General features: G+C 32.3%; 10 protein-coding genes across 11 annotated transcripts in view; 7 read left to right on the forward strand and 3 right to left on the reverse strand.

The window, feature by feature from the left end:
- Positions 1 to 3566: 3566 nt before the first annotated feature.
- Positions 3567 to 44284, reverse strand: LOC132730571 (E3 ubiquitin-protein ligase TRIM71-like). Its single transcript, XM_060716532.1, has 3 exons — positions 43671 to 44284; positions 15434 to 15681; positions 3567 to 3829 (listed from the first exon to the last, which is right to left on the reverse strand). The coding sequence occupies exons 2-3, from the start codon at positions 15585 to 15587 to the stop codon at positions 3567 to 3569; spliced, it is 417 nt and encodes a 138-aa protein (XP_060572515.1). The 5' UTR covers positions 15588 to 15681; positions 43671 to 44284.
- A 5735-nt stretch (positions 44285 to 50019) lies between these two features.
- LOC132730569 (coatomer subunit delta-like) lies at positions 50020 to 63004 on the forward strand. The gene is made up of 10 exons (XM_060716529.1): positions 50020 to 50176; positions 52762 to 52801; positions 53313 to 53536; positions 54045 to 54224; positions 54923 to 55137; positions 57243 to 57408; positions 57683 to 57830; positions 58655 to 58763; positions 59110 to 59314; positions 60185 to 63004. Exons 1-10 carry the CDS (start codon positions 50174 to 50176, stop codon positions 60272 to 60274), a joined length of 1380 nt encoding a protein of 459 aa, XP_060572512.1. The 5' UTR covers positions 50020 to 50173; the 3' UTR covers positions 60275 to 63004.
- A 4708-nt stretch (positions 63005 to 67712) lies between these two features.
- Positions 67713 to 71575, reverse strand: LOC132730568 (uncharacterized). The gene is made up of 3 exons (XM_060716528.1): positions 69778 to 71575; positions 69122 to 69284; positions 67713 to 67854 (listed from the first exon to the last, which is right to left on the reverse strand). The coding sequence occupies exon 1, from the start codon at positions 71393 to 71395 to the stop codon at positions 70922 to 70924; it is 474 nt and encodes a 157-aa protein (XP_060572511.1). The 5' UTR covers positions 71396 to 71575; the 3' UTR covers positions 67713 to 67854; positions 69122 to 69284; positions 69778 to 70921.
- An 11274-nt stretch (positions 71576 to 82849) lies between these two features.
- LOC132730572 (lachesin-like) lies at positions 82850 to 90009 on the forward strand. Its single transcript, XM_060716533.1, has 7 exons — positions 82850 to 83048; positions 85337 to 85449; positions 86000 to 86255; positions 86751 to 86911; positions 87562 to 87763; positions 88277 to 88525; positions 89252 to 90009. The coding sequence occupies exons 1-7, from the start codon at positions 82991 to 82993 to the stop codon at positions 89368 to 89370; spliced, it is 1158 nt and encodes a 385-aa protein (XP_060572516.1). The 5' UTR covers positions 82850 to 82990; the 3' UTR covers positions 89371 to 90009.
- A 4128-nt stretch (positions 90010 to 94137) lies between these two features.
- Positions 94138 to 99201, forward strand: LOC132730581 (uncharacterized). Of its 2 annotated transcripts, none has more exons than XM_060716542.1 (2): positions 94138 to 94574; positions 95180 to 99201. In XM_060716542.1, exon 2 carries the CDS (start codon positions 97478 to 97480, stop codon positions 98399 to 98401), a length of 924 nt encoding a protein of 307 aa, XP_060572525.1. In that variant the 5' UTR covers positions 94138 to 94574; positions 95180 to 97477; the 3' UTR covers positions 98402 to 99201. The 2 variants fall into 2 exon arrangements, with proteins under 2 accessions (XP_060572525.1, XP_060572526.1); XM_060716543.1 differs by having other exon boundaries at positions 94371 to 94574; positions 95180 to 95370.
- A 1091-nt stretch (positions 99202 to 100292) lies between these two features.
- On the reverse strand, positions 100293 to 108694 carry LOC132730566 (lachesin-like). The gene is made up of 7 exons (XM_060716527.1): positions 108516 to 108694; positions 106129 to 106241; positions 105283 to 105544; positions 103823 to 103983; positions 102973 to 103174; positions 102230 to 102478; positions 100293 to 101589 (listed from the first exon to the last, which is right to left on the reverse strand). The coding sequence occupies exons 1-7, from the start codon at positions 108571 to 108573 to the stop codon at positions 101471 to 101473; spliced, it is 1164 nt and encodes a 387-aa protein (XP_060572510.1). The 5' UTR covers positions 108574 to 108694; the 3' UTR covers positions 100293 to 101470.
- Positions 108695 to 110453: 1759 nt separating this feature from the next.
- On the forward strand, positions 110454 to 118291 carry LOC132730570 (protein amalgam-like). The gene is made up of 8 exons (XM_060716530.1): positions 110454 to 110614; positions 111578 to 111720; positions 112048 to 112270; positions 112875 to 113035; positions 113606 to 113717; positions 114504 to 114654; positions 115511 to 115653; positions 116403 to 118291. The coding sequence occupies exons 1-8, from the start codon at positions 110569 to 110571 to the stop codon at positions 116513 to 116515; spliced, it is 1092 nt and encodes a 363-aa protein (XP_060572513.1). The 5' UTR covers positions 110454 to 110568; the 3' UTR covers positions 116516 to 118291.
- A 1421-nt stretch (positions 118292 to 119712) lies between these two features.
- LOC132730576 (uncharacterized) lies at positions 119713 to 125773 on the forward strand. Its single transcript, XM_060716537.1, has 8 exons — positions 119713 to 119833; positions 121013 to 121178; positions 121429 to 121506; positions 122273 to 122404; positions 123819 to 123923; positions 124249 to 124311; positions 124477 to 124555; positions 125752 to 125773. The coding sequence occupies exons 1-8, from the start codon at positions 119768 to 119770 to the stop codon at positions 125771 to 125773; spliced, it is 711 nt and encodes a 236-aa protein (XP_060572520.1). The 5' UTR covers positions 119713 to 119767.
- Positions 125774 to 134329: 8556 nt separating this feature from the next.
- On the forward strand, positions 134330 to 140026 carry LOC132730575 (uncharacterized). The gene is made up of 6 exons (XM_060716536.1): positions 134330 to 134607; positions 136379 to 136450; positions 137421 to 137552; positions 138415 to 138519; positions 139002 to 139064; positions 139888 to 140026. The coding sequence occupies exons 1-5, from the start codon at positions 134541 to 134543 to the stop codon at positions 139061 to 139063; spliced, it is 438 nt and encodes a 145-aa protein (XP_060572519.1). The 5' UTR covers positions 134330 to 134540; the 3' UTR covers position 139064; positions 139888 to 140026.
- A 3747-nt stretch (positions 140027 to 143773) lies between these two features.
- LOC132730574 (uncharacterized) overlaps positions 143774 to 144179 on the forward strand; it is a 5462-nt gene continuing 5056 nt past the window's right edge. The window contains exon 1 of the mRNA XM_060716535.1: positions 143774 to 143911. Within this exon, the coding sequence (XP_060572518.1) occupies positions 143846 to 143911 (66 nt within the window). The 5' untranslated portion in view covers positions 143774 to 143845. The remainder of the gene's footprint in view (positions 143912 to 144179) is intronic.

Here is a 144179-nt window from a genome sequence, read left to right on the forward strand (position 1 = left end):
GAGATGTTTGTACTAACAGAAAGGATGAAAAATCTTGGAATTAAACAAAATCGAGATTTTCCATCTCAAAACATATCTGTTTTAAAACAATACACGTGAAATTTTAATATATAATGCAAATTATGAAAGGCTTTTCTATTTTTATACCCAAATTTTACCACGTTATTAACAGAATACTAATGATTTCTGCATATTTCTTACTTTTATTGTTAGTTTGTTCCAAAGGCTAGGTTAAAGTTCTTAATTTGTAAACTTGACCACATTTTAATCATTAGAATTTTTTTTAAGATTTCATAAAATATAACACATATCTAGTGTCATGCTGCTTTAACATATACTTAAATTTATTCTTGCACTCAGTTATCCACGTATAACAGTAGTAACTATAACTTAACAGCTATATACATAGTTTCTTACATTATCAATATTATTTACAACTTTTCTGTTAGTATATGTTATGTAAGACATAATAGAACATTCTAAACATAACAATATCGGGCATGTTTATGCAATCGTGACTTTTCGGTCCTTTCCGTTAATCTTCGGAAAATTATCATGAATAATAGTCGAGGTGTTCCTATGACAGTATTATGACATAGCTAATTGAATCGTCTATCTTATATTGTGTTTTCGTATTTCTTTTTCTTTCTGCAATTCACCGTTCATCATAACTTACATAATCATAATGTTACAAAACTAATGAGAATGCATGTATGATATTTACGAAAGTAAATTTTCTGTATTGTTTATATGAATATTAATACCCTAAACATTTATCAATATCATGAATATTAATCAATATCATTTATATTCATTATTTGAATCTCGGATCCTTTACTTGTCTCTCTATAGGAAAATACAATGTACGATCGTTTAAGCTTGTCTATCGTAAGATACCACGTGATAAACTCATTTGTATATCTCGCGAGCTTATTAAAGCTTATTATATTTTCAAAATATTCCGATGTTATATAACATTGAGCATTTTAACAGGATTTCAATCTAGTTCGAAATATTATCGGAAATGAAACCGTAAAATATTCTTGATATATTTATACACAATAATACATACTTGTGTACATCAATCTATTGGACGAGACATTTTAAAACTTAATTTATTCCAACAATAGTTTTGTGATACATGTATTTGTTTAGTGGTTTTTATACCATTCCAAATTTACGTTTACATGCTACAAAAATAAAACTAGTATAAGCATGTATCCTTACATTTTGTTAAGTTTAGAAAAATTATTTTAACCATGAGTCTGATATTGGCACCATGCATATGCTTGCTATATGACGATCAACTACTACATCCGGTAGTTTTCACTTCGGGTCACGGCAGTAAGCCACATTAAATTTACAAGAGTACAGATCAGGCACCGTATTGTTCCTGGGCAGGCTGTCAATCAGTTTACCAGTACTAGTTGCTTTAAATTTTGTAAGGAACTGATAACTTATGTACATGCCAGAGTAGGGGTACCGTACAGTGCGAACGACCGTAGAAAAGATGTCATGGTCAATCACAACGGAAGTGACCTGCACCGTCTGGGAATAGAACCCGGGTCGCCCGATTCACAGTCCAACACTCTACCTATTGAGCTGACCGGAGGTACAACCGTGCTGTCCGATTATGATTTGCACTGTTAGCTGTTTAATCAGTATTTATTTTGAAGATGCCCAGAGTATTTCTACTGAACTGGTGTCATGTTATATATATAGGAAAGTATATGTTATTATATACCAAGTATTTGGCATTTTAGAAAGACGAATTTTCTTCTTTCAAAACATCGAGCACATTTCATACTAAGTAAATCTTACAAAATTACAAGCAGATTCGTATATATTTATTACACATTCATTCTTTTATCTAGAATACACGTAGATATGTTGCATGCGTGATATATATTCAGAATTCTTCGGTGATATGATTTGTAAAATATAGTTTTATTTCCTTATCCAAAAAATATTGAGTTATTTTATTATCCGAATATTGTTAAATTCCTTGTATAAAGTACATAATGTTATCTTCACTAGAAAACAACTTCCATTCCTTTATAAAATTTCAAAGCAGCATGCCTCCAGATTCATACTATTTTTATAAAAAAATGTATTTAAAAGTAAAATATTGTAAAATAACAAAGAAAGTTATTTGCCAATTGCAAAACGGCATTTACAACCCACGTAAATTACGAAGTAAAGGTCAAAATATGCAAAAATTGTCCTTACGGCGTTAATAACGCAGTAGAAATATCGTGGTAAGTATTGCAACATCAGTCATTAAACACACATAGCATGTTATTTTGAATCGACTTAAATCTTAATACATTTTGCAAGTTTGATTTTCTTGAAATATTTTGGCTCGTCTGGAGGCATGCAGCTTAAACTTGCTAGCTCTCTAAAATTAAACAGAACAGAACAATATAATAATAAAATAGAATAAATATTAACCTATATCCTACAGGCGACACTTGATTCTATTCATGCGACCAGTGCAGACATAGATCAGCCGACACATCCGGGTAGTCTGATCGGCATCAAGGTCAGCACTGTTCGCCATTCAGTACATATTTTGAAAATTTCCCCCAAAAATAAAGAATGGTTTTGTCCAGATTGAAAGATGGTCACGTTCATGCGTGGAAAAGGTTGAGAATAGTAATAGATATTCATTATCATATTCACCAATTAAATCACGTGTCCCTACAAATAAATATAAGATATGCACATGTTCATGGACAAAACATATATACATATATATATGTGATCTGATGATATGGTAAAACTATTCATACTTTGGCAGTATACAGGTATGTTTAAAGAAAGTCTAAAATTTCTAAGCGAAAATAATCATTCATATGAATGAATGTGACCACGTGATATTTTTGGTGCACTAAAACTATAAATGAAAAGCATGATTAATCTACGGACGTTTCGACTAAAAAATATGGGAAAAGTTACATTAGAGGATGATACATTTTGGCTTTAAAAGGACAAATATAAAGATATAATATATAATATATATATGCTACACAGATATTGCCATAAAGTAATAATGAATTGAGTGATTTAAAGTCCTCCGCGTTATATACTCCATTATAACAGCCTCGTTTCTATCGTTAGCCACTGATGGGGTGACTACCAGGCGCCCGGATTGCGAAAACGCAATGCATTTTGGGTAGTTGAGTCCGTCTTTTGATGTGAGCACCTACCCATAGTCGGCCATTTTTGGTAACTATGTAAACGGCGTTGTTGCATATAACAATAGTATTGTCTTGTGAGTCCGTACAAAGTCCCTGTAAAGCGCAGAAATTGTCTCCAATACGATAATCCTTATTACTGAAAACCCTTAGAAGTTTTCCTTCAAACAGGAAGATCTTAATTGAGCAGATTACCGGAATCCGATACAATAATCTGTTTTTCTCTGTTCACAGTCACAAAATACGGATGGTCGAACTCTTTGGCTCGCTTCCGTATGATCCGAACTCACTACATATCCCTCCGCTCGGATAGAGTACATAAATACAATGCTTACAAATATCGGAAATTATCATAAAATTGTCGTGGTTCTAATTAGCTAGACCGTATGGAAATTCCAGAAACGAATCACTTCCATATTTGTTTTGAAAATCACCATTTTGAGAGAACACTTTGACGCATGCGTTAACACTATCTGTGACAGCAATACAATCATCTGTAGTCATGGCAACACTGATTGGGTAACATAAATTACCAGGATCTGTCCCGCGCATTCCAAATTTATGTTTAAATGTACCCTCACTGCCGAAGATTTGAATTCTGTGGTTTTCGGTATCAGAAATAACCACGTCACCTGAAAATTAAACAAAGATATGATTAAATGATGAAATTAAACCAAGAAATCATGCATTGTGTAAGAATGCATTGTCGTTCGGACTTTTCATACTGCTTTGATTGATTTAGTTGGTATTAAAAATATACATGTATATGATATTAGACAGGGGCTAACGAAAGGTGAAAATGTTTACTCTACTTTCTGAGGGAAGAACTAGTCAGAAGTGTGTTGGTTTAAACATTGATAACTCTACACCTTTCAGGGTCCAACAGAGCTTACACATCTTAGTCCATGTAAAGTTAATATATGATCTTTACAAAATTAAAACATAAGTATAAAGAATGTATAAGATCTTAATGTGTGTGTCTTTACTCTAATTCTTTAAACTAATGATATCACATGACGTGTATGCATGTCGTACATTAAGAGTATCTGACAGTAATGATTTTGTGTAAGTCTTAGATTTATGCAGAAAGAAACTAAGAGACTGAAAGTCTTAACTTTGGCGGTACATTGTTTTGAACATTTCAAAAAACTCATATAAAAATATATTTGTTATTTGGGGCTCAAATTGGGATCTATCCATAAACAATTTTCAATCCTACGCATGATTAATCGTTACTATTCCCTTTAGAAAACATAGCAAGTAAAAGGAATGAGAAATCGTTTATATTTGTTTTAATCTTTTTCCTCGGTCTTTAAACATAAAATGTTTCCATAATTTTTGGGAAGCCTCACCCCCCCGCACAACACTCCGAGCAAACATTCAGTGCCCTTAACAGTTTAAATTTAAACTATACGAGCAACAATTCCGTCAAACTAGGTCAATTCGAACAGAACATATTTTTTATAATAATTATGTGGCAAAATTTAGAATGGATGAGAGTGGGTTTACTATAAAGCGGGCTGGGAAATTTTTTCCCTTTGGGTGCGCATGATTAAGATATTTTTGGTTTTTTATTATTTTCGAACTCTATTACGAAAAAGTTGGAAACTAAACGCCTCGCTTGTTGAATGTGATTTATGTCTTTACTATGTAGTATCGACATTTGTATATTATTGTAACTTAATCTCGAGGAAAACTTAAAATAATATCAAACCCGTCGTTAGGTATGACCCTTGTATAAAAGCAACTTGGTTATGACACGTGATGTACACTAAAGTAAGGCCATAAAAGCCTCTTTTACTTCCATATTACCATAATTGTTTCGAAAATTGATAATGTCTGCACACTTTTGATGAATAATATAGACCTCAAAGTAAATTACTCCTTCTTGCTTTGGAATATATTTCTCAGGCTTTCTTGCAACGATATAATTTGTAAGTAATAATAAACAGAAACGATTATTTCATGCTTAGATCTATGTATATGACTGTAATAGATTCTTTAAATAATTAATTCATGTTTTTCTTAGTAATTGTCGGTCTCTGTTATGTGTATATACAATCATAATTTTACATTTCAAATACTATTTCCGTTGGTTGAACAATTGATTAAACTAAAAAAAAAAACGTTTCATTTGCAATATATTTGCATTTCATATTGATAATTCTCTAAGTTTATAATACTATGAAAATACTGTTATTAAAGAACCAATATCGAAAAAAAGAGTTTTCGTCATCTTACTGTATTATATACTTATAAATAAAATATTGACAAATATTGATGAAATAGCGTGCATATTTTTATTTTCCGTATTTTCACTGTAAAATTATTTTTTTTCATTGCAGTGAAACATAAATTGTCCGTTTTTTCACTGGTGTCTTGCCAATGTACTTCTTTCTCTTTTTTCCAATAAAAAAGGGATCGATTTTCATCTCTGTTATGAAAATTATCATATTTCACTCGTGGCTACCGACACTCCTGAAATAATTATTTTTTAATACTACTCGATGAAAATAAATCCTGTATTTATAGAGAAAAAAACTTGAATATCCTCTATATATTTCTATATTGGGTATTGTATCAGTACACAATACACTAACTTTTGTTGTTGTTGTTGTTGTTGTTTCTTGCTTTGTTTTTTATATCAATAAATTTAGAAGTAAAAAATACAAGCTCTGTCAGAAAATGCGGTTATTGGTTTAAAACGCTATACATAAAGAAATGCTATTTTCATACGTTGTTGCGATACGTGGGGAAAATATACCTAATAGAATAAGTGTTCCGATTAAAACCTGAGTTTTCTTTGATGTGCAGACGATTGATATTTGTTTTCACAATTTAAATCAGCACATCTGTGATATTTTTCCAACGAACGTTATATAACTTAACTATAAACGAACGCCATTTTAAAAACAATCATATTATGCAATAATTTTTAAACTGGAGTTAATATAACGAAAATGATCACCGTTCATTAAAATACACATTAGGAGATCGTGACAGTACACACATTAGATAAATAATATATTGTGAAACGATATGTAAATTAGGATTTTAATATTCAAAGCTGAATATCTACTTTGATTGTTTCTTAAAAGCTCAGTGTGCCTCAGAAACAAAAAAATACTTCATTAGAAATGACAAACATTAGATTTATAATTTCTAAATAATGGTTTTAGGGAATGTTAGATACTTGTTACTTGAGGAAAGTAACGATAAATGTGTAATAATTTGTTATAAAACAGTTTAAAATAGCAAAATGTTAACAAAATAGTATTTTAACTTCCATACAAAATACTAATTTACTTAAACTGAACTTATTGCCGAAAAGCAACAGATGAAAACAAAAGGTTGGTAATTGCCCTATGAGTAACCGTTTGGATGCTATAAAAGTACACGTAAATTAAAATTTAAAGCTTTTGAGAAATAAAAAAAAGCAATAAATGGCAACATGGGCCCTTAAGTCATTGCAATATTGAACTTGTTACGCCGAATATATAGCTCTCAACCAATGGTGCAATTAGGTCACGATGGAGATTTGGACAACGCGGAATAATAACGAGATAATTTTAATTTTGTGAAAACGTAAGTATGGTAAAGCAAGTATATTTTTACCATCACAACCAGCCATAATTATTTTTGCATTTGCTTTGACGTCAATCTCGGCTAAAATGTCATATTCACTTGATCTGCAAGTCTACGTGCGGTTGTGAGTGTATGTAAATCTATTACGTAATTTATATCGTCTCAGGAATCTATTATTCGCTCTTTTATTTCAATGAAATTCTTGAATGTAGATTTTATTTGTAATTTGTTGAAAGAGATAGCTATTCAATTGCACAGCCGTTTTATGTTTTCGATTTTTTCTATGATCTTTAGATGGTGATTTATTTTCTACGCCAACAAGTTTGCCACTATTAAAGTTCAGACACGCCTGTAAATGGAACTTAATTAAAAACAAACGTGCAATTCTTGCCATAGAAAATTTGTTTTCAGCATTAAGTGGAAAGTACTAAGGTTAAGGTCACTTGCTTTGACGAAATTCAGATGTGGAGTAGCTCGTATAAAAACTTGAAGCTGGTATCTATGAAAATATTGATGTAGACAATAGGATTTTGTCCAATATGTAAAAGTACAGTTGAAAAAATGAAAATCATTTATTTTTGTCATGCAATGAATAGGAACAAATTATATTATCCTTGCTAGAAAAAGCATGTATAAGTAATTAAATGTCAGAGATTGCGAACTTATTTGATGAAGACAAACTTGTATCTATATTTTCCTAAAATAATATTGTTAAACTTGCAGCCAAAACCTGTTACAATATTCTTCATTTTCGCAATAATTTATTGTATAAATAGCAATTTCCAATTTTCTTTTTACTTTTTGTTTTAGTAAGGATTTTAAAACTCTCTTACTGTGTGTGTGTTTTGCACACCAGTCGTAAGATAATATCTCGTTTTAATAGTTTCTGACTTGAAAATGGTCAAACTTGGACTCACTTCAGTTCAAAAGCAAATACACTACTTTTAGACAGTTCAGTCATTCATATATGATATTGAAATTATTTCTATTATTTTGTATTTTTAGATGTAATACATGTTTCTATACATTATGTTTATATTATGTAATAATAAGTCTCTTATAATTCTATTGAAGAATGGTCATATTTATCTTTTATTAATTTCATTATGATTTATGTATGTGAAATTGTAATGTAGGTCCCTATATGAGACTAACTTTCACCTATTGAACAGTATTTAATGAATATAAATTTCGAATCATGAGAGGTATGCAAACTTTTCCTTCCTCTACTTTGGGTATTTTCACATTTTTAAGGACCAAAATAAAACGAAAGTGCTTGCTTTGTAAGTAACGTTACACTGATTACAGACCATGACATTCTTCACTTGTATACTATAAAACATTTATCAGACAATTTGTTATGCTGTGAAAAATATCATCAACAATTCACAGAAGCCGCGACACAGTGATACCTAATGTAAATTTGATCAGTAGAGATCAGTAAAGAAAGGCTTGTGCCGATAACAGTTACACGCTGGTGTTTCCAATTGAAATGACGTCATTCTCGGATAATGTGACATCTCTACCTAGCTTCTAATCTACGTGCGAATCTGACAGAAGAAATCGTGATTTCCTGCTACGTCTCGTTACTAAATATAGCGCAATTCCAGTTCTTGCAGCTCATGCTTCATGAAAACCCGGTCACCGTAAAATACTTTGAGGGAAAAGGAAGATAAAAGAAATTTTAGTGATTTCTTTTTTTCAATTACTCATGTGTTACTTTTGTTCATAAATATTTCTTAAAGTTAGATTTTTTTAAACTAAAACGTACAAAACCAGGCGTTTCTAATGTTTTGCAATGCTTTAACATGAAAGATTTTTGTTCTCATTTAAGATGTACGTGTATTTTGTATCATTTTTTAATCAAACAATGTATGATTGTATATTAATTGATGATGATAAAGATAAATTTCACAAGACGTGTATGCATGGCATCGAAAAAAACTGACAGTAATGATTTTTGAAGTTCTTAGAGTAATGCAAAAGAAACTAAGACTAAAAGGCTTAAACTTTGGCAGTACATTGTTTTACACATTTCAAATTCTATCATATTAATGTATCTCTTATCTTTTTGGACTCTATTTCCATCTATTCACAACACTATTTTGCAATCTCTATGCATTTATAAATGCATTACTATTCCTTGAGATATCATTAGCAAGTAACGGAATGAGAAATCGTTGATATTTTTTTTTGAAGTCTTATTCCTGCGGTATTACATTTACATAAAATGTTTCCGATAATTTGGTAAGCCTCGCGCCCCCGCACAACACTCGCAGAGCAAGACATTCAGTGTCTTAACAGATAATATTCAATCTATACGAGCAACAATTCCGTCAATACTAGGTCAATTCCGAACAGAACTATATCAAATTATAACTAATTATGTGGAAAAACCAAGAAGTGGATGAGAGAGGTTATACTATAAAGCGTGTCTGGAACTTCTGTTCCTTATATACAATCATAATTTTATTTTATTTTTTTAAATACTATTTCCGGCTGGTTGAACAATTGATTAAACTTAAAAAAACACTTCGTCTAAAATATATTTCGCATTTCATATCGTTAATTCCCTAAGATTATAATACTATGAAAAAATACTGTTGTTAAAGAACTTATATCGAAAAAAAGACGTTTCATCACCTTACTTTATTATATACTTATAAATAAAATATTGACAATTATTGATGAAATAACGTGCATATTTTCATTTTCCGTATTTACATTGTAAAAAATATTTTTCATTACAGTGAAACATATTGTCCGTTTTTTCACTGGTGTCTTGCCGATGTACTTCTTTCTATTTTAACCAATAAAAACGGGATTTATTTTCATCTCTGTTATGAAAATTATAATATTTCACTCGTGGCTACCGATACTCCTGAAAAATTTTTTTTATACTACTTGATGAAAATAAATCTTGTAATTATAGAAAAAAAGTTTAAATATCCTCTATATATTTCTATATTGGGTATTGTATCAGTATACAATACACTAACCTAGTATTCATTAATGTTAGATCACAAGCAAATGTAGGTCAAACCTATTTTCTCAGTTGGTTTCCATTTGTTTAAACAGTTTCGTCATCTATGTAGGCCTTATTCGTGTAATATATATGGATGACCATAGTGCTTTAAGTTCAGTAGCGTAACAAGAAAAAGTAATATTACATTACTATTTTAAAAGTAAATGCACACTGAAAACACTTAATGGGTGGGAGTGGGGTGGACTGCCAAACACAGAGAAACAATTGTAAATACGATACTAAATAGATACGAGTACATTTATTCCATAAAATCACAAACAATCAATGGTCTACGCATGTGCAATGACGTCAAACTCGGCTAAAATGTCGTAACAAGTCTACGTGCGACTGTGAGTGTGCGTGTGTTGTTTTTGATCCGTCAGTATGAACCCATTATCTGTGTTGTTAAAGTTGCTTAGAATCATGAACGTGCTGTATGGACATTTCATTGTAATTTGTTGATTTTTTGCTTTGCTCTTTCAATTGTTTTTAAGGTCTTTAAAGGCCATTAGTGCCAAACATTCATTGAAACATTTTGATATAGTCTATGTTAATAAGTTTTAAAGCATAATATGTCAGACTGTGTTGCTGTTTTATTTTGTTTGCGTCTTTTTGTTGTTGTTTTTATATCAATAAATTTAGAAGGAACAAATGTAAGCCCTGTCACAAAATGCGGTTATTTGTTTCAAACGCTATACATAAAGAAATGCTATTTTCATACGTTGTTGCGATACGTGGGAAAAATATACTTAGTAGAATAAGTGTTCCGATTAAAACCTGATTTATCTTTGATGTGCAGACGATTGATATTCGTATGACATTTAAAATCAGCACATCTGTGATTTTTTTCCAACGAACGCTATATAACTGAACTATAAACGAACGTCTTTTTTAAAAACAAGCACAGTATGCAATAATCTTCAAACTGGAGTAAATATTACGAAAATGACCACCCGTTCATTAAAATACGCATTAGGCAATCGTGACATTACACACATTAGATACAACATTACATTGTGAAACGATATGTAAATTAGGCTATTAATATTCAAAACTGAATATCTTTTTTGATTGTTTCTTAAACGCACAGGATTCCTCAGAAACACAAATTTGGTTCTTTTTGATAAACTTAAGGCAAACATGAATTTAAATTATAATAACTTAAATTTAAATAATGGTTTTAGGGAATGTTTGATACTTGTTACTTGAAGAAAGTAACGATAAATTGTAATAATTTGTTATAAAAACAGTTTAAACTAGCAAAATGTAAACAAAGTAGTATTTTAACTTCCATACAAAATACTCATTTACTTAAACTGAACTTATTGCCGAAACAATTGTTGGTAATTGCCCTATGAGTAACCTTTTGGATGCTATAAAAGTACACGAAAATTAAAAACCTTTTGAGAAATAAAAATAAAAGCAATAAATGGCATAATGGGCCCTCTTAAGTCATTGCAATATTAAACTTGCATTGTTACGCCGAATACAGCTCTCAGCCAATGGTGCAATAAAGTCACGATGGAGATTTGGACAACGCGGAATAATAATGGGATAATTTTAATTTTGTGAAAACGATAGTATGGTAAAGCAAGTATATTTTTACCATCATAACCAGCCATAATTATTTTTGCATTTGCTATGACGTCAATCTCAGCTAAAATGTCATATTCACTTTATCTGCAAGTCTACGTGCAGTTGTGAGTGTATGTAAATATATTACGTAATTTATATCGTCACAGGAATCTATTATGCGCTCTTTTATTTCAATGAAATTCTTAAATGTAGATTTTATTTGTAATTTGTTGAAAGAGATAACTATTTGAATTGCACAGCCGTTTTATGTTTCCGATTTTGTCTATGATCTTTAGATGGCGATTTATTTTCTATGCAAACAAGTTTGTCACTCTTAATTTTCAGACACGCCTGTAAATGGAACTTGATTGAACTTGATTGAAAACAAAACGTGCAGTTCTTGTCCTAGAAAGTTTGTTTTTCAGTATTAAATGGAAAGTACTAAGGTTTAAATTACTATAACATTGCTTTGACGGAATTCAGACGAGACGTGGTGTAGCTCGTATGAAATCTTGAAGCTGGTATGTATGAAAATATTGATGTAGACAATAGGATTTTGTCCAATATGTAAAAGTACAGTTGAAGATGAAAATCATTCATTATTGTCATGCAATGAGAAGGGCAAATTAGATTATCCTTGCTAGAAGAAGCATGTATATGTAATTAAATGTCAGAATTTGTGAACATATATGATGAAGACAAACTTATATCTATACTTTCTAAAAAATAATATTGTTAAACTTGCAGTCAAAACCTGTTACAATATTCTTCAATTTCACAATATTGTATTGTATAATCTAATTATTTTAGCAAGTAAACTAGATTGATGTCTATAACATACTACTTGCATAGTTATTTAACATCGGATACATTCGGTCTAAATATTATATCACAATTTGCACAGCAGTCTAATAAAATATTTAAATAAATGTAAGCATAGTATCACGTTTTGATAGTTAGTTTCTTACTTGAAAATGGTCAAACTTGGACTCACTTCAGTTCTTAATCAAATATACCAATTTTAGACAGGTCACATGCTGTACAAGCGATTTCAACATAAAATATTTAGTCATTCATATATGATAGTGCAGGTATTTCTATTATTTGGTGTTTTTACGATAATTCTTTTTTTTATTTTAGTTTATCAGATGTAATAAAATATAATGTTTGTTATATTTTGTTAATATCATGTAACAAAAACTCTCTTATAAATTGTGTTAAAGATGGTTATATTTATCATTTAATAATTTTACTATGATTTATGTATGTGTAATGTAAATAAACTAGTTGACTTTCACCAGTTGAATAGTCTTTAATATCAATATCGAATCTTGTCAGGCATGCTAACTTGCCCTCTTTATACTTTGGGTATTATCAGATTTTTAAAAATCAAAATAACACAAAAATGCTTGCATTATAAATAACGTAACACTGATTCCTCACTTGTGTACTATAATACATTTATCAGACAATATGTTATGCTGTGAAAAATATCATCAACAATTCACAGAAGCAGCGACACAGTGATACCTAATGTAAATTTGATCAGTAGAGATCAGTAAAGAAAGGCTTGTGTCGATAACAGTTACATGCTGGTGTTTCCAATTGAAATGACGTCATTCTCGGATAAAGTGGCATCTCTACCTAGCTTCTAATCTACGTGCGAATCTGACAGAAGGAATCGTGATTTCCTGCTACGTCTCATTACTAAATATAGCGTAATTCCAGTTTTTGCAGCTTAAATGCTTCCATGATCAAGTACATGTATAAACCATAAAATACATTGAGGAGAAAAACGAAGAAAAACAATCTGTATGACGACAATTTTCTTATTTAGTTATAGTAAAAATTCTAGTGATATTTTTATAAATTGTTCATGTGTGTCTTTTGTTCATTAATATCTCAAAGTTAGATTCTTTAAAATATAAAACGTACAGAACCAGATGTTTTTAATGTTTTGCAATGCTTTAACATGAACGATTTTTGTATTTGAATCTCTATTTAATTTAAGATGTACATGTATTTTGTATCATAATTATTTTTTATCAAACAATATAATTGTTGTATATAAATTTATGATGTTGTTGTTGTTGTTGTTGTTGCTGTTGTTGTTGTTGTTGTTGTTGTTGTTGATGATGATGATGATGTATTGAACTGATGATAATAAAATTTGCATGTATATATTTAACATTTCTACTACTACATTTTTGTAACAACATAGAGGATATTTGTTTGTTTGAAATTTTATTTCATCTCGAGTGAGCTACGCCACTCGTGAGAATACTGTTTTTAAAGTTCACGAGATGAAATAAAATTACATCTTACACAACAAACAGACAAATTTTCTTTTATTTTATGCTTAAAAACAAGTTAAAACGAAATTTCAATAATTTTAACGTTAATATTAAAATCTTTTTCCCCCATTGAGAGCCCCATTTAGAGGTAATTTCTCATTTAAAACAAGAAGTCTTGAGCTGAAAAATAAGTCCTCCAATCAAGGTTAAATGACGGTGATATTTATTCATTTTATTAAAGAAATATGAATGATCGCTTGTTTTAATAATAAAAACAAACAATTCTTGCAGGAGAAAATTCCAACCATCCATCCATATTTCTGTTACTTACTGCGAATTGATATTAGACCTGGCTTTCTAAAATGTAAACGGCAGCCATTTTTTAAAGTTGTGTATTTCATGGGAGGAAATTAATTGTGTAAGATTCAGAAGGATATAATTTGGATTTGTTAGTCATACACCTTTTTAAAAGAAAGAAATCTTATTTGAGGATTGTAACAGACAAAAAATAAGTGTTGACAGAAGTGAAAACATTCAGAAAAGGAGCTAAGAATATGGAAAACTTGGAAGCTGCTGAAGGAACGCTGGGTTGTTTTATTTATTTTACGAGTGATGGCTGTCAATGCTTTTCAATTTTTCATAAAGCATACGGCAGTTATTGCTCGTAGGATACTTTAATATGCCCAAATGTCATCAAGAGCAGTTTTGCAAGGGGAAGGAATGTATTTTTCAGACTGTAAAAACGAAACAAAAAAATTTAGAGACGAAATTGGTGATTGGAATTTGAAGGAATAGAAGTAAGTTTTCTCTCTGTGTTACTTTTGACATTTAAGTTATTTATCTATTTCAGCTTTGCTATTTCTTTTAACAGCCTGACATTGTCAGAATTGTCCGTAAAAATAAATTTGAGGTACCACATGGGGAAAATCTTAAAAAAGTAGTTTCGTCATTGAAAAAAGTGAAATTATATTTTGATAATTTTCACTGTGAAATTATCAAATATAATTTTCACGGATAAATCAGTAATCCACTGAAAAGCATAAAATAAATAGAGGATATTTGTTTAGTTCAGTGTAAGATCGGAATATATTTCACCGAGTGGGCAGCAAAAGGTATATTTCACGAGTGGCGCAGCCACGAGTGAAATATAAACTTTTGGTGTTCACAAGGTGAAATATATTTCGATCTTACACTAAACTAAGCAAATTTTCTTTTTATTACATGCAAAGAAACGACATTTAACCTAATACTGAATGAAAAGCGCGCCAAATAATAATACAACGTGACGTCATTTACGACGACACGTCATTAAGTTGGTACCCAGTACTGTGCACGCTGGTATTTCACTGAAACAACGTAAGGGGCTTAAATTCAAAACAGTGAAATTATCAAAGTGGTAATTTCACTGTTTCAAACAGTGAAATTACCAATTTTATATCACTGATATATTTCTATAAACCACAGAAAAGCATGTAATAAATCATGATATCCTTTTGTAAGACAAACTGATCAATTTGACAAGGTAAGTGAACTACATTAATGAATTAGTGTACAATAAATAAACATGATTTTTTAAAGAAACATCATCTCTTTCCAATAGTTTTATCCTAAGATCTACAGTTAATTATTCAATTGCACGTAAAATACTATATATACACTGACCCAAAATTCATCAAGTTGTTAGTCATAAAAACATCGCCATGACGAGTGTGTCGCAAATAAAAAATATGTACATAAGCGTAATGTAATTAGATTACCTGCTTTAGTAACGGCAACGCCCGTTGGCATATTGAATTGACCTTTCCCCTTGCCTTTACGACCGAACTTCCGGATGAGCTTTGACGCCTCAGCCTGCTCCTTTAAGCCGCTGACCTCGGACGTTGGGGACACCAGGCGACGCAGTAGGTACATTATTGACTGCCATTGACCCGTGTTGTCGGCTATTTCAAGGCTCGAACCGGGCACTCATTTTGTAGATAGGTGTCGTTCAACAAGAATAGAATTTCTGCAAAATAGAAAAAAGAGAATATTTTGATATAAAGAAAACTATGTGATGCAGTTGTTTTCGTTTCGTTTCTTTCGTTTGTTACTTCGTTCTTTCAGTCTTTGCTCGTTCGTTCGTTCGTTCGCTCGCTCGCACGTTCGTTCGATTGATTACTTATTTCAACATAAATTTAGAATTTTTAGATGTAGCATAATACTTCACAAATTGTGTTTCCAACTATACGTTCACTTGCCAAACGTAATCAAAATATATATCCTCGTAACACGTATATTGCTTTTATCACGTAAACAAATCCTCTCTTTTCAGCTAATAAAGCCATACAAACCCTAAACCCTATATATCACGTCTTAGCGCTATATTTTCTTAGTTTTTGGATTCATTCATAAAAAACACAGTGTGCCTAATCTTTATGCAAGCTATAAATAACTCCATAACAGTGCTCATTATTCTAAGTGATGTCTGGAATTGTTGAAACAAATCTGTCGTAATGGATACGTAATGGCTTTCGGCTAGAGTCGCTCCATTATCATTACTACCTATAGAATATATTATACTGTATACGATAAATTGCTCTTTCATTTATTTTTCTTTTTACGAAAAATGACGAAAATAGCCGAAGAATTGCGAAAGAAAGAAAACGAGATAACGACGGAATTGTACGAAAATACAGATTTCTGTCATTAACTTGCCCAGTATTACACATTAGAATTAATACTGCAACGAATGTATATTAAAAATGGAAACCATTAAAGGTTGAGTAACTATATTTATGGACATCAGTGGTGAAAGCGGTACCACACCTCTAGCACCTAGTATTTGTGTCTATTTCTGAGAAATTAACAATAAATGGCATAACAGGGCCGGAGAGCGATGAACAATGCCCGCAAATGCAACCAAGGACTTTCAGCTTAAGTTGTGTAATTTCATGTAGCATTAAACTTTTTAGCTGATTACGTGACGCCAAAATCAGTTGCAATTTAGATGAATTATTATATCAATCAAGTTACAAAGTACATTTGTACTTGAAATGAAATGTTTGCCTAAACAGGGAGAAATTTTAGACTGACATGCTTCATATTTTTTTCTATTAAAGCGACTTTTTTTTTTACTTTTTTTCTTGCTTTCTTTCTTCTTTTTTTTTTTTTTGAAAAACAATTCTGTATAGTTTCAAACTAAGCAGATGAGTAATTTCATCTTGGAAAAGTGCATCATATCACTGTTAAGCCGATAGTTATTTCTAGCGCGTCACTGACGTTGTTGCTAAAAATAGAATATTCGCTTTACTAATTTACATATGGAGAGCGGTACGATAGAGTAAAAGTACCGAGGGGTTTCCCTTCTATAATTTTCCACTTTAATTTTTTTTCATTTGACAATTATATGAAACGAGTTATCTATAAATAGCATGTTCAAACTTTATTCTGATTTTTATGGCATGAACTTGGTATTTTACAAACAGTATATCATGTTTTAGTGTGTCTAATGTTAACATATTATCACGTAAAGAGGGGAAATAATGAACTGTTTATTGTACATGAAGACCACAGTCTCTCTTTTAAATATAATTTGATTCAAAAATGCAATATCTTCTCCAAAAATAAACGATGACATGCATATGTTTTGCCAAGAAAATGTTTTTACTTTAAATTTGACTTTTTAAATGATGTCTAATTGAAACATTATTTTAATTGCTGATTACCCTTTTAGAATAAGCGTTTTTTAAAATAAATATGTATTTCAAGTATCGAATACATGTAAACGCTTTCAGGATCGTCTGAGTAGCCAGACGCTTGATTACTCTATAAAAGGTATATACAGTGCTCAGACCAGATGTTTCCCTTTTTTTCTTTTGATTGAGTGTTACTGCATCGTTCGTTCGCAGGCATTGATATTGATTGCCCGTTTCCATTTTTTTTTGTCTACAGTTCATGAATATTTTAAACATATACCTGCATCACCTCTGCAAATTGGAAATGATTTGCTTTCCTAGGCTTCTCAAATGTCAAATTATCTGAACTTTCAATTTCCCCTAAAACCTTTCCCTATTGTAGATCAAAGTCAATTGCATCACAGTTGAGTTCATTATTACATGTACGTGGTATTATTAAAGATGCAACTAAAGATTGTGTGGCCTTTTTAGATTAAACAACAAATCATAACCGTATAAAGGTATGATGTTGAATTCGACTGTTTAAAATAAAAGCTTGGACAAATAGGGGAAAAGATTGAAAACAAAGATAATTCACATATTGTTATCAAAACATAATAATGAAAATAACGAATAAACAAATATGAATGGGCAGTCATTCAACTTTATTTATTCCATAAGTTGTACATTAAATTTGTGGTATTGGCCATTTACAAGAAAGAATGACTTGCTTGGAAAACAAGTATAAATAAAAATAAATTTCAACAAATACAACCAACCCCCATTTGACACTTGTATTTTCAGTATTACTGTACACAGCATCATTTGATACTTTTCATGTAGTCAATTTTCATTAACATGTATACTTTTTAGCTATTCTAGGACTATTCAGATCTTATTTTGATTATTTTCGTTACTGTATTGCATAAAGTTTGACTCCAGTAAAGGTTCATACTGCATACATTCACAGATGCCCCACCTCTTTAAGGTTCCATCAACCAAACTCGTATGCTATTTTTGGATATCATGGGATCCTGTAATCACAGGCATTGAACGACCATACATATACAGGAGGGTAAACTTCAAATCTCATCCCGTATTTTATAATCATTGGTATATAACCTTTTAGTCACTATGGCAATATTTCAACGTGGTTTCACATATTTTCACACAGACTTCTTTTTTATTTACGATCAGACGCACAATTACTTTTGCATAATATATTTTATAATGATTACTTCTGGCGGTTCTTTTTCTATGTTTAAAGACGGACGGAACTATTTTCGTTCAGCACGCGATACACGGCGAATTTGAGTAGAGATTTAAGTAGAATTGCATCTCTGCACTGCATGCAATGTTATTGATTAAGTGTTCTTGGTTGGCCCTGGTTAATGAATATTTAAACCTAATATCTGTATTCATTCGCGTAATTGATAATGATTTGGTTAACTTAAGCATGGCAAATGGCAAATTATCTGGTTACAAACTTAATTACTGCCAAAATCAGAAAACTTAGTACTCAGTATCAGGATTATTGGATATGGTATCAAAGAAAGCTTCCCAGCGTTGAGAAGGGATAGAAAATTCCCCACTTGTATAATTTCTGTTAAATATCGTTATTTCAGACAATGCCTGTTGAAATTTCCAAATGTTTTTTTTGCTTAAACGCACTAATATGACTAATAATCAAAAATGGCAGACGACAAGTTTCTATTCCCAAAAGTTCTATATCACGCCATTCTGTATGACGCAGAATAGTTAGTGCAATGAGTTCACCGTCACGTGATGCAAATTTATCTAAATATAGAATTCAACATTCGAGTATTATTTATTATGGTTTCCCTTTATTTATGAACATAAAATTAAAAAAAATATTTTCAGCAAGATTTGATTGCTGTGGTAACTTTACTTTAAATGCAGAAAAAAAAACATATCGATGTTAACTCTTGACATAACACATCATTAATCTATCCGGGAAATACCGGTTACAGGATGGAAAATAGCTCGTACATTGACCGGAAGTCAATAAGAAAATAAACAGTCTACGGCCGAAAAAAAACACAGAGTAAAATCACTTAATTGGTTGTGTAAATGCAAAAACAACACACACATTCTCAGCTATGAAACAATATGTATTTTTGTTTTGTTTCAAAAACAAACACACAAATTAACGTTTGATATTGTTTGTAATTTAAAGTTCAAATAATCAAAGATAAGCACTTGGCAATATCTGGAAATACATTGCAAGTGTTTAAACTTGTCTCATATATGCCACCCAGTGATTCTGATAGATTAAAAGTGAACAAGCCTAACTTTTTGCTTTCCGAAAATAACTGTTTTCTTGACGTGTACTCTTAAAATTGATTTCTAAAAAAATAAAGACTTTCAATATATTTGTTTATCAGCAAAGCTGATATTCAAACTTGACAACAGATAAAAACCGTATTGTACTGTTTTCATTCCATTAAATAGGAAGAAATATATATAATGAAATATTCATTATTTGGTTTGAAACAAGCTGGATAAAAAAAGATTATATTCAATTATTTATAGCGACTGTGGGAGAAAGAAAAGCTGCTTTGTTCATTGAATTGTCACAAAGATAAACTGCTTTTATAATGCTTTAAATGATTATTAAAATATTACCTATAATTTCTGCCAATGAAATCGCAGGATGGTAGTTGTAACACTATAATGATTATGGCACTAAATCATGAAGAATATTTAGACATGCTACTATAGAATCCATATCAAATCCATATCAATATCATAATTATGTGTAACTGTAACCGGAAGCTACTCTTGCAAAAATGTAAGTTATGATTCAAGTAAGTTCTAACATATTAAGTAAAATGATAGGAGCGGCACGCTTACTACCACGTGTTCTTTCTATTACTTTAATTAAAGTATCAAAACGTTCACCAATAATTGTCAGTCAATCAGAACGTAAAACGTTCGTGAGACTATAGCCTGTAGCCTTGAATATTACAGAAGAAAAAAAAACCTCAGAATATTTTTCCCATTCACGACGGGCATCTCATCAAAACGTCACGGAAAAAATCCGACCGAGTAGACGGGTTTTATTGTATATTTTTTCATTAACATCGGTGTGTGAGTAAATAAGGGAATCTATTTCCAGCCTGATTAGAGCCTTACATGAATCACCGATTTGTAATTGTATCTCTTCACAGAGAACCCAATAATCGATATGAATTCCTTTAGTCTGACGAGTTTGTTACGCCGTGGTAAAGTATCATCACTGTAAAATACATTGTTGGATTTCTGCTTACGATAGATTAAGAATGATAAATTGTCGTCTGTGAACATTTCAAGGAGACAATCACAGCTAATACAAAGGAGAAATATATTCTTTTTTCCACATGAAAACGTGTAAAAAGTAAACAAACATGCCACGCAAGTCTGTAGTCCAAAGTTTGTCTTGCAATTTCTTGTATAAGTATTTCTTAAGGGTCCGATATTTGTTAACTTACGAAATGTTGCATCAGATATGAATGACTGACCAAAATAATTCAAGAAAAAATGCTATGACGTAAATTCTATGTCGGTTTCTAACAGCAGGGAAGGAGTGTAATGCCAGACTACTTTTTTAAATTGGCGTTTCTTAAATTCAAACCTCTACTTGACACTGTGTTACTGTGCAGCCATTTAGAGAAGTGCTTAAACACCATTTTTTTAAGAACTTGGGTATTTCAAAACTGTCATTGTGAAAGTCTGGTTTATATTGGTTAACGAAACATTGGCCAAACACAAAGTTTGAAAAGTTGTATAACAATACATATCTCACTGCTGGAGAGGAATTGTTATTAGTATCGTTTTACTTGTTTTTCAATCCAATCTGAATTGCTTGTTGTGAAATGTTTGTAAATGTTGTTTATGTACATCTTATTGAATAAAGTAAGTTTAAACTAATACATACTTCATATACAGTATACATGTACATATATTTATATCCACTGTTTAGGGCGCATATTCTTTGAATTAATCTTTTATCCTTTTGCCTACTATTTCATATAACTACGTACACTACAAAGGTATATATTATTAAATCTGCGTGTCATCATTTGATAGCTCATGCACAGAAATACATGTGAAGACATTTGTAAAAAAAAGCAAGGGTTCTGAGAACAAATAACACGTGAAAATATGCACAAGCTATTTGACTGATTACCTTTGAAATGATTAGTCAAATCAAATACAATTTGCATACTATTTCGGTTACCGTAATTAAATACTTTTCAAACAAAATTTCTAATTATAGTTCCAGTATGCCTAAAAATGATTTTTTTATTTCTCATAAGCTTTCTTTTTCTGATGCCAAGTTAGAATTTCCAAAAGTTAGAATTGCCAATTTCACAGACCATCGTTTGCTTTTTTTTCCTTTTCAAGTATATTGTATGGAAGTCAAAATACTAGTTTGTTTATATTTTGCTACTTTTATGAAATAAAATATATTTCAACGATATAAAACTCATAAATGACTTTATCTAAAGAGGAAAAAAATACTACTTCTGGGATATAATTAGCCTTTAGACAAATTCAATTATTTTTCAACCTTACAATTACAATATTTGTTTTGTATTGTTTATTTGTTGTTGTATTTTTTGTTGATTTTTGTTGTTGATTTCTTCTTGTTGTTTTCTGTTTTATTGTTATTTTGCCCTTTCATTCATTCTTGAATATTGAAGTGTATGATAATATCTGAAAATTATACGATGCTATATATAGACCAGACAGTCTTAATAAGTCTATCATCAAAGTCTAGGCTCTTCATCACGTGCTCTTTAATACCATTGACGTCATCAGGTTTCTCGATCACATACAAAAAAATCTACGGAAAAGAAACTCTACAAAACTTCCAGAAAATACTGTAGAAACGAAAACAATACTGATGACTTTATCTGGAACCAAATTTGCCGTTTAGAATAGCAATTTATATGCATTTTCGTATATGGACTATCATTATATGGGCATTTTCATAGAAAATTTCTGTAATTGAAGAAATGCTATCACTGTACGGGACCAATCGATATGGACTCTGTAATTTTATATATCTGTACTATATACACGGTTCCTTTTATAGTTTATGTTTTCAGAAAAACTTGTTTGAAAATCAAGTTTAAAAGAACTTCAGACCAAAATAAAAATTACGAATCTTGCAACTTGTCCGTTATGGAAAGGTATTTTGTTATGTCTAAATGTTTAAAACGTAATATTTGCTTAACAATATATTTTTATTTATTTTTTTATTTGTTTTATAAGATTTTTCTTTGCCAATGTATTGTATTGTATGTTAAATAGGTCGTGTCAGTTTTTATTGGCCATTGTTTAGACCCTTTTTATTGTTTTGCGTCAAGCAAATAATTTCTGCGTTTAGGTCTTGCCATCTGCACACCGTACAATCAAATGGGCAGACAGCTGTTCCAGCGTCCACAGCTGTACCAGTATATACATGTCGGCGCGGGGAATATAATTGACGTACGATAAGTATTCATCTATTTTTAACATATCCCAACTGTGTTCGAGTAAATCAATGTTATCGATTCATAGTCAACATCCAAAGAAGCATGCTAACAAATTTCTGGCCCTGTGCAAGCTTTACTTCACATGAATTTTGCCTAAAAATAACCACACTATCCGATGAGATGCGGTATTTTTAGTTTGAAGTCACAAAAACTTATATTTTCTCATGATAATTAATTCTTTTTTCATACGATTCGTAAACGTCATCATTTTGTCATTAATATTCCAAACCATACCTTCAAAAAAGCTTTTCTGTTAAAGTTATAAGGTATTTAAGCCTCTTTTTAACGATAACATCGACAGCAATTTATCGGCAAAGATGCATAACGCTGAAAGCTGTTCAGAGAAACAATTTTCAGAGCTTTAGTCCTACAGTCACTAGGAAAAAGTAAAACGTTTTTGTTAATTTAAAATATTACTTTATTCATGATACTTTCTAATTATATTATTTTTATTATTACTTTCTAACATTTGTTGTATCTTAGCTGAGAGGCCTATATCTCCATTAACCGCACTGTATTTCAATATTGATATTGTTCATATGAATGAATGAATGAGTGAGTGAGTGAGTGAATGAATGAATGAATTAATTAATTAATTAATAAATGAACGAACGAATGAACAAACGAACGAATGATGCAATATACGTATATGTAATTTTTAAAACAAATTGTCTGTAGAAATGAGTTGTAATATTCTAAAAATTACATATTATACATTCGTTTTTCTTCCTATGCATGTCCTGTTTTTATTGTTGTTTTCTATTTCAGAAGGCCACATTGGAAATAAGATATATATGATTGTTATTGTATGTTAATAATGTATAACCTTCTTTAAATAAAGATATTATTTTTATTATTATTATTATAATATAAAAAGGTAGCAAGATCTATTAATATGTTTCTGAAATGTTAAATTCAAAGAAAGTAAAGGCAAATTTAACGCATAATACGAATACTCTGTATCATAACTAAATCCATCAAGAGTTATTATAAATAATGGCATATAGTAGACATGTCCCATGCAGTAAATGGATGTGTAACCCGAGATGTCTGCCATGTAAAATGATTTATTTAAAAAATAAAAATTTGTATAATTTTTAAGAATGGTTATTATCTCTATTGCACTATACATTAAAACAGATTTCAAGGATAAATAACAACATGTTTTTCCATGCACTTTCATAATTTGGGTTACACAGCCATTCACTGCATAGAACTTGTCCATGATATTAATAATTTATAATAACACTTGATGGATGCCTTCATTTACAAGACTGAATATTAAGCGTTAAATTTGCCTTTGCCTTTTGACTTAAACATTTCATAAACCTATTACAGGAACTCCACTGAGGTTTATAAGCCTAAAATCATGAAATTTTATTTTTTTTACATAAAAAACATGAGCACTAAAACATAAATATTAATAAAATATAACCAAGAAATATAGGAGAAATACATTGAAAATCATATGTTTGTGCTATTCTCAGTCCGATTTGAGTGAAAGGCGTTTAAACTCTTTTCAACTTTGGGTCATTTTTTCACTTTTATAATATTCTGGAAAAACGGAGCAAGCTAATGATCGGAAATTTTGCATATAAGTTATTAGTATAGATCTACATCAAAAGAAGAAATAATCTCAAAAAATTATTTCCAGTCCCGTCGTGTCAAAAAACCTTAGCGGGGTCCCTTTAATAGGTTTTGCTACCGTTTTATATTGAAATACAGTGCGGTAAATGGAGATCAAGGTCTCTAACCTAAGATATAACAAATAATAGAAAGTAATAATAAAAAGAATATAATTAGAAAGTATCATGAATAAAGTAATATTCTCAATTAACAAAACTCTTTCCTAGTTACTGTAGGACAAAAGCACTGTTGTAAATACATGTAATTGTTTCTGTGAACAGCTTTCAGCGTTAATCGTTCTTGCCGATAAATTGCTGTCGATGTTATCATTAAAAAGAGGCGAACAGCTGATAACGTTACTAAAATTTTGATGACACACAAACTTAAATACCTTATAACTTTAACAGAAAAGCTTTTTTGAAGGTATGGTTTGGAATGTTTAATGACGAAATGTTGACGTTAACGAATCCTATGAAAAAAGGATTAATTATCATGAGAAAATATATGTTTTTGTGACTTCAAACTAAAAATACCGCATCTCATCGGATAGTGTGGTTATTTTTAGTCAAAATTCATGTGAAGTAAAGCTTGCACAGGGCCAGAAATTTGGTAGCATGCTCCTTTGGATGTTGACTATGAATCCATTACATTGATTTACTCGAATACAGTTGGGATATGTTAAAAAAAGATGTATACTTACCGTACGTCAATGGTATTCCCCGCGCCGACATGTATATACTGGTACAGCTGTGGAAGCTGGAACAGCTGTCTGCCCATTTGATTGTACGGTGTGATCTGGCCTGATGATTTGTTTTTCTTTTGGTGGCCAAGAAATTGATAAAAACATTAAGATAATTGTACGTGATTATATATATTATATATATTAAGTATTAATCAATGTCTGACAATTCCTTAATATCTATCATAAAACGAGCTTTGTTTGTATCTGTTTTGTTATTTTCTTATTCATTTATTTCTTTCGATTTTTGTTTATTGTTTTTTATGTTTGTCAGTTGGGTAAAAGTCTTGTTCTGGTAATGCTATATTGTATCATTATTAACTTTTTTACACAATTTACAGTATTTTAATGACTAAATTGAACAACATATAACACTTAATATGCATAATACCAAATCTTGTTGCAATACCAAAACAGTGAGGTTTACATATTACGTACAAGGTATCGTTTTCTTAACAATGAATTAGAATCATCAGTACATACAATGTATCTACAAAATCACCCTTGTTGATACTTTGTTTGTTTAAAAATACAGTTGTTTGGGATTTACGTCGCACCGACAAAGTATAGGTCAAATGGCGACTTTCCAGCTTTTACTGGTGGAGAAAGATCTCAGCTTCACTTCCGTGCATTATTTGAGTAGGCATCTGAGCAGAACCACCGACGTTACGCAAGCTAGCTGGATAGCTTCCTCACATGAAAGAATCGAAATTACCAGTCGGGACTCGAGCCCACAGCGATGAGGGGCAAGTGGTTTGAAGACGCCATAAAATACAATTGAATTGGTCATCTTTAATTCCTCATTTGTCAGCCGTACAGATTAGTACTGGGATTATAATTTGCAAGACAAAAAAAATTGTCTATCAAATGAGATAAAATATTTTCATTTGTATGTCAAAACTAGAAGTAAATATGGCGCTTTGAGATTTTAGGTATTTAAAGGGTTTTTTATTTGTTGTTGTTATTGTTTTTGATGTTGTTAAGTTGCGTGCGCGTATGTGATCCATATTTTTGGTCTTTATCATTTAGCATCCAGTTAAATTCCATAATTGCTTTTAAACCACAAGCAAGTCTCCTATGGGCTCCCATTTAGAGAGCAATGTGTTTAATGGGTCTATAAACTTGGCAATACTACATGGCCTGTACTTAATCTATTTGTTTTCATTCAATATTTACACATATTTTATGCCCTTTTTCAGGTACCAAGGGATTTCTTTCAGATAAAGTTTTATAGATTCGGAGAATTTTCCATGGTAAAAGGTCTTTACCAAGCATAATTTTTATCGTATCATTTTGATAGATAGTTTTCGCTAGACATGTCAGTTCTGATTAGTAACACGGCGTATCATTTTTAGTAATGTTTTGTAATTTTGATAATACTTTTTGATGCTATAATGCCATTGTTTTCTTGAGTTATCTTAGAGTCTTCAAACTTTAGTGTTTGTTTGCTTTTTCCCCTTCTTTGTTTTTATTTGGGTCTCCTATCAAAGCGTTTTCGTCCTTTATTGTAACTTTTTGGTGTTGGCGTTGGTAGTTTACCCTTCGGGTCACTGCAGTAACCCACACTGAATTTACAACTTACAGTCCAACTCTCTACCTATTGAGCTAACCGGAAGGTTTGTATGTTTTGCCTTAAGGTTAGCGCTTAAAAACAGTGTGTGTACTGCTCCTCTGTCCTTGTTCCCTTATTGGTAACATTTTACATATTTTTGTCATTTGACATTCCACTCCATTCTTAGTTATTTCTGTTCTCTCTTTTGTTTTTCCTCTTTCTTTATGGATTGGCATTACTCTTTCTTCACATGTTTTGGTTTCTTTGCCATTTTTTTTCTCTCTTTCTTTATTTCCTATCTTTTTTCTCAAGTCTCTCTTTTCTTTTCTTTCCTCTCTACTTTCATTCTTTAGCATTTCTTTTCTTTCTTTATTCTTTGTTTCTTTGACAATTTCTTTTTGTTTATGGTTTTTTCTTTGTCTTAATCTCGTTCTTTAAGCATTTACATTTTCTGTCAGTGACAGTTTCTTCATTTCTTTATAATTACATTGTGTATCTTTTAATATACTTCTCAGGTAATGTCAACTACAATGTATATTAACCTCTCCAATCCCATGCTCTTTCTTTTCTTATTTTCCATTCCATATACTATAAGGATTGCGAATCTCTTTTACTATTGTATACCAACGTCTGGTCAGGAATTGATGAATCAGACATTACATCGTTAATACATTTAGCTCAGCATCGCTTCCTTACTTAACTATTATCTGCGGAGTAAGGAGTGGCGGCCCATCATGACACGAGGCACTATAGCATCCAAGGCGTCAGAGAAGATGAGTTCTGCGGAGAATCAATATCCGCTCATTATTGTCCATATTACGTTACAAATCGCGATGGGGAAGTTTCCTTTTTGTTACTCTATGTCAGCAAACAATAACGCTCAACGGGGATAATTCAATACTGTTTTTGTTGAAAATGGACAGTAAAAGATACCAGAGTCTGAATGAACATCATATGATGATTGATGAGGCGTTCAATGATTCCAATCTTCCTGAATTCGGCGAGCAACTAATATATATCAGAGATTAGGTTTTTGTTTGGGATGATTTCCAATGATGTTCATAAGAACTATAGAGATCTGTGGGTATTATGAATCGACTTTGTATCGGAAATGTCACCGAGTTCTTACAAGATTAATGCCTTTCTTACAAACAAAAACCAAAAGAAAATTTGCGGTTGACTTTACATGAAAAATGAAAGCGTTCCAAAATTATTCAAGAATAAACATCACATAGTCGCATTTTTAGTCGGCCTTCGAGCTCATACCACTAGTCTACGAGTCATAATACCGAGTATAACAATGAAAATCAGTGACAAGTATCACCATCAAAACTCAAACATGACTATAATCTACAATAAAATTCACTCACAACAACTATCACCATAAAAACTTCAACGCAATATTAATTTACTCTGAAAAACTCTCGCGCAATGATCATCACTATAAAATAAATTACGCACAAAATTTATTTCTATGAAAAACTCACGCACATTAACACTAGCGCTCGCACAATAAATACCACGATTAAAATTAAAACTCACGCATCATAATTTACTATGACCATCAAAACGCACAATAACCATCACCATCAAAAACTCAGTCACACACATCATTATTTTTGCACTGAAAACTCACGCACAATAATTAACTCCAGCCAAAACTCATGCACACAAATTTCACCTCAAAATTAACGCACAATAATCATCATCAAAAACTCATGCATCACTATTTTGCCCTGAAAACTCACGCATAATAACCATCACCATCAAAACTCACGTACAATAATATCTTGTATTAGATATACCATCAAAACTACTAGCCTCATTTACCGCTACAATAGTGCACGCACAATGATATCACCATACATAATCCCGCACAGCAATACGAACACCATCATGAAAAACCCTAGCACTTTAAATGATACCACTTAACACATTTCGCTGGATATATCAGATTATGATAACAAACGATTTCAGCACAGCATATAGAGATTTGTGACACTGCCCTGGTAACCGACTGGCTTAAGTTGAAGAGGCGATCACAGGGACTTGCTAGACAAAATTAAATGTGAATCGATAGGCTTACCACAGTATGCTCGAAAACTTGTTAATCTAATGTCTAGGAACTGTACTGAATTTATTGCCCGACTTCAGGAACGCCATGAGCTGTGACTATATAATTATGACGTCACTGAATACTTGTATTACGTGTGTTAGAAGAGCTATGTCTAAATAGCTTTTAAAAAGAATCCAGCAGGTAGCTTTTGTATGATAAATGTCATTACTATTACGCCATGTTAACAACATTGTCATTTCCTATGGTTAAATATACACTTTTCTTGATAAAAGATTATGATGAAAAGGTCCAGTAAGGTTTTTATAATTGATTTTAAAGAGTATAAGATTAAAGAACGCTTCTAGCTTTTTAAGTTGGCAGCTAAGAATAGTGGTCCACTCCTTGATAGGCTATGGAAAAGGGAGTAGTTTTCTATAGATATACCCTTTAGTTTTTCTTTTCCATCAATGACCATCATGTAATGTATCTCTGTATTAAAACGGTACAAACTTGTCAATTAATGTTTTAATCCACGATAACTGTGAGCTTTTAAGCATAAAAAGAAATTTACTATAGTTATATTTTATTAAAACATGTGAGCATATTTATTCCAAACCATCTGTTGGTGTTAACTTGACAAACGCACGCTTTTTCATATTTTTCTGAATGGCAGGTATAATCAAAGTACATAAATACCAATGGAAGGTGATTTTGTATTTTGCAAGATTATCAATTGATAATAAATGTATATATTTTAATTCTCGGTAGAAAAGCATAAGAATGAAAAAGAGTAACGAATGATGTCATTCTACATTTTGGTCAACCCACTCACAGTGACTTTGTCACGCTATGCTACGGTACTGGCTATGGCACGTGCGTGTTAGAAATACGGCAGTGTTTTTTTGAAAGTGCAATAATGATGTTTATAATATTATTTTATAAAACGCAAACAGTTATGTTTTCAAGAAAATAATGTGTAAATATATTTTGTCTGAATTACTTAAAAAGCACTGAACTATACTGTTGTGCGCATGGATTTTGATTGCTGTTCTGAGAGGTTATTGCAAGAGCAAATTGCGGTTACCAAAATTTGTCACTTTCGTTATGATTGATCATGAAATCCTTTCTATGGTCATTCGCACAGTATATCTGCTCTGGCATGTACAAAAATTATAAGTTCCCTGCGAAAGTGAAGACAACTATTGCACGGCAGCATGCCCAGGAGCGATGCGGTGGCTCAACTTTGCTCTGGTAAATTCTATGTGGCTTACTACCTTGATCCAGAGTGAAAACTACCAAAACCATACCACCATTAGCAAAAGTTTACTAAAGAAAACAATGCACAATAAAATACTTGTTTTATCTGAAAGTGTGACCATTCAAAACATGTTGTCTGGCAACAACGACAATTTAGGTAAATTTCATCCAAGAACATTTGTGTTCTGAATCTCAGCAATTCTCAACAAAACAGAAACTTAAACAAAGGTAAATTGGAAAAACAATTATAGTAGTATTGACAATTCCACGCGAAAGACTAAATGAGTAAATAATGACACACCCGTATATATTTTGATCGATGAGATAATTGGATTGCACCGTACACTCTCAGTCAAGTAGACGCTCTTTAATGAGCGTGTTATTTGCTTAAGCGCTATGGATCTTTTTTATGTTCGTGGTTTTCAGTATTCTGAGGCAACTGTAATCTTTTTTCATCTGTTTTTCTATGCTTTTTATGCTTTGTAACACCGCACTTTGGGGTCAAACGCACTTTGGGGTCCAACCTTAAAGTGCGTTACGTACTTTGGGGTCCGACCCCATAGTGCGTTACGCACTTTGGGGTCCAATTTCGACCCCAAAGTGCGTTTAACAGGTACATATGCATTTTTTAACATCAGGCAAACGACCGCACTTTGGGGTCAGAGAAAATTTATGTACATTATGTTTTAAATAATAAAGTGTAGTCAAAGCCAATGGTAAACAAAAATCAAGGTATTAAATAGACACAAAACATGGCCCTGAATCAATAGGGATTTAAATGGTCCTGATAAGTAAATGAAGAACTTTCACAAAATAAATCACCAAATAAAGAATTTGTATCAATTAACTTAAAATATGTTTTTCTAAAATTTTCCATTTATTCTAAAAGAATGTACACCTTTCATTTACTCCATTGTTTTTAGCTAAATGCATCATTTTCCCGTTTGTTATTTACACATTTTACAGAAATATGATAGTCTTTGCATAGACAAAGGAATAAATTCTGGGTAATCTTAGTAAGACATTTCAGTAAAAAAAATGCCTGATAATATTTTAAAATAGCCATTTATTTAGCTAAATGTGAAACATAAGAAACTTGACTAGGTGAAGATGTGGCTTTAAGTAGTAGTCCGTACAGGTATTACTGAAAATATCAACTATTTAAGTAGTCGCACATTAAGAGCGAGCTTCAGAATAATGTAAAATTCTCACTAGGGGTATAGAGGGGAGTGTGGGGTATCGATCCCCCCGAGGGTTAAAGATAACATTTTAGAGGCCCATTATGCTTTTATTTTTTTTTCTTCAGCTTTTTTATTTTGATGTTCATATATATTATCAAAAAATACACATTGGCCAAATTACCTGAACCATCTTTTTCATCTGTTTGCTTTTTGACAATGATGAGTACAGTTATAGTGATACGTATTTTTATATGGAAGTCAAATACTAGTACTACATTGTTTTGACTACTTTTATGACAAATAATTTCACATTTATCGCTACTTTATTCAGGTAACAAGCATCTTACATTTCTCTGATACCATTATTTTAACATTATAAAATTCGTCCTTCTAAAGAAGTATGTAAGATTTCCCATTAAAAAAGCCTCTGGCGAACGGTTGTTACAGAGCTTATAAAAAGTTTGTTGATAAGCTTAATAATGTATTTGTAAAAATCACTATTTATAGTCCGCTCGAAAAACTTGATGTTTCACCAGAACATTGCAATAGAGTATATTTATAGTTCTTTGGAAAAAAAATATTAACTGCATTTTATTTCATTCCTTACATATTTTAAATGGAGCTCAACATGGCAACAAAAGTTATCAAGTAAATGACTGACAGAACGGGATATTTTTCGCAGCATCTTTTAACTTTAGGAATACACAATTTCTGTACTAGAATATTTTGAACGGTGGCAAAAAATGACATTTGCAACTCTTTTTTTTTGTTTTTTGATACTTTTTTTTGTTTTTGTCGTACATATTTTTTGGGGGTTTTTTTTTGTTTGTCGTACATATTTTTTTTAGTTTTGCATACATATTCGTTTTAGTTTTGCATACATATTCTTTTTTAGTTTTGCATACATATTTTATTTGAGTTTTTTGTACATATTTTATTTTTTATTTTTTTTTTTTACTTTTTTTTTTCGTACATAATTTTACATGACGCCATATGCAAAGTAGAGGTTTGGATAATTACGCCATTTGTAAACACCATTTTCAAACACTTCGCCATCTGTAAATTACAGTACCCCGTTTGCAAACGCGATTTGCAAATACTAACATTTTCATTTTTTGAGGTATCAAAAAGATAGCAACACTTTTTAGTATATATATACAGAGACATAGATATTATCTATGTCTGATATATACATGTACATGTATATACATGTATATATATTTTTTTCTTAATCAGTGGAATATAAGGACCTATTTAGATCTTTTATTGTGCATTATTATAATACACCAGTCATTTGTAACCACCTCCTTTGCCCCCGGGGGAGTGCGGGTTAAAAAAGAATCGTGTTTTAATGTCTGCACTGTTCCGGGGCATAAGGCAGGAATGTTATTATCTGAATATCCACCGCAGGGCGAAGATTTTACCATTGGTCGACTTGGTTTACAGTCAATGCCTCCCCCCCCCCGCTATTCTCAGGGGGTGGGGTTGAGTGGTGCATATTCATGGAATAATAACTGATCACAAATCAACAGCCCTTTCCAAAACGACATTAATATAATAGCATATAATAATAATAAAAAAAATAATTATATAAAATACATATGATTTAAAAAATGGGCCGTAAAAGGTCGGCCGAAACCAGACTTGCGCGGCCAAAAACGACTGGGCCGATTCCAAAAATGGGCCGAAATGTGACCAAACCATTGTGCTAGCTTTTTATACTCAACTATGGGCCTGTTATGAGATGTGAAGGCTGTTTTGATTGGCTAAAATATGTACGCAAAACAAAAATAAAATATGTACGAAAAATTTTAATAAAATATGAATGCAAAACTCAAAAAAAAAAAATAAAAAACTATGTATGCAAAACTTAAATAAAAATATGTATGCAAAACTTAAATAAAAATAAATGCAAATGTCACTTTTATGCCACCGTAATTTTGTTATATGAACGCAATTTTAGGATATTTAAAGTGGTAAAATTAATGAAACTTTTATCACTTAAGCATCATCAAAGTATTGACCGCCATCTTGAACACACCTTAAATATTTCAATGTCGAAGATCGAAAATAAGTCAGTTCTCAGTATTTAAGCAGAACTCAGATTACACCTTTAGACTTCTGGAACCCAAAGTGCGTTGATATGTAGCATATTAACGCACTTTGGGGTCAATTTCTCGATTTTGACCCCAAAGTGCGTTTGACCCCAAAGTGCGGTGCGAAGTTTAACCAACTTTGAGGTCGGACCCCAAAGTGCGTTTGACCCCAAAGTGCGGTGTTACAATGCTTTTAAACCTTTTGAATTGTTCCAGTGCATAAGTGAAAATCGTAGACATGGCAATACTGAGTAAAAAGAGCCAGATGCTTGCTACGAAAAGTTCACACAGCCAAAATCATTTAGTCGCAATTTGGAATGATCAACGCATTAAGTTTGTATTTTAATCATCTTTAATATTTCAGTTCAAAGGGGGTAATTGCGTTTAACTTTGTTACTTTTACTCAAATTAACTTCCGTGGTTGACGAAAAAGGAAAATTGTTCAAGTAAAAGTATGAACGATACTTCAAGAGATAAATTCATTTCGTTGTTTCACGTAAAGTACGATTCAAGAAAGAGATTTACTTAAAGTATATGACATCTCATCACATGGTGACATAAACTCTTGTTCCGCATTTAATACTTAATTAAATGGCAAACAATTTTCAAATCTTAAGAACATTAAATTTTTAGAATATATGAATAAGCGTTACCCTGCAAGCGGCAACAGCCGAGTGAAATCAAGGTCAGCCATCCGATCATGTTCTGCTGTGTTCCCTATTCGGTCAGTAGTATTTTTGAAAACTTTCTTAACAATGATAAAATGATGAATGGTTTAGTTAAGGTTTAAAAGGTTTTAAATATATTTAGCGTGGTAAAGCTTTAGAGATTTCGTTACTCTGCACTGTTTCCTTTCACAAAAAACGTCTACAAAAAACACCTACAATAACTTTAGATACTTATTGCTATAAAAAGACTAAAATCTTGCAAATTGAGATACAAAGAACCATTCTGAAAATGTTTGCAATAATTGCTTACGTCATAGAACCTGATTTCACTCTAGGGATCCATTCCATAAAATTCCACCCACCCAATTTATCTAAAAACAGAATTTAATGACATGCCATTGAGGTATCACAAATGAACGATAAAGAACTGTAATAATATTACACTGTATGACTGAAAGAATTCTTTTTTGCATGTCCTTTTATTAACAAAAAAATGTTATATATTTGTGGCTATTTGGGTAACGTTGGAAGTTCGTTTCTCTTTCTAGTTTATGATCTTATTTGTTATTTTTATCATTGTTCTATCAAAACGTTTTGTATGTCCTTTTATTTAAAACAAAATGTTATATATTTGTGGCTAGTTGGGTAACATTCGGTGTTTGATTCTCTTTCAAGTTTATGATCTTATTTGTTCTTGTTATCATTGATCTAAACGTTTTCTCTACGGGCATATTACTTATACTCTCTACCTATTAACTTGTTTGTTTGTTTGTTTGTCTCGTTTTACACCGATTTCAATACATCTTTGTCATGTCTTAGCGGTCGGACCACATAACCAGATTCCAGGAAAACTAACCAGCAGTTACAAATTTTTCCACAAGTGACCAACTACTAATCTTACATGCTTTCTGAATCGGCGGTCAGTGTCCGAGATAAATTGAAATTTCACCTCACATGAGGATCGAGCCAGGGACTTTAATGCTCTCAATGTCAATCGAAGCCTATGGACATAACCAAAGTCGTCAGATCATGTATTGTGCTAGGGCTAGCACTGTGGTGTCGTCAATTCATGTATTGCTGTGGCTAGTTTATGTATTATGCTACGTTTAGCACAATGATGTCGTCCGTTGCGGTAGTGTGCTATAGCTAACACAGTGGTGTCGTCATTTGAGGTTGCTACACAGTGGCGTCGTTGGTTGAGGTATTGTGCAATGGTTAGTCTCTTGGAAACAACACATACACACTAAGCCATGCGGCTCGTACATTTTCGAACTCATATCGACGAAAAAAAATACTACCGAAGTGCATTCTTGGAAATTGTATACGCAAATTAATCATTTTTACAATTCATACATGTCTTGCAGCTTAGGATTAACACAAACCCAAGCGTCGTTTCCTGAATAATAAAACAAGTTTCTATTCTAGTCCATTTTCCAATTTTTCTTTCATTAAAGCGCTTCACTATCAAGAAGGCAAATATGATCATAAATTTATACACTAATAAAATACATCAATAGTTCTAAGAATAGTTCTAATATTTCACATTGTCAAGTTAAAGTGCATCGTATTTTAGATTGATAATCAGGACATTTTGATATTCTATTTTTGTCACTAAAATTAAATTCAAGCACAGCTTCATATTCAATCAAAGTAGCGGGTGATTGTTTTTGCTCGTCTTAACAAATTTTATGTAGCAACCGTTTTAGCCATGTTTATTTTTGTTTGCAATAAAAATTGACAACGTCTACGATATTGCGTAAATCACCAACAATTATATGCATGAAAAATTTTGGAATCAATAAACCGTGATAACGCTTTGTTCTTGCTTTGAAAAACAACATGGCTCATTTACATCACAAGCTATATTTTAAGTAGAGAAAATATTTATTGATATAAATATACATATATTCATTTTATCGTGATTGCTAGTTTAACATTAAATACGTAAATTAAAGGTTAAACGTTCATTACCAAATTGGTCTATAAAATAAAAAAAATGAGATTTTATTCATCGTATAATTAATGTTCTATTGCACGTGATCACGTGTGTGAAACAGAGACTTAAATTACAGAACTATGAAGCTGCATGGTCTGAAATAAGGCACAGATAGAATACTACAGTCTCTTCTTCAGGACAAAGTTTTATTTAAGGCCCATTATACACCAAAAATGCCTTTTTTATTTCTCAAAACTTTTTAAGTTTTTTTTTTTATTTCTGGTGTCATGCTATAGTTTTCCGAAAGTAAATTATTAGCGAAGTACCTGAACTATCTTTTGCTACTGTCTCTTTTTGTCAATAAATACAGTTATTAGAGATTTAGTATTTTGTATGGAAGTCATATTACTACTTTGTTTATATTTTGTTATTTTTATGACATTCAGTGCTATTTTCTTTAGGTGTTTAGCATTTGTCATGTTCCAAAACCATTAATTAAATGCAATTTAACTAAATTTAAAGAAAGAAGAAAGAGATAATTATTTATGGGGCATAATGTGCCTTTTAAGGTATTCATACGTGCTTACCAATGCCAGCAAATAAAAAAAGAATTTTTAAATTTGATTTTAAGGTATACAAACATTTAACTGATTATCCTTGTATTCCAGTCATTAAATGTGCTGGTATATAATTCTAACATAAATTAGTACTGAAACAGTGTTTGACTAAAAAAACATCCCGTAGATGACTGTGTACACTGCTTTATCAACAAGCACAATAATATACAATGTAGAAACAAAAATGTAGTGGTTTGATTAGAGCTAATATCTACTTTTGTGACCCAAATATAAACAAATTTTATTGATCATTTCAACTTAGTACACTTTAGTTTGTCTGTTGAAGATACAGCAAATTAGGTCACTTATTTTTTGACTAAACTCCGTGTGATATATATAATTCGAGTACGCTTGTACCCAGCTTAAGATGTTCATGTACGTCATTAATCATATCATTTTTTGCCTTATCGGTGAATATTAGTTGAAGTACCATTTTATCTCCGATAAATTAGAACCAGTAACGACATTTTCACTACAAGCGACGAATTTTAACATTTATTTCCCTATCGTGCACTGATCATTTTACACTATCACTTAAGATTTAGTTGTCAACAAAGAACACTTCCTTCTGATGAACAAGGCTATATATAGATATAATGGTTGGGTGGGCGTATTTCATTTCTAAGAGCATTCAGTCGGGTTTTAATAAAATATTGATTAATTGTTGTAATATACTAGTACTAGATAAAATCATTTTCAAAAAAAAATTCAAAAAGAAAAAAAAACAACATTAAAATGTTATTTTAAAAATCGGCTGATTGACGTATCTCAGTTATAGTTAGAGTCCATTCGAGGGTAAAATACAAGAATCGTTCATATATTTCTACAAATAAACCTCTTTGTATGTTAAAAGTTAGATATCTTACCAATCATATTTCATCGAAACCCAAAGCTTTTTTTGAATTTTGGCTGCCATTTTGATTTTTAGGATGTGGTCATGGACAGACATCAAACTAGGATAATCCAAAGTGGTTTGCTTGAAGAATTAATAGAATGATTATGTGTAGTGTGTACTTTGGTTCTAACTATTACACTTTATTCTGCTATTCTGCTGGTGTAATTCAGCCAGCACATCCGACTGATCAAAATCTGCACTGTTTATAATTCTCTAAAACTGATAAATAGCTTGTCCAAATTGGAAGATGATTGACAATTTTTTTTTATGAAATTCGGCAGGTTAAGGGTTGTTGTTTTTTTCCCTAATAAACTCCAATTGTTTTCAAGGTATACGGTCATCAGAAAAATGGTTACTACGAAGTGCAACGAAGATTTTCGAAGCTCACGTCAGAAAATGACCTATTTCCGAATTTCCGATAGTGTAGTACATTTGAGATGATTGGATTGGAAGTTTGTCATCGTGTACGTAATTGATAGCGAACAGCTTTAATTTGATGAAAGTGACGTTACAGTCTAGTGCATCATTGTCCTGGTAACCGACTGGCTAAAGTGAATGACCCAAAAAACATTGCTAGACAATTTAGTTAACATCAACGAATCTTCATTCGTCTTACAGCGTTTCTTGGAGGCTGGTAAAACGGTGTTTTGAAATATTTCCACCCACAGACACTTGGGGTGTGGTGCTCAAAACGCATTTAAATTCCAAATGAAATGTATATATAATATTATTATAACGTTGAGATATGATTTTTTTCAAAACGGCATACATTATTTTTTATGATATATATGATAAGTACATGTGCTTGGCAAATATACATTTAATTTGGAATTTGAATGCGTTTTGAGCTCCGCAAGCCAAGTGTTTGTGTTTCCACCTCTATCTCTAGGAATTTCAAATGCTCAAACACTTATCTTCAAAAAAGCTTTCAGAATGAATCTCTAGTGCGACATTATGACTCAACACTAATCAAACAATTAACATGATAACATCGGAAATCCCATTGTGAAATGTTGAAAGACAAATATGAACACACCCTGTTACAATTTGATCGATGATATAATTTGTTTGCACCGGTTAGTCTCTATGAAACAGACGCTCTTTAAAAAAGGATTCTGATGTTTGCCCAACAATATACCATACTGAACACTGAATTATTGCAGTAGTATTGTTAATTATTTTAAAATAACTTTGATTATTTTGGTACAATTAAAAAATACTTAAGCATGAGTCAGGTTTGATTTATACGAATTTATTTTAGTTTGATTGTGAATGATTCATGAAGCTGAAATTGTGAATTCGTGAATTCCTTTTGGAAACGTGAATTCACGAAGTTGAAATTGTGAATACCCGAAGATGAAATCGGAAATTCATGAAGCTGAAACGTCCCCATGGGTCTTTCATAATTATTAAAACACTCTCGAATCGTTTTTTGGAACCAGTCAGTACTAGGCAATGAGTGTAAACACATGTTTTGTCCTGACCGGGTTTGAAGCCACACAGCGAACAGGATTACTTGTAAGTCCGACGCGTCAACCACACGGCCACACCGCCACAAATGCTCAAATATTTATCTTCAAAAAGGCTTTCCAAATTAATCGGAAGTGCAACATTTTGATTCAACAGTAAACAAACAATTAACATGAAAACATTACAAAATCCAAACACAAATATGAACACACACCGATGATTCAAATTTGTTTGCACTGGTTAGATACTTTAATGAGACAAAATGAGAATATAATTACAAAATCACAAGAATTTACCATAATTTCCATATAGTCTTCGATTTTTATGGAGTCTCGTTTGTGTTTTTTAATAAAGATGTACATGTAAAATTTCTTTTTATTTTAATTTTTTCTTTTGTACTTTAATCTCACAAATGCCAATAGGTAGTTATATCAATGTCTTTCAAATATAACATAGAATACGCTTGCTATATTCATAGCTGATAAGTATTTGTTAGTCACGACCGGTAAAAAAATATCATGAAGTATTCCAGGAAAATTACAATCAACAGAAACCAATTTGTGAGTATATTCTATACATGTAAGCATAGTCAATTCAAGTGTTGTGATTTCAAGTCTCTAACATTACTGATAGAAACTGTAACTTTAAAACAAAAGGATTCATGCACACAAAATCGGCGAGGAAGGGGGTTGGCGTTGAGATAGGGTAACTTTTAATATTGCTATAATAAACATATTATTACCATTTGTAACCTTGTTGTTACAGTTGCCCCTCTTAGAAATAGTGCATGCCGTTCATTATTGAGACTTTAAATGTTGGGTTGTTTTGTTGTTATTGTTTATTGTTGTCGTTGTTTTTTTTTTAGTTTATATAAATTGTATATAAATTTACGTTTTTTTCTTGTATTTGTATACATGTATTATAATATATAGTTAATAAACGAGCGAAATTCCGGATATGGACATTCTTTTCAGTACTAGCGCACTGATGAAATGAGCCGTGTCACGACAAAACCAACGTAATGCGTTTGCGACCAGCATGGATCCAGACCAGCCTGCACATCCGCGCAGTCTGATCAGGATCCATGCTGTTCGCTTAAAAACCATAGACTGATAGCGAACAGCATAGATCCTGATCAGACTGCGCGGATGCGCAGGCTGGTCTGGATCCATGCTGGTCGCAAATGCATTATGTTGGTTTTGTCGGGACGCGGCTCAAATAATGTAGCAGACAAGTAATCCGTTTTGAACTCATGGCGTATTTTCTGTTATTGGCAAATTAACAAGTTATACAACATAAGTTTATGCCATTATCCTTTAGCTGTCAAATTTTTATCTTTATTAATAGTGTACGTCATTTATAAGCTTTGTTGACGCCAATGGTTTTATAAGCAGTCACTTTTTTATATATATATATATATAACGGCCATCGAAATACATCGCTTATGTAATAATCTTTTTTTATATATACAAAATTGGTGTTAAAGTAATAAACTTAAATACAAACGCCTACTTTGCATATTTGTGTGTATGAAAATCAGTGTGTTCACTCTACATGTCTATATCAACATTATAAGATACCACAGTTTTTAACAAGATGAAAAAGTAGTTTTCAGTTAGTTATATCCTTGTCACAGACAAGCATGCATTATTTACATGTGTATCCAAATAGGCACCTATGTTTTTTGGCTTTAAAATGTCATTTAACTTATTGTTAGCTTAACTTAAGTTATATTTCTATGATTAAGCACTCTTAGTATTTGAGTATCGGCAATAAAACCTACCCATGTATAAGCAATACTCCTGATATCGCAAGAGAGTTTCAACTTGATTCCAAAGAAAGCGATCGTATGTTTTCCTGTCAAACATCGGATTGTGAATAATAGCCGAGATGCCCCGATTGCCAAGAAAGGTACATATGTGCTTCTAAACAGGCTTGCAATACATGGCACAGTGTTGGTTTTTGCCACTGTGTATAAAGTAACCGACAAAGCTGCGCATCCGGTCAATCTAACTAGGTTTTAGGCTCAATTTTAATATATTTATTTAATTGACTTACAATGGATATTTCCAAATTAACAATAGGAAATGTCTATTATTCAAATTTAGAATGGGTTCAGTCAACTTCGGTGTAACATTGCCACAACTGCCTATTTCCAGTATGAAAGACATAATAATAATTATTAACTTCAAGTAAGTGTTTTCATGTTTTAAAAGTGTGAATCGAAACTTTTTACTGTACTGGTATCGGTATTAAATACATTTGCTTTTAAAAAAGATATTGAAAAGGACAAAAATTAACTCTTGTTTATTGAAAAATGTAGTTTTGTTTGAAAGGAAACACCAGCCAAGCAACAGTTTAACATCATTACACATAAATGTGTATCTTGCCATGTACGCATTAGCTTTTTGCTTTAAAGCTACATACCTCCAGATGAGTCACAATATTCCAATAAAATCAAACTTGAGAAAAAAATTCTTCTAAGATGTAAGGAAAAGTAAAATGTTTCAAGATTCAAGTAAAATTGTGCATATTATGGGCGATTAATGACTGATTTTTCAGTATTTACAACTATATTTCTACTGCGTTACTAATGCAAGTAAAGGCTATTTATGCATATTTTGACCATTTTTTAGTAATTTACGTGATTTGTAAGTGCCATTGATAATGTGTAAATTGCTTTCTTTTGGTTACTTCACAATATTACACATTCAAATACATTTTCAAAAAAATCATGAAAATTAGCATAAATCTGGAGGCGTGCTGCTCGTTTGTAGCGTATTTTATCTTACACAGTAAAATTGAATCACCAGCAAGCATGCAAATACCCTATACTACCCAAATATACGAAGAAACAACCAAAATCCACTAGAAACAAGTTCAGACAACCGCAATATGGGCTTGCCGTAAGCTACTTATAAATATATTTCCGTATTCACCGGTATGCAAACACGTTGGTCTAGCAGTTACCACGCTCTAAAATACTTTCACCTGATACTCGAATGTTTCACATTCCGCTGACTGGTGAACAATAATTGATTATTCCACAAAACCATTGACACACAGCGTCTATTGAATTCTTTCTATACTGTTGACCCTGATGTTAGACAGAAGCAACTATATAATTCCAAATTAAGACACACATATTCGATTTTTACTTTATTCGCTGATGCTAAGGGCTCTCGTAGATTTTGACCAATAACACGCTCCTGTATGAGGGAGTCGTGAACCTATTTCAGGGTCTGGTACGTAGGGAAATTGTTACCAATAACATGCTCCTGTGATATGATAGGGAGTCGGGAGAATAAAGGTACTTTGTTCCTTTAGTGTAAAAAATGTCACAAGTATCATTAATGAAAAATGTTCTCTTTTCATTGGTTAAATTGTACCAATCAAAGAATTGTAGTTATAAAAGACATGTTCTAGGCGGGGTGATGGGACATAAGATATATCCACCTAATTGGCAATAAGGAACTGTATTCTTTAAATATTTAGTGACCGCGTATAAACTCCTGATCATGAATTATTATTTCAATCATTTTAAGAAGGACCCATTGGATCTTTTGGGCAAAATAAAGACGGTTAAATCATAAGTATTATTAATTGCCTTTTTTGTGATATTTACTAAGATTTGCAATGAATAAAAATTATGGTGCTATGATACGTACACACAATGTGATAAACGAAATCACAGTACTATTTTTGCAAGCCTATAGAATTCAATGTGCGACCTGTCTTATGATTACTATAGTACCTGCTTTTTCAGATTACAGTGCCATTCTAAGAACTAATATACATGTATCTTAAACATGAAGAAGACTCGAATATATATCCACTGTGCTATAGTGCACGAGAACATAGTGCCACCCACCCTCTACAATGATAACAATAACTGTCAATATGTTACCTGTATCACACCAGATCGACCGAAAAAGATACACAAGTCATATTGAAAGCAAATTGACTTTAAATGCTTCAAAAATCAAACTAAGTTTACTTCACTTTGTTTTAGTCCGTGTGGAAGATATTTTTTTCCAATTTTAAGCAGGACAAGGACAAGACCCTTACGCAAAGGTCGGTAATATGAAGAGAAGTCAAAAGTCTAACTTTATATACATGTAAAAACACAATAAGAGATATTTCATACCTAGCGTTTCAGGGTGATAGAATATTTTAATGACTAAGAATAAAACGCAAGAAAATCTGCATGTCTAACGTATAGAATACGTTGAGCAGATTTCTTTTTAAGGTCTACAAATTTGTTAGAACATGTATCCTTCTTACCATTTTAATATTAAATCAAAAGAACATAAAATCTTTGAATGGAATTAAGACATAGAAAATATTCTTTCATTCACGTATTGGGCTTTACGAACGTATAATATAAAAAGTAAAGCTTTTATTCAAGAATCGAATACTCCCCGCCGAAAATGTAAAAGGCATTTATTTCCGCAATAATATATATCAAAATCTGTACCATAAATTATGTATATATCGTATATAAATTTTAGAAAGTGTTAAAAATTAGAACAGCCTTTCTCTGAAATCTTGATATAAAATCCTGTTTTCTCTAATTACATGTATTGTGATATACATATATATTGTTTGCAAGAAAAGTGCAATTTTATGTTGTTTTCTAAAAAACGCGGTATATAAAGTACTGATTATATGTCATTAAATAAATAAAGTTATAATAGTAACTTACCATGATGCCAGTCCTTTTAATAGCTATCATTCTTCCTATAAAGCATCAATATTTATAGTTAAATAGTCCACTGTGATATTGTCACAGACATTTAATGGCGTATTGTTATAAAAAGTCCAATATTTGTTTAAAATCTCCAATATTTGTTTAACTAGGCAAACAGAACCAGGTCTGTTGAAAATAATTTCTGTAATTCCAATTCGTTCTTGGCAAAACTTGTTATGGATTCTTACAATTGACGGCTGTCACGAATTGGAGAAATAATTTTCTATAAATAGTTTTTAATGTTTTCTCCTTGACAGCTACGTGTTTATATAATTATTCAACAAAATAATGCCTACCACTGTCGAAGTAAAAAAGTATCCATTTCAGTCCTGAATAACGAATTAAAAATCCATTGCAATATCTAAGTAATAAAGTATTTCTTTAGAAAATACCATTGTTTTAATATGACCAATATCGCTGTTCATTCGGAATTAATTTTCACTAACAGCCCTATCTTACGAGGCTTTCTTTTTTTCGCTGAATCACATAATGTAAACCAATTGTATCAATAGTCGATGTGACGTTTTAAGAGAGAGGGATACCACTATATGATCCACCGTACGAATGCTGCCTTTCAGTCGCAGAATGGATGAGTGTGCTTAATACAATATTGATTTCTGTACGACGCAATACATCGGATAGAAAAAATTGTCTGTTAATATTGAATTATACTTTCAAAAGCATTGGAATTGCGTCTACAAAATTCATATTTGCTTAATTATTTTTCTGTGTTTCATAAAAAGGCATAAGCAAAGTATTTTCATGCATGGATTGTGTACTTTTAGAAAAGTTAAAATTTTAACCGATTGCACGAAATGCCAGATCTATGTATTGCAAATAGTTCTTGCGTTCAATGGCGGTTATGAATGGAACAAAAATCTATATTTCACTCTCAGAGCGCCTGCCAAACAGGCGTTCTGTTTTTAGCTTCAAACCCACTAAGGAATAATTGAATATCGTTTTCTCAAGCAAATACGCTGCTTTAAGAGCTAGAAAATATTACCTTTTTAATTGAATTCACACAAGCATTGTGGTAGCTTAAAAAGACAGAAAATGACTTTTTAAAATAAAAATCAATGACGTCATTGAAAGAAAGAATTCATTTGGCCCTGTTATAAGCGTAAAGAAAAGATATTTCTTAATAATACCACGACGTGTTAGTGCAAAAAAAATTATTTTTTTTAAAACACAAGAATTAGTGTTATTGGTTATTCTTTTAAATAACATAACATTCATCCATGCACATAATTATCTTCAGTTTTAAAAGTCTACAACTTTCTATATCATAGGTATATTTTATTTTTGTATAGTTGTTTAGATATATGATATTATTTTAGATATATGATATTATTTTAATAAAAAAAAACATTTATAACATTTGACGTGTCCATCCGAGACAGATGTTGGACGTTAGATTTGGCACGTGTACAAATATATTGAATATTGAGATATAGGAAGAAAGGAATTAAATGCATGCAGCCACTAGCCAGTTTTGAATGCTTTTAAATGATAGGGATCATGCAAAATAATATAGAATATTCTGTTTTAATGTTTGCCCATTTGACGTAACACCCGTTTAATGTGCCCCACTTCCCCTTTTGTATCATAAGATAGCTCATCCCTCCCCCTATGTCCCCTCCCTCCAACCACGTCCGTTCAGTTTTTAAAGTAGCCTTCCCTGGCGTACAGTTTTGTTAACACTCCCTAGCGTATAGTTCTGTCTTGTAATGTAAAGTTACTTCCCCTGACATACAATTTATATTGTATAAAGTTACATCCCCTGACGTTTAGTTATATCTAGTACATTTTTTTCTTGTTATGACCCTAATATAGCTCTACTTTTCTATTGCCTGGATGTTTAAAATTAGATCTAGTGTTTAAGCTTAAAGTAAACTAGAACGTCAAACGACTTTTTTCAAGCCAGTCTTGTCCTTAAATCTTTGTTTTGTTGTCCAGAAATTACCTTGAATAGAGAAAGAAACGTTTAAATCGACAGGAACCTCAGTCGCTAGATCAGCAAAACCATTCTCAAGGCAATGTCTCCGCAATATTTCACCTTATCTTGAACTGGGATGAAAGTGCATATATAAATGGTCGTCTGATGTGAGCCAGGGGTAGGCTGGACGTTTGTTCTTACCCTTTAATGATATACACAGCATTTGCTAATTCCTCCTCTCCCTTTTTGTTCATTCATAAATTGTTGTCCTGAACTTTATATTAGGCATGTGCATTCTTTGTTTTTGTACAGTTTGTCAAACCATCCCTAGTGTTATGCTTAGTGCTGTAAATACATTTACAATGAAGGTCAATAAACTGTAAGCATGAGTCGACTCAGCTCTGTGTGAATTTTCAGATTTATTGATTTGACGTCAGAGATTTTCTCGCTGCAGCATTTTGGACAAATGTTGAAAGAATCAAATGCATCTAAACGCGCGTCCAATCAAATTTGTAGAAATCATGAATTACCAACAATCGATTCTGTATTCTAGATAGTTCTATGAAACTATTGCTGATAAAGTATACTCTTATGAGACCCTGCACGGAGGGTAGTGGGGAGGGGTATACCAGAATTACCAAATTCGCCGATGCCTTTACATAACAGAATTACTTAAACTTGAGATTCCAAATGATAAAAGCATTTGATGTGTATGCATTGAAATGTGTGCGATATGGAATTAATCTATATCATCAAACACACATGCTATGTGTGTAGACAACAGCTTAAACTGAATTGGAAGCGAAATAAGAGTGAGTTCCAAGGCTGTAGTTTACTTCATTTAGATGAATAAACTTTATTTTCAATATTCGATTTTCTGTATAAATGAAATGTCGAAATTTGACCTTACTTTAGTAATAGATTGTAAAAACACTGTACACTTCGATTGCTACAATTTGACTAAATGGTATATCACTTTAACTACTACATATAGTATGTTAATTAAATGGTATTTTAATTAATAATACATCTTATATATATTATATTCAGATTAGAAAAGATTATTATTGATTCTGTTATGTTTGGAAAAGATAATGTTAATGTATATTGACATAATATAGTTTCAAGTTTAGGTAACTGCAATTTACATGTATATTAAAGCAGTTCCAACATGAATAACAAATTTTATAAATCCTCGCTAGCAGACGACAATATTTAGTCTCTCAACGGATGCCTTTCAGAAAGAACGCTCACGTGGGCGTTACAGAATGGTTTCTTAGAAAGTAATGTGATACTGTATATATATATATTGAGCTGCTCCTATATATAAATATAAAGAAATTGTCACAGAAAACCCAGCCAGACTTTCTTAAAATGTACATACCGATAATATACCAGAAATTCGTGTTTTTGCAATCGACTTTGTTCTGCAGAATGTTTCTATTATTAGAAGAACGCGGGGGAGTTAAAGAATTGATTTTTGTTCCTTCTCAGTCTATGTGATTCTGTCTTGACGTTCTGTGAAGGATTTGCTGGTAATGCGTATATTAAATTGATTTGAGCGTGACCTAGGCCAAGGACGCTTCTCATTGAAATAAATATTTAATTTAGAAATCAAATGGTGTATTTAAGAACAGACTTTGATACATAAAAGTTACAATTAACGCCAACGCGGTAAGATACCATCTGCTGTTCATGTGGCGGGTAAGCAATTCTGAAAGTCATCGAACGACTTGGAAAAGAACACTTACTCTTTCGATTTTTAACGGCAATTCTGTCTAACAGAATCACTGTCCTTTTAAAAACCCACTTCAGCGGTATTGCGATACTTTTTCATAAAGATATCTCAGGGAAATTGGTGTGTATCGTTGAAACCAGCGGTCGTTCGGTCCTTGGATACTTAAATATGGTTTAACAATTTTGTTTTGACAATTTATAGTTTTAAGGCTACTCATTCAAACCGAACCTGCAACATTTTCAATGTTTCTATTTTTGGAATTTTTTAGGGTTTCTATTGTTGACTATTTTATCGTCAGATCAGTATCGTTTTAGCCGTGCGGGAGCCGTAAAAGTCGCTCAGTACAAACAGTCAGAGATGTTATATTTCCTATCCTTGAGGATACGACATTATGGTTGTGTTTGTAGTATTTTATACCTTAGTTTTTGGTATGTTTCTTGTTGTCTTGTTCGAATACTGTACATGTATTACCACCCTTAAGATATTTTGCCTGCTTTATAAATTTGTCTTTGGATGTCTGCGATATGCAGGCTTTATAACCTTTGATCACCTTTCAAAATTCCATTCCATTGTTTTCCTCATTAACACATTCTTTTATTTGTTAACCATGCCAGTTGAGAGAGATGATTTGATATTCTATTTTTTTTAATTACATAACAAACACAAATTCAACACACATGCTCAATAAACGTGGTAGTGCTTGAAAACACAATGTTGTCAGTCGATGTTACTTATAGCTACTCAATCACCGTGTAAGCCCACCACAGGCTGGTAACATTTTTGGGATAAATTTGCCCACTCTTAAACAATCATTTTTGGGTGCTGAACCAAACAAATAAGATAGGCTGATGTTGCTAAAATTGTGCTCATTAACTATAATTTGACATCCGCTTTGTGCCAACTGCTTCAACTGACATATGCTTATAGGAATAATACTGCAGATGTTGCAGGATGGTCCACCGGCCAATACAGTAAAAACGACAACATCTTTTTTTACATCAACGTGATTGAAGAACCACATAAGTCATTAGATAGAAGAATGACGAGTGCAGTGTCACAGACAAGTTTAACACTATTTAAGAGTGGGCAATCTACAACAAATTAAACATAGTAACAAGTTTGTCAAATCCATGTAAAGACGGCTGTGGTTAACATGTAGACAGGGTGGGCATACGTGTGACATCGTTATTTTGCAACATTAATTTCTTTCGTGCACCGTCATATTTATTGCTCATGTGTGTTAAATTTGTTTGTCTAATGAAATTATATAAATAGAATATAATATCATGTCTCTTTACTATATATATTAAAAATTCAAGCATGATCGGGCCAATATTGATACAAATATGAGACCATTTATACATACACACTTTCAAATAATATGTGTTAAGTGTATACTTATTGCAAATATGTTGGTCAAACTCAGCAAAAATGCAGCCAAAGAATGAATGGTCATAAACTCGATATTAAACACTTTCCTGACACTATTACTATAGTGTGCAAAAATGTAGTCAAAGAATGAGTGGTTACAAATTTGATATCAAACACTTTCCTGACACTATTACCAATGTACCTGAACATTTTAATTCTGAAGGGCATTCTATTAAAGATAATTTCGTTCATGCCAGTCGATAAAGGGAAGAACAATTGGGAAAGATTATTAAAAGAAACTGCATGGATGTACATGTATATAAGCTTGGTACCATTTATCCTGATGGCCTGAATTTTAAAATACTTCAATAATTTTGTAGCAATTCTTTATTTTTATTAATAATTTAAAACTTATATGTGCTGGTGTTTTACTTTTTGCAAGCAAAGGTCTGGCTGATTAGTATTATCATGGAACTAAATATAGATTGTATATATATCTGAGGTATTATATTATTTCACATTATCATTTCTAGAATGTCAAAGTTAAAGCAGTCCTTGGTAACCTAGGAGATTTAGAAAGAAGTCTCTTTTAAAATTCATCTAGATACCATTCATTATTAGTTCTCGGTAACTTATGGGGTCCGAGGGTATAATCTGTAATAATCGAAGGCTCCTTCAACAAAACATTCACCTAGATCTATACCAAGCATCGCCAGTCATCGGTAACCTTAGAGGTTAGAGGGCCTAATCCGTTATCTTAATTGTTTGCTAGTGTAACTTTGAATTACATTTACATGCTTCTGAAACTTTTATTTAATCTGGTTAAAACGCAAATATTTACATACTTTTGGAAAGATACATAGTGGCATGTCTCCGCGAACTTTGCTGATTAATTCTTTTTGATGTGTATTTAACTCAATAAACATGCCACAGATCTAGATATACATATATGTGTATATCTATGAAAATGCACACCTTAATTCTCTATCACTGTCGCACATGTTATAGATAAACGTTATCTAGAGCAGTGCATATAGTGGCCGTTACGATTCTGTACAACACGTATAGGGGACGGTAAAAACGGAGTGTAGCACTTACTCACAACAACAACAACAAAAAGCCATTTCCGGAACACGGTGGACTGGAAATTCATTTCCGGTTTCAAGAAAAAATAGTTCCATTATTTATTCGAAAACTGCCTCCTATTTCTCTGGAGCACAGAGGAAAGTATATTTAATTCTATTGTAAAAATATCACATAGATATACAATACATAAAAGAAAGATTAATTTTTCAAAGAATTCTGATAAACTTGCACCGCGTAGGAATAGACCTACTTGACGTGGCTGGCGAAGTGTCGGCAATAGTTGAAGTTGGCAATTTTCTTGCAGTTATAGAATAAAGTGACTTGAAAATGGTGAGTTTATTATACGAACTATGTAGCATTTAAGATTATTTATCTGCTGTATGTCATGTTATATGCTGATGGTAATATTCAACTTGTTATTTTCTAATCAAAATGTTTGAGTCTTGTTTAGTTTAGTGGGTGGAGTATGTAAACATAGCAATGCATTGCAAATTTATTCAGTATGACAGAACCAGATATGAAAGAGTGGTATCTTAATTGTAAGGTTATTGATAAAGCCTTTATAGAAGATTGACTTGATCTCTAGACATTACGCTTTTGAAATTAATACACCTTTACTTTGAATAGAAAGCAAAATGTTCCCTTGAGCAGGCTGTCAATTGTTTTCCTTTTATAAGTGACACAAGTGACAGCTGGTATAAGGAGGTTATTGTGGTTTATACGTGGAAAGCCCAAGCAGGCCACATGCCCTGGGCTGGCTGTAGGGCCTTTAGATAACATGTGCATGGCATGAATAAATCAAATTCAGACTTCCTGAAATATGTCGGTCCGACGGACATGTCCGATAAATTTTGATCAGGTCCGACGATTTTTTATTCCGGATCGGTCCGACTGTCCGGCTTTTATCCAAGCTGCATGTATACAAAATGGCGTCACTAAAGGTGCCAAACCTGGGAAAAAGAACAAAAATCTACGACAGAGGAGCGCGCAGAACAGCAATTAAAGGATGAAAAGAATAAACCATAGACAAAATTTAATGAAAAATGGAAACGGGACCATGAATCATTGGTGTATGACAGGGAGGATATGAAAATGCGCTGTTAGGAATGTGCCGATTTTTACGGCGAAAAATTAAAAACATAAAGTGTTTTACAAATACCAACACAAGTTTTTCTTGATTTTGATCAATTTTATTCGGTCTGACAGATTTCGTTTCGGTCCGACAGATTTTCGTGGTTTGTCAGACCAAATGTCTAACAGTTTTTTCAACTTTCAGGAAGTCTGCAAATTGAAAAATTATTACATAGAAATCAATAAACAATGTATATAGGCCTACCTTATGAGTTAGAGAAAAATCCTTGTGGAAAGCCAGAGCAGGCCACAGGCCCTGCGATGGCTGTATTGCCTTTAGATAACATGTGCATGACATGAATAAATCAAATTGAAAAACTATTACATAGAAATCAATAAAAAATGTATATAGGCCTACCTTACGAGTTAGAGAAAATCCTTACTTAAATGGGCACCGCCATTTTGAAATCCTTAAGAGCTTAATATAGATATCAGGGCGCTTTTGAGCATCTACATTATTCAGACTATTGCTAGAAGACACTTACCAAATAACACTTCCGGTGAAAGAATGATGTACAAAATCAGAATATAAACATGCATTTCATTGATAAGAACTATAGAAACAATGATAAATATAAAAAGTTAATTTTTATGACATCATTTTTGATGAATTAGCAAATTAAAAAATAACGTTAAAACAACAAATGTGATATAAGAGATTAACAAAAATGGTGGACAGGATTTTCCAAAAGCCAACACATGCGAAGTGGTCCCCCTTTACATCCGATGATAGGTTGAACACCACGAATTTATTAATTTCTGTTTACTGTACAAAATACCTGCATTTACTTATTAATGAAGTGCAAGAAAGACCTGGTTTACATGTACACTAAACATGTTATGCTTAAATCGTAAAGCATAAGAGCTTTCCACGCCATAGGTAGCACCTAATTTCATGTTAAAATGATACGAAATTAGGTGCTAACTAGCTTATATATATTTTGTACTGTTAAATAGTTACGAATAAATTAGTGGTATTCAACCTTTCGTCGAAGTGTTTCGAGTGTCTGATTATCATGTCCATCATTTTTGTTAATCTCTTATCACAGTTATTGATTTTACCATTTAACATGATGATTTATCAAAATGGATATTAAAAAAGTAACTTTTTATATCAGTGATTACAGTTTTTTTTTCTTTATATAACTACTACCCTAAAACGGTACTGTTCCCAATAGAAAATAGACATTAAAATTCCCAATTTCCAATGTTTAAATTCCCAAAATGGCTGTTTAAAATGCCCACAACACCAAGTGATTTTTCTAAAATCATTTAAATCCAACATATTCATATAAATCACCACTCTTTAGTTCTATCTGGACAGAAGAAGCTGTTAGCTATCTTTATCCATGATGACTAATCTTATTTGTAGCTGAAAAAATGCAATAAAAAAATTCCCAATTTTAGTCAAAATAACACATTTTTTTCCCAATCAGTCTGGTACGGGCACCATTCCCAAAGTAGAGAAAAAAAACGCTGGATTATAATATTTATTTAATGATTTTCAACATCATACTCCTACCAGAAGTGTTATTTAGGACAGAAAACTGCCGCATCAGTCACTTGTCAAGTTCATACAATCCTGGACTTTGTAAATAATAAGCAAATGCAGGTATTTTGTACCTTTAAAGAGATATGAATGAGTATCCAGTATACTTTTATCTTTTTTATGTTCATATGAATTAATTTTACTGATCACACTTTTTGAAAATGAAAAAGAAAGTGTATTGATGATATTTTGTGAAAAGGAATTTGATAATCATGTGTATTTTATAACGTTTCAGGTGCTGCTAGCAGCAGCTGTTTGTAACAAGGGCGGGAAAGGTAATTAAAAACTTACTTCCTAAACATAAGTTTATACTACATAAATTTTAAGTGAACAAATGCTGGCAGTTAGGAAACATTTTTAAACTTTTACTTAAGTCTGCTGGCTGTAACAGATTCTATCAATGCTAAAGTTCAGTCGTCACAACTGTCGAAATCATTGTCTGCGTTATTTGTCAGTTGTTGTTGTTTTTTTGTGTGTTTTTTTTTTTTCGCAAAAAAATATGAATGGTTTTGTCTTGTTTTTGAGATGAACACCTTCATTTGAGATAAAGGAAATGGTTAGAAATATTGCTTGTAAAGAAATATGCAAAAGAGATTCAAAATGCAAATTGAAATGAGCGTAACACACAAGAAGTGGGTGAATATGACGGCTGTTTAACTTTTATGTTTGTAATGGTTTCATCTGACTGAATTTCTTAATGTTAAGGCGTCTTTTTGTTTTAATGAATATGATTGTGACCAGTTATTAAGGTGGATTTTGGTTAATTATTTTTTTATTTGTTTATAGCCATTATTTCCCGTCAGTTTGTTGAAATGAACAGATCTAGAATTGAAGGTCTTTTGGCAGCATTTCCCAAGCTGATGAACACTGGTAAACAACACACGTTTGTTGAGACAGACAGTGTCAGATATGTGTACCAACCTTTAGAGAAACTGTACATGCTTCTAATTACCACAAAAGCCAGCAATATCCTTGAGGATCTGGAGACACTAAGACTGTTTGCTAGAGTTGTATGTAGTTTTACTTTCCTTCTTGTTCCTTCCCTTAAAGTCTTTCATTTTACCATTAGTTACTTGTTAAACTCATGTGATGCAATGTCTGTTATATATTACACTTTGTGATGCAATGGAGATACTTTTTTTAACAAATCTACTTGCTAATGAATCAAAGTAGAATTTACAGATAATAGAATAATAAATATTTCACCATTAAATTTATTATTGCATTTAGTTAGCCAAAATTTGTTAGTTGACATGTTTGCATATTATCCTGATGAGAGAAAGGCAACATCAAATGATTAAATGATAAATATGATGCAATACATAAAATATAGACATGTTTATCAACTTTTTTTCATTTAAATTAAATTTTATTCATGTGCTTTTGCAATGGCTTGATAAAAAATTATATTGTTCACTAATTTCTGTTTACTGCTATCTTAGAATAGGTACACTGGAATGTTTCTTATTTTATTTACATAGACTAACTCAGCATTGGAATATATGTTAAAAATTTCAGATTCCAGAATACTGCCGAAATTTGGATGAGTCTGATATTGTGGATCAGGCTTTCCAGTTGATATTTGCGTTTGATGAAATCGTTGCTTTAGGCTATAGAGAAAATGTAAACTTGGCACAGATTAGAACATTTACAGAGATGGATTCACACGAGGAGAAGGTGTTCTTAGCTGTCAGACAGGTATGCTTTATATTTAGTTTGAATATACATGTATTTATAGTTTAGCTGAATTGTGACATAGTCCCCCAGTAAATTTAAATTTGTAAATTTGTCTGCAAGTTTCTAATGGTTACAGAGAACAGTGTTAAATTTGACTTGGAGCTATTTACCTTCAATCATTGTCCCTTTATTTGGCGCCGAGAAAAATGAGCAGCCTGGTCATGACTTGAAGCAGTGACACTCTGAATAGAGAAAAAATAAGTTTAAGAGTTGTAGTTGGCTTTCTGAAATTTACTTAACTTGCAAGTGTATGACAGGTATGCGACTAAACAATAATTGCATCTCATGGATATAATGTATGAACTACATGTTGCTCATGTATATATTATATAATAATTGAAATCAGGTGACTAGTGCCTTTATGAAATTGCTCTGACAGAAAACCAGGGTGGCAGGTGTACTTTTAACATATTGTATCAGTCATTAAGCACAAAGTACAGTATTAATAAGAAGGTATTTGTCCAGTCTCACCGTTTTGGGTGTGAATCCCGCCAGGGACTTTGGATTCTTTTTTAAGAGGAAGTTTCCAGCTGTTCATGCCTAAAAAATAATAGGTCTTCTTCCACCAGTAATGCTTAAAGGACCTAACCAAAAAAAATAAAAATGTCCAGTCAGTTTCCACCTTAATAGTGAAATCATATCTTTTATTTTATCTACAGACACAAGAGAAGGAAGCAAAGGACCAGATGAGAAAGAGAGCAAAGGAGTTGCAGCGACAGAGACAGGAGGCGGAGAAAAGTGGGCGTGCCCCATCTGGGTTTGGAGGCGGAGGATTTGGCAGTTCGTCATTCAATAGAGGTGATAGAGGTGATTCAGCAACTATCATAGATACCACACCATCAGAACCTACAAAACCATCATACCAAGCACCAAGGTATGTCAACTTTGTATTTTATTATGATACAAGGGATCAAATGTCAATACAAATACATGTAAAAGTCAATGCCGTTTATTTTAGTGTCAATTTTGTCAAGTGACTGTATAAAGGAAAGTGTACTGTATAAAGGAAAGTGTTATAAGCTGCTTTTATGTTTGGTCATTATGATTATATTTTGATAAAAAAAAACTTTTTTTTTATCAAATACAAACATTTGAAATAATGGTGGCATGGCTGAGTAGTTAATACATCAGTAGTAATTTAAGGATTGCTGGCCGTGTGGGTGTAAGTCTGGACACAGGCAATTAGTTGTTTCCCTGAGCAAAGATCTTCACGCATGTGATTTTTAGTACCAGTTGGTGCAAGGGACTGTTTCTAGGATATGTATATAACTAATTATAAGCCTATTGCTTATAAAATCTGTATAAGAATATTACAAACAGTTTATAGATTTATGATGTGATTCATATTTTATGCAGTTCAATGATGTAGATATATAATAATTTTAGTAGACCATCTGGTAAAGGAAAGGCAATGGACTTAAGAAGCAAAAAGAAAGATGTGGACTCATTTGTAGGACAGCTTATGTCTGAAGGAGAAAGTAAGTGTCAAGGAAAAAAGATTTTTATTCATTAAAAAGAAAATCAATACTTTTCTTAAGGAATAATTATAAATATGTGTGTGAAATGGTGTTTAATTGTGGCATTTATGATAGTTTTGAGTTAAAATTCTATCGTAATATAAATACTGATATATCACAAGCACATAAAGGACAGACTGCCAGAACTGCCTCTTGCAGAGAAATTGGTAATTACTCTAGTTAGTAATCCCGGAAAGCCAGTTAGGTGAAGTGACCCCTAAGCTATGACTTAAAATGTGTTAAATCTACGTAAAAAGCAAAACAACATAGTAATTCTTCGATATTGTCATTTACATTGCTCTCTTAGATACAGTTTAATTATTTATTTCGGTTTGTTACCGGAAATAATTTAAAAAAAATGCTTTCTTGTATGATATGATTGTATTATTTATATATTACGAAGTAAAAAGTGTATATCTAGTACAAAAAAAGTCTCGTAAAAACACCCACACCTGAAATTAATCGGGGAAGTTTTGATGTGAAAACTTAACCTGTTGAAATTAAAAGATTATTTTAATTCAATTTGGTATCTCCAAAACTTCTGAAGGGAATGGACTGAAACTTCACTGTTCATACACTTGTTCTCTTTGATAACCTTACATGATAGGCATGAGACCATTAACACTGAGTTGACATTTTTACAGATTAATGCCCTCTTTTCTTACTTACAAGCACTGGGAATAGTTGAAATTGAATTTTCTTAAGCTTTAAATAGATAGTTTTAAAATCAAAACAGTATAGATCTATAAAAACAAATTCAGCAGTTTAAGCATTAAGAACTGTTTAATTTGTATGCATAATGGGATATAAAAAGTTGTAGTAATGGTTCTTATTTCATGTTGACTCATTCACAACAAAAGATTATAGTGTATAAGGTAAATCTTACATGTATAAAACTGGCGGAATTATAAACGTGTAACGTAGGTGCCATTAATAAATGAGATGACATCTCGTGTTAAACCAGAAATGGAATTTTGGTTATGAAGAGGTACAGAAATCCAGAAAAAAATATTTTGAGTAACAAATTGTCCTGCATTTTATCTGAATATTTGTTTGACATGTGTTGCTTCTTGACTACTGAGAACATCATACAGAAAGGGTTTGTTTACAGAATGTTGGTTTTTTCTAAGGTGATATGTAATTCCAAATAAAAACTGTAAAACTAAGATTTTAGATGTTTTTAAACAAATATAAAACCATGTAGTCTCAACATGTGTCAGTGTGTCTTGGAGAGACCATTTGTAAAAGATCTTCAATGTTTTTTTTATATTTTTGTGGTTTTTTTTTTCAGAATTCATGTACATTCAAGAAATAATTCCAATAAAAAATTTCCCTGTAAAAGTGAGATTTTACATGATTAAAAACAAACAAAATGACCATAGAGCCTCAACATGTGTGTGTCTTGGAGAGGCAATTTGTTAAAGTTTTTCACTGTTTTGTTAATATTTTGTAATTATTTCAGAATTCATGTACGAATAGAGGAAAATATCTCAGTAACAGCTGGTAGAGATGGTGGCTTACAGAGTTTAGAATTACATGGTATAATCAAGCTGAAAATAAACGATGAGAAGATGGCTAGAGCTATTCTAAACATTGCAAATAATGACAAAAAAGGTGTACAGATGCAGGTAATTTTTGATGTCATGAAGTTTTTGTTCAACTAAATTAAAAAAGGTTACTTAAGAGAAGAGGGTATTATTTAAAAAAAAAATTTAACAAAAAAAACAATTATCATTTTTGTTTGTAGCGAATGAAGAAATGTTCTTCAAAGTAGAGGTATTTCATTAGGTGGGTCATACCTTAATTGCATGAAGTGCTCTTTGGAGTCAGTAAACCCCAAAATAGAAATAAGAGAGTGAATCTGGATGCTTAAGAAATTTAAAATTGTTAAAATTTTTACAGACTCATCCAAACATAGACAAGAAATTATTTGCATCTCAATCAGTAATAGGACTGAAGAATCAGGATAAACCATTCCCTGTTGGGCAGGATATAGGAGTGCTCAAGTGGAGGTTAAGTACACAAGATGAATCTTTCATGCCATTGTCCAGTAAGATGATTATTATATATATTCAGCATGATTTTTAAGATTTATCAGGAATGATGTATGTAAATCTAAGGATTGTGACTGACATGTGAGTTGACTTGTTGTGCATGTTATGCTATTAAATAGTAAAGTTTTAGAGAAATATGTTAATACATGTACTGGATGAACATATTTGAGGTATTTGTCTGCCAGAAAGATTAACATTGTTGTCCTGAATGGAAAAGAAAACTTAAAGTAAGATAATAATGATTTTATCAGGGTTGGACATTTCTTTTGTAATTGAATCTAGACATTAAGAAGTAACCTTTAGGGATAGGTTGTCTATGCAAAGAGGGTTTGGTTTTTGTAGATCTGATTAAATACATGTATATTATTAGTTATAAGGATCGTTGACATGTTATATGGCCCTATATAAACAGCTATTTGTAAATATAACCCGAGCCGTTAGGCGAGGGTTATATTGCAAACAGCCGTTTATATACGGCCATATAACCTGCCAACAATCTTTATAACGAATTTATAATACAGCAAGCATCATTTTTAGAGAATAAAAGTAGGCTTTCGTCATGAATCGACATCAGCCGTGTATATAAAACTTTATAAACGTCTCGATTATCCAATGAAAAATGACGTTACAAACGTGCAGTATTATAAAGTGTTTTATTTTTATTGCAAAATTTTGTAAATAAATGAAGTGCTAATGCTAGACAAATAGAGGTAGGTAACTGATGTCAAATTGTTCCAAATAATGTATTATTGGTAGTGTCTTATGTACATATATAAATAATCATCAGTTTTGTGAAGCTGTTTCAATCGTGTTCTTTCAGTTAATTGCTGGCCCAATGAGAGTGGTAATGGCTGTGATGTAAACATAGAATATGAACTTGAACAACCAAATCTTGAACTAAATGATGTCCTTATTTCAATACCTATACCGTAAGTATTCTAGACTTCATTCATATTTGTTTAACCTTACTTATTTACCTGGTTGTTTCAAATAAATTTACCTTATCATATATATGGACTGGCCCTAGTTCAAAGTTTTATTTAGGTTTATCTTTATAGTCATGTGTGAGGCAATCTGTAAAGTATGTAAAAGGCATCTTTCTCCAACATTTTAACCACAAGATAAAATTTGTGTACTAATTGATATCCTATTTTGTTAAGCTAATTTTCAACTTGAAAGATTCCTTGAAATCTAGGTGGTTGAAGTACGATTGTGGTCATCACAGCATGGTTTTTCAGTATTTGAATTCTATTGTTATGTTTATTCTCCCACCAGATCTGGAGTCGGTGCCCCGGTTGTAGGTGACTGTGATGGCGAGTATAACTACGACAGTCGGAAAAACGTGTTACAGTGGAATTTAACGGTCATCGATTCATCAAACAAGTCAGGTAGCATGGAGTTTAGTGTTGGCGGTCATCCAGATGATTTCTTCCCAGTCAATGTATCATTTGTTTCAAAGAAATCATACTGTGATATACAGGTATGTAGATCTGGTACTAGATTGAAATGTCATGATTAAAATATTCATATAGTTTTTGTTTTAAACATTAAAGTACAATAGTTAAATACTGCAATAGATTCGCCTCTGTGGTCGAGGGGTTAGAGTCGATGACTTCTAATCCAGTTACCTCTCAGGTGTGGATTCGATCCCCGGGAGATGCTATGGTAGTTTAGCACTGGCGAAGGTAGTCTAATATTGGTGTAACTCTCCAGGAACGATGGTTAGGAAACTATATGACTGAAATACTGTTGGGAAAAGGCGTTAAATGAAACAAATATACAAACAAATATTGCAATAACCCTTTCGCTAATTGATTTGCTCTCCTTTATATTTGAATCTCAGTGCTTCTGTGGCAAATAGAATAATGTTGCCCACTTAAATCTATTTCCCCTTGCAGTGGTTTGTTTTAATTCCGTTGGGAACTTTGGATTATTTCATATGGTTCTAGTCCGGTGCCTGTAATAATACACAAAGGGGCAACTGACATTTTCCTCCACCAGGAAAGCTGTTAAGCTCCCATATGATAAATCTGCTGTAAAGATGTGATGCCAAGCTTTGAATCATTATACCATTAAAGTTGTACAAATTGAAATTTCACTGCAACCATTAGTAAATTTCTTGTAAGAAAGATACTTGAAATGAAATACATGGTTTTTCTTGTGTGCCAATTATATTGTACTGCTGGGAATGTAGGATTTTGTGCCTCCCTTCACTATTAAATCTGTATTTCATCATAAATAATAAAGTGAAATGAAACGCATCTTATAAGAAAAAGCAAGCAATGTCAAGTTTGAAATAAATTTATAATTTTATATTTGTAATTTTTACGCATGATTTGTATCTTTACAGATTACAGACATAAAACTATTGGAGGATGACTCATCTGCTAAATATTCATCGGAAGTCTGTTTTTATGTTGACAAGTATGAAATAGTGTAACACAAAACCACTCAACTACTTTATATATTTATTGGAAGAAAAACAGTTTAAAAACACAAGCAACAAGAAATTATGTAACTGGTGATGATTGAATGGAAATGGGAAAACAAACAAGATCTTTTAATCAAGTGTTGAACTGAAATAAATAAGCTTGTTATAAGAAAGATTCTTTAGTATAAATTTTTGCCACAAGAAATTATGTAACACAGTATGATTGCATGAAACTGGCAAAACAAAGGAATCTTTTAACAAAGTGCTGAGCTGAAACTAATTAGAAAATAGCTTATTTACAAGAAAGCTCGTTAAGTAAAATTTTGCAAAAAAAAAAAAATTTGGTTATATTTCCAGAGTCATTGTGTTTAATCCTATTTGATCAGTAAAATTTTAGACAAAAAAACAAAACAAACTATTTAGTTCCTTCTCCAGAGTCAAGTTTGCTTAAGTCCATTTGAAAGATCATGCATTTGATGTAGGAGTGATTTAAGTGTTCAAAAGTGTAAAAACTGTACTGAATATGATTCAGTGTTGTTTTAAAAATAGGCATTGAAGTGCATCAGGGGGGATAAGCAAAGGGGGGGGGGGTGTATTTGTGCCAGATTGAAAGTGTGTTTGTTGTTTGGATGTTATAGGGGGGATAATATGTTTCGTAATTGAACATATTTGTGTCTATTTGTTGGCTATTTCAGAGTATATTATATATTTAAAAAAAAAATTTGTCATTCATTGAATTGCTATCATCATTTATATGTAAAGACATATTTACAGAATGTTGATGTATTTTGACTATAAGCTGCTCTACCTTTGACAGATTTGTATGAAATTTGTCATACAGTGTTTTAACCCTGGATTATTTAAACATACTTTATTATACTAATGCAGTGTGAGACAATGAGCTTGTAATTCTTTACAAGATAAGAACATAGTTTCTAATGTATATCACTCACGTATGTTTTCAATTTCAGATGTAGTTTTTTTAGCTGTCTAATTCTGTCATTATTTGCTTGTATTTGATTTCTTTCTATAGAGAGCGACACTTGTTCATGAGAAAGAAGTCAATTGTTCTTTATAACCTAAAGGAGACTTTGTGGGTTTGCATTCTTAAGTAATTGTTTAATTGCAACTCTGCGGTTTTGGCCATCTTTACACCAGTGAAGAAGTATGCATACTGAAATTGTAGATTAAGAGTTATAAACATAATCATTAATGGATAGTCAATGTTCTGCTCTCTCTATTACTAAAGAACCTCCATATGCCCCTACATGCCATGTGGCAAAAATGTTAATTAATGTATGTTCTTTTGAAATGATTTTATGTTTCTGTTAAGGAAATGGTTCAGTGAAGCATTAATATTAAGGTTGTCAATATTCTATTTCATATTATTTATACATTTGTTAGGTTATATTTAAACTGCACCAACTCTGAATAATTTTCTTGTTTTTAGAACCATTCTTAAGTTCTGATAAAAATTTAATCACAATACATGTTGTTTATGGACTGTCGATAATTAAACATTTTTAAAGTGACATTATGCATATTCAAGGGTATATAGTTAATAGTTTGACACAATTCCTTTCAGTTTATAATTATCTCTGCATGAATCACAAATAACTCATGTAGTCCAAGAAAACATCTGTAAATGTCCGTTAGAATTTACCTGTAACGTTCAATTTATATAAAGAATGGGGCCGTTTGCGTATATGATTGGCAGAATTATTACATTATATCCTAAACATTTCCTCTCATCAACTGTTGGATCAATCGTATAACAGGCAATCTTAAATATACAGTATAGTCAATTCAGTGCAATTTGACAATGAAAAAATGAGCATAATGTCACCTTAAATTGTACGTTGAGGAGAAACATCAAGCGCTTAGCTGGTCATAATGGGACTCAATTGTGAAATTTTCAAAAAAAAAAAGATCTAATTATTGACTATCCTGCTACACAGCACATTCTGTTAAAGTCTGATTCTGGCATGAAACAAGGTTAAGTAACCATGAATTGTGTTAAGTGTGTTTGTAATAAAATGAGTAATATTTCTCCATTTTCCTTGAGTTGTGTCCCTTGAACTTGACATTCAAAATATACATAATCTGACACCGATTGTTAATTTATCTGTTGGCAATTTGTTTATTAACTGTTGTACCAGTTTTTTTTCTGTGCATTCGATTGATTTGCTACCAAAAACAAAATACTTAAATTGTTGAGATATTCAATGGCCTAGAAAAACAGTGGAACTGTTTTTTAACAGGATTTTTTTTTTACCCATGTTAGTAAAAATATGTTTCCAGAGGCCATTATTGTGCTGTGTATTTCATTCATTTGATTAACTTAAAGGTGTTTGTGACCTGAGCCATATACTAAAATCACTTGTTTTCATATTTGTCCCGGTATAAAGAATTTCACACTGCAATATAGTACATAGCTTCATTGTTGAAAAAGTTGCCAAAATAACCTAAATGAAAATGGTAACTTATAATATATTAACTTTAATAGGAACTTGTTTTCAGTGTACTAATATGTTACCTTACATGTACAATGTATGTGGTTTATTCAATTTAATTGTTGATGGAATACTGGACTGAGATTTGGTATTTCAGCATTTGTTTACATATTGAATGAGGGTGATGAAAAAAAATTGTGCTTTACTGATGGACATGATTTATAAATATTTAAATGATATGTACATAATAGAAATAAATAAAAAAAATATTGTACAGATCTGTCAATTGTTGATGTTGTTTTCTGTCACAATATAATTTATGATGGGATAACTTATTATCAAGGTTGAAACTGTGACACTGCCGTTTGTCTTGAAGTCACATTATATTGGTAAGGAAGGAAAAACATAAGATTTTGGAAGTTGCAAGCCAAAATCAGGAGTAAATGACTCCCAAACTTCCACTTCTGGAAGTGCAGTGGGAAGAGTGAAGTTTTGTTTAACAGTTTGTGAAAGTATATAGAGCCTATATCTTGCTGGTTTGAAGTGAGTTTGCAGTTATTCAACTTATTGCACATCTTTTGCTCACCAAAGGGAGGGCATATATCCTCAGTACCTTGTCTGTCCCTCTGTCCATCCAATTATACTCTTGTCTGGAGAATAACAGAAGTATTGAATGAACTTGATAAAGTTGTCACACAGTGATAAAGACAATAGAGTCCAATAACCAGAAGTCTGCATTATTTAATTTTTGAATTATCTCCCTTCAGTCAAGTATTCTTGTTTGAGCTAATTATAACTCATTAAAACTTTATGATAGACTTGTGACAGGAAGTTCAATGTTGAAGAACCGTAACTATGTTATTTTATTTTAGCTCGCCTAAGCACAACATGCTGATTGTGCGTTATTGTAAGAAGGCTGTATCTGTTTTCTGTCACCATCTTTTGTTTCAAACAACATTTCGTAAACCATTGGGCCAGTAAAACTATGCAGGATTGTTCTTGGCATGAAGCTTTTTCAAAATTGTTCAGAGTATTACATTCCATGCAGAACTCTGGTTGCCATTGCAAACAAAAACTTTTAAAATCATCACTAAAATCCCAAATGCTAGAGCTAAAGATATTTGATGTTTAACATTGCCTAGTGGGGCTCTACCAAGTTTGTTCAAATTATAAAACCTTCACGTGCTATAGCTTAAATATTTGGCAAGAAACATTATTTAGTTGACTTCTTCAAATTATAGGCCATTGGGACAAAAAAGTTCCTCTATGGCCCAGGATCATGAACCTGTGGCCTTTTTTTTTATATGCCCGTTTGAAAATTCAAATGAGATGTATTATCGGAACGCCCCTGGCGGGCAGGCAGCATGCAATTTTGTGCAGAGCATATCAGTTTTCGTAAACACACTGAGGGATGTAATTGAAATAGAATAGAAATGTTCACCACTATGAGCAGCCGTGTCGCACACATAAACAAGGTCTCTAGATCAAAGGTCACACTTGAATCTCTTTAAAAATGCTTGTCCAGAGTAATATTTCTATATGAATTGAAAGATTTTAATATAACTTGGCACACATTTTCATCATTGTGAGGCGGAGTGTTGCGCATTCAATTTAGGTCCCTGCAACCAAGGTCAATGATTTCAGATAAAAATAGTAGATGACCCCTATCAATTTTGGGGTCATTAGGTCAAAAGTAAAGGTCACAGGGGCCTTAAATGTTGGAATTGTTTCTGCTTATTGTCTAAACTCTTCATATTTAACATATTATTTGGACATAAGTAGAAGATGACCCCTAATGATCTTGGGGTCACTAGGTCACAGGGGCCTTGATGTAAGTACGGTTTCTGCTCATTATCTTGAAAGCTTTTGTCACAAAGTCTTTATATTTCACAAAGTGATTGGTCTTAACTAGTAGATGACCTCATTTATTTTGGGATTGCTAGTCCAAAGGTCAAGGTCACAGGGCCCTTAAATGTCACAATGGTTTCTGCTTATTTTCTTGAAAACCTTGAAAACTATTTATTACAAAATTACAAACTCTTCATATTTCACATTTTGATTGGTAATAACTTATAGATGTCCCATATTGGGATCACTATGTCATAGGTGCCTTGAATGTCAGAATGGTTTCGGCTCATTCTCTTGAAAATTATTTTATGTCAAAAAGTCTTCATATTTCACATATTGAAAGGCCATATTTAGTAGATAATCCCTATTGATAATGGGATCACTAGTTTAAATGTCAAGGTCACAGCGGCCTTAAATGCAAGATGGTTTCCACTTATTACCGTGAAAACTTTATATCACAAGGTCTATATAAATTGGTTATAACTAGGTCATTATTTTTATTTTTTTCCATAACTGAACACTTCCATATACACGTTTATGTCAATTTTGTATAAAAAATTACTAATATGAGTCAACATACACATAATGAAAAATTAACTATTGATTGCTCATAACATTTAAATTGTTACCCGATTTTTTCTACTTTTCCTAAAATCTTTCTAAAAGTACATTTTTCACAAGTTTGATTTATTCATATATTTTCGCTCATGCTGCTTTAAAATATAGAGTTTAAATTTTAATTTTCGTAAACAGGTACACAGCTATAAACACAGTTTCAGATTTACCTAGATTTTGACTTGGTGACCTACCTTTTGTATAGAAACAACCATTGTTTACAGTTGACCTAGATTTTTTACCCAGTGACTTATATGTATTTATAGCTACAGCTATGATATTTGAGGGGGCGTCCGTGGCCCAGTGGTAAAGGTCGTTGTCTTCAAACCACTAGCCCCTCACCGCTCTGGGTTCGAATTCCTACAGGGACTTTGAATTCTTTCATGTGAGGCAGCTATCCAGCTAGCTTACGGAACGTCGGTGATTCTACTCAGGTACCCGTTCGTGCCTAAAATAATGCAAAGAAGGGCACCTGAGGTCTTCCTTTACCAGTAAAGCTGGAACGTCGCCATATGACCTATACTGTGTCAGTGTGACGTAAAACCCAATAAAACAAACAAATAATATTTGACCATGATAATATATCCCTGAAAGTTCATATGACACAAATGAACTATGGAAAGCAAGTTATATGCACAAATCAATTCAACAAAAAGTGAACTATAACTTTGCATGGGATTGTAATGACAATGAAACAAATAACAACTGAAAATTATAAATCTTTATTTTGGAATGTTAGAAAAAGTATTATATACAATAAATATTTACAATATACACATTGTGTGTAATGTGATATTCCTAGGAAAAAAATGTTGAAAGTTGAGAATAAATCAAATCATAAAAATAATTTATTTATTAACCAAAACGCCTTATCAACATTATTCAAGTTCTTAAAAAAAAATCTTCAAAATTTGAGTCTTATCAAAAAAGCGTCAAAAACCCTTTCCCCAAACATTTCTTGTAATAATCTATAATATTTTTCATGTGTATTGAACTTCTAACTTAAAAAACTTATTATACAAATGAAGATGAATTAAAAAAAAACTGACGATAGCATGAACAGAATGGTCCCTGTATAAAAATAATATGTTCATAAAATTGATACGATATGTAACTTTGTATACATGTTTCTACAATTTCCATTTGGATCTTGCCACTATATTGTGTATTTTCTGCAGAAAAAGCTATTGATTGCAAACTAAAAATGCTATAAAATTAACAAAAATGTACGAGTACCATAATCTATCTATAACATTTAAAAGAAATAAATTTTTGAGCCGAACGTATAATTCATTACTTAATTCTATGAAACATGGCACACATATTTGCTGCTTACATTTCAAATACATTGTATTGCAAAAACATAAAATCTTATATTGATTATACATCTTTCATTCCTTTCCTCAACCATTCATTATCTTTATTACTGAATAAAGACATTTTAAATTGTTAATATTAATAGATGATCCATTTTTTATAAATTTTAACATTAAGTTACTATTTTCTGAATACATTTTCAAATCATGTGTTACTAACAAAAATATGTAAATGAGAAGATATGCATAGTCATTAAGAGCCAATCAGATCACAGCTACAACATAAGTTTTGCGAGTGTAACCATAGCAACTGTTGCCAACAATGATACAGAGATTGCTGAGGCACCTTGGGCTTCGAAAGATGGACAATTCATGGCCCCTTGACACTCCATTGTTTCTGAAATAAAAGTGAAAAAATATGAATAAAGTTAAACTAGATTTGTTTCAATATCCAATCCAAACTAGTTACAATGATGAACTCTGATGTGATACATGAAGTAAAATGAAAGCGACATTCATAATTAATGATTTTCAAAGTCTGAAGGAACTTTATATACAACATGTAAGATATATTTTGCCCTGATGATAGAGAAGAGAAACTGGTCAGCATTATATTAAAATGACAAAATCGGTTATTTTCTAATATTATTTTTCTTGTTCCTGCACGTTTTTTGTCATTTAATTATACATGTATATACAATATATACGTTGGCACACATTATTTTCATCCTTGATTCTTTTTATAGACAAAACATATTTCTTAAGTAAATTACAGGAGGTAACCCTTGCCATGCTGTATCTGTGTGAAAGACTTGACCTACTTCAAATTTAAATTTGTCAAGTTTTGAATATGCAGGATTTCAAAACCAAAATGAGACAGTCAACTGTATAGAGCCTGATACGTAGTACATGGATATGCTATTATTGCATGCTGGTCAGACTCAAAGCCTGTGACAGAGACAAATTTTACAGACAGTAAACAATCGTAACAGACAGTAAACACTTGTATGGTTAAGAAATTAACCAAAATTTATCAATAGCCTATATCATACACAAGAAAACAATAAAAAGAGGACAACTTAATAAGAAGCACAATTTATAAACTTTCCAAAAAGCTCAATAATTGTGTGTCTGTCTTCTCCAATTCTGTTTCTTGCCACACAGTATTATTTGGTGTAATCGTTTGCCTCCACGTTTTTAATTCGGAGCACATACCAGGCTTCTTTGAAACGTAATGTCGTCGTGGCAATGAGTTTTGTTATTTCATATTTCTCATTGTCATTTAACTGCATTAATTGCGTGTTTCCTTCACTCCTGGTCGGTTCTTTGTACCACAACACTTCCGGCTCAGGATAACCTGTTAGTATACAACAAAACATAACCATATAAAATACATTAAAATTGTCCCTTGTTACTACTTAACTATATATTACTTTTAAAATCATTTTTAAACTTGATTCAATTAGATTAGTCACAAGTAATAAAGAATAAAAATAACTAATGAAAAATATCGAATAGATATAAATTTTAATGAAGTCTATTTAAATTGATTTTATCCCCTTATAAAATTCACATGACGATGATGTCATACCAATAACATTGAGATGGTAAATGTTATAATTTAATCGTTTATAAAATTACTTAATAAAAAGTTAACTTCTTTATCTTAAATTCTTCTCAAAATCATTGTTGAATGTAACCCCTATAAATACAAAGCTGTCCTTCAGACAAACATAAAAAACTTAATCTTGCATTAATATTTCTTGTGTTTCTGTGACAATTTAGTTGAACACAATACTGTTACACCACGATTAATCATCCTCTGTTGATTAAAATTGAGAAGTTGTCAGATACTTGTAAAGAAAACAATGGAAGCACTGCTAAAAAATTGAAAAACATGATAGATATGCGTTTAATACAAAAATATCAGAAAGAAATAATACGGACAGGTACTGAAATAAGCAAAGTATTTTAAATATTTACCTGATACTCGACACTCTTAACTTAGCATCAAACTGTCAAATCAAATTTTGAGCTTGCCCGACAGTATCTTGCACAGCAAGTGTCTCATGTTTGAAGAAGACACTTAGTGAGACAAGATATACATCTGGCGGCCTGACCTGGTTATCTGCAATACATTTATACAGCCCTCGGTCTTCCTTTGTTACATTCTTTAAAGGTAATGTGGTGTTCTGAAATAATTGCATACCAAAAATAGATAAATCATGCCAAAAAGCAAATATCATATTGATATAAGACTTTAAGTGTTAAAAGAAAGGGAAGATGAAAATTATACATGTTTCTTCCTTAATATTATCATATATCTATATAATAATGTTGACTTCAATTAAATTACCATTACATTCAATTCTTGAACTGTCGGGGACAACAAAATTAATCCTCAGTATTACCCAGGTTGTCCCTTAACCTGTATGGACAAGCGGAAATTGTCGATAATTTACTATATAAATATCGTATGGACAATTTAAGAAATGCGCAAGATAAAATGAGCAAGTAAGCCAAAGTCAGACCCATCGATCTATATGAAATCTTATAATAATTAATAAATTTTACAAACAAAATCAAATAATTCAACAAGTATCATGTCAATCAAGTAAACCAACCCTTAGTTGAGCGGCATCTAATCCAGGAAGAAGTCCTCCGTCTGACCGGATCCACGTTATATTTGGAGCGGGTACGCCTGTCGCAGAACATTCAAGGTTGTGAGAGAGTGACCCATGTCCAGTTGTAACACTGCCACGTTGTTACTGGTAATAGTTGGCGGAACTTAAATATGATAAAATTAGTTAAGAAATATTAATATCACAATAAAAAAGAGGGTCAGATTTAACCCAAATTAACATTTCATTTATATATATGCGGATTTGAAGCACCTGCAGCATCTTATATAATAAGGTACTGACATACTTCAACCAAACCAATCAATAACTATATGAATTAATATTAAACTACATAAATTAATTAATATTATTGTTTTATTCAAATGAAGAATTAATTCAATTAGTCAACATATGCAATTATATGTAGATTAATTTGTCAATATTTGCAATATTATTACAGACTAGTATAGCAATTAAGAAGAGGTCAAAGACATTTTATTCATTTATATCTAAGCCAGTCAAGTTGACAACTATATGCATAATTTCTACACAAAGATCTATTCTGTACATTTATATCTTAATACCAGATCAATTGATGTACAATTTCTACATAAAGATCTAAATGATGAATAATTACATATAATATAATTTACATTTACCTTGGACAATAAGATGCCCTATTTTTGAAGGCCATGATGCCGGACCTCTGATTTGAATACATGTATTACATTTATAGTAACCATAATCAACGACAGTTAATCACCAACATGTACGTTATACGCTTGTTGAATTCTAGCTTTACTGTATCGTACTTCTTCGAGCCCTCTTCACATACTTTGCTTTCAACAAATATGTTTTCATCAGTGGTAATAATTTCACCACCGGACTTGGAATCTAAAAATGCCCAAATTACCTGGAAGGAAAAATGGCTATCTCAAAAATGTTATCATAATAATATTGTATAGTTATTCATATTACATGAGATTGTGCAGTTAATCACTCGATCACAAATGCCGCAAATGGCAAAAGGAAATGGAAGTGACGAAACATATACTTAATTTACAAAACAATAGTTTATACTTGTAATCAAAGTATTATGTCAAAATAACACGAGCATTTCATACATCAAAACATAATCTATACAGTATTTCATTTAATAACTAATTTTGTGGACAGTGCACAAGAGTTGGATTCTAAATACATAAAAATACATGTAACATTTTTGTAAACTTTACAAATGTATATCATTTAATATATTCTATAATACAGTGATCAACACATAATTATGATCGCAAATCAAGACAGATAACTCATGCCTTTTCATTCAATATTCCTTTGTAATTGTCACAGTTCATATCTACTCTGTGGCAGTGTTTTTGAGTGTATACTCATTGTAAATATTCACATTAAGAGAGTATGTTAGGCTGTTTGACTCTGAGTATTGATGAGTAGTAATTATTCATACTTACATTACTTGTTTGTGTCACCTGTATTGTTTGATTTTATTTACCTGTCAAATAATGATTATACGGTCTATGCACATGATCAATTAATTTTCGATCATTTCCGTAAGATTTCCGACAACTTGCTATCAATAAGAGGTGTATATATGTTTAATGTGTGTGAACCAAATTCAACCAAATTATAATCAATTCAATTTAGTTTAATTAAGTAAAATGAAATACAAAACAGTGGTCAAAATCTATCACTAAATTTCGCTCGCGGTGTCTGTGCTGCTGTCAGAATCCGAGCTGCTGTCATCAGCCAAATTTATCTTCTTCTTCTTCTTCTTCTCGTTCACCGCTATAATCTCAGACCTGCCACATCGATGCATGTTGCCGTCTTCTGCAGTTCCTCCATTGCGCCGTGTAGTTTCGTTTGTATCCCGGTCTCATGTGGCCACACGGCTCTTCTCTGTTGTTCCAGGAGAGGACATTGTTGTAGGAGATGTTCAGCTGTTTGGTTGTCACGTCCACAAGAGCACTTAGGAGAGGCAGCTAGTTTTAGTTTGAACATATGTGCGTTCAGCCATTTATGACCTGTGCGAAGCCTAAAGATAGTTACTTGCTCCTTCCTGTCCAGGTAGTGGTAGTCATCCTTGTTTGACTGGCACCTCATTGCTGCTTTGATGGTTGTGGTCTTCTCATTGTAGCTGATGTGGTTCATGGGCTGATCACCTTCCGCTCCTAGCTTTGCCAGTTCATCAGCCTTTTCATTTCCAGGGATGCCGCAATGTGCGGGGATCCACTGGAATGCTATTTGTCTGGTTTGTGACATGCGAGAAAGCACTTCTGATAGTTCAGGCAGCTGGTGGTGTTCTAGGGCCTGTAGTGCCGACAGAGCATCATTTAATATGACGATCTGTGGGCAGTCCTCTGGAGACTCTTCAATCACTCTCAGAGCTGTCTTGATGGCTTCATACTCTGCCTTGTAGTTGGTACAGTATTTCCCCGTTGCTACACTGTGTCACTCCTACCATTGTTATGTTGGACGTAGATGCCACCTCCCCCATCTTTGATAGCTGCTGTAGCTGAGCCATCTGTATAGATATGGGTCCATGGCTCTTTGGGGTACTCACCAGCTATCATTGCGAGTGTGAGTGCCTTTTTGGTGACATCATCTTTTGTACTTGGATGGAGTAGTGGCACAGTCGTATTAATATGGGTGTTTGACAGTTCTTGAATCCATGGGGTTTGCAGGTCAGATTTATCAAGTGGTATAATAGAAGGACCAAGATTTTCAGCATATGTTCTAGTCAGTTTGTTGGCCTCGTGTACAAAGCTATCTCTGCGCAGACGATCTTTTGTCAGTCCTTGTAACTTTTGTGTCATTGGGTGGTCTGGCAGGAACTCATATTTGCTGGCTTGTACAAGTCCTTTTCATCTCTTCTATGACTGAGTGGTGGAATCGTTGTAAGGTTTTCCATAGCCTTGATTGGATGAATTTCATTGCTCCTGTAATTACACGTAAGGCTTGGTTTTGGACCTTGTCGAGCACATTCTGGTTTGTCTTTGACGTAGTTATCCAAGCTAAGGATCCATATTCTAGATGGGGCCTAATTGTGCCTTGGTATACTGTCTTTAGTATTTCCTCATTTGCTCCCCCAGTTGGTACCCGCCAGTTTCCAGAGTATAGCTAGCTTTTTCCGGGCCTTGGTTTCAGCATATGCTACATGGGGCTTCCATGTCAGCCGATTGACAAAGGTCACACCGAGGTAGGTAGCCTCTTCCACTTCAGTAAGAGTTGTGCCACTGACTTAGATGTTTCCAGCTTTCTGTTTTGGTGACAGTGTGAACAGTGTGGTACATGATTTATCTGTATTCACCTGTACACACGACTTATCTGCTCATGCTGATAGCTGGTCGGCAGCTTGTTGCATCCAGTAGGTGGCAGTCGTGGCATGTTCTTCTGAACACCATAGGACAAGGTCGTCTGCATAGAGTGCTGCTTTGATACCTCTTGCTAGATCGGACACCAGATCATTTATAAAGATGAGAAAGAGAGTGGGCGACAGGACACCACCTTGAGGGACACCATGTCTCTGTAGGAATTTTTGGCTGGTGGCCCCGCCGGTTCTGACTCGTGCTCTTCTGTTAAACAGAAACGACTTGACCAACTTGTACATTGTGCCTACAATGCCATTCCTCTGTAGCTTGACCAGCAGACCGTCTGTCCATACCTTGTCAAATGCTTTCTGGAGGTCGATCCATGTGACTTCTTTTCTTGAAAAGCCTCCTAAATTTCTTGGGCAAGGTATGTTGTTTGGTCTTCAGTAGACCTGAACTGCCTGAAGCCAGCCTGTTGGTTAGCTAGAAGTTGGTTGTATTCCAGATACCACTTAAGACGCTGGTTCACAATCCTCTCCATTGTCTTACATACAACACTGGTGAGACTGATGGGGCGATAGCTTGATGCCTTATTTCGATCCTTGCCCGCTTTATGAATGGGGATCATGGTCGTCTCTCTCCATATTTGTGGGAGTTGTCCTTCTCTCCAGGTGAAGTTGTATATTTCCAGGAGTTTGCCCGTTGCAAGGCAGCCCAATTGTATGAGCATCTCGTTTGTGATGCCATCTTGACATGGTGACTTCTTAGTTTGAGCTGACGTAGAGCAGCATGAAGCACACTAAGGGTGAGCTCCTTCTCCATGACTTCCTCCTTGGCTTTCCCTGTTGTCCTCTCTCCTTCCTCTCTTCTGACCTCTCTCAATCTTTCCCTGCTGTTGTGAATGTTGCTTATTCCTCATAATTGTCAGCGAATTTGTTTGCTGCCTGTTTGCCTGTCAGCAGGGAATCACCCTCTATCAACGAAGTTGTGCCTCTTTCACTACCTGCTTCACCATTCATCTGCTTGGTGAGCTTCCACAACTTAGTGCCGTCCTTTTCTAGGTTTAGAGATTTAGTTTTCTCTCTGCAGGATGTTCGCCTGGCCTGAATCTTTGCTTTGAGGAACTTGGCCTTAGCTTGTTGCAGATTGTTGTTGTTTTCAAGGGCTGGGTTAGAATCTGCCTCCCTCCTGGCTTCTGATAGATTGTTCTGGAGTCCTTCTAAGTCCTCATTCCAGCATGGCTTATAATTCTTCCTGGCACCCCGAGGTATGCACTTATGGGCAGCTTTAAGAGTGGCAGCGTTGAAGTCCTTAATGCCTTTATTGACGTCTCTGCCATCTACTCTAATGTCTCTGCAGAGATCATCAGTGAGTCTGCCTTCTTGTAGTTCCATCGAGGGAAATTGGACTCTGTTCTGACCTTGCACTGTATGGTGAGATAAACTGGGTGGTGGTCGCTTCCGCCTTATTGTTCACCTACTTCCCTGGTGACATTGCTGTGAATGTCTTCTGTATAGAAGGCCAGATCAGGTGTGGATGTGGAATGCCAACGTCTGGAGTAGAATGTTGGATGGTCGTCAGGGTCATTTATCTGGATCAGAATCAGGTTATACTCATCCTGCCAGGTATCAACCGCCTCTCCGCGCCTGTCCATATGGTCATATCCCCAGCTCTGGGAATGGCTGTTGAAGTCACCAACAACAAGGTAATTTGTGTCCTCTGGATCGATAGTGTCCAAGGATAGAGCTCTGTCATTTGGTGAGTAGAGGTTTACAACATGTATCACCCAATCGCTCAGTCTAAGGCACAAAACATGAAATGAGCATTGTTTTTGTGCTGCTCAACAACCGCGTCTACATGTTTGCAAGCACTCAGCCATCTGTCCGCACCAATCTCTTCAAATGCATCATTAGTAATCTTCTGAAAATCCCCGAATCTGAACTATAAAAATTTGTGAAAATTAGTTTTGAACTGTTAAAAATGTATTGTCATATTCGCAAGTTTTATATTAATATAAAACTTTACTAACCTAAATGTAGTATTTCTTTTACGAATAATGTCTTTAAGCTGGCTCCAAATGATCTCTATTGCATTAAAACCGGGATGATACGGAGGCAGCCTCAGAATTTCATGGCCGTTTTCTCTAACGAGTTAGTCAATGGCGTATGTTGGAGGAGGTCTATTCATCCGTGCCAACTCTAGAAGCTGTGCACGAAACAAGGAGTCATTGAAAGAGATATTGTGTCTTTGTAGCCAGATCTGGAAATATAAAACAGCAAAGATATCAATTTACGAAAAAACATATACATGTATACAGCAAGTGATTATTTTATTGATCAATGTATAAAGGACTAGCTACCTTAATATCCTCTTTCCGAGTGTTCGATGTGGGGCATCTCTATGTCTGGACGGAATGATAACTGGCATTATCCATCACTATGGCACACGGGCAGTCAAGGTTTGGTATGCACTGGGTCTACATCCATTTCTTTTCGCCGTTGATTTCTCAATGGTAATTCCCTGTGCTTGATGAGGCTTTATGAATAGGTTGATCTCTAGGAACAAATCCATCTGTCGATCTTGCATGCAAAACTATCAACATCTGTCCTTTATTACACGGCATAAATACCCTGGTTTGTTTGGTCCTTGCCAGCATCGTTTTGCACAATATGCAGAGTCAACCCAAGTTTTGTCCACATACACTAGTTTAAATCCTAGATCTTCTAGTTCTTTCTTCCTCATATAGTATGAAAACCTCTGTGATACAATAGACGGCTACAAGTACTTTCCTGTCGTTTGAAGTTCTCTTCCAACGCAAGCCCAACTGCCTAACTACTTTCCTCAAAGTTTATATACTTCCAGGAAAATTAATGTCCGTTTTCAGTACTGTGTGGGGGTTTCTTAGTGTTGGCAGCTGTCGACGTACCGTATAAACTCATGGATCTGGTTCCTGATTAAAGTTGTGTCAAAGTCATCTAGAGGTTTATAATCTCCTCTCTGAGACCGCTGTAGAGATTTCAATGGTCCTTTGTGTTCCTTTCTAATTCTATATACAGTCCTAGTACTAACCCCGGTCGTCCGAGCAGTGCGCTCGATGCACGACCCGTTGTCTTCCTTTGGTTGCTTTAGAAAGTAATTTTATACATTTATAACAATCTGTTTAGCTTTCGAGCCAAGATGGCTAAGATTGTTCAGGCATGCTTAAGCAAAATCCCCATATATGTAATATAACACCCTCGTAATGAGAGTTTTTATCGTGAATCCCGTGAATACTAGTTTACACAAATGTTTGTTTTCCGACAAAATACATGTATGCCGCAAAAAGAAGAAAATAAAGACTTATTGTACTAAAAGCAATCGTGACTTTTCAAAACATGAATTGCATATTAGAAATTAATTCTCGTAATCTATACGGACAGAACCGAAGTGAATTTGATTATTTAAATGAGTTATATAATGTATTCATTATTGACAGGGCAATAAATCACGTGACTATATCACGTGACTTCAGGTACCAAATTGTCAAAAAACATAATTGTTGTGGATAATCAATGTTCCACATTTATATTTTGTATCAATTACAAAAGACCCTCCATATTCCCTTACATGACATGTTTGTTTGTTTTTACGCCTTGTCAAAACAGTATTTCAGTCACATAGGCGGATAGTTTCCTAACCATCGTTCCTGGATAGTTACACCAGTACTAGACTACCTTCCTCCGTGCTAAACTACCAAAGCATCTTCCGGGGATTGAACCCGCGCCAGAGAGGTAACTGGATTAGAAGTCATCGACTCCAACCCCTCGACCACGGAGGCGGTCTACATGACATGTGCATATGCATAATTATGCAAGGGTATATAGAACTTAATATTTGGACACAATTCATTTCAATTTATATTTATCTCTGTATGAATGACAAATAACTCATGTGGTCCAAGAAAGTTTCTGTAAATATCAATCAGAATTTACCTGTAGCATTCAATTCATTAAAAGAATGGGACAGTCTTCTTATAGAATAAGCAGAGTTATAGTTTATCCAAAACACTCTGTTCAAATCAACTGTTGGTCAATCATTATAATAGCAGGCAATCTTTTGAAATACAAGTATTTAGTTAATTTAGATCACATTGACAATGAAAATATGAGCATAATGTCACTTTAACTTGTATGTTGAGGAGAAACATCAAGGGCTGGTCATAATCAGACTTAAATTGTTAAATTTTCAAAAGATTTAATTGTTGACTTTCTTGATATTTCTCCATTGCCCTCTAGTTGTGTCATTTGAATGTGATATTCAAAATATACAGAATCAGATAGCTTGTAATATTTTTTTTGTTTTTTTGTTTGTTTTTTGTTTGTTTTTTTTGTTGTTTTTTTTCTTTTCTTTATTAACTGCTGTACTAGTTGTCTCTTGCTGTGCACTTTTGTGACAAGAATTATTTTTATTTCTTATAAGTAAAAAAAGGTTTCCAGACTATGATCGTACTGCATATTTCATTCATTTGATCAATTTAAAGGTGAAAACTACCCTCTCAAAATAATTTGAAACTATGTACATTGTATTTGACCAGAGCCATATACTTAGCTAATTTTTTATTTCATGAAGAATTTCACACTGCAATATAGTACATGGCTTCGTTGTTGAAAAGTTTCCAAAATAATCTTCATGAAAATGGTAACTTAATTATAATATATTAACTTTCTGAATAGGAATATGTTTTCAGTGTACTACTATGTTATGTTACATGTACAATGTATGTGGTTTATTCAATTTAATTGTTGATGGAATACTGGACTGAGATTTGGTATTTAACATTTGTTTACATATTGAATGAGGGTGATGATAAAAAAAATTGTGCTTTACTGATAGACACAATTTATAAATATTTAAATGATATGTACATAATAGAAATAAATATAAAAATATATTGTACAGATCTGTAAGATTTTTTTTATCAGAACTTAAGAATGGTTCTAAAAAACAAGAAAATTATTCAAAGTTGGTGCAGTTTAGATATAACATAACAATGTATAAATATATGAAATAGAATATACGACAACCTAAAAATCAATGCTCCACTGAACCATTCCTTGACAGAAACATAAATCATTTCAAAAGAACATACATAAATTAACATTTTTTGCCACATGTCATGTATGGGAATATGGAGGTTCTTTAGTAATAGAGACAAAATATAAATGTGGAACATTGATTGTCTACAACAATTATATTTTTGACATTTTGAAATTTTAGTTTGAATACTTCTTAACTGGTGTAAAGGTGGCAAAATCCACAAGGTCTCCTATAGCACAGCTATCGAGAAAAATGAACTTCTTTCTTCTGACAATCCATTAGTGTATAATTAAATAATCCAAGGTTAAAACACAAATTTCATACAAATCTGTTAAAGTTAGAGCAGCTTATAGTCAAAATACATCAACATTCTGTAAATATGTCTTTACATCTAAATGATGATAGCAATTCAAGGAATTACATTTTTTATAAATATATTGTTTGTTTGTTTCATTTTACGCCTTTTCCCAACAGTAGTTCAGTCATATTGGCGGGTAGTTTCCTAACCATCGTTCCTGGAGACTTACACCAGTACTAGACTACCTTCCTCCATTATAAATATATACACACTCTGAAATAGCCAACAAATAGACACAAATATGTTCGATTTACGAATCAAATCACTCCCCTTTAACATCCTAACAACATTCACACTTTCAATCTGTCACAAATACCTCCCTCCCCCTCACAGATCCCCTCCCCCTTTGCTTATCCCCCCCTGATGCACTTCAATGCCTATTTTTAAAACAACACTGAATCAAATTCAGTACAGTGTTTACATTTTTGAACACTTAAATCACACCTACAACAGTTCAAATAGACTTAAACACACTATGATTCTAATTGATTTTTAATGTGTGCAAAATTTTACTTAAGAATCGTTCTTAACAAGCTTATTTGTAAACAAACTAATTTATTTCAGCTCAACACTAAAATATTCCTTTGTTTTCCCAGTTCCATTCATCATTCTGTGTTACATAATTTCTTGTGGCAAAAATTTTAGTTAAGAATCTTTCTTATAACAAGCTTATTTGTTTCAGTTCAACACTTGATTAAAAGATCTCCTTTGTTTTCCCATTTCCATTCAATCATCACCAGTTACATAATTTCTTGTTGCTTGTTTTTTTAACTGTTTTTCATCCAATAAATATATAAAGTAGTTGAGTGGTTTTGTGTTACACTATTTCATACTTGTCAACATAAAAACAGACTTCCGATGAATATTTAGCAGATGAGTCATCCTCCAATAGTTTTATTTCTGTAATCTATAAAGATACAAATCATGCGTTAAAATTGTGAATATACAATTATATTTTTATACCAAACTTGACATTGCTTGGTTTCGCTTATAGGATGTATTTCATTTTATGCACTTTATTATGTATGATGAAATTAAAATTTATATTGGATGGAGGCCCAAATTCCTGCATTCCCAGCATTACAATAAAGCCGGCAGACAAGAAAAAAACACGTATTTCATGTCAAGTATCTTTCTTACAAGAAAGTTACCAATGGTTGCAGTGAATTTTTAATTTGTGCATCTTTAATGTTATATATGATTCAAAGCCAGGCATAATATCTTAACAGCAGATTTTTTAAGATAACATAATCATGTACAATAAAGTATTGACAAAAATATCTGAAAATCCATAAACTACCAATTGATGGACATCTCTATTGTCACACTGATACAGGGTCTTTCCAGCTTTACTGGTGGAGGAAGACCTCAGGTGCCCCTTCGTGCATTTAGCCAAGACACAAGCAGGCTTCTGAATAGAACTACCGGTCACCCATTAGCTAGCTGGATAGCATCCACTTTTCTACCATGATTTGTTTTCAAATGAGTAAGATAAACATTTTTACCCTTAAAGGCTTTAAAAATTTTCAAAGAACTTCTGAGTCTTGTATACTGAACATGACCAATGTATATAGATATTCACTTCGGATTTAGTCATAGGATAGATTTGTAAAAAATCTGTCAAAATATTTAAATTCTCAGTATCCAAGAGAAGTTTTGCCAGAATGTAAATTAAAATGAAGATTTTTTGTTTGTGTTTTTGAAATTGATTATCCATGACAACATTAAGTAAACAAAATGTATAAAGGATAGTATGTTGCTGATTAACATGTGACCTAACCTGGAGTACTGGAATATAAGGGAGTGTCTATCTATATTAAATAGGCTAATGATTATCATATTATGTACTGGGAGCTACAGGAAATGAATTATCTAACCATTCAATCTGACAGATAGCATATATCAATCATTGCTATGATTACATACATATATATAAGGCAGTTACAGAAGTTAATTCACACAAAGTACATGTATAGGAATGGTTGATATGATTAATTAATTTAATGTCCTAAACTAAAATATATGGTCTCATTAATTTTGATGAAATTTATATCATCAGTCAAGGAAACCCACTGATATAATAATTATTAATAAATGTATTGTATGTAATCACATATATGTATGACAATAATGGAAGATAAATAGATCTATAATATGTAAATAGGCATTGAACCCTATGGACCGAGTGGACGGGGAAGTCAGATAATAACAATTTGTTCAGTTTTTATTTTACATTTTTTCATTTTAAGTCATTTGGTATTACAAGCACCGCTACGCCAAAGCTCGCAAATTGACTTCCCCATATAATTGACAATACGCCAGAGAAGAGATTGCTCCGCCCACTGATTCACGTGACCCTATCATTCAGATTCTTAGATAAAACACAATACCGACGTTTACAGGAAACTATTATGCAACTTAAGTGACTAAAGAATTGACCTTATATAAATTGGTATACATAAAAAATTAATGCTTTTCTTGGATAGTTCAATGTATTATGGTGTTTAAAAAAGTAACACATAACTGCATTTATGCATTAATTATGAATACAGTAAAACGTTTGGCAAAGATCTTGTTAGATTTCTCGTTGACTTCAATGAAGATGTTTCTGACAAAATATCATTTTAGTTTACAAATTAAAAGATAGTTAAAATTGAAGTAGCGGTACATATAAATAGTAAAATTATATCAATTGCACAGTAACATTTACAAATGTCTTTAGGGTTTTATGTGCGAAATCACTTACATATAATGTATTTTTGCATAAATTGTTAAAATTGAATGAGAAAATTGCCCTTGCGTAACTTTGTAGTATGATTTATGATTATATGTATATTTCTACATTAGATATTTTTCGTGATAAAACGCAATATTATTCACTTCAAAATAAGTTTCGCATACACGTACCAGATCGTGAGACCTCGGTTTTAAATTAAAACCGTGATCAGGTATGATGTTATTGAAACAGATGTATCTAAATATTTAATCTTAATTCATTGAGCTTTCATAGAAATATTTGGGTAGGATAATTTTACATGAAATATTCATTGCATATTCTCTCATTTTATTTGCAAGTACTTTTTTCTACTGCAGCATTTTATTGACACTATTTGAAGAACGAACAAACAATGTCATATCAGACCTTACAATATATTATGTAATTATGAATAGACATAACTGTAATAAAGGAAGGAATAGAGTATTTGTTAAACCTTTTCCTTGTTTAATGCATTGTGGTATAGCCAGGCTTCATAACCTCAGATTCCCATTCAAAATTCAATTTTATTTAGTTCTACCCATTGTTTTCTCGTTTAGAGCAAACGCATTTTTTTACTTGGGGACCATATGCCACTTTTCATGGAATGGCACTAACGTAACACATTGAAGGTTCCATGGATGTTTCAAAATTCAAAATTTTACCAAGTCATGTTAAATGTTGAATACCACTTAAGCTGGTGATAGTGGGCGTGGACGGCTACTTGCACATTCCATTACCGTCCATGAACAGGCTCAATCAAACCGAGCCTGCAACATTTTCAATTTTGTCGTTTTGTACGTTCTTTAGGGATTCTTTATTTCTCTCTATTTTAACTTTCGTCAGAGATGTAAATAACATCTAGATAATATCTATGTCTCTGCTTTTGTACCTGCTATATAACTTATTATCTTCATATATACAAAGTTACTGATATTTTTTTGTAAAATTAACTAACTGACTCCATCTGTCAATATGTCAGGATAGTTGGTAACTTTGATATACCGATTTAATAGCTTTAAATTGACAAAAAAAATCAATATAAATACTGCTGCACCATTGTCTTATACAAATAGCTTGTTTAAGAAAAATGGCGAATTTTGCAGACATCTTAGCGTGAAACTGATAACGATCGCCGACTGGCTTATTTGTAAGACCCCTGAATATATAATATATTATAATATAATATTATCTCCTGGACATATTTATGTGTATTAACATGGGAAATTGCCTTATATAGATTCCAGAGAAAAATCTCGATTGGACATTATTTGGCCTATACATAAATTTTAACCAAGCCTGTCCAATTAAAAACTTGTACAAAGACTACCAAAGTATCATATACATACATTATCAAAACGGTTATAAAAGTCTACATAAGTGCTGACACTCATTAAAACGGAAGGGGAAATCTGAGAAGAAAGTTGTTAGGTAGAAAGCAGAAAATCTGACGGACAATCCTACCATATACATTATTCAAAACAAGGCTTTAATTAAAGAACTAACGTAACTATTTGATATATAAGTATAGCAACCATTCCAGTAAACAGTTATGATTTTTGAATTCACTTAAGTCTCCTACAAAATGAAATTATTTCTACCTGAACTGAATTTACCTGTCCAAAAGGTAAATAATGTAACCAAAACCAGTATCGCAAGAAAAACGACATTTTTCTACTAATATGTGGATACGAAAGTAGTTAACAAAACTATTAGTGCTTTATAATTCATTCTGTTTGAGTGGTTTTCATTCCATTTTCCAAATATTTTACTCAAAATTTACAATCAAAATACTACGGAAGTAAGTTTGGGCATACGCAATTACTCATACCTTTACGGTAAATACATTTCAAGAATTAATTATTTTATCGTAAATGAAAAATATATTCTTCATACGCGATGCGTGACAGTGTCATTTTTGCATTAATTTAATGAAACATATTTAAGCGGTGATAATATAACCTAAAGTTATTTCAAGCTTACGGGTGCTGGATAAGACTTAATTATATAGAACTACTCGCCCATAGAGAATACCTTCAATATTTTTCAAGACGAAGTGTATGCATGTAAAAATGATGACAAAAGTTGAAGTGTTATATATATCACTGGTAGAATAACTCCTGGGGTAGGTTCGTTAATTTAATACATATGCAAATATAAATGCTGTCTAAAATATTTCGTGTAAAATGATTTCTATATACAAATATTTTGTACCTGAAGGCACGTGATACAGGTGACACAAACAAGTTGAATATTCCGGAAGTGAATTTCAACAATAAATAGTTTAATATTTCGATACTTTTAAAGAATTTGTTTTAAGTTACAACGTAATCAACCGCTGCTGATCAACCAAGAACATGTTTAAAAGTTGCTGGATCATTGCTGCTGTTGTCGCAGTTCACCTGATCGGCACAGGTATTTTCCTTGTGAAATCAAAATGGCGCTCATGATATGAAAATGTAACTCACAAGCAGAATAAGCGACTGATGCCAGTATTGGAAAACTTTGACAGCTCTCTTTCTTTATGCCCCAACAATGTGGGAGCATGTAGCGTTGCACTTGTCCGTCCGTACGTCCCGAAATCTTGTGAACGCAACTCCTCTTAAACCGGATGGCAGATTTTGCTTAAATTTACAGGGATGAACAACCTTAATGTGTAGATGGAAGTAAAGGAAGGAAATTTTGCTGCGACCAAATTTAACAGAATTATGGCCCTTTGTTGATTTTTTCACTATATACTATGTAGAAATTTTGTGAACGCAACTCCTCTTAAACCGGATGGCAGATTTTGCTTAAACTTACAGGGATGAACAACCTTAATGTGTAGATGGTAGTAAAGGAAGGAATTTTTGCTGCGATTAAATTTAACAGAATTATGGCCCTTTATTGACTTTTCACTATATACTATGTAGAAATTTTGTGAACGCAACTCCTCTTAAACCGGATGGCAGATTTTGTTTAAACTTCCAGGAATGAACAACCTTAATGTGTAGATGGTAGTAAAATAAGGAATTTTTGCTGCGACCAAATTTAACAGAATTATGGCCCTTTGTTGATTTTTTCACTATATACTATGTAGAAATTTTGTGAACGCAAGTCCTCTTAAACCGGATGGCAGATTTTGCTTAAACTTCCAGGGATGAACAACCTTAATGTGTAGATGATAGTAAAGGAAGGAATTTTCGCTGCGACCACATTTAACAGAATTATGGCCCTTTGTTGATTTTTTCACTATATACTATGTAGAAATTTTGTGAACGCAACTCCTCTTAAACCAGATGGCAGATTTTGCTTAAACTTCCAGGGATTAACAACCTAAATGTGTAGATGGTAGTAAAGGAATGAATTTTTGCTGCGACCAAATTTAACAGAATTATGGCCCTTTGTTGATTTTTAGTTTTCAACTTGTGGCACATGTAGTCCAAAAAATATTTGACCTAGACTCATAAGATTGACAGAACAGTGGCGTGTGGGGGCATCCGTGTCCTATGGACACATTTCTAGTTTTTGTTATATAATGAAAATGTTCGTTGAAAACCTAGTAGAAAACAATTTAGATAAACTTTTAATAACTTCTAAAAAACCTTTAACAAATGAAGAAAATATGAAGCTGATTATTTACATAAATTGCTAATACAGATTAACTTAAATGTACTGAATGGGGATCAAGATACTTTACTACCTAGACTTGCCAAATCTAGATATTCTGAGACATTTTTATTCTGGGTCAGAAGCTGGCTCTTTGCCCACAATAATTAGTGCATTACAATAAGTTGGGTAAAGAGTCAACTCGGCCCTATATCAACGGGTCAACTCGGCACATGTCAACTCAGCCCACTTATGAGGAAAAAAACATATTAAACGTATTAACTTTTATATTACTGTACTTGCATGTTATCAAGGCAAGTAGTTTCAAATGAAAAATAAGAGATATCTGGTATATTTTTGTTATAACCTCCTCACAGTGATTACCTCCCTTGGCAGCATTGTACTGATAATGGGAGATCTCTGCGTAGGAGATGATATTATTTTATAACTGTACATAGTACTTCTGTAGAATTAAAGTATATTTAGAAGAAATTTGTTTCGTTTCTTCTTGCAGATTCGTAAAAAAATTAGTTTTTAGTTTTTTTTGTAAAGTAATCTTCACTAAAATATCAAATACGTCACTTATTATTATAAAATATTTTTAAATGTTCTTTATCTTATATACATAAAACAACATGTAATGCATTTATTAACATGCAATGTATTTTGCAATGTCACAAGGATGAATTATAATAAGTTTTTATTACCCAAATCATTGAAAACTCTTTCATTACCAAAAATGTAGTAATAATTTATGAAAACATCTTTCCACGTTTGTAAATAAGTCCATATATTAATTATTTGGTTCCAACAATAGTGATAAAACCAATATATCAATAAATTGAAAAGTGGGCCGAGTTGACCAGTGCCAATGCTGGAATAGAACCGAACTGACTCTGGGGGCCGAGTATATTTTAGGGCCGAGCTAACCCTGATTCATTAGTTGGACTATTCACTCCCAAACCAAAGAAATTGTGAGCCAGAACATTTAATTATATATACAACAGTCACAGAGTTAATATTGAATATAAATCAACCTTTTATTATTTGTTTATTTTGTTCCTTTTAATAATTTCTGATAAAATGTGTACCAATTTTATTATTTTGTTTTACAGTAAAATGTCAGCTGGACCCAGAGATTGTAGATGAGATTATACCAGAAGTTACATCACAGGGCGGACAGGCAAAACTTAACTGTACTGTGGTAAATAAGCAGGATGCTCATACTGTAAGTATAAATAATTATTACTTATTAATATTCAGAGTCAAACAGTCTAATAAACTCTCTTAATGTAAATATTTACAATGAGAATACACTCAAGAACATTGCCTCAGAGTTGATATGAACTGCGTAAATTACAAAGAAATATTGAATGAAAAGGCATGAGTTATCTGTCTTGTTTTGCGATCATAATTATATGTTGATCACTGTATTCTAGAATATGTTAACGATATACATTTGTAAAGTTTACAAACATGTTACATGTATTTTATATGTATTTAGAATCCAACTCTTGTGCACTGTCCACTAAATTAGTTATTAATTGAAATAATGTATAGATGATGTTTAGATGTATGAAATGCTCGTGTTATTTTGACATAATACTTCGATTACATGTATTAACTATTGTTTTGTAAATTAAGTATATGTTTCGTCACTTCCATTCCCTTTTTGCGCATTTTTGATCGAGTGATTAACTGCACAATCTCATGTTGTATGAAATAACTATACAATATTATTATGATAACATTTTTGAGATAGCCATTTTTCCTTCCAGGTAATTTGGGCATTTTTAGATTCCAAGTCCGGTGGTGAAATTATTACCACTGATGAAAACATATTTGTTGAAAACAAAGTTTGTAAAGAGGGCTCAAAGAAGTACGGTATAGTAAAGCGTGAATTCAAGAAGCGTATAACGTACATGTTGGTGATTAACTGTTTAGAAGTCGTGGATTATGGTTACTATAAATGTTATATTCAAATCAGAGGCTCGGCATCATGGCCTTCAAAAATAGGGCATCTTATTGTCCAAGGTAAATGTAAATTATATGTAAATTATTCATCATTTAGATCTTTATGTAGAAGTTGTACATCAATTTATCTGGTATTAAGATATAAATGTACAGAATAGATCTTTGTGTAGAAATTGTGCATATAGTTGTCAACTTGACTGGCTTAGATATAAATGAATAAATTGTCTTTGACCTCTTCTTAATTACTAGACTAGTCTGTAATAATATTGCAAATATTGACAAATTAATCTACATATAATTGCATATGTTGACTAATTGAATTAATTGTTCATTTAAATAAAACAATAATGTTAATTAAGTTATGTGTTTTAATATTAATTCATGTAGTTATTAATTGGTTTGGTTGAAGTATGTCAGTACCTTATTATATATGATGCTGCAGGTGCTTTAAATCAGTATACATGTATATATAAATGAAATGTTAATTTGAGTTAAATCTGCCACTCTTGTTTATTGTGATATTAATATTTCTTAACTAATTTTATCATATTTAAGTTCCGCCAACTATTACCAGCAAGAACGTGGCAGTGTTACAGCTGGACGTGGGTCACTCTCACAACCTTGAATGTTCTGCGACAGGCGTACCCGCTCCAAATATAACGTGGATCCGGTCAGACGGAGGACTTCTTCCTGGATTAGATGCCGCTCAACTAAGGGTAGGTTCACTTGATTGACATGATACTTGTTGAATTATTTGATTTTGTTTGTAAAAATTATTAATTATTATAAGATTTCATATAGATCGATTTTTATTGACCTTATTGATTGCCTCATAATTTTGAGATATAGACACACATTTCATAATTTATCACTGTTGATAATTTTTACCACCTATAACATTCAGTCAAATTTTTATATATAGTATAACATACTAGTATAGTAGAAACAAAATGTTCTCAGTAAATGATTGTCCATATTCTCCTGTGTAATATATCACTTGATAGATCTTGTCTAACAGTTCAAGGGTCTGACTTTGGCTTACTTGCTCATTTTATCTTGCGCATTTCTTAAATTGTCCATACGATATTTATATAGTAAATTATCGACAATTTCCGCTTGCCCATACAGGTTGTGGGGCAACCTGGGTAATACTGAGGATTAATTTTGCTGTCCCCGACAGTTCAAGAATTAAATGTAATGGTAATTTTAAATTGAGGTAAACATTATTATATAGATATAGGATAATATTAAGGAAGAAACATGTATAATTTTAATCTTCCCTTTCTTTTAACACTTATAGTCTTATATCAATATAATATTTGCTTTTTGGCATGATTTATCTATTTTTGGTATGCAATTATTTCAGAACACCACATTACCTTTAAAGAATGTAACAAAGGAAGACCGAGGGCTGTATAAATGTATTGCAGATAACCAGGTCAGGCCGCCAGATGTATATCTTGTCTCACTAAGCGTCTTCTTCAAACCTGAGACACTTGCTGTGCAAGATACTGTCGGGCAAGCTCAAAATAGACAGTTTGATGCTAAGCTAGAGTGTCGAGTATCAGGTAAATATTTAAAATAGTTTGCTTATTTCAGTACCTGTCCGTATCATTTCTTTCTGATATTTTTATATTAAATACATACCTATCATGTTTTTCAATTTTTTAGCAGTGCTTCCCTTGTTTTCTTTACAAGTATCTGACAAATTCTCCATTTTAATCAACAGAGGATGATTAATCGTGGTGTAACAGTATTGTCTTCAACTAAATTGTCACAGATATACAAGAAATATTAATGCAAGATATAGTTTTTTATGTTTCTCTGAAGGACAGCTTTGTATTTATAGGGGTTACATTCAACAATGTTTTTGAGAAAATTCTGGAAACAAAGTGAAACATTAATCACAACAAAATAACATAAGAATTGCAGACTCGGTTTGATTGAGTCTGTACATGAGGGATAGTGAATAAGTGCAACATCACTCACGCCCCCTAGCACCGGCTTGAGCGGTACTCAATTCTCAACACTTTATAGTGAAGAATTTAATATAAAGAGGTTATATTGTTCTATACTAACAGGTTATCCTGAGCCGGAAGTGGTGTGGTACAAAGAGCCGACCAGAAGTGAAGGAAACACGCAATTAATACAGCTAAATGACAATGAGAAATATGAAATAACAAAACTCATTGCCACAACGACATTACGTTTCCAAGAAGCCTGGTATGTGCTCCGAATTAAAAACGTGGAAGCAAACGATTACACCAAATATTACTGTGTGGCAAGAAACAGAATTGGAGAAAACAGACACACAATTATTGAGCTTTTTGGTAAATTTATAAATTGTGCTTCTTAAGTTTTCTTATTATTGTTTTCTTGTGTATGTTATAGGCTATGGATAAATTTTGGTTAATTTCTTAAACATACAAATGTTTATTGTCTGTAACAAGTGTTAACTGTCTGTACCGATTGTTTACTGTCTGTAAAACTTGTCTCTGTCACAGGCTTTGAGCCTGACCAGCATGCAATAATAGCATATCCATTTACTGCGTATCAGGCTCTATACAGTTGACTGTCTCATTTTTGGTTTTGAAATCCTGCATATTCAAAACTTGACAAATTTAAATTTGAACTAGTCTTTCACACAGATAAATCATGGCAAGGACTATTGCCTGAAATATGTTTTGTCTATAAAAAGAATCAAGGATGAAAATGATGTGTGCCAAGGTATATATTGCATATACATGTATACTTAAATGACAAAAACGTGCAAGAACAAGAAAAATAATATTAAAAAAATAACCGACATTAACTGATTTTTGTCATTTTAATATAATGCTGACCAGTTTCTCTTCTCTATCATCAGGGCAAAATATATATTATATAAAGTTCCTTCAGACTTTGAAAATCATTAATTATGAATGTCTTTACGTCCAGTAAGCTTTCATTTTACTACATGTATCACATCAGAGTTCAGCAGTGTAAATAGTTTGGATTGGATATTGAAAAAAATCTAGTTTAACTTTATTTCATTTTTTTGTTCACTTTTATTTCAGAAACAATGGAGTGTCAAGGGGCCAATTGTCCATCTTTCGAAGCCCAAGGTGCCTCAGCAATCTCTGTATCATTGTTGGCAACAGTTGCTATGGTTACACTCGCAAAACTTATGTTGTAGCTGTGATCTGATTGGCTCTTAATTACATATTTTTGTTAGTAACACATGATTTGAAAATGTATTTAGAAAATATTAACTAAATGTGAAAACTTATAAAAAATGGATCATCTATCAATATTAAGAATTAAAAATGCTTTTATCCAGTAATAAAGATAATGAATGGTTGAGGAAAGGAATGAAATTTTAGTGAAAAGAAGCTTATAACATAATTTTTTTTTGTATTTATGCATCATGTAAGACGTATAATCAATATAAGATTATATTTTGTTTGCAATATTTGAAATGTAAGCAGCAAAATATGTTTGACATGTTAGAATCTGTTTCATGGAATTAAGTAATGAATTATACGTTCGACTCAAAAATTTATTTCTTTTAAATGTTATAGATAGATCATGGTACTCGTACATTTTTGTTAATTTTATAGCATTTTTAGTTTGCAATCAATAGCTATTTCTGCAGAAAATACATGATATAGTGATAATATCCAAATAGAAAGAAATGAACATTTCTGATGTATCAAAATAGAAAGATTGAAGAAAAAAATTCCTGATTTTTTAAAATTCTTTAGTGATATCCATTTTTGTACATATGTGTATATTATTAATTGTAGAAACATGTATACAAAGTTACATATCATATCGATTTTATAAACATTATATTTTTATATTTTTTAATTCATCTTCATTTGTATAATAAGTCAAAATTTCATATTTTCTCATCCATTCATTCATGTATACATTCAAGTATGAATTAATCCATTAAAACAGATTTTCAGTTAGAAGTTCAATACACAAGAAATATCATAGATTCTTACAAGAAATGTTTGGGAAAAGATTTTTTGACCCATTTATGATAACTTTAAATTAAAAAGACTCAAATTTTTAGGAAATTTTTTAAGAAATTGAATAATGTTGATAAGGCGTTTTGGTTAATAAATAAATTATTTTTATTATTTGATTTATTCTCAACTTTCAACATTTTTTTTCCTAGGAATATCACATTACACACAATATATAATATTTATTTATTTTATATAATACATTTTCTAACATTCCAATAGAAAGATTTATAATTTTATTTGTCATTACAATCCTATGTAAAGTTAGAGTTCACTTTTCTTTTAATTGATTTGTGCATATAACTTGCTTTCCATAGTTCATTTGTGCCATATGAACTTTCAGGAGTATATTGTCATGGTCAAATATCATAGCTGTAGCTATAAATACAAATAAGTCACTGGGTAAAAATCTAGGCCAACTATAAACAATGGTTGTTTTTATACAAAAAGGTAGGTCATCAAGTCAAAATCTAGGTAAATGAAACTATTTTTATAGCTGTGTACCTGTTTACGAAAATTAAAATTTTAGCTCAAAATGCAAACAAGAAATGTCGAACGACACATATGCCCCCCTTTCTAGCCCTTGACTCATATTATTGGTAATTTTGTTATAGAAACTTGCCAAAAACGTGTACATGGAAGTGTTCAGTTATGGAAAAAAATGACCTATTTGTTATAACCAATTAATATGTGAAATTTATTAAGACCTTTGATATAAAGTTTTCACGGTAATAAGTGGAAATCATTCATACATTCAAGGCCGCTCTGACCTTGACATTTGAATTAGTGATCCCATTATCAATAGGGATTATCTACTACATATGGCCTTTCAATATGTGAAATATGAAGACTTTGTGATAAATAATTTTCAAGAGAATGAGCCGAAACCATTCTGTCTTTTAAGGCGCACCTATGACATAGACCTTTGACAAAGGGATCTCAAAAGGGGTTATCTACAATTTATGACCAATCAATATGTGAAATATGAAGAGTTTGTAATAAATAGTTTTCAAAAAAAAATAAGCAGAAACCATTGTGACATTAAGGCCCCTGTGACTTTGACCTTTGGACTAGCAATCCCAAAATCAATTGGGGTCATTTACTAGTTATGATCAATCTCTATGTGAAATATGAAGACTTTGTGATATAAAGCTTTCAAGATAATGAGCAGAAACCATACTTACAACAAGGCCCCTGTGACCTTAAACCTTGTGACCCCAAGATCATTAGGGGTTATCTACTATATATGACCAAATACTATGTAAAATATGAAGTTTGTAATAGTTTTCAAGACAATAAGCGGAAGCCATTATGACATTTAAGGCCCCTATTACCTTGCCCTTTGAACTAGTAACCCCTAAATCGAAAGGGGTCATCTTCTAGTAATGGCCAATTACTATGTGAAATATGAAAACTTTGTGATAAACACTTTTCAAGATAATAGGCAGAAACAGTCCTAACATTTGGCCCCTGTGACATTGAAATTTGACCTAGTGACCCCAAAATCAATAGGGGCTTTATGAAGATAAAAAACAACATATTTTTGTATTTTTATCTGGGATTTTTTCTCTGTGTATTCTTGACCTTGGGTGCAGGGACCTGAATTCAATGCGCAACATTCAGCCTCACAATGATGAAAATGTGTGCCAAGTTATATTAAAATCTTTCAATTCATATAGAAATATTACTCTGGACAAGCATTTTTAAAGAGATTCAAGTGTGACCTTTGACCTAGAGACCTTGTTAATGTGTGCGACACGGCTTCTCATAGTGGTGAACATTTCTATGAAGTTTCATTAAGATCCCTCTGTGTGTGTACGAAAACTGATATGCTCTGCACAATTTTGCATGTTGCCTGCCCGCCAGGGGCATTCCGATAATATATCTCATTTGAACTTTCAAACGGGCATATGAAAAAGGTCACTGGGTCATGTTGGAACTTATTTGTCCCCAATTGCTATAATTTGAACAAACTTGGAAGAAGTCAACTAAACGATGTTTCTTGCCAAATATTTAAGCTATAGCTAAGATGATGACAGAAAATAGACACAACCTTTTTACAATAACGCAAAATCAGCATGTTGTGCTCAGGTGAGCTAAACTAAAATAACATAGTTACGGTTCTTTAACATTGAACCTCCTGTCACAAGTCTATCATGAAGTTTTAATGAGTTATAATTAGCTCAGACAAGAATAATTGACTGAAGGGAGATAATTCAAAAATAAAATAAGGCAGACTTCTGGTTATTTAACTCTTTTGTCTTTATCACTGTGTGACAACTTTATCAAGTACATTCAATACTTCTGTTATTCTCCAGAAAGGAATGCTATTGGATGGACAGAGGGACAGACAATGTGATGAAAATGTATGCCCTCCCTTTGGGGAGCAAAAACATGCGCAATAAGTTGAATATCTGCAAACCCACTTCAATCCAGTAAGATATCACAAACTGTTGAACAGACTTCATTCTTTACACTGCAAACTAAAATACAGGGCTTCCATAAGTGGAAGTTTGGGAGTCATTTTCTCCTGATTTCGGCTTGCGACTTCCAAAATCTAATGTTTTCCCTTTCTTACCAAATTAATGTGACTTCAACACGGCCGTGTCACACTTTCAGTTTAGGACTTCCAAATGGAAACCTTGATAATAAGTTATCACATCATAAATTATAATTTGAGATATTTGTGTGAGAGAAAACAACATAAACAATAATTGACAGATCTGTACAATATTTTTTTTATTTATTTCTATTATGTACATATCATTTAAATATTTATAAATCATGTCTATCAGTAAAGCACAATTTTTTTATCATCACCCTCATTCAATATGTAAACAAATGTTAAATACCAAATCTCAGTCCAGTATTCCATCAACAATTAAATTGAATAAACCTTATACATTTTACATGTACCATAACATAGTAGTTTTACACTTAAAACATATTCCTATTCAGAAAGTTACCATTTTCATTTACGTTATTTGGCAACTTTTTCAACAATGAAGCTATGTACTATATTGCTGTGTGAAATTCTTTATGTTGAGTCAAATATGAAAACAATTGATCTAAAGTATATTGATCGGGTCAAATACAATGGAGATAGTTTCAAACAAGTTTTAGAGTGTATTTGTCGCCTTTAAATTGCTCAATTGAATGAAATATGCTGTATGACCCTGGTCTCAAATTTTTTACTTACAGGGAATAAAAAAAATCTTGTCACAAAAGTTTCACTGTTTTGCTAGGCCATTAAAAATCTCCACAATTTAGTAAAGTATTTTGTTTTTGATAGCTATTCAAGTTCATAGCAAGAGATCACTAGTACAGCAGTTAATAAAGAAACAGTTTGCCCCCCAAAAAATTAATTGACAATCTATCTGATTCTGTATATTTTGAATATCAAATTCAAGGGACACAACTCGAGGACAATGGAGAAATATCAAGAAAGTCAACAATAAATTCTTTTGAAAACTTAAGTCTGATTATGACCAACTCTTGATGTTTCTCATCAACATACAAGTAAAAGTGACATTATGCTCATTTTTTCATTGTCAATGTGATCTGAATTAACTAAATATTTCAAAAGATTGCCTGTTATAATGGTGATTGACCAACAGTTGATTTTTTAACATAGTGTTTAGGATAAACTATAACTCTGCCTATTTTATAAGAAGACTGTCCCATTCTTTTAATAAATTGAATGCTACAGGTAAATTCTGATGGATATTTACAGAAGTTTTCTTGGACCACATGAGTTATTTGTTATTCATGCAGAGATAATTATAAATTGAAAGGAATTGTGTCAAAATATTAACTATACACCCTTGCATATATATAATGTCACTTTAGAAATGTTAAATTATCGACAGTCAATAAACAACGAATGGTTCCATAAACAAGAAAATTATTCAGAGTTGATGCAGTTTAAATATAACCTAACAAATGTATAAATATATCAAATATAATATATGACAACCTAAATATCAATGCTCCACTGAACCGTTCCTTAACAGAAACATAAAATCATTTCAAAAGAACATACATTAATTAACATTTTTTGCCACATGTCATGTATGGGAATATGGAGGGTCTTTTGTAATAGAGACAAAATATAAATGTGGAACATTGATTATCCAGAACGATTATGTTTTTGACAATTTGGTACCTGAAGTCACGTGATACAGGTGACACAAACAAGTTGAATATTCCGGAAATGAATTCCAACAATAAATAGTTTAATATTTCGATACTTTTAAAGTATTTGTTTTAAGTTACAACGTAATCAACCGCTGCTGGTCAACCAAGAACATGTTTAAAAGTTGCTGGATCATTGCTGCTGTTGTCGCAGTTCACCTGTTCGGCACAGGTATTTTCCTTGTGAAATCAAAATGGCGATCATGACATAAAAATGTAACCCACAAACAGAATAAGCGACTGATGCCAGTAATTGAAAACTTTGACAGCTCTCTTTCTTTTTTGTTATATAATGAAAACGTTCTTGGAAAACTTAGTGGAAAACAATTTAGATAAACTTTTATTAACTTCTGAAAAAAAACCTTTTACAAATGAAGAAAATATGAAGCTGATTATTTACATAAATTGCTAATACAAATTAACTTAAATGTACTGAATGGGGATCAAGACACTTCACTACCTAGACTTGCCAAATCTAGATATTCTGAGACATTTTTTTTTTCTGGATCAGAAGCTGGCTACATAATATAGGTATTGCAGCCGAAATATTGAGACTATTCAATCGAGCCTAGAGACACTTCACCCCGCAAATTTTGAAAACAATTCACACATCAACAGACACTTCAGCCCCAACATTCATAACACACTTTACCCATCATATGTTGTTTTTTCTAGAGTAAATATTGAACATAAATCAACCTTTCATTATTTCTTTTTTTTTTTCCTTTTAATAATTTCTAATAAAATGTGTACCAATTTTATTATTTTGTTTTACAGTAAAATGTCAGCTGGACCCAGAGATTGTAGATGAGATTATACCAGAAGTGACATCACAGGGCGGACAGGCAAAACTTAACTGTACTGTGGTAAATAAGCAGGATGCTCATACTGTATGTATAAATAATCATTACTCATCAATACTCAGAGTCAAACAGTCTAATAAACTCTCTTAATGTGAATATTTACAATAAGAATACATTCAAAACATTGCCTCAGAGTAGATATGAACTGCGTAAATTACAAAGGAATATTTGAATGAAAAGGTATGAGTTATCTGTCTTGATTTGCGATCATAATTATATGTTGATCACTGTATTCTAGAATATGTTAATGATATACATTTGTATAGTTTACATTCATGTTACATGTATTTTATATGTATTTAGAACCCAACTCTTGTGCACTGTCCACTAAATTAGTTATTAATTGAAATAATGTATAGATTAATATATGTTTAGATGTATGAAATGCTCGTGTTATTTTTACATAATACTTTGATTACATGTATTAACTATTGTTTTGTAAATTAAGTATATGTTCGTCACTTCCATTGCTTTTTGCCATTTGCGGCATTTGTGATCAAGTGATAAACTGCAAGACCTCTACAATTCAAAGATAGGATATTTAGGCTACTTGAATTCATCTAAAACGTATATTTGAAAAAGAAAAAATACATGTTTCAAGGAAGGTAATGTGAAAAAACACAAACAAATAAATAAATCATTCATGCATACATAAACAGATGCATACAAACATACATATATACAAAATAAACACAGAAAGAACAATTGTTCCCAGTATAAAACTTGAGAAAAATAGATAAATCACTTATACATTGGATATATTTTTTATTTTGTTTAAATGCAAAAATGTGAGAGTAAAATGAATCCATATGGCTGGACTATTCTTCGTTTTCTTTTGTGTATAAACAAGCGCTTGAAAGACACTGTCTTCTTTTAACCAGAATAATTTAGTTTATAGCTTAAATTTAAAAAAAAAATGAAAAATCGAGCTAAACTTAAGATAAAAGCGTCTTATATTTTCTTAGAAGCTTACATCTATTTCTTAGAAAAATAAAAAATAAAAAGAACAATGGTAGACGAATTACTGGGAATAAAAAAACACACACAGAAAAATACAATTTGATCTGTTGTACTTTAACACAAGAAAGTTTCATTGTGGAAAAAAAAGAGAACAGTTCCCCCAAACCACTAGATATTAATTTTGGACATCATATGTATTTAAGCATACATTAAATGCTAAGTGGTGATTCCTGCAAGGCATAATATGCACTATTATAAAAACTGACTTCTAAGTATTTATTCATTTATTATGTACTGCATGAATAGAGTGAAGGAGAAAAACAAAAACAAAACTTTTTAAAGCACAATGAATAGTATATCATTAAATTAAAGTTATATTGAAATGGACATCAAAGTAATGTCTTTGCGAAAAAGCGAAAAACAAAACGAAACAGAAAAGATCATTACAGAGAGATTGTAAAAAAAACAAACGTGTTTATACATACGGATAAAAATTCTACCTTTGTGATTACACTGCGAAAAATATACTGATATACGGGAATATACGGTCCCGTATTTTTGACAAATACGGGCGTGTACGGGATGTATTTGTCGAATATACGGACCAAATATACGAGTCCGTATAGGGAACATCGGGTATAAGGGAAGTCCGTATATGCATCAGGCGTATACGGAATTCCGTATTTGCCCCATATACATGTACGTTTTATTTGTTCGTACTTTTGAAGTATACGGAGAATAAAATTCCGTATACAGAATTTATCAAGGTTGTTATCCCTAGTATACTATAAATATACCAGGGATATACGGGACCGTATTTTCTACATATACAGAGAATTATTTTATTGATATTATTGCTATTTTTATTAATATATAAAATTTTCACGTTGACTTAAGTCATATTATAGATTTAAACTATAGCGAATGAATAGAAAATATCCGAAAGGTTATTCAAAATTGGAAAAGAAGAATTCTCACACCAATATGTAAAATTGATGTTATTGAATCTCTTTTGATTTCATCTCTAAATCATTTATTCATTTCACTACCAAACCCTTCTGGAGATGTAATCAGTGTATCTAATAAAATGTTTTATGACTTTATTTGGCAAGGAAATGTAAAAAATAAGTCTATGCTGAGGGCTGCTTGCAAATGATAAATATTTCTGCCGTTATAATGGCATTAGAATAACATGGTTTAAAGAACAATCTCAAATGCTAGTTGGAAAAGTATTCTTTACGACAAAATAGATATGCAAAAGTTTTTTCACTGCGGAAACCATTACTTTGATAAACTTGCAAAAGAAACAATCTTTTTTTGGAAGGACACTTTTACAGCCTTATCACGATATATAGAATTAATTTCCATCGAAAATCATTCTTTCGGAAAACATTCTTTATTTTATAACAATAACATATTAATTGGTTCAAAAAGCGTATATTTAAAATCGTGGTTCGATGCAGGTGTTTATAACATAGAACACCTAAAAGCACCTGATGGAAAGTTTTTATCTTATAATGAATTTATTAATCGATACAATGTCCTATCTAATATCTTAATTTTCAACGGTATGATTTTATCAGTAAAGCAATTTTTAAATAAATATATTATAATTTATAACATTCCACAGAAAAGCATTGGCCCAGACATACTGCTATACATTAAAGATATTATATCAGACATAAATGGAGCAAAACTTTTCTATAATATATTAAATAAAAACAAATCAAAGCCCACAAGTATCGAAAAATGGACAAACAACCTTAATTTAGCTTTTAGTGAAAATGAATGGAAAATTATATTTGAAATGTCTTTTACAATTACAAAATGTGCCAAGTTCCAATGGTTCAAAACAAGAATTTTACACAGGATTATTGGAACTAATCATCTTTTATACAAAATTAAGTATAAAGAAAGTCCTTTATGTTCTTTTTGTAATAATGATGTTGAAAGCATTGAGCATCTATTTTGGCTGTGTCCCATTGTCAAAAAAATTATAAATGAATTTCTTGAAATAAATGAAGCACCTTTTTTATCTTTGGGTATAAAAGAAATGATGTTTGGCTATAATGCAAAGGATGATCTATCTAACGCAAAAAACTTATTTTTAGTATATTATACTTATTTCTTATTTATTTCTACACTGAAAAGTATTGTTTTGAGTTTAAGTAATTAAGAAATAATTCAAGCCAAAATAGCATGCATTAAATTTTATATGATGTCGATGCTTTTGAAACTATTTTTTTAGAATACGGTTATGAGTGCGAGTGTGAATGCATGTGTCGTCCTTGTCTCTTTGTGTTTTGTTGTTGTTATTTTTTGTGTGGTGTTTTTTTTCTATTCTTTTTTATTTCTTTTGTTATTGTTGTTTGTCTTTTCTTTCATTACAATGGTTTCACATCTGGTATACCCGTTCATATGCATGAATATAAATAATCATAAAACCACTGTGGGATGTGCTGCGACCCACAAATGGTTATGTGACGAAGCGAATAAATGGGGTTACCCCATGTGGGGGCCTGAAAAAAAAATATCTTGAAAGTTTTTATTACAAAGTCTTCATATTTCACATAGTGATTGGTCATAACTAGTAGATGACCCCCATTGATTTTGGGATTGCTAGTCCAAAGGTCAAGGTCACAGGGGCCTTAAATGTCACAATGGTTTCTGCTTATTTTCTTGAAAACTATTTATTACAAACTCTTCATATTTCACATATCGATTGGTCATAACTTGTACATGTCCCCTATTGGGATCACTTTGTCAAAGGTCTATGTCATAGGTCCCTTAAATGTCAGAATGGTTTCGGCTCATTCTCTTGAAAATTATTGATCACAAAGACACATATTGAAGTAGATAATCCCTATTATTGGGATCACTAGTCTCAATGTCACAGCGGCCTTAAATGTAAGAACGGTTTTCACTTAGTAACGTGAAAACTTTATATCAAAAGGTCTTAATATATTTCGCATATTAATTGGTTATAACTAGTGCAGCTCATTATTTTTCTTTTTTCCATAACTGAACACTTCCATGTACACGTTTATGGCATGTTTCTATAACAAAATTACCAATAATATGAGTCAAGGGCTAGAAAGGGGAGCATATGTGTCGTCCGACATTTGTTTGTATTTTGAGCTATAGCTTTAAAGCAGAACGCCTCCAGATTTATGCTTATTTTCATGAAAATTTTGATATTGAAATTAAATTAATATTGTATAGTAACCAAGAGATAGCAATTAACACATTATCAATGGCACTTATTACCCACGTTAACTACAAAGAAGTCAAAATATGCAAAAAAATGCCCTTACTGCGTTAGCAGTAGAAATATAGTTACACATAATGAAAAATTAACCATCGATTGCTTACAACATGTAAATTGTTATTTGATTTGTTCTACTATTCTTAAAATCTTCCTAAAAGTACATTTTTCACAAGTTTGATTTATTCAAATATTTTCGCTCATCTGGAGGCATGCTGCTTTAAAATATAGATAAAATTTTAATTTTCGTAAACAGTACACAGCTAATAAACACAGTTTCAGATTTATCTAGATTTTGACTTGGGTAACCTACCTGTTGTATAAAAACAGTTGCTCTAGATTTTTACCCAATGACTTATTTGTATTTATAGCTACAGCTATGATATTTGAGGGGGCGTCCGTGGCCGAGTGGTTAAGATCGTTGTCTTCAAACCACTAGCTCCTCACTGCTTTGGGTTCGAATCCCGACAGGGACTTTGAATTCTTTCATGTGATGCAGCTATCCAGCTACGGAACATCGGTGATTCTACTCAGGTACCCGTTCGAGCCTGAAATAATGCAAAGAAGGGCACCTGAGGTCTTCCTTTACCAGTAAAGCTGGAACGTCGACATATGACCTATACTGTGTCTGTGTGACGTAAAACCCAATAAAACAAACAAATATTTGACCATGACAATATACCCCTGAAAGTTCATATGGCACACATGAACTATGGAAAGCAAGTTATATGCACAAATCAATTCAACAAAAAGTGAACTCTAACTTACAAGGGATTGTAATGACAATGAAACAAATAACAACTGAAAATTATAAATCTTTATTTTGGAATGTTACAAAAAGTATTATATACAATAAATATTTACAATATACACATTGTGTGTAATGTGATATTCCTAGGAATGTTGAAAGTTGAGAATAAATCAAATCATAAAAATCATTTATTTATTAACCAAAATGCCTTATCAACATTATTTAATTTTTTTTAAAAAAATCTTCAAAATTTGTGTCTTTTTAATTTATAGAAATTTATAAAAATGCGTCAAAAACCCTTTTCCCAAACATTTCTTGTAATAATTTATTATATTTCTTGTGTATTGAACTTTTAACTAAAACTTTATTTTAATGGATTATTTCATACTTGAATGTATAAATGAATGAATGGATGAGAAAATATGAAATTTTGACTTATTATACAAATGAAGATGAATTTTTAAAAAAACATGACGATAGCATGAACAGAAGGGTCCCTGTATAAAAATATAATATTTATAAAATTGGTATGATATGTAACTTTGTATAAATGTTTCTACAATTTATAATATACATGTATGTACAAAAATGGATAACATTGAAGAACTTTAAAAAATCAGGAATGTTCATGATTTTCTATTTCAATTTATCAAAAATGTTCAGGTTTTTTCTATTTTGATATATTTTTTTCTATTTGAATATTGTCACTATATTGTGTATTTTCTGCAGTTCTAAAGAGCTATTGATTGCAAACTAAAAATGCTATAAAATTAACAAATTATTGAAATGTACGAGTACCATGATCTATCTATAACATTTAAAAGAAATAAATTTTTGACATGTTTGAGCCGAACGTATAATTCATTACTTTATTCTATGAAACAGATGCTAACATGGCAAACATATTTTGCTGTTTACATTTCAAATATTGCAAAAAAATAAAATTATATATATATAACTTGATTATACACCTTAAATGAAGTATAAATAAAAAAAATATTATGTTATAAGCTTCTTTACAGAAACATTTCATTCCTTTCCTCAACCATTCATTATCTTTATTACTGAATAAAGACATTTTAAATTCTTAATAATAATAGATGATCCATTTTTTATAAGTTTTCACATTTAGTTACTATTTTCTGAATACATTTTCAAATCATGTGTTACTAACAAAAATATGTAAATGAGAAGATATGCATAGTCATTAAAAGCCAATCAGATCACAGCTACAACATAAGTTTTGCGAGTGTAACCATAGCAACTGTTGCCAACAACGATACAGAGATTGCTGAGGCACCTTGGGCTTCGAAAGATGGACAATTGGCCCCTTGACACTCCATTGTTTCTGAAATAAAAGTGAACTGCTGAACTCTGATGTGATACATGTAGTAAAAGGAAAGCTTACTGGAAGTAAAGACATTCATAATTAATGATTTCCAAAGTCAGAAGGAACTTTATATGATGTATATTTTGCCCCCGATAAATAGAAACCGGTCGGCATTATATTAAAATCAGTAAATGTCAGATATTTTTTTGTGTAATTTTTCTTGTTTGGCACTTAATTATCATTTATATATACATGACATTGTATATGTTATACATAATTAATGATAATTTGACACAAATTATTTTCATCCTCAATTCATTTTCTGTATAGACAATACATAAATTTTAAGTGAATTAAACGTAACCCTTGCCATGCTGCATTTGTGTGAAAGTCTTGGCCTACTTTGAATTTAAACTTACTCAGTTTTAAATTTGCAGGATGAGACGGTCAACTGTATAGAGCCTGATACGCAGTACATGGATATGCTATTATTGCACGCTGGTCAGACTCAAAGCCTGTGATCCAAACAAATTTTTTAGCCACCAGTAAATACTCTTAACGGTTACGAAATAAATCAAATGTTTACCATAGCCTATAACATACACAAGAAAACAATAAAAAGAATACAACTCAAGAAGCACAATTAATAAAAACTTACCAAAAAGCTCAATGATTGTTTGTCTGTCTTCTCCAATTCTGTTTCTTGCCACACAGTAATATTTAGTGTAATCGTTTGCCTCCACATTTTTAATTCGGAGCACATACCAGGCTTCTTGGAAACGTAATGTTGTTGTGGCAATGAGTTTTGTTATTTCATATTTCTCATTGTCATTTAGCTGCATTAATTGCGTGTTTCCTTCACTTCTGGTCGGTTCTTTGTACCACACCACTTCTGGCTCAGGATAACCTGTGAGTATGGGACAAAATATAACCTACTTAAATACATAGAAAATTGTTCCTTAATATGTTAGTAGTAATCACAGGAAAAAATTTAAATAACTTTTTATGCATGATTCCTTCAAATAAAAAAAAATCATGTAATATGAAAGAGTTACACCAATATCATTAGTATTTTGAATAATTCCATCTCCTCATATGTTTCATGTCATACCAATTACATAGAATATAATTTGTAAAACTACCAAGTTTTGGTTCAAGACAAACTTACAAAACTAAATATCTTGTACATTTTTTTTCTGTGACAATTTACTTGAAGACATTATACTGTAACATCCCCTATTGATTAAAGTGGAGAAGTTGTCAAATACTTGTAAAGAATACAAGTAAGAACAGGGACAGAATTAGAAAACATATGATAGATATGTATTTAATAGAAAAATATAAGAAAGAAATTTTACAAACTGGTAAACTGAATATGAGCAAGCTGTCTTAAATACTTACCGGACACTCGACACTCTAACTTAGCATCAAACTGTCTATTTTGAGCCTGACCGACAGTATCTTGTACAGCAAGTGTCTCAGGTTTGAAGAAGACGCTTAGTGAGACGAGATATACATCTGGCGGCCTGACCTGATTATCCGCAATACATTTATAAAGCCCTCGGTCTTCCTTTGTTACATTCTTTAAAGGTAATACAGTGTTCTGAAACAAAAACATATCAAAAATAGATCAATTATGCCAAAAGCAATTATTATATTGATTTAAGTGTTACAAAACATGGAAGATAAAAATTATACTATTAAATGGCTTTATTTCTTTTCTTTATATCATTCTATATATATACATAATAGCCTCAAATTACCATAACATTAAATTCTTTAACTGTCAGGGATGACAAAATCAATTGTCAGTATTGGGCAAATGAAAATTTTCAATAATTTACTATATAAGTATCATACAGACAAGTAAAGAAATGCTCCAGATAAAAATGGACAAGTAAAATTTAACATAGGATTTCGCCACCCCTTGAAGATTCACACAAGATCTATCAAGTGATAATGTAACATATCACTTCAAAGGAGAATATGGACAATTATTTTACTAAGAACATTATTTTTCTACTACCAGTAAATTATTTTTTATATATATATAAATTTGACCGTTAGAATGTTACAGGTGGTTAAAATTATCAACAGTGATAAAAATAAAGTTTATGTCGATCTCTCGGCTCAAAATTACGAACCAATCAATAAAGACAATAAAAATAAAAAAAGAAATCTTATAATAGTATATTTCACAAAAGAAAACAACAAATTAATCAACATGTATCCTTTCAATCAAGGAACCTACCCTTAGTTGAGCGCCATCAAATCCAGGAAGAAGTCCTCCATCTGACCGTACCCACGTTATATTTGGAGCGGGTACGCCTGTCGCAGAACATTCAAGGTTGTGAGAGTGACCCACGTCCAGCTGTAACACTGCAACGTTCTTACTGGTAATAGTTGGTGGAACTTAAATACGGTATGATTAAATTAATCAAGAAATATTCTTATCACAATTAAGGTATTAGCACCCTAATGCATTACCTCCGCTTTGAAGAGTATTCAAATAGGCTAGAATTACTGTTAACTACATTGAAAATGAGGGCCATGGGTTCAATCCCCAGAAGGGTCAACTTTTTTTTTTCTTTCTTTTTTTCTTTTAACATTATTTATGTATCTCTCATGTCCCATATGGAAAGAAAAAAGTGTTTAATTTTGAATTTTTAATTTATATAGGTATTTATTGGCTAAATTATGCTAAATCTAGTAATAAATATGGTACCTGATATTTTCAAAGTGTAATATAATCAAAACTAGACGGTAAAAGTATTTCATATTTTACAAGATCAACCAATATACTTTTTTAAAAATTTAGGGAAACTTTGAAAACAGGCACTCATTTGGGTAAATTTTAAGAATGTTTCTATTTAGGCTCCTTAAGTAGAAAAATGGTCAGACATGAGGTAAAAATGGGTGGGGCAGGGTAACATTTTTATACAGATTTCATAAATTTTAAGTAGAAATCATAATTTTGCTTATGTGGATTGTTAGCTGAATGTTACTATTTGTTTCTTACCAAAAATTCATGGGAAAACATTTTTCATTAGAATGTTATTGCAGATTATTTAAAGGTTCCTCATTTCTAAAAAAGGGCCCTCATAACATCCTAGCTTGAGTTCAGAAAAGTGGCCATAACTTGATTTCCGTACGGTAAACTTTGTTTAAATTTTGCATACAGGTGTACTTTAAGGTATACATCTGACCTATGATGTCAATTCTTTAGTTCCTGATAGTGCCCATTAGGGTCCTAATACCTTAACAAGAGTGTCGGATTTAACCAAGCTTTATCAAAATTATTAATTAAATTATTTTCATTTATATATACTGATTTGAAGCTCCTGTAACTTCATATAAATAATAAGGCACTGACATAATTCAACTAATTAAAGTAACTAAATTATATCATAAAATAATTAACACATTATTGTTATATTAATATAAATATTTTAACAATTATTTCAACTGGTCAACATTTGCAATTATATGTAGATTAATTTGTCAATATTTGCAATATTATTACAGACTAGTAGAACAATTAGGCTAAGCAGAGGTCAAAGACATTTTATTCATTTATATCTAAGCCAGTCAAGTTGACAACTAAACACAAAGATCTATTCTGTACATTTATATCTTAATACCAGATAAATTGATGTACAACTTCTACATAAAGATCTAACTGATGAATAATTACATATAAATAACATTTACCTTGGACAATAAGATGTCCTATTTTTGAAGGCCATGATGCCGAGCCAGTGCCTCTGATTTGAATGTAACATTTGTAATAACCATAATCCACCACTTCTAAACAGTTTATCACCAACATGTATGTTATACGCTTGTTGAATTCACGCTTTGCTAACTCGTACTTCTTTGAGCCCTCTTTACATACTTTGTTTTCAACAAATATGTTTTCATCGTTGGTAATAATTTCACCACCGGACTTTGAATCTAAAAATGTCCAAATTACCTGCAACACAAAATGGCTTAAATGAGTAGCAATAATAAATAGAATCTCCAAAATGTTATCATAATAATATACAAGTTATCTCATATTACATGAATTTTCACAGTAAATCACTAGATCATCAATGCTGCAAGTGTCAAAAAGGAATGGAAGTGACAAAACAATAGTTAATACTCATATTAGTCATAATCAAAGTATTATGTCAAAATAGCATGCTCGAGCTTTTCATATGTATCTTAACATTATAAATCTATACATTAATGATTATTTCAATTAATAACTAATTTAGTGGACAATGCACAAGAGTTGGATTCTAAATACATATAAAATGCATGTAACATGTTTGTAAACTTTACAAATGTATATCCTTAACATATTCTAGAATACAGTGATCAGCACATAAGGTGGATTTTACACGCGATTCAGGACAGATAACTCTTGGTTTTCATTCCATATTACTTTTTTATCAATTTACACAGTTCATATCGGCACTGTTTATGGATGTTACTTATTTAAGTTCTCATTATAAATATTCACATAAAGAAAGTATGGACTGTAAGTATACTGTATCAATGAGTTATACTTACAGTATGACCATCCTGCTTATTTACCACAGTACAGTTAAGTTTTGCCTGTCCACCCTGTGATGTAACTTCTGGTATGATCTCATCTACAATCTCTGGGTCCAGCTGACATTTTACTGAAAAACAAAATAATAAAATTGGTACAAATTTTATCAGAAATTATTAAAAGGAAAAAAATAAAGAAATAATAAAATGTTGATTTATGTTCATTATTTACTTTAGAAAAAACAACGTATGATGGGTAAAGTGTGTTATACCCCGGTCACATATTCACGGAATACGCCCACGGAAGAGCCACAGATTTATTCCGGCATCGTCCGTAGCTACCCGTACTGGTCAGTAGCTTTCCGTACTGTAACTGTAATCAAACATAGTAGTCCTTGTTTATCCGTAGCAATCCTTGACAATTTTTGAACATACACAAAAATTTGCTATGGAAAAATCAACCGTAGCGTATCCCTGCTAGTCCGTATTAAACCGTACTGATACGTACTGGTCTGTGCGAAAACCTTACCAATCCGTACTGATTCGTAGTCCACCAACTTGCCAAGGATTTCCACGGTTTGGTACGGAGAACTACGTATTTGTACGGTTACCCTATGTATAAGCTACGGTTTAATACAGATTAATACGGCATTGTCATGGAAAGCCACGATCATAATACGTTGTACTATGGAGAGGCAGGGATTAGCACGGTCTTATACGGTTTATTGCGTTGCAACAGGAAATGGTACGGAATGGTACGGTCCACCACTGTTTATAGTACGAATGAAGTAAGTATCATGTACTTTTTCAGGGTATAAATACTACCTTCTTGTTAAAACAGACATATTTGCGGGAACATTCAATAAATGATAATTGACATTTACTGCAACTTTATATTGAAATGGCTCAGAATGCGGAGGCAGTGGTCGATCTGCTTGATGACATGCATAGAGGTTAAAATGTATTAACATCGTACTACAATTCATAATAAATTGATTAACATTTACTGTTACATATTTCAAGTGTCTCATAAGCCTCGGACGCTGGCCCTTGAGTGATATTAAGATTAATTAACAAGCTTTTTACATATTTTTAAAACATAAACATTCACGATAATTAATGTAATTGTAAAATAAACAGCAAATTTAAAAATTAAAAGAGAAGCAGTATTGATCAACGTTTTTCCTTAATGATTACTAGTCCATATCTAATCAGGTAAGAGAAGACAGACGAGATGGTGGACTAGAGATGTGCTTTTACGAAGACCGCTTCATGTTTAGTATGAGGCTATCATGGCTGAACTTGTTGGGGATCCGGCGTCCTTCAAAAAATTCATTTTAATCGGACCTGATGTGTCTCGGGGTTTGGACGCGATTTGGCCGAATCCTCTCCACCAAAATCATTGAACTCTGCAATTTGTTTTCTAGGTGTTCTTTTTTTCTTGTGAGGCATTTTGAAAATGAGCATGCAAGAGGTTGCGGACGGAGGTATTAGGTCCGTATAGATCAGTGGCAATTCGTTCTTCTCCGTATCATAATCAATTCGCTCTTCTCCGTATCAGACCGTACTTATTCGTACTAACCCGTGCTTATACCGTAGCAGACTGTAGTGTGTCCGTCCTGATTCGTGTCGCTCCGTATCAAACCGTGTCGGTCCATAACAATCCGTGTCTGTCTGGGGGCTTTTGGTGGTAAATCCGTCGGACTCCGTACTCATACCGTTGTGTGTCTGTACTGGAACTGTAGCAGACTACGGAATTTTACATTTCCGTAGTAACCCGTGAACAATTAGACTGTAGCTCTTCCGTGGCATTATCCGTGAATATGTGACCGGGGCATTATGAATGTTGGGGCTGAAGTGTCTGTTGATGTGTGATTTGTTTTCAAAATTTGCTGGGTGAAGTGTCTTTTATAGGCTCGATTGAATATAGTCTCAATATTTCGGCTGCAAGACCTACATTATGTAGATGTTTGTCTTTCCGAAGTGTAACTGTTGTATATATATGATAAAATGTTCTGACTCACAATTTGTTTGGCTTGGGGATTGAATAGTCCAACTAAATGTACTGCACTGATTATTGTGATATTTTGTGTATGGGCAAAAAGCCAGCTTCTGATCCAGAATATCTAGATTTGGCAAGTCAAGTTAGTGAAGTGTCTTGATCCCCATTTAGTAGTCGCAAATTATTTATGTAATTTAGCTTCATATTTTCTTCATTTGTTAAATGTTTTTTAAGAAGTTATTAGAAGTTTATCTAAACTGTTTTGCTCTAAGTTTTCAAAGAACGTTTTCATAATATAACAAAAAAGAAAGAAAGCTGTCAACGTTTTCCATTACTGGCATCAGTCGCTAATTCTGCTAGTGTGTTACACATGAGCGCCATTTTGATTTCATAAGGTAAATACCTGTGCCGATCAGGTGAACTGCGACAACAGCAGCAATGATCCAGCAACTTTTAAACATGTTCTTGGTTGACCAGCAGTGGTTGATGACGTTGTAACTTAAAACAAATACTTTAAAAGTATCGAAATGTTAAAACTATTTATTGTTGAAATTCATTTCCGGAATATTCAACTTGTTTGTGTCACCTGTATCACGTGACTTAAGGTACAAAATATTTGTATATAGAATTTTTTTTAGACGAAATATTTTAAACAGCATTTATAGTTTAGTAAAACATGATACGCTACTGTATATAATGATAAATAGCCTTTAAAATATGCGACATACTAATGAACATTGTATATACTATTTCTAAGTGTCAAATGTATGCCAAAAGGATAAAAAAGATTTTTAATAAATAAATATGAAGCTCTATAAATTATGTAAAAAAAAAATTTCCACTATCAAAATTATAGTTATAGATCTAACTATAATTTTGATAGTGGAAAATTTTTTTTTTTATATAATTTCATCGGTGGTTTTGTATTTGGTACCTTATAGTAAGCCTTAGAGTGTTGAATTATTTTTTTCAGGGTTGTAGTAGGAGTACAGGGGCTGATAGGGGTGGGGTGTCCAAACACTGATACTGCCACCTGTGTATTTAACAAGTTAATATATATAACAACTATTACAGCGTTTCAACACGGAGGGCGAGTGCCATGCAACAACGCTACTCACATATAAATACGTGACCCTTGTGATTAATTTTCACTGATGAAAAATGATTCTTTTGCATTTTAAACAGTCTTTATTTTGGGTATGTCATGAATAGGATAAATATATTCGTGTATAAGGTGAACTCATTAATTACTGAATTTATTGAACTCGTTTAATAAATTCAGGATTGAACCTAACGTACGTTACACTTAGTATAACGCACGCGTCGGGATAATAATCAAACAATGTTTGTGATATTTTGGTTTCATCTTTACAAAATTTAAATCTGAGAATGCGTGTTCTTACAGTTCCTTCTTTCTTTTTTTACTAATTCCAAGTATTGATAATAATGAATGTTTTAGAACCATGATTTGTAATTTAGCTAAATCCGATATTAAGTTTATGCCTTTAAAAGATTGATCATTTTGTGTTTATAATATATGTGATAATTTTTTTTAGTCGAAGCAGTTACATACTTTTAGTTGATAGCTGAACATTTACCTTTAAATTTATCAGTTATGTTTTGGAATAATTCTCGCAGTACCCCCCCCCCCCACCACTCCCTCCCCCACTCCCCTCACCAATGTACTTATTATAGTAACTGAATATTTAAATTTACTGAAAATATCGCTTTATAATACGTATACTGTTTGCATTCACCACATGTCATGTTTTTTGAAATTTGCATTTACTCTGTAATCTCATATGTCTATTGATTTGTTCTGTTCTGTTCTGATATAAAACTGTTTCAATTCAAATGCTAGTTTGTAATTCAAGTTCCAATCTTTTATAATTCAAATTTTGATCTTTTTTGATGATATGGATACAGCAGTTTTAAGACAGCTGTTTTTTAGAGGAACCTCCTGGCAGGGGAGAATGTCACGGGTTGCTTTAATTACTTGTTACGTTCAGTCTGGGACAAAGAATAATTATGAGCATTCATTTTGCTGTATTTGTCAATAAACGCGGGAAAATAATGCTTTATATCTGCGCACGCGCCAATTATTGTTTGTTTACGTACGTAGCGTCTTTTGTCGTATGCTTTCCATTTCATTCATTTACTTAAAATAGTGCTTACATTTGCATTTGCATCTCTCTATTATTGTAGGCCTAATGTTGTAGTGAATGTATTTTTTATATCGTATTATAATATACAATGAAAATGTCACACAACATACGTATGAAGCGGCCTTTCCTAAGAAGAAAATATTTTCGTTTACGATAAAATAATTAATTCTTGAAGTGTATTTACCAAAAGGTATGAGTAATTGCGCATGCCCAAAGTTACTTCCGGAGTATTTTGATTTGTAAATTTTGAGTAAAATATTTGGAAAATGGAATGAAAACCACTCGAACAGAATGAATTATATAGCCCTAATAGTTTTGTTAACTTTCGTATCCACAGGTTAGTAGAAAAATGTCGTTTATCTTGCGATACAAGTTTTGGTTACATTATTTACCTTTTGGACAGGTAAATTCAGGTAGAAATAATTTCATTTTGTAGGAGACTAGGTGAATCATTGCTTCTGCTTCACAAATATTTTTTAACGGAATGGTTGCTGACTTATTTCAATTAGTTACACTATTTCTCAACTTTAATTGAATACTGTATATGGTAGAAATACCTGGCAGATTTTCTGCTTTCCACCTGCAGACAGCTTTGATCAATAATATATATGAAATTAGGCAAAGCCTATGATCAGGGAAGTCGGTAAAAAAAATTGTTCATTTTTCCATTTTAAAGGAGTCATTCGGTATTTCATGCACAGCTTCAGTTTTCACTCTGAACACTTGACAATTATCATTGATCCGAACAGTTGCGATTGTTCCGTTGTCGGAATATTCCACTTATCATGATTGAATTATTTTGAAATGTCAGCGTCCAACTAGATCTGATACTTAAAATTTCATGGATAATCAAGATTAGGTATAAAATTTTCTATATTTTTTAATTGTTTTTTATTTGATTTCCTTTTTAATATTACACAGTCATGTAGTATATAGCCCGGGCAAGCCAAAACGTCGAGGTCCCAGCCTTTGCCAAATCCCCGTATAAGTTGGTGATTACATGGGGAAGTCAAATTGTGGGCACATGCTTCCAATAACAGACCAGTCACAACTTTATGCCTAAAAAATAATTGGCTAGGTGTTCCGATTAAAAACAGAAGCGGTGCTTGAAATACCAAATGACTCTTTTAAAACGAAAATTGTAAAATAAAAATGAACATTTTTTTTTCTTCTGACTTAATTCCCTATTCATAGACTTTGCCTACTTTCATATTATAGATCTATATCTATCTTCCATTAATTTGAAAACAAATCATATGGTAGTATATTGTGAAAGACAATGATTTTATTTTTTCTATAGTATGGTGTGCTGACCCGAAAGTTGTCCTTAGGTACACATTTCCAAAGACTGTGATCAGAAGTAACTACAAGACAGTTGTCGTAGAAAAAGACAGCGATTGTTTTTTGGCCTGTATTGTGGATAACAAACCGGCTGATAAAAAGGTATGGTGATTGTTTTTCAAAAATTTATACTTATTATAGATAGAGAGGTGCATGCCTTGTGATTGACATGTCTGTCTCACAGTGTACTGCTACATGAATCTATGGTTAATTCAGTAATGACATTCCTTTGGCCAAATTAGAGAAAAAACTATGACTATTGTAGTTGGTCAGTGAGTAAATTCAATAAAGTCTTCTTGAAAGTTGTCAGTACACATATTCCCAACAATTTAATAGATTTATTTATTGTATATGTTCACAATAGCAAAAAGCCAGTGTTCAAATAAATAGATATTAATAAAAAATGTTTTTTTGTTTGTTTTATTTCAGGTTCAATGGTTGGTACAGAACTTCCGTACAAACACACCCATTCCTATATCTACTGATACAGACACTCAGAATGCCTTCAAATATCAGATAGATAAGCCTGCCGCCAACAACTGGCGCTTGAAGATCCAGAATGCTCAAGAGTCAGACCAGGCTCTCTATATATGCAGAGTCCAGCTTGGCGGGCAGCAGAACGCTAACGACAGTCGTATGATACAAGTTATTCGTAAGTATTTGGGGTTTTCTCTTTATAGTTATATTTAAAATTCTTTTTGATACCGCTTTCAAGAGAATATGCTCATTTCCTTCGGTGTCAAGTCAAGTTGAATTAGTAGTATGTTTCAAAAGATTGGCAATTACTATGGTCCTTGAGGGAAATTGTTTAAGATACAATATAAAAATTTATCTAAATTATAAAAAGACTGCCCCACTCATTTCAAAACCTGAGCATTTCTGATGTATTCTGAATGATATTTATAGAAATTTCTTTTGGTTGTTGTTTTGTTTTATTTTTCATTGTAAAATATAAAATTGAACACAATTATGGCAAAATGTCATGCTATTTTTATTTTTACCTGTTTCTTTGGCCATTTACTCTCGGGTCACGCTCCCTTCACAGCTCACTGAATACACTTGCGTTACTTCAGACAGTGAGCGATAGTTAAACATCCGACAGATGCTCAGGAGAGTACACTTGGATGGGCATAATACCACTTTGTCGTACCAGCTAGCAATGAAATAGAGAATATCACCTCCATAAGTAATAACTGATTAACGCCAAGTTCCTACTGTCACAATTGAAACATGAAAATTTTATCTTATATTTTCAGAGAAACCACAGATTATCGATATCTTTACAAGTTCTAACACAATCAAGAAAGAGGGTGACCCTCTAGAACTGACTTGTGATGCTAGTGGTATCCCAAAACCTGTCATCAGCTGGACTATGGTGGGAGGTGGTGTCCTACCAACTGGGGGGAGAGAGCTCACTGTAAGTTATAAATGCCATTCATCTGTATGCTTTGTAATTACCGAGAATATCTATCTTAACACTTACTTCACTAAATACTAAGTCTTGTACCTTAAAATAATGAACTTACCCAAAGTAATTATTTTTTCAGGAAAATTTCAATATAACTAACTCAACCCTAACTTCTCATAACATTTTAAATGGACTATTCTTCAATCTGGACAAAGCCATTCATCATTTTTGGGGAAAAGTTCAAATATGTTCTGAATAGCCTTAACAGTGCAGACTATAAGCAGCTTCATTACACAAATTCAACAGGTTAAACCTGGGTTTAAAATATCAAAATGATTTCATGGATTATAGTTGTGCCATGGGGAATTGTTATATCAATTTGTGTGGGTGCTTTTGATAATTAAACCCAAACAGAACCTGAAAGAAATGTAAAACTTTTTCTTGTGTTAAAATGGTACTCAAATAAAAAAATATCAATAATATAATTAATAATAATGATTGATGGAAACATGTCTTGTGTATATTTTATCTAAAAGCAAATATAAATAGATTGTGTGTTAATGATTTGACTGTTTCCAGGCGCCATCTATCAAGGTTGACAGTGTGGATAGGGACATGAAAGGAGCTTATAAATGTAAAGCTGAGAATATTGCGGGAACCGATATCCGTAGCATATACCTCAATGTACAGTGTAAGTAAAGATTTTTATTTTATTTAAACTTTGTCATAGTTAGTCTGCAAGGTTGTTCAAATTACTTGAAATACTGTCACCCAGGGTTCAAATCTTGCATAAGATGTAAACCAAGCAATTCAACCATTGCAATTCAGAAACTTGGAACTGCAAAACCTTTGCCACCAGTAAAAAGCTTTTTCTGTTTTTTATCGGTAATTTTTGCAACTAGTAAAAAGCTTTTGCCACCAATAAAAAAGCCTTTGCAACCAGTAAAAAAGCCTTTGCCACCAGTATAAAAGTCTTTGCAACCAATAAAAAAGTATGCCACCAGTAAAAAAACCTTTGCTTAAAAAAAGACTTTGCCACTAGAAAAAGCATTGGCCACCAGTGAAAAAGCCTTTGCCACCAGTAAAACGTCTTTGCCACCAGTGAAAAAGCCTTTGCCACCAGTAAAAATAGCCTTTGCTAACAGTAAAAAAGCCTTTGCCACCAGTAAAAAAGCCTTGGCCACCACTAGAAAAGCCTTTGCTAACAGTAAAAAAAGCCTTTGGGACCAGTGAAAAAGCCTTTGCCACCAGTAAAAAAGCCTTGGCCACAAATGAAAAAGTCTTTGCCACCATTATCCAGTAAACTTCACCAACAGTAAAAACACCTTTGCCACCAAAATAAAGGCCAGTCTGAATAACATTTTGTTGTTCTGAAAATATTTCACTAAAAAGTAATTTCTTCACAGATTTATAAATTGATTTTACGAGAATTTGAAATACCTTACTTTTCTTTATTGTTGCATTCGTCTTCTTTCAGTCCAGCCTCAAGTAAGGGCCAAAGAGGAGGTAGTAGCACAAGCTGTGGGCTATAGTCGTGAACTGACCTGTCTGGCTGCGGGTAACCCAGTTCCTGATGAATCACAGATGTATTGGTCTAGAGATGGAGTACCATTGGATGATAGAAACAAGTAAGAAATTGTTAATTAAATGCAATCTATTTTGTAGAAAATCTGGCCATTGAATGTTTTACATTTTATGTTTTGTATTGATTTTGAAAACATAAGAAAAGATTTTCCCCAGAAGGGAAAGTAACAGATGTCTTATCTATGAAATTGGTGGCAAACATATTAATTAAAATTGTCGTCTTTCATGCTGCACATGTATGTGATTCTGCAAACTGTATTAAACCCTAACCTTTAAGAAATTGAAAGTGATAAGCCTGGCTAATAGCTTGATTTCTGTATTTTGACCGGACTGTTCCATATTGAAAGCTGGGCAAATCAATTTCACAAATTTCAGCAGGTAAGGATCAATACTCAATAGCAGATTATAATATGTAGTTGTATGTTGTTGTTTTTTTTGTTTTTTTTTTCAAAAAGTCACATGTATACAAGTTAACCATACATAAATCTGTTACATGTGTCAGTGGGATTTAAAACCCAACCAAAATATTTTTTTTTAAAGTGAAGACTGAAAATAATGCACATTTTTTTAACATTTCAATGCCTGTTTATACAGGTGTTAATTATATATTTATAAATGAAATATTGATGAAATAAAATGTGTATTTTCATTTCCGTATTTTTACTGTAAAACTTTATTTTTCACTGCAGTGGAATATATTTTCCATAGTTTCACTGATGTCTTGCCAGACTACTGTCATCTAAATTAATCAGTTTCCAAACTTTAAAGGGGTAATGTCAGAAAAGAGAAAAATGTATATAAAAAACAGAAAATTTATGTTTTTTTTCTATATAACACTTGATGAAAATAAATCCTGTATTTATAGAAAAAAAACCTTAAATATCCCCTATTTATTTGTAGATACGCTGAGGAGTATTACTTTGGGTCGAACTACGTCTTGATGAAACTGATTATACAAGATATTACTGAGAATGATTTCGGACAGTACAGGTGTTACGCTGAAAACATTGAGGGAAATGAGAATGCATTTGTTGAGCTACAGCGTAAGTGGTCTTTATTGCATTTTATTGGTATATCAACAGATATTAAATTGTTTACAATTGATATTTATATTTGACCATTTACAAAACTGAATTTCTTTATGGACATGTTCTTCTGGTACCAAATTGTGTGTTATTCTAAGGGATTTTTTTATTATCAAAGACCAGTAACCAACAGTAAGGAATATGATTGTACAGAAAGCATAGAAGATATGGGAGCGGGGCTAAGTTTTATTCCGATGGAATTGGCCTGACCAAATTATTGTAGTTTGTGCTTAGAGACACTGAATCCATTTGTTAAAATAAATAATCAGGATACACATTGTCTGATAATACTGTATGTTTGTAACAATGATTTTCATTGGATAAAAATTATCATGATGTTTAAACGATGCTACATTATAACATATTTCTTCAAACATGGCTGCTACAAATTTATGACCTTTAATTTTCATCATTTGTGACGTTTAGTTTTATATACATGACTGTTGTCAATTTATGAAGAAATCTCGCTATTTTCTGTATAAGAGAAAATTTGCTGTATTATAAAGTCATTATAAATATTCTTGACCGGTTATATGACCGTATATATAATTGGTAATGGTTGTTTTCAATATAACCCTTGTCTAGTGGCTCTGGTTATAACTTGTTTAAAATGTTTATAACTGATCATTAATATGGAGACATTACAAGAAATAATTATTTTGTTCAAAACATGTAGTTTACAGCAATTTTTTTCTTCTGAATTTCAGAGTCGTCATCGCAAGTTATTGAGCGGCCTGGTATGAGCGGCAGTTCCATGTTAACTTTCAGTATAACAACAATAACAATGTTGGTGGTGACAGTGTTGCTGCACTGTTGTTAATTGTCACGTTTTTAACTGTTTTATCATTCCTCATTGAACTTTTATTCAGATTGGACCAATTAGTGTAATTAACTCTTAGCCAGCTATCAGTATCTGAATCTTCTTGTGTAACCAGTGCAGACCAATACCAGCCGGTACTATCTGCGCTGCCTGATCATGGTCTACACTTTTCACAATTCAGTCTGCACATTATATTAAAATATATATTGAATTTTCCTTACAAAATGATGACGAGCCTTATTCAGATACGGGCAAATTCATTTAAGATATTTAGTGTGGTATTTTAGGTTAATTTTTTGGACTCATTGATTTTATCAAGGGAGAGAATTTATCATGATATAATTCTACAATTACGGAAAAATCATTCAATTTTCTGAGTGCCTGTATAGTCACTTGTTTACATTATTTTATTTTCATGACATACTGCTGTAATTTTAAAAAAAATTGTGCATCCTTTTTAAAGAATTTTCTTTGTTTCTTTACATAAATATGGTATGAAATGGTTTCTAAGTAAATTTTCCAAATTTTCATGAAATTTAACTTTGGCATTGAAAAATGGCTAGTGAAACTTTTTCTCCACTTTTTAACAAATTTTAAACTTGATTTAGTACATGTAGTAATTTTATAGTAAATTTCCCAGGTTGTATGCATTTTTTTATAATATGGTTTGAATCAGTTAATAATCAGTCTAGTTTTCATTAATTGTACATACCTCCACTTTTCATTTAATGAAAGGAAAACATAATAAATAATTGTATATATATTCTGTTTTTACACATTTCTAGATATTTCATTAACATATTCATTGTAAAATATGCTTCATTATTGTAGTTCTAGGAAAAATTAACATATCATGTATATATATAGATCTTTTATTACCTTCAATTGTACAGTGCTTTTAATCTTTTAGTATACTCAAAGTAAGGAATCTTCAACTTTTAAACCGTCTTTGATTTGTATGTTGTGTGGAATTTCAAATATGAAGGGAGGTAATTCTGGGAGGTTAAATGAAAAATTGTCTCCACTCACTGCTGGGTTTTAGTTCTTTGAACATGCTATTTTGCAAAGAAAGATCTTTTTTTAAGTAAGTCTAACATTTCCAGCACTTTCAGTCTAAACAAAATTAATGTTTAATGTATTGTCATGATTTTCATGCTTTTCTGTGATGTTTTAGGTAGATTGCCTCCCTTTATAGATTAGATTATAGAATGTACATATCAGTTTTGTAATCTTTTGTGTTTGGTCAATAATCAGACTCGGAAAGAATCTCCATATGTATAAAAATATACTGAATGTTTGTTAACTTTATTCTGATTCTAAGCAATTTTACCAAGTAAACCTATTTCCTATATCTATGAAATCTCATTATTTCAATGTTAAGAGATTACATTTAAAAGCATTTTAAACTGCTTTTTCAATTGTGATATTCAGCTATGATTTAAAAAAATTTCTTCCTTACTTAGAGTGGCAATAGTTAAGTTTTATAATTCATGGAGCATATACACGATCACGTACAGTTTAATGACACTTCAATAGGTAGCAAATTATATAATCTTAATACATATTTCAGCCAATATAAATTATTTGTAATTTTATTGAACGCAAAATGTTTTTTTTTCTATATTAAGGTAGGTAGACTCAAATTTAAGAAAGATTTATAATTAACACATGTACAAAAATTCTCAACATTTTACTTCTACATGTTATATGCAATATTTTTCCTGGTATATTATCATTTTTATACACAAATAAAATATTTTCTTACATATATGTATATGAAGTGGTTTTGTTGTTATTATTTTCCCTATGTGTTTTGTATTAGCTCATTCTTTGGTAACTTAAGTAAACTTAATTTGTAAATGGCATGTGAAAGCTTTAAAGTCTCTAATTACCTCAGATGTCACTTTGTACATGTATGTTACACTCACACATATATCAAAGTAGCACTTTCGAGATTACTATGAAGAACTATGAGGCACTTTGCTTCAAGTTAACACCTTGAGCATTGAAATTTGTTTTACAACAATAAGATTGGAGAACTTCTTTTAAAACTTGAGAAACCTAACCTAGTAAATGATGGTCATTCTTTAAAAACAGAAGTCAATTCAATTAATTATTTTCGTCTGATAAAAAAATGTTCTTGTTTATGATGATTTTAGGTCTATGGTTCAACAAAGAAATTTTTTTAACTAATGTCTTACTCTGCTCCTGTGTATATTATATTTACAAAGTTTGTCATGGACAACTCTCTCCACTTTTTCAAAGGGTCATAACTTTGCAAAAAAATAATTTCAGTATTATCTGCCCTTTTCATGAATATAAACAAGTATATCAAGTTTGAAGTGACTAGCTTAAATAGTTTTCGAGAAAATGGACCTTATCCAGAAAGTTTAAAATGCTGATGCCGGCAATTTTTTGTACTTGAGAACATATATTCTTAGCTTTGTTTCCAAATGGTAAGGATAACAAAACATGATTTAAGTATATTGTGAGTGTTAATCCGTGCTGTTCTAAAGAAATTAGAAACTTAGAGAGAATGGTTCTAATTTCTGTAAAAACTTTATGGATGAATACTTAGTGGTAAGCTTTAACTGGCTTCAATAATATTCACTTTATTACGTCACTACCAGTCTGCTGGATTCACAGTTACCTGAATGGTGGTATTGGCCTGATAAATATGCATGATTTACGTCACTTTGCGACCAAAGATGCATTTACCCTTGTGTCTTAGTTGGGAAAGATGGAGGACGGCAATGCGGCTGACGTGAGTTATCATTTGCTTGATATTAAAACATTATTTTAGAAAAACATTTCATTGTCCAAACTTTATATCGCTTAGTCTAAAAATAGTTAAAGGCTTTTTTGGTGATGGTTACCAATGATCCACTATCGTTCGCTTCAATATAAGGGAGTTAACTTGTTCTACACTGAATGAGGAAGCATGTAGGAGTTGTGTGCCCACTAGTGACGTTATTTAAAAATATTGTCTATCTATGGATGGGTATATTGAGGAATAATAAAACAGTGAAGTGTTCTAAATAAAACTAACTGAAGTCACCCGAGATGTTCCAAATGTTTGAAAGAATTTCGTTGCTACCTAGTATTCGGTGATGTTTTAACATAACGATAGACATAAACTTGCAGCGTTGTGACGTCACAGAAGAAGTCAACTGACGTTACTCATTAGCAACGTCATATAGCGCCCGGAAAACTACAGCAGCTCTTTTGAAATCAATAAAGCATGGAGAATTAATGGCTAGCGAAAATCCAGGCTGTTTTATTTGGCTCATAAGTTTAAAGAAGTCTTGCAACGAAAGGGTGAGTAGAATTAAAGAATATAAACATTCAATTAAGATGATAGTAAAGAGTTAGGGAAGCACGAATTCCTTTAGTGAATTTGATAATAATAATAATAATAATTATAATAGATCTAATCATAATAATAATAAAAGATTTAATAATAATTATTATTATTATAATAATAAATAGATTCTTATAACAATAATGACGATGATGATGATAAAGAGATGACAAATAATGAAAGATGAAATAATTAATGCAAATATAATTCTTAGATTTTAGTGGATTTATACATGTCCAGTATCGATAAATATATAATGGCGATACATAGGAAAATTATAGTTATTAAATATTTGATGAAAATCCCGAAACTTAATGATAATACCATATTAAAAAAACATATAATTTCTTAAGAAAAGATACGGACAATGGGGTAACATACGATGGTAAAAACTGGGCGTATCAGGTTAAATGTATATTAAAAAACATAGTCAAATATATTGGTACATGTACATCAGGACATCAGTGAAATAAATGTTCTATATATAAATTAAGATACAGTATTAATGTTTCTATCTTAAAAGACTTTCGATCTGCTTTACTCCAGAATGATTACATACATATGAATTGTATCAATTAAAGTCCTTACATAGGCTCTGTATGACTTTAGATAAAGTAACTAAATAAAGTAATTCTAATAGCTGCAAATCACAATGTTTCGTGATACTAGTTGATAAGAATTTTTGCAAGGGAAGGGAAACAATTCGCACAAAAATTGTCTATTGACACAAAGTCTTGCAGAGTTCTCGCCCAACCAGTATAGTTCTGACAATTATGCACAATGATATTTTTATCTACATATATGTGTATAAATACTAATCAAATATATATTATTCTAATGTGATTGGCATTCGTCAGGCAATGGACTTCTCGGTTAAACATACGCATATTTCTAGGTTAAGAAATCCCGTGTCTCACTTTTGCACTGTTTCAATGTAAATCGATAACAATTTTGTTGTTACAATTTGAATGTCGAATAAAAGTTATGTTAATATGTTATGTTAAAAAATAATCAGGATGAATAGCTGTAAACAGAAAAAAATGGTTTACTTAAATTTTAATGAAAGTAGCTAGATATTTCAGTGCCAGTAAGGAATATTGAAAATGTTTTACCATTAATGGACATCTCTTTTACAGTTTGCAAGATTTCGAAACCGCTTGCGCCAAAGATACTATGCAAGAAGAGGCAAGACTCTTGACCCAGAAACCCTGTTAAATGAAACAGGTACTGCTGACATGGTCGTCGGAAAGATTGCTGGCAAGTCAAACAAAGTCGTTCCTCAAAAGTTGCCATCTAAGAATGGTAAAATCATTTTGTGATACGCTATATTTACTAAATGAATTCTCAAATTTTAGCGCAGCAGTATTATTTGTTTGACAAATAAAAAGAAATTTGGAATTTTTAAAAAACTTTTGTTTGTGTGAGTCAGCATACTTATATACAAAGATGATACTAAAAAGTAAAAACTTGATTCTGTTAATTTTATAATACGAATAAAAATGAAGTAACTTGAAATTTACTTAAAAAAATCCGGAAACCTATTATTTTCCAGACGATGCTGTTGATACAGAAAATGCAACAGTGGCAGAGATCATTGCAGACGACAATTCCACAGCAGACGACAGACTTGGTAAATATGAGTATTTTTACTCAATCATTTTTACAATTTCATTAATTAACAATTATATCAAATTATAAAGAATTCCAAAATCTTCTTTTTTTTCGATTTTGTCAAAACGCTGAAAAATACTCATAGATATATATACGACATTTTGCGGTGTTGCTACATTTAATGGCGACCCGCAATTTCATTAAATATGAATGTTCGAGTATAATGCCTGAATTAAAACGTACATTTACATCTACATACTGATAATTTGTATGACAACAACAACAGCCATAAAGCCTAAAATGCATTATTTTCTATTTTCAAAAGTTTTTTAAATTTAATGTTAGGCCTATGTGTCTTTTTTACATTTTTTATTTATAAATATTCATTTACCATAAAGCTGAGAAATCTTTTGCTTCTTTTGAACTTTTGGCAATTGTTGAAATTGTGACTAAGTATTTTGATGGAAGTAAAAATACCAGCCTGACTACCCTTTCCTACATTTATGACAATTTATTTCACTTCAGATCATTTCTATCCGGGTGATAAGCATCTAAATCTAAAAATTCTAAACTCTATCAAATCTAAAAATTCTAAACTCTAACCTGCTTAGAACCATTATTATTATTATTTTTTTTTTAAACTATTATTATAACATTTTAAAATGTTTTTCTTTTTTCTAAAGAGGAATATAATGTATTATGTATCAATTTCAGAGATATACTGTGCCTTTAAGTAATGTCTAAATTCTCAATTACATTAAATAAAGTTTTACAAAATCTTTTAGTTGCAGAATACGTGACAGGCATCATAAACAAGGCAGCCGACAGTCTGAGACAGGAGTTGCCTAGCAACACAACGACTGTAACTGTGAGGCCAGCAGACGACAACGTATCTTTGTCCTCCAGTGTCATAAGCCGTAAGTGATGTGATTTATGCATTTTTATTTCATGCTTTCCAGTGTTTTATTGTAATATATCAGATGATTATATTCTGATAAACCACTAGTGAAATTTATAAAATATAATTTTCACTGTAGCCGGACTATATCCGAATGCGGATGAAAAGAAAATCATAACTAAATGGAATAACAATCAGAAATAAATGCTGTCATACGTAAATTGTGCTTCTTAAGGAAGAGAAAGTCGATGTCACTATACATTCTGTTAAAAATGTAACAAAATTAGAGAAATTTAACAAAACTATATTTCAAAATTGATGATGTGACGTAATGAAGTGATGACGTCACATAGGAGAATGCGCGACGTTACGCGGCAAAATCAATAAAAAATACTTAAAATCACTTAAAAAGCATGAAATAAAAAGAAAATTTATTTGTTTTACATATAAGATTGAAATATAATATATTTCATTCGTGAACACCAGCTATTATATTTTCACGAGTACGCCACTCGTGAAAATATTGCATCTGGTGTTCACTCAGTGAAATTATATTTCAATCTTACACGCAAAACAAACAAATATCCTCTTTGTATATCCGGATACCAGGCGAATGAGGTGGGGAAATAAGCGGGGTTTGATATTTTTCTTGTCCCTTCACTTTAAATTAAATAATTAAATGCGGTATTTTTTGTGTGCCAAAATGAACCAGGACAGCGCCGTGATGGCCTTTAGCCGGATTAAATGGTTGGGTCATTACAAGGTGTAAGAAAATCCAATTGCCAAAGTCCTTGTCATTCGTCGGGGGTGGGGACAGTGGCTGTTGATGAGATTGCCCCGTGCATGACACAAAGTGTGTTTATGTATTAAATAAAAAATTTCCTACATTGTCAAAGGTCATCATTTATACCATAAATCATATAGACATAGCTAGTGCTGTCTTTACCTTATAACTGACTTTATGGATATAAGCCTAATAAAAGAATATCGTTTTAAGGTTATATATTTTTAAGGGCATTTTCATGATATTAATCATGACAAGAAAACCCGTGGTATAAGAAGCAGTTACACCAGCCTCAAATAAACCTGACAGTTCTCGGCATTTCAGTTGACAGTCAATCAAATGACGAAAATTGTCCAGCTTTATCTGTTCATGCACAAGGTTTATCCTGGCTATGTACTTTTTATGTGGTCTTTATGTTTTCAGCTTCACTCTTTTTATACCGTAGCCTGTTTGTTTTCATCTTGACTTCCGGTAAATTTATGAGCTTTTTGCCATCCTGTTTCCGGTAGTTGTCTGGCAGGTACCAATTATAAACGGTTTTGCCACGTTTTAACGCGGCCTTTTACCATGTTGGAAGTTAGCTCTTGTTTTACTTATGAGTAGTGTTTAAGTGTACATGCACATGACAGTAATATTTTTTCTTTCACAGAAATTGCTGATATGGCTGTCACGGAGAGCCTGTCAAATATTGTGACAGCTGCCAACATCAACCAGTCTGCTATTAGAAAGGCTAAAACTATCAAAGAATTCAAGGGTAAGAGATGTTGATGAATATTTTGTGACAAACTAAAATTTTTACACTTAGAGCATTCAGTGCAAGAAGTTTACAGAACGTCGGTGGTTCTACTCAAGTGCTCGTCTGTACCTGAAATGACGCATAGAAGAGCGCCTGAGGTCTTCCTCCGCTAGTAAAGCTGGAAAAAGCGCCATGCGACGGAAAACCCAATAAAAAGGGGGATGAATTCGCAACTCTTTGGTATAATGAAATAAAATGCGTCGAGTCGACCGAGAGCAAAATTTATGTCATGTTAAGCTTAAAACAAAAGTACACATAATGATCGTTCTGTATCTTTTTACAGAAGCATTCGGCATAACCGGATGTGACGTCACTGATGACGGTCTTCCACCTGTAAGCGTGTATGGTAAGATTCATATAATATTATTTGTAAAGTTTGAAATGGTAAAGCTAAAGAATGTAAACAGCGTTATGCCTTCTGCAGTATTATTATAAATTCAAAAATCTTTTTATTGAAGAAAAAAATGTAAAACTGATCGTCACCACACTAAGCTTACTCTTTTAATTTCAGAGTACAAGAATAAGAAAGAAACTGCGTTCGTGTGTGTGTTTGTGTGTGTGTGTTATTTTTGTGCGTGTATTGTTTATTTGTATCTTTGTTTTGTTTGTTTCTGTCTTTGTTTTGTTTGTTTGTGTCTCTTTTATTTCTTTTTGCCTTATTTGTTTGTTTTCATCTTCATTTTTTCGTGTTCTGCTTAGGCATCGACTCATTTTTTACCATATCGTTGTCATAAAAATGTTTCTGTATTTTATTCTTACCAATAAAGTTCATTGAAACATATTTTTGTTTATTTTTACATCAAATGACTTCAAGTTCGTCTGCAACGAAATCAACGACAAATGGTGTTTTAACAATTCGCATCAGAAAATGGTGTTTTTGTGATCGCTTTTCGTCCGCCGTCCGTCCGTCCGTCCGTCCGTAAACTTTTAATTTAAACGACATCTTGTCATAAACCGCTTAGCCAATCTCATCCAAACGTCACAGGAATGTTCTTTTGGTGGTAACCTTTAAAAATTGTTCAAAGCATTTAATTCCATGCAAAACTCTTGTTGCAATGGCAACCGAAAGAAAAAAAAACACTTGAAAATATCTTCGGTTAAAAAAACAAGGAGCTAGAGCTTAGATATTTGGCATGAAACATCTTCTAGTAAGTGTTTTACAATGTTTGTTCAAATAAAAGCACTGGGAGCACTGGAGTCAAAATTGGCCTCGCCCAAGAGGGTCATTGTTTTACCATATATGTATATAGTAAAACTTAAAAATCCTCTTTTAAAATAACTCAAATAGCTAGAGCTTAGATATTTGGCATTAAACATCTTCTAGTAAGTGTCTACCAATTTATTAGAAAAAAGCCCTTGGGTCAAAATCGGCCTCGCCCAGGGGGTCATTGATTATCCTTATATACAAAAAAATCTCCTTTAAAAGACCCAATTGAACAAGTTTTCTGACTGTGAGCGATTTAGGGCCATCATGGCCCTCTTGTTTATAAGATTGTAAAATACAGTTACTCCTTATATTCTATGCTACGCGGAAATCTCCCGGAAATTTTGCTTGGATTTAGGCTTTTGGTCTTATATTACATTAAGAAAGACCCTTCAAATAAATGTAAAAACGAATCCTCAACGGAATCAGACAACTAGTTTTTTAACGGTTGGCTCGACAAAATGTTGTTCTTTACGAAAATTGACTCTTCATAATTATACGGAACAGAAAGAATAAATTGCCGGTCAAAAAATATCTCCCGGACATTTTGCTTTGGTTTAGGCTTTGAGCCTTATATTGTAGGAAGGAAGACCCTCAAAACTAATGGAAAAACAATTAAAGTTTTAACGGTTAGCTCGAGAAAACAGTTGTTCTTTTTGAAAGAAAATTACTACACTTTAAATACAGAAGGAACAAATCGCCGTTGAAAAAATGCAAAAATAAATAAAATCAAAGAGATCGGGTGATGCTCCCCGAATAAGTTTTGGACAGAGAAAAGTATACCTCTTGTAATTTCAGAGTTATGTCTCGGACAAAGTTCAAAGTGCAATAATTAAAAAATTAGGCAAGGCATGGTTACTGTTGTTGACACTGCACTTCTACTCAATGCGATCTATTGAACGACTTAGTTACTTGTTGATACCTCTTGTAGTTTCACAGTAATCAATGGTAGGATACTACGTCATCGCGCACCTGCTGAATGCTCCCACTTGGACCATTTTTTCGTCGACTCAAAGGTAAAATACAATTTTATTACAAGAAAACGTAAGAGTATTAAAAAATCATGTAGCGCACCAAAGAATGGCTATAGTACTTGAGATAATTGTAAAAAAAGTTTATAGATTTATTGCCTGGTTTAGGCCTGAAAACGGGATAAGTGTTTTTCTCTGAATGCTCCCACTCGGACTTCTCCCGAAACATATATAAAATAAGGTTGAAAACCTTCTTTAAAGTTATTTTTAACGTCCCGGAACATAAACCGAGTCATGTATACCCATTATTCTATATTAGTGTCAAATGTTTCTATTCAAAAGTCAGTTTTTCTTAATTCTTTTTATAAAAATGGAAAATGCTCCCACTCGGACTCAACTTCAGAGATGCTCCCACTCGGACCTAAATATATACAAATTGCTGTCTGAAGATTTTTTTTCCAAATATCTTTATATTCACGTTCATATATTCATATAATCAGTAAGAATTCAATGAAACAGCATTTTTAAAATACAGTACTAATATTTAAATTACTAAACAGTCTCCTAAATATGTCTTCTTAGAGGATTAGTATAAGGGAAAAAAGTTGTGTTGAAACAATTCCTCGTTTAAAAGAGTCGCTTAAATAAGAAACAAATTGTTTATACATTTTAAAAATGTAATAACGTTTTGTTTTGCAGAAAGTATTTGTATTTGTGACCAGTATGGGAAAAGGTATAAACCACATTGCGACGTAAGGAAGCACATGGCAGGACATCTTAATTGGCACGGCAAAGCTGGAGCAAATATTTTAGACTGTGGATATATCTCATTGAGGAGGAATACTCTAGAAAACACAATAATAATAGTTCTTTGAAGTAATTGTCTTTTGTTCAGTTTTTTGCGTTAAATTTTGGACAATGTGTCATAAAGGATCAATTCATCTGAAATTTCACTGGAGGATAGATTTCAATAAAGTAAAATACCGCAAACAAGAATGACAACTCTCCAGTTTTGGAGTTATTGCTCTTTGTATTCACTATCAGTAGTTTGCAAGGACCATACCTATAAAGGTATTTGAGATATAAACTTAAAACTTTATATTGAACATGTTAAATAGAAGTGAATAGCAGAGCATAAGGACCAGAAGTGTTCACTTAAAGCTTCTTTGTCGTTTTTCTTTGTTTTGTTTTTCATGGGAGTGTTATATTTGTCATGATTTATTATGTCTAGGCTATAACTTTTCAGTATCATTACTTGGAATATTTTCACGTATGTAAGGGTTACTTCCCCTTTGAAATGTACTTCCTCCTTATGGCGGGAGATTTTGCTGTCTGTGATTCCTTCTTGTATTATTGCTATTTTAACGTCATTCAAATACCCTGAAATCATTATTCTATGATTTTATTCATAAATATAATGCTCAAATGAAGATTTATCAATATTGTATGTTCCGAAAAGCAGTATTTGTAAAGATAATACCGAATTTACATTTCATAAAGGGAGGTAATTAGAAATATGTTTTCTATTAAGTGTATGTTGAATCTTTCAAAAAGAAATGAATGCATTATGCATACATGTATATTTTAATGATTACATATAATGTGGACAAGCATTTGCAGTACGTATTTTACATATTCCTTTATGTTTGAAAATTGTTTTAGTACCATAAATATTAATACATTTAATCTATAGACAATTTCAATTGGTAACAGCCTGAAATATAACTTACATGATCTTTGATTACCAAAATATGGTAAAGTCTGTGATAAAGAAATAACTATGATCTTTGTTTTCTTATTTTTTTTAATTTTTTTTTATTTAGGTAAAAATACGTACACATGATAACTTTCATACTTAAAATTGTCAAAGTTGTTAATAATTGTGACGCCGTAGTATGGCAGTACATTGACTTTTTAACAAGTTCATGACAAAATGATTTATATGTTGTTCTTTAATAAACTATTCAAATCAACCGATAGATATTGACTTCTTCATAAACGTACCATTATATGCTGTTTTAAAACCTAAATCACAAGTTTAACAAACATGCAAACCATTGGGTTTTAAATTATTAACAAGATATTAAAGTCAGCAATTATTGAATAAATGCTGGCCTCTAATTAATATGTGCACGAGTCCAACAGAATCTTAATCCGGTATGGTACTAAACAATGTATAATGACTTCTTTGTAAAACACCACAATTTTTTAACATCTAAACAAAACTTTATTCTTGAGATCCAAACTGTCCATTTAAAGTCTTATAGTCCTAGCTTGTTGTTGGCAATAATTTTGAATTATCCCTTCGGATGCAACACAATCCAAGTGCACCTTTTTGTATAGTGATCCTGTCAGTTGAAACTTTGCCATGGCACCTTGTTCCTGCCCAACGACGTCATTCTACAGAATCAAAGAAGTGATCTCTGTAAAAAGAATGAAAAGTTAATGTTGCCAAACACAGTAGTTATTGATAAAATGGTGTTAAAATTGTGAGAATAATCCATAAAAGCTAACACAGAATGTGCTTTCAAAATGTATAAATTTGGGTCCGAGTGGGAGCATCTCTGAAATCGAGTCCGAGTGGAAGCATTTTCCATTTTCATAAAAAAACCTTTAAAAGACTGACTTTTGAATATAAATATTTGAAACTAATAAAGAATAATGGTTATACAGGACTCGGTATATGTTCCGATACGTTAAAAATAATTTTAAAGAAGGTTTTCAACCTTATTTCATATATATTTCGGGAGAAGTCCGAGTGGGAGCATTCAGAGAAAAACACTTATCCCGTTTTCAGGCCTAAACCAGGCAATAAATCTATAAACTTTTTTTACAATTATCTCAAGTACTATAGCCATTCTTTGGTGCGCTACATGATTTTTTAATACTCTTACGTTTCCTTGTAATAAAATTGTATTTTACCTTCGAGTCGACGGAAAAATGGTCCAAGTGGGAGCATTTAGCAGGTGCGCGATGACGTAGTATCCTACCATTGGTAATGTCACGAATAAAGTTCATAAAGCGTAACATTGAAAAAGGGCTATAACTCCAAAAATAGGAAAGGCAGAGTAAAGAATTTTTTTGCACTGCATATCTTCGCAATGAGATATATCAAACCATAGTCCCGGACTCTGGAAAAGGACCGCATATTGCGGCGCATAAAGGCTTTACATATTGTTTGTCCGACCTTTGAATATCTTTTCATATTATGCGAGCGGGTGGTCTTTAATTATCTAATCTCAATTTACTATAATCTTCTAATTTAAAAATCAGTTAAATTTACGGTATATTGAAAAAAGAAAAGGAGTGACATCCGCCATTTACCGCAACGTTCAGCGTAGGTTATCCCCCTTGATATGCTTTATTTTTGTTTTAATTTTTCTAATACTCTCTTTATGTCACTCAATAAATGGAACACTTTCACATTTCCTAGTAATGAATACCAGATGAGTGCCTAAAATATTTATCTATGAATCATGTTTTAATATTCCTTTTTTCAGTTAGGCAAAAGTTTTCTCCATGTTAACAAATCAAAACGCAAATACGCCCGTTATAATGCCGCCTATACATGTCAACACATGTAAACAATAAACACCGGACGATACCTGATAGTTGACAAAAATAACGGGAACAAAATTCTGAAAAAATAGTAGCCAAAGGGGAAAAACTCATGCCGAAAACGTTGCGGCAAATGGCGGATGTCACTCCTTGACTTTTTTATAATACCGTAACATTTGACCAGTTTTAAAAGAGACAGATTGGGTTCAATTGATAATATATTTTTTGAGGCCATATACTCGGATAATACTAAAAGATATTAAGATGTAACAGAAACGTTTTTAATCAAAGCACAGAAGGCGCTGAATTTGTTTGGGTCTCAGAATGTAAGAAAGGTGCAGGTTGTGAGATTATATGTATAGTGCCACCAATGCTTTCCAGCGTTTTAATTGTAGTAAATTGGCTATAAGACTAATTGCAACACTGATATTCAATCCAATGTTTATTTGACTTTAACAATTTGAAAAAAAAAATGAGTTACCTTTACTGGGATTTGAACTCCAGACCTCTCGCTTCCTAAGCGAGCCCGAAAACCCTTCAGCCACGGTGAATTTATATGTGAACGGGCTGAAGAAAACCATATTATTCTAAATAAGGGCTTATAACGACTTTAACTGTTGTTTAACACAGATGTAAATAATCCTGGAGCTTACTATAAGCATTTATATTTATAAAGAATCAAAGGGCTGCAAGTTCTGTGGTATTTTCTGATCTTTGCAATCTAAATCGTACTGTATATCTGTATGCATTTTCCTGTATAGGTTTATTTTTATGTATTATAATTCATTTTGCAAGGCACCAGAGTTCGATACATACGGAATTCTGCATAACTAGAGTTGCATCAAAAAATAATTCATGTTCATTTTTTACGACAGTCTCACTTTATCCTTGCATATCATGGCTACTTCCTTAACAAAAACACTTAAAAAAGAATTTAACAAAAAAAAAAGTTTCCTCGACTAATTCGAACTCGAGACCTCTCACTCACTAAGCGAGCGCGTTACCACTGTACCACGGAGAAGTTTTACACAGAAAGTCTGAATAATATCAAGTCATTCTAAATTTAGAACTTCCATTGCATTTCGGGTTTGTAATCCTTATTAATTTCGAGGTACATGTATTTTGTTCAGGGTAAACCTGTTGTTTAAAATTGCCGTAAATATTTTAGCGAAAATCCTCTCGCCCAAACAGTCCGACATGTAGAATCTATATATTCCACTACTCGGTTTGTGTAGTATTCGGTAATAAATAGTATTTTCATTGATAAAATCATATTCATCCGCGTAATTTGTGATTGTGCATTTATTGACAATTCTATAAGCCAACGCTATTGTTTAACTTTAAATGCGTTGTAATTTGTTGGATACTTGTAACAAAATAAAATATTTCTTTCTTTTAAATCGCTAGTTTTAAGCTGTTTTGAGAACTACTTGTTGTTAGGTTTGTCGTAAACTTCTGTGTCAGAGATTGAATGTCCGCTTTGTATTTAGTTATTTTCGATCAGAAAATACAATAAAACAATATTAGAAATCTTCGACCATTCGGAATTACTTTGCTTGAAAATTGATGCGCCTGTCTTTGACCATCTTTACGCAGTGATCTCCCCTGAATTTTTCGGCTTTAGTGTACATACAAAAGGGAAGTAACCGCTTCAAAAAAGTGGACTACTTTCGGCATTTGCAATTAACAACATTAGACTCTGAAATTTCGCTACCATTATTTGTTTGGTCTGACGACCCAAACAAATAAAAACCGTTACACGATCGAAAATATGCGTCGCAATCTGCGGTCCCATTCTTGAGTTCCTATGATATCTACCTACAAAGTGTCATATTGATATCTCTTATAGTTTCAGAGTTATGTTTCGGACAAAGTCCAAAGTGAAAATCTTTGAAAAAAATGAACAAAGGGCAATAACTCCAAAATTTGGCAAGGTTCTCCTGCACTGTTTAACTTCACAATGAGATTTATCTACCTATAAAGTTTGTTGTTCATATCTCTTATTCTTTCAGAGCTATGTCCTGGACAATGGTCAAAGTGTAAAAAATGAACAAAAGAAACTAACTCCAAAATTAAGCAAGGCAGCGTTACGTTTTTTTTGCACTACACTTCCATTTAATAAGATCTATCTACCGACAAAATTTCTTGATCTTTTTAAAGAAATAGACTGCTCGGCGTCCATGTTCTTTATATGATTGTCGCGAGAAATATACTATCCAAGATAAGAGTATTCAAGTTAAGCTTATTGCGCTGTTTTGAAAAAAAAAATTCAGTGAACTTGACAGAAATTTGCATAATAGTCGAGATGTCAGCCTCTCAAAAACAGTATAGTGGAGTCTCGTCCCTCAATGTCTCCTCATGTAAAACTAAACATGACTCAAGAATGGTTCAAATTTCTTGAATGAATAGTAATGCTTGACGTTTCACTGAAATATTTTTTTTTTTTTTTTTTTTTTTTTTGAAATTGGAAAAAATCAAAGATTCATATTTCTCACTTGGCAGCCAACAAAGAAGCTGTCGTTTAAGGAATTCTGTACAGCGGAGTTAACTTGCATTAGCTAAATCAGGTTGTGTGCCCAATGGTGACGTTACATAAAGAATATTGTCTATCCTGTCTCTTGAAGGGCTATGGAAGGGGTATATTTGGGTATAATAAAGACAATTATTGGTAATCAGCGAAGTGTTCCAAATACAGCCGTAACGAAACACTGATGATGTCGCCCGAGATGTTCCGAATGTTTGAAAGATTTTCGTTGCTACCTAGTATTCGGTGTTGTTTTAACATAACGATAGACATAAACTTGCAGCGTGGTGACGTCACAGAAGAAGTTGACGTTTCTCATTAGCAACGTCATATTGCGACCGGAAAATTACACGTCTTTTTTTAACAAATATAGCATGGATAATTAATGGCTAGCGAAAATTCAGGCTGTTTTATTTGGCTCATAAGTTTTAAGAAGTCTTGCAACGAAAGGGTGAGTAGGATAAAACAATCTAAAGTTTCAAATATTAAGATAATAAATTAAAGAATTTTGTGCATAATTAAGGGGAGCACGAATTCCCTTAGTGAATTTGATAATAATAATAATAACAATAATAATAATAATAATAGAAGTCATAGTAATAAAGAAATAATGATGATGGTGATGATGATGATGATGATGATGATGATGATGATGATGATGAAATAATGATGATGTCGGTGATGATGATGATGATGATGATGATGATGATGATAATAATAATAATAATAATAATGATAACGATAGTGATAGTGATAGTGATAGTGTTAGTAATAGTTATAGTAATAGTAATAATAATGATGGTGATGATGATGATATCGATGAGGATAAAGAGATGACAAATAATGAAAGATGAAATAATTAATGCAACTATAATTCTAAGATTTTAGTGGTTTTATACATGTCCAGTATCGTTAATATATAATGGCGATACATAGGAAAATTATAGATATTAAATATTTGATGAAAATCCCGAAACATATAATTTCTTAAGAAAATATACGGACAAAGGGGTAACATACGATGGTAAAAACTTGGCGTATCAGGTTAAACGTATATTAAATAACATATATATGTGAAATATATTGGTACATTAGGACATATGTGAAATAAAATTTCTATATATTAAATTAAGATACAGTATTAGTGTTTCTATCATAATAAGACTTTCGATCTGCTTTCCTCCAGAATGATACATCATATGAATTGTATCAATTAAAGTCCTAACATAAGCTTTGTATGACTTTAGATAAAGTAACTAAATAAAGTAATTGTAATAGCTGCAAATCACAATCTGTCGCGATACTAGGTAATCCGATTTTTGCAAGGGAAGGGAAACAATTCGCACAAAAATAGTATATTCACACTTGCAGAGTTCTCGCCCCGCCAATACATTTCTGATGTACAATGATATTGTTATCTACATATGAGTATAAATACTAATCAAATACTTAGTATATATCATCTAATGTGATTGGCATTCGTCAGGCAATGAACTTCTCGGTTAAACATTCACATATATATTTTTCTAGGTCTAGAAATCACGTGTCTCACTTTTGCACTGTTTTAATTAAATTGATTATAATTTTGTTGTTGCAATTTTAATGTCGAATAAAAGTTATGTTATGTTATGTTATGTTAAAAAATAATCAGGATAAATAGCTGTAAACAGAAAGATGGTTTACTTAACTTTAATGAAAGTAGCTAGATATTCCAGTGCCAGTAAGGAATATTGAAAATGTTTTACCATCAATGAATATTGTCTCTTTTACAGTTTGCAAGATTTCGAAACCGCTTGCGCCAAAGATATTATGCAAGAAGAGGCAAGACTCTTGGTTTGGTTTAAACATATTTTATTTAGAATATTTGTACATGTGTAAATAACAACATAACAATAATTATAGATTTTGGCCGAAAGCAGAAGCTTATAGAAGCCATTATCTAACAATAACAATCTTCAATGTCTGTGGTGGTTGTAATTAACAAGTTACCAAAAAAAAAAAAAAAACACATTTGATAATGCAAGATTGAAAAAGAAAAATGAAATGTTAATGGTAAGGACAAGATTTTAGTAAGTTTTGACAAAATTTAAGTAAAAAACTACAGAAAACAACTAAAGAAAAAAAAACACAAAAAGGACATTAAACAAATAAAGATAAGGACAAGAAAAGAATATAAGCAGCATAGTAGTAGCAGTCAGACATTATATAAATCGTTTCGTAGAATCAATATAAAGGTATACATACTTGAAAAGCTCTACGTTTTGGGAGGCAAGACTCTTGACCCAGAAACCCTGTTAAATGAAACAGGTACTGCCGACATGGTCGTCGGAAAGATTGCCAGCAAGTCAAACAAAGTCGTTCCTCAAAAGTTGTCATCTAAGAATGGTAAAATCATTATTGTATACATGTACTTATTTGTTTGACAAATAACAAAATGGAATTCTGAAGCACGTTCTTTTGTGTGAGTCAGCTTACTTGTATACAAAGATGATACTAATGACAAGACCATAAAGCAACCCCCCCCCCCCCCCCCCCAAAAAAAGCAATCTCTTCAGCCAAATGTTGGCACTTCTAGTTCTGTAACACCGCAAAACGTCCGTACCGCAAAACGTACGTATATTATTAGTTATAAAGATTGTTGACAGGTATATGGCCCTATATAAACGGCTATTTGTAAATATAACCCGAGCCGTTAGGCGAGGGTTGTATTGCAAACAGCCGTTTATATACGGTTATATGACCTGTCAACAATCTTTATAACGAATTTATAATACAGCAAGCATCATTTTGTGGAGAAAAAGTAAGATATCGACAGCGGCCGTGTATATAAATCTATTTAAACGTCACGGTTATCCAATGAAAAGCGACGTTACAAACGTGCAGTATTATAAGGACGTTTTGCGGCGCATATCGTCCACATTTTTCTGACGTACATTTTGCGGCAAAAAGGCATGGCCCTGCCGCATAACGTCGATATTTTAAAGTTTATATAATTTTTGTTAATTTTGACCAGTTATTATACGGTGTTATTGTGTGTTAATTTTAGCTCACCTGACTATGCGCCTGTCTGTCTGTCCGTCCAAATTTAGCTTGTTACCACTCTAGCATCCACATACCCTAAGCAATATGTCCAGAGTTATCTGCCCTTGAATTACAATATCTGTTATATTTCACATTGTTACCACTCCAACGCTTTCATTTCTTCTTCAATCTTGACAATTTTCAACAGAATATCTATGACCATAAAATCTCAACAAAGTTAGATTATAGGCTAAATCTTACAAAAAAGCAACAACAAAAAACGCAATTATTATCACCTTGTTAGTGCTTTCGCTTCTTCTCCATTCTTAAAGTATTTTATACAAAATATGTATAACAATGAGGTCTCGATCAAGCTAAAACGACTGAATATGTCAAGAGTTATTTGCCTTTGAATTATAAAAATAAAGACATATTTTAAAGTCAAATTATTGAATTGTGATAAAACTGCCATTTCTTTGTTGTCATTCATGCATTTATTACTAGGGGGCTAAAGTCCCTCCCCCCATCACAACAATAGCTCTCTCACTCAGATATGACAAGGCGGCTAAAATCTCCCTCCCTCGACAAAAGCTCTCTCTCTCTCAAATATGACTAGGCGGCTAAATGCACCCCCATCCCCACCCCATCCCCCGCGACAAAAACTCTCTTGCTCAATTATGACTAGGCGACTTAAAGGCCCCATCTCCATGGCAATATAGTCCTCTCGCTCAAATATGACTACGCTGTCAAAAGCCCCTATCCATCCCCCGTAAAAATGAACGGTAGAACCAAATCTCCACAGTCAACAAGAACACAAAAAATCGTTCCCACTTCTTGATGCAATTATATGAAAAGCTATTCGCAAAATGTACGTCAGAAAAATGTGGACGATATGCGCCGCAATACGCCCATATACGTACGTTTTGCGGTACGGACGTTTTGCGGTGTTACATAGCACTTCAAACATATATATAAATACATATGGTTCTTTTTATTCAAATAATGCAATTTTTTATTTTAACGAGCATTTTTACACATTTATGTCTTTGAGTTTATTAATTCTATAGTACGAATGAAAATGAAACAAACTAACTTTAAACCTAGTAAAAAAATCCGGAAACCTATTGTTTTCCAGACGATGCTGTTGAAATTACAACAGTGGCAGAGATCATTGCAGACGACAATACCACAGAGGACGACAGACTTGGTAAACATATACATTTTGTCTCAATTACTTTTACAATTTCATTAATTACATCAAATACTAAAGAATTCTTTTTTTGTTCCGATTTCGTCAAAACGCCGAAAATATACACGGCATTTTTCGGTGTTGCTTCAGTTAATTGCGACTCGCAAATTCATTAACTATTGAAATGTTCGAGTATAGTCTATAAAGCTGATCAAACATTTTATTTAATTTGCCTTAATTATTGAAATTTAACGTGCATTTACATCTACTTTAAAACCGATCGTCTACTTTAAAGGCATACTGATAATATGTATGACAACAACAACAACAACAACCATTAAGACTAAAAAATGCATAATTTTCTTTTTTCAAAAGTTTCTTTAATTTCATTTTATGTGTTTTTTTTACATTTTCTATTTATAAATATTCATTTGGCAAAACGCTGAGAAGTCTTTTGCTTCTTTTGAAAACTTTTGGCCATTGTTGAATTGTGATTAAGTATTTTGATGGAAGTCAAAATACCAGCCTGACTACCCTTTCCTTCATTTATGACAATTTATTTCTCTTCAAATCTATTCTTTTCGGGTGATAAGCATCTAAATCTAAAATTCTAAAGTCTAACCTGCTCTAGGACCATTATTACAATATTATAATAAATGAGCCGCGTCACGACAAAACCAACATAATGGGTTTGCGACCAGCATGGATCCAGACCAGCCTGCGCATCCGCGCAGTCTGATCAGGATCCATGCTGTTCGCTATCAGTTTCATTACTTGTTATAGGGTCTGTAAGCGAACAGCATGGATCCTGATCAGACTGCGCGGATGCGCAGGCTGGTGTGGATCCATGCTGGTCGCAAACCCATTATGTTGGTTTTGTCGTGACATTTAATGTTTTTCTTTTTACAATTTCAGAGATATACTGTGCCTTTAAGTAATGTCTAAATTCTCAATTACATATTAAATAAAGTTTTACAAAATCTTTTAGTTGCAGAATACGTGACAGGCATCATAAACAAGGCAGCCGACAGTCTGAGACAGGAGTTGCATAGTAACACAACGACTGTAACTGTGAGGCCAGCAGACGACAACGTATCATTGTCCTCCAGTATCATCAGCCGTAAGTGATTTGATTTATGCACAAGTCAGTTGTATAACCGGAAACAAGGCGAAGGAGGTGGGAAAATGAGCGGGGTTTTATATTTTTCTTGTCCCTTCACTTTAAATTAAATAATTACATGCGGTGTTTTTTGTGTGCCAAAATGAACCAGGACAGCGCCGTTGTGGCCTTTAGCCGGATTAAATTGTGGGATCATTACAAGGTGTAAGAAAATCCAGTTGCCAAAGTACTTGTCATTCTTTGGGGGTGGGGGAGGGGCTATGGATGAAATTGCCCCGTGGATGACACAAAGTGTGTGTTTATGAATTAAATAAAATGTTTCCTACATTGTCAAAGGTCATCATCATTTATGACATAAATCATGTAGACATATATAGCAAGTGCTGTCTTTAATATATAATTGACTTTATGGATATAAGCCAAATAAAAGAATATCGTTCTAAGGTTATATTTATAAGGGCATTTTCATGATATAAATCATGACAGGAAACCCGGTGGTATAAAAAGCAGTTACACCAGCTTCAAATATAACCTGACAGTTCTCAGCATTTCAGTTGACAGTCAATCAAATGACGAAAATTGTCCAGCCTTATCTGTTCATGCACAAGCTTTATCCTGGCTATATACTTTTTATGTGGTCTTTATGTTTTCAGCTTCACTCTTTTTTTACCGTAGCCTGTTTGTTTTCATCTTGACTTCCGGTAAATTTATGAGCTTTTTGCCATCCTGTTTCCGGTAGTTGTTGGGCAGGTACCAATTATAAACGGTTTTGCCACGTTTTAACGCGACCATGTTGGAAGTTAGCTCTTGTTTTACTTATGAGTAGTACATGCACACGACAGTAATATTTTTTCTTTCACAGAAATTGCTGATATGGCTGTCACGGAGAGCCTGTCAAATATTGTGACAGCTGCCAACATCAACCAGTCTGCTATTAGAAAGGCTAAAACTATCAAAGAATTCAAGGGTAAGAGTTGTTTATGAATATTTTATGACAAATTTTTTTACACTTAGAGCATTCAGTGCAAGAAGTTTACAGAATGTCGGTGGTTCTACTCAAGTGCTCGTCTGTACCTGAAATGACGCATAGAAGAGCGCATGAGGTCTCCTCCATTAGTAAAGCTGGAAAAAGCCGCCATATGACCTATATTTTGTGTTGGTGCGACGGAAAATCCAATAAAAAAGGGGGATAACGTCTGTACCTGAAATGACGCTTCTAGAAGAGCGCCTGAGGTCTCCTCCATTAGTAAAGCTGGAAAAAGCCGCCATATGACCTATATTTTGTCTTGGTGCGACGGAATATCCAATAAAAAAGGGGGATAACGTCGCAACTCTTGGGTATAATGAAATAAAATGCGTCGAGTCGACCAAGAGCAAAATTTCTGTCATGCTCTGCTTTAAACAAAAGCTCTATAGTACACATAATAATCGTTCTGTATCTTTTTACAGAAGCATTCGGCATTACCGGAAGTGACGTCACTGATGACGGTCTTCCACCTGTAAGCGTGTAAGGTAAGATTCACATAATATCATTTGTATGAAATAGTTTGAAATGGAAAAGTTTGTAAACTTTACTACGCTATGCCTTCTGCAGTACAGTGTATTAATATGAATTAATATAAAATCTTACAACTGTCGCTTAACTTTGTATCAAACATGTTTGTCATATATGCCGTTAGTCATACCTTGTGATACCTTGTGATGTATGGGAAACTTTATTAGTCCCCTAACGGACTATCATTCCCCCCGAGTTCTGTTTTCATTGTCGTCCGCTCCGGTATTGGTCTATTCAATAAATATTGTCAATTTTATATATTTTCCACTGCCAGTGTTTATCTAATTTTGATTTGAACTCATTTACATTCTTTGATAAAACTATTTCACTGGGAAGTAGGTTCCATTCGTTTACGACTCTATAAAGTGAAGGAATTTTGTCTGGTCTTACCTTTTATAATTTATAAATATGTCCCCGGATTTCATGATTTGTAACAGATAATTTGAATAACTTTTTTCATAGTCAAAATCGTCTATTTTGTGAATCAGTTGAAAAACGTGTATCATATCTCCACGTTGACGTCTGTAATCAAGAGTTGGTAAATTCAATGCCCTTAATCTTTGTTCATATGTGAGTCCTCTTAGTTCAGGGATGATTCTTGTAGCTCTTCTTTATGATGGGCTCTACCCTCGCTCTAAAGATCAAGAGATATAATTGACATAACGGCTTTCCTCTGAGGTTTGTGGGATCTAAGTCCTAAAAAATATAATTTATTGAAACAAATACATGTGTATGTAAAACTGATCGTCACCACACTAAGAAATACTCTTTTAATTTCAGAGTACAAGAAGAAGAAAGAAACTGCGTGCATGTGTGTGCTTGTGTGTGTGTGTGTTATTTTTGTGTGTGTATTTGTTTTGTTGTGTCTTTGTTTTGTTTGTTTCTGTCTTTGTTTTGTTTGTTTTTGTCTTTGCTTTGTTTGTTTTGTTTGTTTGTTTGTGTCTCTTTTATTTCTTTTTGCTTTATTTGTTTGTTTTCATCTTCATTTTTTTCGTGTTCTGCTTAGGCATCGACTCATTTTTTCACCATATCGTTGTCATAAAAATGTTTCTGTATTTTATTTTTACCAATAAAGTCCATTGAAACATATTTTTGTGTATTTTTTTTACATCAAAATTTTTAATGACTTTAAGTTTGTCTGCAACGAACTCAACGACAAATGGTGTTTTAACAATTCTCATCAGAAAATGGTGTTTTTGTGATCGCTTTTCGTCCGCCGTTCGTCCGTAAACTTTTACTTTAAACGACATCTCCTCATAAACCGCTTAGCCAATTTCATCCAAACGTCACAGGAATGTTCCTTTGGTTGTAACCTTTAAGAATTGTTTAAAGCATTTAATTCCATGCAAAACACTTGTTGCCATGGCAACCGAAAGAAAAATAAACTGAAAATATCTTCGGTTAAAAAAACAAGGAGCTAGAGCTTAGATATTTGGCATGAAACATCTTCTAGTAAGTGTTTTACAATGTTTGTTCAAATAAAAGCACTGGGAGCACTGGGGTCAAAATTGGCCTCGTCCAAGAGGGTCATTGTTTTTCCATATATGTATATAGTAAAACTTAAAAAATCCTCTTTTAAAATAACTCAAATAGCTAGAGCTTAGATATTTGGCATGAAACATCTTCTAGTAAGTGTCTACCAATTTAATAGAAAAAAGCCCTTGGGTCAAAATCGGCCTCGCCCAGGGGGCATTGATTATCCTTATATACAAAAAAATCTTCTTTTAATAGACCAAAATAAACAAGTATTCTGACTGTGAGCGATTTAGAGCCATCATGGCCCTCTTGTTTATATGATTGTAAAATGCTTATACAGTTACTCCTTATATTCTATGCCACGCAGAAATCTCCCGGAAATTTTGCTTGGGTTAAGGCTTTTGGGCTTATATTGCAGTAAGAAAGACCCTTCAAATTAATGTAAAAACGAATCCTCAACGGAATCAGACAACTAGTATTTTGACGGTTGGCTCGACAAAATATTGTTCTTTACGAAAATTTACTCTTCATATACGGAAAGAATAAATTGCCGGTCAAAAAATATCTCCCGGACATTTTGCTTGGGTTCAGGCTTTGGACCTTATATTGTTGGAAGGAAGACCCTCAAAACTGATAATGGAAAAACAATTAAAGTTTTAACGGTTAGCTCGAGAAAACAGTTGTTCTTTTTGAAATAAAATTACTACACTTTAAATACAGAAGGAACAAATCGCCTTTGAAAAAATGCAAAAATAAATAAAAACAAAAGAGATCGGGTGATGCTCCCCGAATAAATTTTGGACAGAGAAAAGTATACCTCTTGTAATTTCAGAGTTATGTCTCGGACAAAGTTCAAAGTGCAATAATTAAAAAATTAGGCAAGGCATTGTTACTGTTGTTGACACTGCACTTCTACTCAATGCGATATATTGAACGACTTAGTTTCTTGTTGATACCTCTTGTAGTTTCACAGTAATGTCACGAATAAAGTTCATAAAGCGTAACATTGAAAAAGGGCTATAACTCCAAAAATTGGAAAGGCAGAGTAAAGATTTTTTTGCACTGCATATCTTCGCAATGAGATATATCAAACCATAGTCCCGGACTCTGGAAAAGGACCGCATATTGCGGCGCATAAAGGCTTTACATATTGTTTGTCCGACCTTTGAATATCTTTTCATATTATGCGAGCGGGTGGTCTTTAATTATCTAATCTCAATTTAATATAATCTTCTAATTTAAAAATCAGTTGAATTTACGATATATATTGAAAAAAGAAAAGGAGTGACATCCGACATTTACCGCAACGTTCAGCGTAGGTTATCCCCCTTGATATGCTTTATTTTTTTTTTTTATTTTTCTAATACTCTCTTTATGTCACTCAATACATGGAAAACTTTCACATTTCCTAGTAATGAATACCAGATGAGTGCCTAAAATATTTATCTATGAATCATGTTTTAATATTCCTTTTTTCAGTTAGGCAAAAGTTTTCTCCATGTTAACAAATCAAAACGCAAATACGCCCGTTATAATGCCGCCTATACATGTCAACACATGCAAACAATAAACACCGGACGATACCTGATAGTTGACAAAAATAACGGGAACAAAATTCTGAAAAAATAGTTATCAATTGTAGCCAAAGGGGAAAAACTCATGCCGAAAACGTTGCGGCAAATGGCGGATGTCACTCCTTGACTTTTTTATAATACCGTAACATTTGACCAGTTTTAAAAGAGACAGATTGGGTTCAATTGATAATATATTTTTTGAGGCCATATACTCGGATAATACTAAAAGATATTAAGATGTAACAGAAACGTTTTTAAAAACCGTTACACGATCGAAAATATGCGTCGTAATCTGCGGTCCCATTCTCGAGTTCCTATGATATCTACCTACAAAGTGTCATATTGATATCTCTTATAGTTTCAGAGTTATGTTTCGGACAAAGTCCAAAGTGAAAATCTTTTTAAAAAAATGAACAAAGGGCAATAACTCCAATTGGGCAAGGTTCTTCTGCACTATTTAACTTCACAATGAGATCTATCTACCTATAAAGTTTGTTGTTCATATCTCTTATTCTTTCAGAGCTATGTCCTGAATGGTCAAAGTGTAAAAAATGAACAAAAGAAACTAACTCCAAAATTAAGCAAGGCAGCGTTACGTTTTTTTTGCACTACACTTCCATTCAATAAGATCTATCTACCGACAAAATTTCTTGTTGATGTCTTTTGTTGTTTGAGAGTTATGTCCCGGACAAAGTTAAAAGTGAAAAAAAAATAACAAAAAAGGGCAATAGCTCCAAAATTAGGCATGGCAAAGTTATGGTCCTTTTGCACTTTGTTGTTTCAGAGTTATGTCCCGGACAAGAAAAGGGGACAGAAGGACGGACGGACATCCGGACAAAGCGGCGATTATAATTACATCACCCTTCCGGGAGCATAAAAAACTACAATCATACACCAAGAAAATCTCCCGTACATTTTGCTTGAGTTAGGGCTTTGGGCTCTTTTTAAAGAAATAGACTGCTCGGCGTCCATGTTCTTTATATGATTGTCGCGAGAAATATACTATCCAAGATAAGAGTATTCAAGTTAAGCTTGTTGCGCTGTTTTGAAAAAATATATTCAGTGAACTTGACAGAAATTTGCATAATAGTCGAGATGTCAGCCTCTCAAACACAGTATAGTGGGGTCAAGTCCCTCAATGTTTCCTCATGTAAAACTTAACATGACTCAAGAATGGTTCAAATTTCTTGAATGAATAGTAATGCTTGACGTTTCACTGATTTGTTTTCTTTAAATTGGAAAAATTCTCATTAAAGATTCATATTTCTCACTTGGCAGCCAACAAAGAAGCTGTCGTTTAAGGAATTCCGTACAGCGGAGTTAACTTGTATTAGCTAAATCAAATTATGTGCCCAATGGTGACGTCACATAAAAAATATTGTCTATCCTGTCTCTTGAAGGGCTATGGAAGAGGTATATTTGGGTATAATAAAGACAATTATTGGTAATCAGCGAAGTGTTCCAAATACAGCCGTAACGAAACACTAATGATGTCGCCCGAGATGTTCCGAATGTTTGAAAGATTTTCGTTGCTACCTAGTATTCGGTGTTGTTTTAACATAACGATAGACATACACTTGCAGCGTGGTGACGTCACAGAAGAAGTTGACGTTTCTCATTAGCAACGTCATATTGCGACCGGAAAATTTAACCACGTCTTTTTTTAACAAATATAGCATGGATAATTAATGGCTAGCGAAAATTCAGGCTGTTTTATTTGGCTCATAAGTTTTAAGAAGTCTTGCAACGAAAGGGTGAGTAGGATAAAACAATCTAAAGTTTCAAATAAGATAATAAATTAAATGTTTTTGTGCATAATTAAGGGGAGCACGAATTCCCTTAGTGAATTTGATAATAATAATAATAACAACAATAATAATAATAATAGAAATCATAGTAATAAAGAAATAATGATGATGGTGATGATGATGATGATGATGATAAAGAAATAATGATGATGGTGGTGATGATGATGATGATGATGATGATAATAATAATAATAATAATAATAATAATAATAAT

Source organism: Ruditapes philippinarum, unplaced genomic scaffold (assembly GCF_026571515.1).
Source record: "Ruditapes philippinarum isolate M1 unplaced genomic scaffold, ASM2657151v2 ctg771_1_1_1_1, whole genome shotgun sequence".
NCBI classification, from domain to species: domain Eukaryota; kingdom Metazoa; phylum Mollusca; class Bivalvia; order Venerida; family Veneridae; genus Ruditapes; species Ruditapes philippinarum.

Bases quoted from the DNA above. Each gene is read 5' to 3' on its own strand.
- LOC132730571 (XM_060716532.1), bottom strand. From the start codon at position 15,587: ATGTACCTACTGCGTCGCCTGGTGTCCCCAACGTCCGAGGTCAGCGGC. The intron at 3,830-15,433 runs GTAATCTAATTA...TTTAATTTTCAG, and splicing joins CGTTGCCGTTACTAAAGCAG to GTGACGTGGTTATTTCTGAT.
- LOC132730569 (XM_060716529.1), top strand. The intron at 53,537-54,044 runs GTATGTAGTTTT...TAAAAATTTCAG, and splicing joins TAAGACTGTTTGCTAGAGTT to ATTCCAGAATACTGCCGAAA. The intron at 57,409-57,682 runs GTAATTTTTGAT...AAATTTTTACAG, and splicing joins AAAAAGGTGTACAGATGCAG to ACTCATCCAAACATAGACAA.
- LOC132730568 (XM_060716528.1), bottom strand. From the start codon at position 71,395: ATGTCACAAACCAGACAAATAGCATTCCAGTGGATCCCCGCACATTGC.
- LOC132730572 (XM_060716533.1), top strand. From the start codon at position 82,991: ATGTTTAAAAGTTGCTGGATCATTGCTGCTGTTGTCGCAGTTCACCTG. The intron at 86,256-86,750 runs GTAAATGTAAAT...ATCATATTTAAG, and splicing joins AGGGCATCTTATTGTCCAAG to TTCCGCCAACTATTACCAGC. The intron at 87,764-88,276 runs GTAAATATTTAA...CTATACTAACAG, and splicing joins GCTAGAGTGTCGAGTATCAG to GTTATCCTGAGCCGGAAGTG.
- LOC132730581 (XM_060716542.1), top strand. From the start codon at position 97,478: ATGCAAAAGTTTTTTCACTGCGGAAACCATTACTTTGATAAACTTGCA.
- LOC132730566 (XM_060716527.1), bottom strand. From the start codon at position 108,573: ATGTTTAAAAGTTGCTGGATCATTGCTGCTGTTGTCGCAGTTCACCTG. The intron at 102,479-102,972 runs GTAAGTATTTAA...CCATACTCACAG, and splicing joins GTTAGAGTGTCGAGTGTCCG to GTTATCCTGAGCCAGAAGTG. The intron at 101,590-102,229 runs GTAAGTTTTTAT...CTTTTATTTCAG, and splicing joins AACAATCATTGAGCTTTTTG to AAACAATGGAGTGTCAAGGG.
- LOC132730570 (XM_060716530.1), top strand. From the start codon at position 110,569: ATGAATTATATAGCCCTAATAGTTTTGTTAACTTTCGTATCCACAG. The intron at 111,721-112,047 runs GTATGGTGATTG...GTTTTATTTCAG, and splicing joins ACAAACCGGCTGATAAAAAG to GTTCAATGGTTGGTACAGAA. The intron at 112,271-112,874 runs GTAAGTATTTGG...TTATATTTTCAG, and splicing joins TCGTATGATACAAGTTATTC to AGAAACCACAGATTATCGAT.
- LOC132730576 (XM_060716537.1), top strand. From the start codon at position 119,768: ATGGCTAGCGAAAATCCAGGCTGTTTTATTTGGCTCATAAGTTTAAAG. The intron at 121,507-122,272 runs GTAAATATGAGT...AAAATCTTTTAG, and splicing joins CACAGCAGACGACAGACTTG to TTGCAGAATACGTGACAGGC. The intron at 124,556-125,751 runs GTATCTTTGTTT...CTTATATTGTAG, and splicing joins TGTGCGTGTATTGTTTATTT to GAAGGAAGACCCTCAAAACT.
- LOC132730575 (XM_060716536.1), top strand. From the start codon at position 134,541: ATGGTCGTCGGAAAGATTGCCAGCAAGTCAAACAAAGTCGTTCCTCAA. The intron at 134,608-136,378 runs GTAAAATCATTA...ATTGTTTTCCAG, and splicing joins AAAGTTGTCATCTAAGAATG to ACGATGCTGTTGAAATTACA. The intron at 136,451-137,420 runs GTAAACATATAC...AAAATCTTTTAG, and splicing joins CACAGAGGACGACAGACTTG to TTGCAGAATACGTGACAGGC.